Source organism: Diceros bicornis, chromosome 14, assembly GCF_020826845.1.
Source record: "Diceros bicornis minor isolate mBicDic1 chromosome 14, mDicBic1.mat.cur, whole genome shotgun sequence".
Lineage (NCBI taxonomy): Eukaryota > Metazoa > Chordata > Mammalia > Perissodactyla > Rhinocerotidae > Diceros > Diceros bicornis.
In genome coordinates this window covers 30720930-30842825 of record NC_080753.1, presented here as the reverse complement: position 1 = coordinate 30842825, position 121896 = coordinate 30720930, and the positions used below count along the sequence as shown (strand labels likewise).

The following is a 121896-nucleotide window of genomic DNA, read 5'->3' as shown; positions in this document are numbered from 1 at the left end:
CCCAGAAAAAGCAGTATGTAGGGCTCCATTTGTCATTAGCAAATATTTAGTTTTCGGCCAACTCCCTTTTGCCACTCAGCATGCTTTGACTCAACTTTCCCACCATGGGCACAGAGCATGCAAATTAATCATGTCATTACCTCGGCCAAACATAATTAGGGAGGTTCACTTGCTTTGAAATCCATGTAATGTACCCCAGAGCTAAACAAAAGTTTTTTTATTATCCGGGCCGCTCTTTCCTTCTATTAGTGTGGATTTTGGAAAGTTGATGGTAATTAGCCATGAGAATCTAGAAGATATTTAATTTGCATTGTATAAGATTCAAATGAAGGGACCACTTACTTCTCAAGTCTGGGGCCTGCCTTGCAGAAACATGCACATATTTTGTTAGCTACCATTTCCCACCCAGGCTCCCTGAAGGACTGCGGGAAATCAGTGAACTGTCCTTGCTGTGTACTCTAGTCACTCATAAACTGAAACTACTGTACGGTGTGATGATCAGAATAAACAAACAGAAAGGGTAATAAGGCACACCAAATAATCACTGGTGACCTCAGCAGTTTTATTAAGAAATTTATTTCCCTAATTGGGTAACGTATCTCAGTGCTTGACTCAAAGGCATTATAATAGGTTTCCACACTGCAGAAGACGGAATTAATTAGAACTTTGCTCTTTGTTCCGGATTTACACTTGTCCACCAGTCTTGTAAACATCGCGCCTGGTTTCCCTCTGTCCTCCAGGCTCCTCACTTCTAACCACCCCCCCACCCCCAAAATAAATAAATAGTAAGCCTAAGCTGAGAATGTGGTGTAACATCAGTGGCTTCTCCGTATGCACAGTCCACCACCACTGGAAGCTACATTTCATGGTCAGAGCCATTTCGTGTACAGAATCTGGCAGAATCATTGCTTCTGATAGGTACTTGGAAGTCTGTAAAGAGACCCTTCCCTCCCCAGGCAAAAGTGGAGAACCTGGGCTCTTGGTTTGCCAGTGTCGTGTCTGGGATTGTCCTCATCCATTTAGAACCTGGGGACAAAGCTTGTGAGATGGGTGGATCTGTCCCCCTTCATCCTGCCCCGCCTGCAGTGCTTCTTAGGAAGGTAAGAGGCATTCGTTAGCTCTGTCTGCTCTTAGACGGGCAGCTCATATGAGCAGAAAACCATGAACTCGTGAACTCATTCTTCAAGGCTTCTTCAAGTAAGGTTGTTTGCCTCACAGCTTGTGAGGACTGCAGCATGACAACAAGAAAGCATGTTTAAATGCAACTACTCCAGAATCTCACTGTAATGCTGGCCTCCAACTCACACTGCACCCCTCCAGTGGACTCCAAAATGGTGCCATTTTGTGCTGACTGTCCAGCCTGCAATGACCAGCATTAGCCAAGGTGCCAGGGTATGTGGAATTACCTCCAGCGCTGATTTCTTTAGCAGCTGTTAATATAGCTTGCCATGTAAAGAGATGGCTTTTGAATGTAGATATAATTATTGCAAAGACATCTAAGGGGTGTCTAGACTATCCCAGCTACCGATAGGTCCCTTATAAGATCTATACTGCAGAAAAATCTGTATGGGCCCAACAAGTCTTATTCTCCCTCCTGGATATCCTGCAGGATCTGGATAAGGTTTTCCAGGCCAAAAATATAGCCTGAATCTGGTCCCTCGTAGGTGGTGTGCTCATTCCAGGAGCCTTTGCATGTCGTGTGAGCAAAGTCGATCATCCGGATGTCAACTTTGGCGACACCACAGGAGGCGCTGCAGTGGGCTGTCTGCGGAGCCTTCTGAGGGTGCAGACCACCCAGGGTTCTTTCCGGCAACTCCTGCCCATCATAGATGATGAGGAGAGAGCTGGAGTAGAACCGGTATGAACTCTGGCTCCTAATGACCGAGAGGAGGGCCCGGAGTTGGTGCTGGATGGGCTCCAGGAGCTCTGCCCGGAGGCGCGTTCCGTCGTGCAGGAACTGAGAGAGCGCTTGTCTGAACCCCTCGACTGAGAGTTTTCTTCCGTAGTACTTGTCTTTGCAGAGAAAGTGCTTCTTATCAACTTGATAAACCTTACATTAGAAAGAAGAAAGAAAATGTGAAGAACTGCACACTTTAATAAAAAATTGCATTTGCTGTGGTTGCAGTGTCACAAGGTAACGTAATATATAAACAGATTTCCAGGAGACACAGGGCAAGAATGGCTGAAATGAACAGAAAGATGATCTATCTTCAAGCACCAGTGTAGCTTTTACATTTTAGAATACTTTCTGTGCAAGCCTTTAATAGAAATCCAAGGTCTAAAGATCCTTCAGCCCACAGAGGTGACCCTCCACCCACTAGGAAAAGGTTTGGATCGCCTTTCTTGTGAATTTCCAACATCCACCTCCAAATCATGATTTAAACTCTGGCTTCTGGCCCTCTTCAATTCAAATATTAGCAAACCCAAGCGACAAAGCTTTACTAGGAGTCTGAAATCACAGCCAATGGCCTTGGAGAGCCAACTAGATTAAATTTTCCCCAACAAAGTTTGTAAAGTCCTTTCTCTGCAGATTCTAAGGAGAGAGTAATGGCTTGGGGTAGAGTGGGGTGAATTGTTTGAAGATAAAACACAGGCTGGTTCAGGTGTGGACGGAGTTTTCAGGTAGCCAGTGCAGCTGAGGGGAGCCGGGATGGAACAGGGAGGTCCACGCAGCTCTGTGGGGCTGGCAGCTCCTCTCCCCTCCCCTGTCACGTCTTGGCCACCAGAAGGGAGCAGATGGAGGAGAGATGCTGATGGGGGGACAGTGGCAGCCACCCCCATTTCATTCAGATGGCACAGGCACCAGCAAAGGCTGAACCAAGGCCAGTGGCTGGCATGGCCAAAGGGTAACTTGGCACACCTCTGCCTGGCACACCAGGGAAGGGCTACCCATAGCCAAGACAGTTTCTCAGGTGTTTCCTGCCTTCAGATTACATGATATGTTTACAGAAAACCAGTGTTGAAAAAAATCAGAAAGATATGGTAGACTTGGAGTTGCCTTTGGAGGGCTGGAGATGGGCTGCTAATTTAGCCATCGTAAAGACATGAGAGGCATCACTTTCTAAATAAATCAGATCAATTTCAGAAGGTTTGAGGTCCAGAGGAAGATTCCATTTACACCACAAATCATCACGCTCCATTCTCCTGAGGATTGCATTCCAAGCCTTCCAAGGGACACTGTGCAACAAATTTATAGACTCAACTTCCAGCTTCAAGGGGTGGCAGCTTCAATTAAGGAAAGCTAGAACATTTACCGTCAAATTGGTGTCTGGTTTTGCTTTGAGTAGATAGACTGTAAGAGTGAGCGAGTGGAGAAAGTGTATTTCCTCCTGTTCTCCTGCAGCCCTTGCCATAGCCACATCAGAGCAGCAAAAATGAAGAGTGGAGTCTGGGCAATAAAAAATTAACCATTCCATTGCCGAACTTAGCAGGTTATGACCTTCCCACTTTGTTAACCAGAACAGGTAGCAAGAAGCAGCAGAAAAGGTGGAGTTAAGAAGAGGGAATGGCTAATAAGAATTCAAAGAGCAGACTGCCTCACAGGATCTGAGAAGGAGAGGGTTCAGCTTTATCATTCAAGGGAATGGGGAATCCACAGAGTGTGTGGAAAAGCTCCTTCTCCTAGTTCTTTCCCCAGCCCCTGACTGCACACTGTCATCAAAGGTCTGCTCTCAACATGGGCAGGACCCACGTGGCCATTGTGGAAAGTTGCAGCTGCCAGAGACCCTGAGACCGAGTTAAATAATGGTGAGCTTCTGACACCACTATCCTGAAAGGTGCTCTTCAAAAAACCTAGCGTGTCATAGACCAGGATATGCATTTCCTTGCTGGAAGAGCTGTGCCTGGCCACCTCTATTGCTGCCCCAAAGTGAAGGGCTCTGTGGGACAGTGGTGTCTGGATGCGAGACATCTTTGCCCCACAGTGGACATGCCATGGTGCCCAGCCCTGCAGTGGGCCCTTTGCCACCTACCTGCATGCCGCAGATGCGCACGCCCAGGCAGGCTGAGGTGCTCTGTGCACACTTCCTTATGTGGCGGGCCTTCTTCTCCTCGGACACGTTGTCCCCGTGCTGCCGGGTCCCCATCTTCAGGTCCAGGATGCAGGGATGCTTGTACTGTGACACGACGTTTTCCAGCAACAAGAACCCTGGTCCCCCCAAGTTAAGGAGGGCTCCAAGGACCTCAAGGCCGCTGCCCCCCCGGGAGGCAGTTGGCAGCCTCCAGAGCTGGCTGGAGATTGTACCGTGAGCGCCCACCCTTCTCTCCTGTTTCTTTCATTACAGACAAGCACATCGTCACTATTAAGAATTCAAGGGATTAGCTTTGCAGCTGCTTTAATATTCCCATTTATTTAGGAGGAGTTTATGAGTATGTGAGCTTCTTTTCCTTTTTGCTCTGAGGTTGAAATTTAAATGCAGGCATGAAATCCCTGGCAGGCCATGCCCAATTTACATTTTATGGCAGAAAATCATAAGGCTAAAATCTCGAGTCATTGAATGGGCCAGTACCTTTTGGGAGAAGTGGGTTGATGTTAGCTTCGGAGATGAATTGCAGGAATATTAATTTCAGCGGAGTAATTATCCTGCAAAAGCTTCTTAGGGATTAGGGTTGCAGATGTGTCTCAGTAAATACTGTGAAACCAGCCGCCCATTTGCAGGAAGGAGCCCAGTGGTGACAAAGGGGCATTTCAAGCCTAAATTTGCTCACTGAGAACATGGCAGCATGGAGGGAGGGGAAGTGCTTCCCCTGAGAGCCCACTCTGGGGCACCTCCCTAAGGGAGGACCCCCTTCTCACCCCATCATCTCCATGGGAAGAGTCTTCAGGGAGAATTTGGAGGGGTAGATGGGAAGTTGGGGTGTGGGGATCCACCTAGCCCTCGGAGTCCCCTGTCACCCCCACCCAGCATGGCAGCCCTCATTCCTGTCTGCCCACAGAGACCTCCCAGGCCAGCCTACACACACTGCCCAGGTGGCAGAGACATGGCCATGGCCTGAGTGGAGTTCAGCTTAATTCCTAGTCTGACTTGCCCATACTCTCTGAGTTTTCTTCTGGAGAGATCTGATATCTTCTAGAGCCCAGATTTGAGGGCTTATGCCTCAAACTCTCTCTCACCTTGGCCTCTCTCTCTCCCCACCCACCCCTCCCTGGCCCTGTGTGTGTGTGTGTGTCTCCCCCTCCCACCCCTGCCCCCATGTGTCTCTCTGTCTCTGTCACCTCCCTTCACTCCCCCACCCCGTGACAGGTGCACCCCCTGATAGGTGCGCCGTGCGCACTGGGGAGGGCCGGCAAGGATACGGTGCCGCTTGTTCTCTGGGTACTCGGTGCACAGGCGGGTCAGGTGGGCCTGGTGGCAGTAGAGGCCCCACGGGTTAAAGCTCGTCCTCTCGGCCTGGTTACCATTAGCATCTTCCACCAGCGAGGAGACTTGGGCGTTGAGGTGCAACTCGGACCTCAGGAGCGCCGTGGCCGGGCTGTGGGCGAGAGTAGCGGATGACAGGGCGGCCCTGGGCAGAGGTCCGGGGCAAGGTGCCTGTCCCTCTGACTGACTGGGCTCTCTTGGGCTGCAGTGTGACATGGACTGTCCCTGGCTACTCTCCAGGATGCCCACAGGGGACCTACTCAGGCCCCGGGCACCAGATCAGGCCCTGGTGCAGTCCTCGTGGGCAGTTTCTCTAACCCAGAACAACTTATTAGACCATGTCACCTCCTCAAAGGGCTGATCGGGTTTAAATTCACATGTAAGTGATGTGATTATTATCTCACTGTTGAGGCAATATAGTGTGGGGGCAGCGACCTCGCCTGGCATCAGAGGGCTGGGGGTTTGGGCTGTTACTGTGGTGTGGTGTGTGGTCATCTCCTCAAGACCTCAAAATGCCACAGGGGGTGGGAATCATGGTCCTTGGTCCAGTCCCTCTCCTGCCTCTGCATCTTGGCTTCCCCATCTGTGAAACGGAGGTAATGTGCACCCACTTCCTGCCACTGAGCCAAGAGGCTTAATTAGATCCGCTGTGCTTCTTGGGGAAGGGAGGTACTTTCGTTGTATTAGCTCCCTTTTGATTCCCATAAATGTTTTAAAAACCCCCAGGATCCTTCTCATCTGAGAGAGGTCAGCTAACATTATCAGAGGTTTTGGAGACTCTCCGAGGACCTTGGGTGCCCTGAGCCCCCTGCATCTCCGAGGCCCCACTGAGGGCTGCGTTGACCTCTCCCCTTGTCCCATCCCGACCGCTAAGGAAAGATGATTTCCGAGAGACGTTAGCCGTTTTCCTTTATGTCAACTATTCTGGGGGTTTTTGCTCTGCACATTTTCTCCCCAGAGACACTTTATGGTCTCAGTGAAACTGGTATTTAATTAAACAAGTATATACCGAATGCCTGCTCTGTATAGGACTCTGCATGTGCATCAGCTTCCGAGGTGAAATACATCGGAATCCTCCCCCTAGAAGTGACGTGAAAGAAAATTCATTGTTTTCTTTGGTCATATTGGTTATTCTAGACAGAGCCCTCATCTGAATTTCTCATTTTCTCGGCTCCGGCCCTAATGGGGAGCGGTCAGCCTTGGCACAGGTGGGAGTGATGGTGGTCTCTGCTAGGGACAAGCTGCTTGGTTTCTGTCATCCTGCCAAGTGGCCCTCACCTCTCCTTGACCGAGTGTGCCAGTTGGGCGTGCTGCCACTCGGCAAGGGGGCAGGTGCCACCCCTGCCACTGGTGGTCTGCTGGAGCGTCTGCCATATCGCCACTGCCGCTGACTCTGTGGAGACCTTGAAGGGCTCCCGGTTCTCCTTCAGTGGGTTGGCAACCAGCCTGAGGTGGCCGAGGCTGTCTTTCCGGAGGTGCACAGTGATGGTGCCTGCAGAGCACATGAGGGGGGGAGGGGAGAAACCAGATGGAATTTACCTGAGTGGACACGGTGCAATGGGTGACATCCTTTTGAATTGTAGTTTCATGGCACTGGTCAGCCTCCCCCTTTCCTCAACTCCTCTCTCAAGGAAGAGCTATGGGTACTGGCCTGGTTTAGCCTGAACGCAGTCCTGTTCCAGAATGAGCCCAGAGCCCAGGAGCCTGCAGAAAATAGCCTTGGGTTGATCTTGGCACAGCCTCTGCCTCATCATACTTCTCTGCCCCTTCCTGCTTTAAACAAAGCCAGCCTTGTACGTTTTGTTCTCCATTCTGGTTCCTTCGTGCAGTCATACCTTCCCAGTCACACCACAGCCGTCCCAACTGGGCCCACCCTTGGGGCATCAGAGCTGGTTCTCTGCAAAGAAGGCCCCCACCACGGAGTGGCAGTGAGGGAAGTTGGGGCCTATCCCACTCCTTCCCCTTCTCCTTCGCCTCCTTCGTCATCCTTTCTCTCCCCTCCGTTTATCTGTATCTGCCAGCTTCTTCCAGGAAGCCTTCCTCAGACCGCCTTCTGGGCTCAGGACTCTCTGTCACCCCTTCATTCACCCTCCCCCATCTCTGGCTTTAGTACTCCATTTCTTTTGGTTAGATGCACAGCACATGAAGATTAGTGGCGGAACATGGTTGATATAAAACAGACTGGTGAGATCTCCAGCTCGCAGTGCCTCCTCACCATCAGTGTTTGTAATCAAGGCACGACATCCTACTCCAGCCGCTGGTTGTGAACGTGAAGAGTGCGAGGAAACCCAATGAATGAATGTGCTAATTGGGCTTTTCCTCTGGGACGTTGGCCGGTCGGTAATTAGCTCCAGCATGTGCACTAATGGCTCTGTGGTCAACCCCTGGATTTCTCACTCTGTGGCAGAGTCCAGGCCTTCCGCTGTGGGGCTTGGCATCCAGTGGGTGCCCAGCCTCGCCAGAGGTCTGGTGAAGAGGGACTGATACTCTTGGTGGTGGCACCGGAGACAGCTGCACAGATGGTTTTGTGAGAACTGGGTCTCTAGGGTGCCTGGTTCCCTGTGTTTCCCGCAGCTGATGCCGTGGGGCTTCTCTGTTGCTCCCTCCCCTGCTAACCCGCCTCCGCTGTCTGTACCCTGCTTTGTGCCTGAGAGGTTGACGCTGCCGAGTCACCAATGGCTTCCTTGCCCCTGGTTTCCAGTGGGTTTGGCCAGTGGGGGCCGTTGGCAGGAGATGGTGGGGGAGGAGAAAACTGAGGTATTTGTCCCACTGGTTCCCTCCCTGCTGCAGTGGGGCTCTGCCATGGCCGTGTTCCTCTCTGGCCTCCCTCTCCCTGGGAGGGAGAGGTGGCCCCTCAGGCCCTGGAGTGCTTGCAGCTTTCCAGTGGTGCTGGTGCGTGGGTGCCTCACCATCCCCAGTGGTTGCCTTAATCCTGCACACACTTCTGCAAATAGTCCCTTTAAAACTGCTCTTCATTTAAACCCCTTTGAATGTACCACTCATTTTCTGCTGGGACCTGACAGAGAGGGTAGGTGGCATGTGATCATGTTCTCCAGGGTATTTATTTCCTCCCCCGGCTACTTGGTCACGTTCTCGGCGTAAGGGGTCATTTCTGCTGACCCAGCAGTCAGGGCAGCTGACTTCCTGTATGCATCCCACCTGGCCCTCTTGGGCTGGGTGGCACAGACACTCATTTTCAGGGCTGCTCTATAATTCAGCATGTCACTCTTCAGGGTCGTCTGTGCCTAGCTCAGCAGTCTCCCTGGGCTAGTCCTGTCATCTCAGATTCCCAGTGCTCCAATTTTGCAGCCTGAGAGTGATGTTCAGTTCTCTTTAGCTCCTAAAATCTCTGCTCTCCCTCAGCTCATCCCCAGCCCCTGTGTCCTGTGAAGTCACAGTGATCCTAACAATACTGCTGTACCTAACCTGGCATTTCTAGCTTACCTGAACACGCCATGCATGGCCGCACCGGGCCCTCCAGAGCCGTTCTGCTCATGAGAGCAGGAGGCTGACGGCAGGTGGGGGAAACAACCACAACAGTACTCATCACTGCCATGTCTTTTACACCTACTGTGTGCCAGCACTGTGTGCTTTTCATTTGTTATCACTAAGTTATAGCGAGCCTGGGAGGCCAGTGACTGTGGTCACTGAGGCCCAGAGAGATTGAATGACTTGCCTGAGGTCACACAGGTGGCAAGAGGGGTGGAGCTCTGAGAGGGTCACACCAGGCGTCCATGTGGAAGGAGGAACAGGCGGTCACCTGGGGGCAAGGGCTTTACTGGGAGACTCCGGTGTCGTCCCGCCGTGTTTACCCGTGTATGGATGAGGAACACTCCTGCTGTGTCCCCATCACATTTGTTCCGGTCATTCTGTTCCGTGGGAGGAACAGAGAAGCCATGATCCCACCACCTCGTGAGAGAGTCATCAGTGCAGAGGGCTGGAAGCGCCTGGAAGCCCCAGGACATGGCGTTTACATTTCCAGCCCTGTGTCCTCAGGCAGGGGGGTTGTGGTGCTTGCTCCAGTCAGGGGGACTGACCTGGAAACCACCTGAGCAGCTGGGAGCCCGCTCACCCCCATTCCTGCAGAGCCAGCCAAGGGCAAGGCCTTTCAGATCTTGTAAAGTTCAAGTTACCATGCGGCGGCCCCCTGGCCTGTCCCACTTGTGAGGCTGTGGTGACGGGCCTGCCAGACCTTCTCGGGCAGCCCCGGCCCAGGAGGCCTCCCTGGAGGGACAGGCAATGTGACCTTCACCCGCTGCTCCAGGCTCCAGCTCTTGTCTGGTCCCATCACTTCTGAGTGTCTAAATAAATGGAGGCGAGCAGAGGTGCAAATAACCCAAAACCAATAAAATCCAAAAGTCATTTCTATTTCTCATATTGTCAGAGCTACACAGCCAGGCTCCGTGTCCCTGCCTTCTTGCTCTGTCTTCCCGCGTGCCTCTGACTGGCTCTGTGTCTCCATCTATCTGTCTTCCCTCCCTCTTCCACAGCCCCCCACGGCTCAGCCCAGCCTTGCCCTGAAGCCCGGGACCCATGGCAGAGAGCCGCCGTGCACACAATCCCCAGTTGCCTGTCCTTGACAGGAGCAGCATGTCAGTGGAATCCAGACTCCTTGGGGCTTGGATTGTTCGTTTAGTCAAGAGCCGTGTTGGCCCCGGCCTGGCCTCCAGGTTGCCCTGTGTATCCTTGGGGACTAGGCCTCAGAGGCCCATAGGCTCCTAGCACTCTGGCACCCCTGCCTGGCCGGAAGAGTGGGGGACATAGCCAGAGCCCCCGTCTGCCCACTCGCCAGCCCTCCCCACGCACCTCAGCCTTCCAGCATGCCGGTTGGGCAGATAGGAGTGCTTAATGCCATGACTGACATGCCCAGAGCATCTCAGCAATTTCAGTTTGGCCGCGCATCTTCCCCAGGCTCCGTGAATATTCTGTCATGTATTTATTTTTAAGCTCATGAGAGCATTTATTTACCGCCGTCTGTAATATGAATCTGGCTCATCCATTAACCAGCTGGACCTAGGAGCATGTCCTTGCTCGCCCAGGGCTGACAGGAGAACTGGGAGGCAGAGGGATGTAGCCCCAAGACCCCGTCATGCCCCAGGAGCCCAGCAAAAGGTCAGGGCAAGCTCCTGGCACGGGGAGACTGCCCTTGGGAATGACGTCCCTGCCCAGCTCCCCCTGACACCACCGTGGTCGGCGGCAAGAAGGGAGAGGGTGTGCTTCATGGCATGTGGTGGCCACTTCAGAAATGACCACTTTCTCTGGGGCTGTTCCCATTGGGGAGAAAAAGGGAGACCCCTGTGGCAGCCTTGTGGGCATTTGAGTCCCCCTGACCTGAAGTCATTAGCCGAGTGACCCCCGGCAAGTCACATCCCCTCCCTTGTTGGGCTAGATGGCCTCCGAGCACTGGCACCTCAGGAGGCTGTCTCTTCAGTAACAGTCGCCAGTGGAGCAGGCCTGGGTGGCCGAGGCCCACACTCGGGAGCCAGACCTTGGGGCTTCGAGTCCTGGCTCTGCCTGTCATGGGCTGTGTGGCCTGAGGCGAGTTGGGTAACCTCTCTGAGCCTCCTCACCTGTGAATAGGGATGACAGGACCTACCTCAGAGGGTGGTTGTGGGGAGTCAGTGAGTTAGCACAGGAAACTGCTTGCAGTGTGTCCAGCACTGAGCGAGCACTGGGGGTTTGCTGATGCTACTTTTCTTATCGGGGAAACAAGAAGCCTGAGAGTCTGAGGGACCTTTTAGGGACTCTTTCCCATCTAAAACCTGACCCCAGGTGCTGCCCCAGGGTCTGAGAGCTGGGGGTCTCTGGGCTTCTTCTAGTGTCTCAGTAAACGTGTGTTTCCTCCAGTGGTGCCTGGCCTGTGGCACCACGTGGGTCGGGTTCTGGCTAGTGAGTGAGTCAGCGTCTCTGCATCACTGAGACCTCGTGTGGGTGTCACCCCAGCCTGTGGGCTCTGCCCACCCTCAGCAGGGCTGCGTGGTCTCCCCTAAGGGCTGTCATGCAGTTCCCTGGCCCAGCCCCTCCTCATCGTCTCCTGAGTGGAGTCCCAAGGCAGAGGCTGAAGCACCCTCTGTGGCCATTGATGCGTGTAGCTAGGGTGCCCTGGCTCAAATTAACCTATCACGTTAGCAGAGCCCCAGGGCGGGTGGCACCGGGGATGGGCCCAACCCGAAGGGGGAAGCAGGGTGGCGTAGAGGTCTGGACAGTAGACCAGTGCCCGGGGCTGCCCAAGAGTGGTGCTGCCCTACCCCCACAGAGGAATGGGCACGTGCAGATAGGGCACAGGGAGGACGCCAGGGTGGGGTCCTGGAGACCCAGCCTCTTTCACTTCCCTGTCTTGCCTGTGCCACCCTGGCAGTCTGTCTCAGCTCCAGAGCTGTGTCGAACAAGCGTGAAGTGCTGCAGGCAGGAGGCCGCCCCACATGAGATCCTGCCACCCCTTTGCTAGGTCGAGTTCAGTTGCGAAAGGACAGACGTTAATTTCAGTGGGTGCTCCCACAAGATGGGCAGTGACTCACAACCTACGGGCAACACCGGCCTGCGGCCCCAGAAGGCCCCAGGGAGGCCGGCACAGCCTGCACACCGACCTTCTGGCCCTGTCTCAGTGTGTGATGCACATCGGTCTTGTCTTGTACTCTCAGGAGTCCTGGTAGGGCGGGACTGAAGCAGTGCCCAGGGCTCCAGGCCTTGGCCCCTTGCCCGTGGGTCACAATCTGGAGCATGCTGAATGCAGATTCCTGGGCCTTGACCCCAGGGATTCTGATTCACAGGTCTGAGAGGGAACCTGCATTTTCACACACACACACACACACACACACACACACACACACACACACACACACGGCAATCCTGGTAAAGTTGGTTGATCTCAGATCACACTTTGAGAAACAGAACCCATCCTTCCCAGTTATCTTGATCAGTGAAGTGCAAGGGAGTTTTTGACTGACTTGAATATTATCACTGCCTTTGCAAATACAGGGACAGTGAGGGCAGAAGGTTGCAGTCATGAACTCTAAAATCTTTAAAGGAGGTCTCTTTTCTGAGCACTCATTCCTATTGTGGGGTCGGCGGCTGGCAGAGTCATACCCCGAGCCCCCTGAACCTCGTTTACCGAAGGCCGGGTGTGGACAAAACAGCCTGCCCCATGAATCCCGGCCGGCTACCCAGAGTGCCCCTGCCCTGAGGCCCCCAAATGGCAGCCCCCCACCACTGGGCCTTCTCTCCCCAGAGCCCACCTTGTGCTCAGATGCAGAACACAACACACGCTGCTCCATGCAGTGTTTCTCCAGCTACACCTGGAAGGCAGCCCATTCCCTTGGCTTTGCCCCTTCCTGGATGAGGGCGGGAATTCTGGTTTCCTAAACACGCTGTGTCCCAGGCCCAAGGCTCCTGCCACCCGCCTAGGTCTCCAGAGTGAGGCGAAGGGAAGGAGGCCTCAACCTGTCCTGTGTTTCCCAGCCACAGTCACAGGACCCAGCCATGGCACACCCAGAGCGCAGAAGAGAATGCCGCCTCAGGGCATGGTGGGGCTGGGGTATCGTTTCATCCCATTCTCAATTCCTCGAAGCCTGGTGGCTTGAGCTAATTTGTAGGGATGCCAAATGGCATTACGCTCCAGACCTGGAAGCTTGAAGAGTTCAGAGAAACTAGGACAGCGAAGGCCACCGGGCTGCAGGAGAGGGGCATGTCTCCATGGCAACCCTTCCACACACCGCAGTGCACGAGGAAGCGGAGGGTGCATGCAGAGGAGCCTGGCCCGGTGCGGTGGACCCTGAGCCCGTCCGCTGCCTGGACACTCACCTTTGTACTGTGGGGTGAACCGCTTCATGGCCAGCGGCAGGGATTCGTAGAACCTCTGCTCCTGGGAGATGAGGGGCTTGCACACGGTGTGCTCGTCGTACCTCATCACGCTCAGGTGCCCCCCGACCTGGTGCAGGAAGGGCTCCAGCAGCACGCCTGTCCTGGTGTCCCCAGCGTCTGTGCTGTCCTGTACCACCATGCTTTTGCTCGGGGAGAGGGGCTCCCCGTGAATCCACGGGAGGAAGGCGCGAGGTAGAAGTGGCAGCTCCTGGACAGGACGTGGGGCCGTCAGCGGTCCTCAGCTGTCTCCTTCTTGGACTCTATCACTGTCATAGCACAGTTGTCCTCCCATCTGTGGGCTCTTGGCAGGGTCCCTGGAAAGCAGAGCAGGGAGGTGGACGTGATGTGAGGGAGATGGTGTGCCGGGGCAGCATTTGGAAGGACCCACAGTCCCCAGCCACGATGCACCGGTAGTTAAACAAGACTGTAAATAGGCATCGATTACTTCTGGAATAATCCGTTACAAGAAACTGGTAATGGTGGTTCCCTCAGGGAGCCAGGCTGAGAGGGAGACTTTTCACTAAATACTGTTTTGTACCTTTTGAATTTAAATATTAAAACATTTAAAAAAATCAAACAATACATGCAACTGTAAGCTTCCAGAGGGCAGCGACTGTGTCTCAGCTTCTCACGTCGTGTTGCTTGCCTTCCTTTGCGGACATTGATCCCAGGCCCAGGAGGAGGGCACAGTCCCTGCTGTTGGGACACTCAGCATCTTGCAGGGGCTTTGGGGGTACAGGAATGCTTCATTTTTGTATAGCATAGCTGTGCACAATCGAGTTGCATCATGGCTCCACAGCATAATTGCCGTGTGACCTTGGGAAGGCAAATCAGAAACCTCTCTGGGCCTGTTTCCTCATCTGTAGAATGGGATAATGATACCTACCTCATGGAGTTAGGGACGAAATGAGATAAAGTCCATGCAAAGGTTAGCCCAGGGCCCAGAGCTAAGTGCTCAATAAATGTTATTTATTGTTATTATTCCTAGCGTTATTGCCTTGGTGGTCGTATTTTCCCAACAGCTCTGGGTTGTAGGGAAGGCAGGCTTTATCACGGCCGCTTTGCGGATGAGGAGAGCAGGCCTGCACTGCCTTGCCTGAGGCCCTTGGGGCTCCTTGTCTCTCGCCTGGTCCTTTACCCTCCCTGAGGGCGGGCTTGCTGGGCCTCAGGCTAATGCTGGAACTCTGGGCTGGAAATGCAGCCCTAAAGTCATCCTGACTTTGTCTCAGGAGAGAGCCAAGGAGAGCTGTGAGGGGAGGCTCTCCTGGCCGTGTTCGTCCTGTCCGAGAGGACATTCCCGCAGTGATGCCTGTCACCACCGGGTTATTAATACTCTCCGCTGCTGGACTCCTGGCCGAGGATGTGAGCAGGCTGGGCAGCGTGGGGTGTGATGAACCCTCTGAATGACCTTTAGTCCAGACCACGGGCATGGATGGCTGGCTCCACTCACAGCACTGCCTATCAGTTTGTTCAGGACCCTGGCTCAGAGGGCCTCCCGCCACCCGCCTGGACCTCCAGCACCAGGTGGCATTGAAGGCCTCAGCCCGGCCCATTCGTATCCCCCCAGGCGCCTCTCCTGCACTGGCTGCTGTCCTACAGGCCTCAGAGTGCCCCTTTAGTAAAGGGAAGGCGGGGGTAAGGGGGTGGCAGGGGCGGGGTGCTGCCTGGTATGTGCGTTGGCTTTCCCTGACGTAGGGTGGAGCTTCTGAGAGTTGCCTCCAGGGCTGGAGCATGCCTGGAGGGGGCTCGGGGTTGCTGGGTGAGGTGTTGGTGTGGGGAGGCCGGAGGCCTGATGGGCAGGGGGCTGTGCCTGAGACAGCTGCCTAGGTGATTCCCAGCTCTGCTCTACGACTGCGCAGAGGCGAACCCTACTCGGGAGCCTGTTCCAGGGGCTGAGAGGAGAAGTTGGTGGGAGGCATGCAGATGCTGAGGGAAATCAGGAATCAGCCAGAGATGAGTTGAAATCTTCAGTCTCATAACCCTTTGGTTAGAGAGAAACCAAGGCTGCCCAACCCCTCTCCTCTGTCTGGGCTCGCTCGGACGTTGGCGTTTGCCAGCTGACCTGTCCCCGGCAGGGAGGCAGAGGCGCTTCTGGTAGCCAGAGGGCCAGCCAGGTTGTGAATTCATTTATAGTCACTCCTGGAAGGAGCCTAGAGCCTGTCCCTCACACCTATCTCCCCAGGGCCTGGCCCACACTAACCAGGCCTGACCTTGCTGAGCACTCCCGGCTCTGCCGATGCATCCCGGCAGTGTCCCAGGCAAACCCTCGCTGCCATGCTGGGCAGTCCACCGCCCTTCTTTCCCCACTCCCGTCTCCTGTGGAGCTCTGAGGACATGGATGTCACCTCACAGTGGAGCGTGGGGAGGAAATAATAACACAAAATGGTAACACCATGCTCGCTGTGTGCCAGGCGGGGTTCTAGGTGCCATGTATAGGTCAACCCATCAGAGCATCACAGCTACCAAGTTCCAGCCTTTACAGATGAGGAAAATGAGGCACAGAGAGATTAAGTTACTTGCCTATGTGCACCCAGCTAGTATGAGGTTCGAACCCGGGCACATTAGTCCCAGAGCGTGCTTACCCACCATGCTGTGGGCTCTTTATCTAGTCAGGAAAACGAGCCCCTAGGAGGCTGGGACTTGGCCAAAGTCACCTGCAAGTCACTGGCTGTGCTGGGACAGGACCCAGCGTTTCTTGTCCCCCTGGCCTGCCCTCCCCCATCCTGCTGACAGTGAGTTTGTGTCCTAGTGGTGGGTGGGCTCCCGCCTCTGCAGAAACCATCATGAGGGGGCGGGAGGCCCACCTAGAGCTGGGGCTCTCTGGCTGGGGATGTCAGCCAGACCCGTGAGGCACTGTCATTTCCAGATGTCCTCAGGAGCCCTGGCCAAACCTTCTCAGAGAGCATAGAGCAAGTCAGGAAGACCCTGGGCCTCCAAGACAGCCCACAGCACAGCGATGCAAACTCTGCTGCCCCTAGACTGAGGGTGGGTCGGGAGTGATGGGGTGTCTGCTGGGTAGTCAGCCTACACTTTTCAAAAAGCTGAATCGACAGCTGGGGAAACTGAGGCCCTGCCCCTCAAGGGTTATCTCAGGGTGTAGATTAGGTGACGTCTGAGGGTCCTCCTGCTCCTGAGCTGTATGGTCTGCGGTTCTGACACAGGTTGGTGGGAAGGGGTGGAGGGAGGACGCATGGGCAGTGGCTTGGGCACCTGGAGCACCTGGCTGAGGTGGGTGGGTGGGCTTTGCTGCTGCTCAGGGAGGCACTCTGTGGCTTCCCCTTGGCACTGATGGTGACCTTGGACTCTGTTGCCATCTTTGTGCATAGCCTCTTGCTCTGTGGGACTGAGTGAGGGAAGGCCCCCATTCTTCCCATTCCTCCCTCGGAAGTCCCAAATAAATAATTCCAGTCGACAGCCCTTTCTCAGCCCAGCCCTTCCTTTTGCCACATGCAGGCACTTCTGTCACTGGCTGGGCCATGTTCTTTGATCGATGCCTCTGGACTCTGCTCTGTTTCCTAAGAGCACTGGGCAAGGAGTCAGGAGCCCAGGTCTGTTCCAGGCATTCCCACCAGCTGGCGGAAGCCCCTGGATGAACTGGGTAACTACTCTGAGTCTTGGTTTCCCGCCCACTGCTATAGCCTCTCACAATGCTCAGATGACAAAATGCACAGCTCTCCTCTGTGGCATCCTCTTCCCCAGCGTCGCCACCACTTGAGGTTCGTCACTGCGCGGGTTATTCTCGGGACTGACTCAGCCTGGGTGCCGGGAAGGCAGATGAGCCTGAGACAGGACCTCACGCCCTCTCTCACACATCTGCTGAATACACTGGGCTCCCTTTAGTGCTTCGGAGGGAGACAAATGTCCCTCTCTCCAGACCACGCCTCCTCCCACAGTCCACAGCCCAGACCCCTCACTCAACATCCTTCCCTAGTGTTCCCTGGGGAGGGATAGAAGGGAGTAAGGATGAGAGAGGGAGGGAGGGCGGGAAGAGGGCGAGATGCCCCCAGCCAGAAGAGCTCAGCTTAAAGCTCCCCTCCCCCAGGGACAGTGGACAAATGGCCTCAGGTCCCTGTGTCTTCCTGCCCTATCATTGGGTCGTGTTCTGAATGGAATAACTCTGGGCCTCACTCCAGGAGACTCAGGGGCTAATTTCTCTGATGGGGCCCGGCCATCGGCCATCGAGCTGGTTGTTAAATGAGGCCCTGAGTTGTCTGTGTTGGTATAAACCCTGCTCTGCAGCACCACAGGGCCTGAGCGACAGCCAGCCTGCCGCTGGGTTGCAAGACATTCCCCAGTCTGAAAGGAGGGTTACAGATAGCAGGGCCTGCGGTTGTATTTGGCTTCCAGAGTGGGGACAGATGACAATACCAGTGATGCCAGCCACAATGACAGATGCCACCCATCGAGCTGAGGTGGATGAGGGCCTCTGTGGCTCGTCACTACCAGTCAGCACTTTTTATTTCCTGAGAGCCTGTGGGTATATAAGCTCTACCCATGTGCTAAACCTGAGTTCATGAAAAATGACAGAAGATATGCATCTTTTAGAACTCACTGCTCCCATTTTAGGGAAGATGGCAGGCGAAACCACAAGTCAGACTTGGACTAAATTAGAGGGCGGTTCACAGATATTCTGGTTTTCCCTGCAGGAACATTGTATGACTGCACTTCCCCTGCTCTTTGAAGTAAGTGTGGCCACATGGTGTGGATGGGAGGGACATGTCACTTCTGGGTGGGAGCTTTAAGGGCAGGCCATCCCCACATTTTCCTTCCTTGACCATGGTGATCTTGGATGCCCAGTTACTCCCTGAGTGACTGCACATGTTGGATATGAAGCATGACGGAGAAATAAACCTCTGCTATATTAGGCCATGGAGGTTTGGGGTAGTTTGTTACGCAGCACAGCCTAATCCGTCCTGGCTAATTCATCAGCTAACAGCCAAATACCAGTGTGAAGCCCTTAAGTTGAAAGCAACCTCACTTGAGTCAGGCACTCAGATACTTCATTGCATAAATTTCTCTACACAGTAATAGCCACTCCTATGAAGCATCTACATGGACCACTGGCTTGACAATCACCCTGTTTCTCAAGAGAGTAATTTTCAGATGGAGAAAAGTTGAAGCACTTTCCCAGGGTCCAGAGCGAGTGAGCCGTAGAGCTGCGGGTTGGCTGCAGTGAGTCTGTCTCATTCTAAAGCCCATGCCCATTCTGCCCCACCGTCAGGCTCCTCTGGGGGTCCTGAGACCCAAGTCAGGCTCTCAGGGCCAGGTCCTGTCCAAGGCCCTCTCCACACTGTGTGCCTCAATGACTGACATCAGAAACAGAGCCTTCCAGGAGCTTGTACTGGGCTCAGGACCTTACCGAAAGCCACACCACCACAAGCATTATCTGCAGACTAGACAAGTGATACCCATGGGGCTCAATAATTTCTCAAATGTATGTGAACACTTTGGTGATTACCAAAATATAAATTCATTTAAAGGCATTATTGAGTTCCTGGTAGTTTTTGTCATCATCTATTTTCTCAATCAGCAGATACTAAAAGTATAATGAGTACCAAAGGGGGACTCGTAGGGAAGAAATTATGCTGAAAAATGAGTCCTAGTTGAAAAGGTTGGGAGAGAGAGTGCTCTCAGCTGAGATGGGGTATGAGGGGCCCAGGAAGGAGTCTGAGGTGGGGAGAGAAGGGGGTTCAGCCTGGGGGAGGAGGGCCTGTTTCGGGGAGTGTGTGTGCAGGGAGCAATAGGGAAGTGCAAGGGCTGGAGACGGGACCAGAGGGGAGGCTGTGTGGGGAGGAAGAGGCGGGATCCAGTTTCATGCTCCCCTCAACTCCCCCTGCAGTGGAGGGGCAGAGAGGAGGATGGCCACACAGACCAGAGGTGCCTATCTGGTGCCTGCAGGAGGGGTTAGCCTGAGATCACAGAGGTGATCCCAATAAATCAGAGAGGGGGGCATTCTGGGGAGGAGATAATTAAGAAATAGCTTGTAGCGGAAGAAGACTGCCATATAAAACGTGTCTAGCTGCAGATTCAAAAGCAGCATGGTTTATGGCCGGCCCTCTCGCCTCTGAAGCTCTACCATACATTTCGCAGGCCTCCTGGAACCAGAGGTTTGGTACCAGTACCATTCAATGTCTTTGTAATGCCCAAGGCAGCATGTTTTAATCTATTAGAGAGGAGAGGACCCGAAAACCATTTAAAACCGCTTAGGTCATAATGGGCAGGAGAACTTTGGAGTTTCTCACTTAGTGGAGGGTTGTGTATCATCTGGGCCCATCCAGACTGGGAAGGCACAAGGTATTTTTCTGTGGAAAGAAAATCTTCTTTTAAAATCCATTCTAGAAATTATTCAAGGGCCATAGGACCGTGTGCCCTCCATCTGCGTGGTCCCCAGCCTGGTGGGATCAATACCAAATGCCAGGGGACTTCACACATCATCTTCCCAGCCGTGCCTCAAATATGTGGCTTTGGAGAGCATCCATTTCCCAGGAAGGCTTGATTTCCAAAAGCTCTGAGCGATACTTCATATTCCTCAGTCGCAGAAACTTATTCGGGGGCTGATTTTATCCTTTCAGAGATTTTTTTCTCCAACATTTAAAACCTCCCAGCGTTCCTCCAGTTTGAGGACCACGTGTGATTTTAACACAGCGATTATTAGCTGAGAAGCTCCTCAGCCCCCGACAAATGCCCTTAGCAGCACGGCAGTGTTCTGAGCTTGGTGTCAGGGCGGGAGACGCATGGGGCAAAGAGGACTCGAGGAGCCGAGCCACTGGAGGGCCGCTCTGGGGGAGGCAGAGGCTGACAGACTTCTCCTCCCTGCTGCCTAGCATATCGTGACCTCACGACAGCGGGTCCTGGGGCGTGGTTAGTTGCTATTCCATCAGCTCTCCCCACGCACGGGCCCCCTTGAAGTTGCACCCAGGGTCTTGGATATTGCTAAACACCCAGACCTGCACGTTTTCCAACCTCTGACACTCTTCTCCACACCTCCCTGCCTTTCTCTAGGTAACATGACCCCCACCTGCCTTATGTAAGAGTTCTACGAGCCGGAGAGGAGGTTTTGGCAGTGGTTAGCATGGCAACTTCATGGCTGCAAGAAGCAGCAGCCTTTTAGGGTCAAAACACAATAATGGGTGGAGCGTGTGTGTATGAGTGTGTAGATGAGTGTGTGACCGTGTGTGTGTGAGTGTGTGGTCATGGTCCTTCAGGCCTCTGAGCTGAATTGTCCACCTCTGAGGAGCGAGCCTGTCCAGGAAGAACGCGGGAGCCTGTGCCCAGCAGAGGGCAGCAGCGGACGAGCCAGAACCGCCCAGAGCAGGAGTCATTCCAGCCAAACTGCACAGCCAGCAAGCAGCTTGGCCCAGCGACCAGGGGCCACATTCTCAAACTGCCGTGGGTTCGCCAGGCCTGCCCTGTCCTCAGAGAGCCCAGACTGCGGCTGGAGGGCCCTTGCCTTTCCCAGGGACTGTTTTTAAAGAGTCCTCATGGGGTGGATGTCCCCCACACTCCCTTCTCTCCTTGTCACCCCTGCTTTTTCTAAAGCTTGTCTGGGTCGGGGAGCTTCCTGCCCTGCATGAGGCATGTTCTGAGGAGTGGGGTGCCTGCTCCATCCACAAGGGGATGGACCCCAAAACCGGGGGGCAGGGCTTGCCAAGGAGGAGGTAGGGTGAGGGTGCTGCAGAGCACGTCTGAGCCGAGGAAATGGGGTCCTCTGCTTCTCCACTCCACAGGTCCCTCCCTCCCCGGGGCAGCGGACTCCTCACCCCTTCAGCTGCCAGCTGGGCGGCCTGGCTGATGAGGAGAAGTAACCGGTATGAGGTGAGGGGCTGCCAAAGCGGCACAGTGTGCCCTATCCTCTCACCTCCCCTCGCCCACCACCCACCTCCCCCAGCCGGTTCCCTGAACAACCCGATGCTCGATGCACAATGCACGATGCTCATAAAGTCGATTGCTGTTCCCTCCGGCCACTGGTGAACAAGATAGCAGCCATACAGAAAGGATTTATTCAGGTGCCCTGCTCAGAGCAGGAGAAAGCAAGGACACGCTGCTGGCCGCGGGGTGGGCTCAGCCTGGCCTGCCGCCCCCAGGAGGCCCTGGGCAGAGCACAAGGAGGATCCCAGGAGCCACAGTCCCCTCGCAGGAGAGGAGTTTCTCAAATCGCCAGAAAGAGGCAGCTCTGGGGGAGCGCAGCACAGGGGGCACCAGGGATTCTGGTTCTGTCTCAGACTCCCTGTCCCTTCCTCTCTGGGCCTCAGTTTCCCTATCTGTACTGACAGCTGTCTGACCCGGCCATGTTCTTACCCTCCTATGCGACAACTGGCCCTTCGATTCAGTGAGTCAGTGTGGTGGGGGGAGAATTGGGCAGGGGGTTGGCAGAGACAATTCCAGATTGAGATACTTAGAAGACATACTGACCTGCGGCACCTTGACTGGGTCCTGGTCTAAATGAAGCATCAAAACACTTAGGGGGCAGTTGGGGAAGTGTGAACATGGACTGGGTGTGGACGTTCTTGGGGAGTCGTTCATTTTGTTGGTGGGATAATGGCTTTGGGGCCATGTGGGAACCTGTACTTTGGGGGGCAAAGCTGTGATGTCCATAAATTACTTGAAAATACTTTAGCCTTAGAGTTTTCCGTGAAGCAAATGTGGCAAAACTATGTGCTGTGTAAATCCCGACGCCGTCAGGACACGCAGGTGTGCACGATATCGTTCCCCCTGTGTTTTCCTGTAGGCTTAACGTTTTTCGTGGTAAAAAGTAAACGTAGCTTTTAAAAACTCTAGAAGCCTGGGTCCTGCCCTGTGGGGTCTGAATCTCCGGGGACCGGGCCTGGCCCAGATGTTGTTAAGGCCCCCAGAGATCCTGAGGACCATGGCAGGCTCAGGTTCAGGTCTTAGGTTCACGGGAGGGCCCAGAAGAGCCCATGGGGAGGGGGGCCCCAAAGACTGCCACTGCCCAGGGCAGGGGGGCCCCTGGTGGTGACATGCCTCCACTGCCCACGGTCCACCACGCCCCACTCCATGGGGGCGCCCCACACCCAGGCCTGGGCCACTGCCCACAGGCGCTGACGTCATCCAGACCAGGGCGGAAGGGTGGGGCTGCTGGGATAGGACACGCTGTTCCAGGGGCCCAGGGGGTGCTGCTCACTTCCCTGGGACAGCGGCCTTGTTAAGGGTTAATCCAGCGTGGAGTGGGAATCATTGGCTCCAACCCCCGCCCCTGCAGCTTCCTCTGCCATCCCAGCTCACCCCAGCCCTCCCTGCCTTCACTCAGGGGCCAAAGTTAGAGATTCTGGAACACCTTAGGAAACGGAGGGTTTGAATTACTCTAGGGGAAGGGGGAGAGAGGTGGGAGAGGAGCAAATGACAGGATTTCGATGTTGCTGAACTGTCCCAGCATCCCCCCATAGACACACAGGCACACACAGATGTACAGACACGCTGGCACCTCCACAGGGCCGACCCCTGGTCAGGGGGTCCTGGATGGAGACGAGGCCCACCGCCTCAGTCCCCCATGGTATGAACAGGCCCTGTGGCCATGAGACCCTCTCTCCCCTCACTCAGGCACCATCAAGGGTTCGGCAAGGCCCTCCCTGCCCATCGCTATCTCCCAAGGCAGCACTCACCTGGGCCTCTTCCTGGAGGGGTCGTGGGAGTGTGTGGAAGGGAGGGGTCCAGCAGAAAGTAATCTTCTCTTTCAGGACCCACTGACTGCAGGCGTCGGGCAAAGGCCCTTCCTAGTGTCCAGCATAGAGAAGTCCCTGTCCACTGTCGCACTGGTAGAGAGGTCTGCCCAGACTCAGGTCTGCCCAGAGAGCTAGGCTGCCTGGGGAGGTGGCCTGGGGAGGGGAGGTCACCTGACCCTGGGGAAGGGCTGGCATGTCCAGCTGTCAGCTGGTGTTGGGCTGCAGTGGAGCAGGGCCAGAGGGCCGGGCAGGGGGAGGGGGTGGGTGGGGGAGGAAGAGGAGGAGTGGTCTGGTTCAGCTCTGCTGCCTGGAGGGATGTCAGGTCCCTGCACACAAAGGCCCCTGGTTATTTTTTGATTCCTTGTTCATGGGGTAAGGCTAGGGTTGGGGGTAGTGTTCTCCCTTCCACTGGTCCCCCTGCCCCCAGCCCATCCCCACAACCTCAGTGCCAGTCTGGTCTAAGCTGTGGCTGCCTGAGAGAAGGAAAATCCTGCAGCAAGACATTCAGTCAATCAGTAGTTAATCAGCTTCAGGACAGTCAGTCAGTCAACACTCAATCAGCTTGAAGTCAGTCAATCAAGTATTTTTTGAGGCCCTTGTGTGTGCTGGGCGCTCTGCTAGGCTGACCCGGGAACCTGCCCGACCAGTGCCTGTTGTCAGGGGATTACAGTGGGGGTAGGGGGTAGGGGGTAGGGTTCAGCAAGTCAAAGGGCAATTCCAGTGTGTTTGGTGGGAGAACATGGGGCTTAGGGGGCCCCTCATCCAGCCTGTAGGGAGCAGGGAAGGCATCCTGAAGGAACTGACCAATGGAGACCTGAAGGAGAAATAGGGTCATCCAGGTTGAGTTGGGTGGAGGGTGGTGAGAAGAATGCTCTTTCTAGGAGAAGAGTGCAAAGGCCCAGAGGCAGTGGGGAGGAGGGGTGTTCAGGGAGGCAGAGGTGCTCAGAGTAGCCGAACATGCAGGGAGAGGGGAGTGATGACAGATGAGGCTGGGGTGGGGGAGGTGGGCCTCACAGGCCTCTCTCCTTAGCTTCTCCGGAGAAACTGAAGGGCTTTATGCCAGGAAGGGCCAGGCTCAGGCTTGTGTTCATAGTGCTCGCCCTGCTTTGAGGAGAGCCGATTGGGGAGGAGCGGATCAAAGGTGGGAAGGCAGGATCTGAGGACCCCCAGTGCCGTCCCCAGGTGAGTCCTAGCCTGGTGGGGAGAGGGGCAGTGGCGGAAGGGAGGGGGCGAGTTCCTGGGATGTTGAGGAGGCAGGCTTGACAAGGTCTGGTGATGTGTGGGCGGGGAGAGATGGGCTGGGGGCAAAGGACAGGGGTTTGTCAAGGGACGGGCTTCGGGTCTGAGTGACCCTGGACCGAATATTAGGAAGGTCTGAAGTCTGCTCCTCAGGCGACTCAAGCTACCCCGGACTTCTGGCTGCAGTTCCCCTGGACACTGGGCATCCACTTGCCCTCGGCCCCAGCCTGTCGCTTGCTGGGCTTCTGGGCTTCTCCGTGTGGGGGCCATCGGCCCCCAGAGGCTCAGCAGCCTTGGGGCTCAGCCTCCTCCTGGGCCTGAGGCCGGGCAGACAACGTCCCCCACCCCGTCTGGGCCAGCCTCTCTCTGGCTCTGGGCCACATCCCGCATGTTCTTGCTTCCCCCAGGGTCCCCGCAGCCCATTGCTGCAGCCCTGAGCTATGATGGCTTTTCCGTCTCCCCCTTCCCGCATTTCCAGGTGTCCGTGGAGAACTCATTCAGTACAGACAGCTTCTCCTCCCTCACTCCCATCACGGAGCAGATGATCCCCCAGTTCTGACAGAAGGCGAAATGGGACATGAGGCGGGACTAGAACCCAGGTCTCCGCCCCTCGTCCCAGAGGTCCCCTCGGCCATTGTCCATTTAGTGCCCTCTGCACCCACTCCAGGGCCTGGCATAGACGAGCTGCTCAACAGTGTGTTAGCAGCAAAAGAAGGTGTCACGGGAAGGTCTCAACGCAGCAGGTCTGGGGGCCGCCCGCCCAGCTGCCCTTCCTGTGGTGGGCATTCTTTCCCATCCCGCCCCACCCCAGTCCTCCCCACACCCAGGCAGGGATTCCCAGGGCGCCCTGAGGCCTGGTTTAAAGTGGAATGAGGATCCCATGCATGCCCCCCTCGCTCCCTGGCCCGGGGCAGTGGATCGCATTTCACTAGGGAAGGCAGATGGTCAGGCTGCCGGGCGCGCCTCCTGCATGCTTGTCCCTCTCCCTGCCCAGCTATGTGCGGCTCCTGTTACCTGGCCCTGGAAGACAGAATGTGATCTCCTTTCCCCCAGCCCTCCCCCACCTCCCCTTCCGCCCGGCTGGACTGAGATCCCTGTTCTGGGAACCCTGGAGCCCCCACAGGGCTGAGCCGGGAGGCCCTCAGGGGTGCAGAGGGAACGGACCTCCCACCTGAGCCGATGGCCAGGGAGTGGCTGAGCCTGGGTGAACCCAGGGCCTCGAGGGGCTCAGTCCACATTTCAGTACCTGGTTTCTGTTTTTGTTTTGTTGTAAAGAGCAAGGTTCCATCCCGACTTCATCATACATTTATTTAACATTTTTGAGCCCCTAATATGTGATCCGAGACACACGGCAGGGAACCAAAAGCGCAGGGCCCTGCCGCGGCGAGCTGGTGATCTGGCGCTTTCTGTTACGCAATCAAACCAGCCACTTGACTGGTGTTTCCTGACTGTGGCCAAGTTCTTCCTGTGGTCGTTTTTCTGAAGCTCAGCTTCGCTTGCAAGATGCCTGCTGCTCAGCCTCTTTCTGCAGCCATGGCTGTGACCTGCCCCTGTGACCCGACGACTCCCCGCCCCGTCCACCCTCTGGGCCTGGCCCCTGCCCCTCCTCCCAGGAATCAGCCCTGACCAGCGCGCTCTCCTGTGGACAGAGCGTTCCAGGCCAGCTCTTGGATGCCACCACTTGGAGGCAGATGCTTGGGGCTCCTAAGCACATGCTAACAATTTGGGGACTGTCCCCTCAAGGCAAAGGGGTGGGCTAGTCCCTCCCTGGCCCTCACCCTTCACCTCTCCCACCCCGGCCTACCCTGACCATTTAGGACTGTCCGCTCACTGCCGCCTTCCCTGGAAGTTCATCCATCACCACATTCTGTGGATTTCACGTCCCAGACTAGTCCCTTCTTCATCTCCACCTCCACCACCCTGGCCCACTGCCCTGACATGTCCCGAACGCATGACTTCAGTGGCTCCTTATGGTGCCCTCCCTTTTCCTCACATCCCCACTCCTACAATCCATTGCCCAGAGCGATGTTTTGAAACAATTCGGGTCATGCTACTTACCTGCTTAATACTCTTCAGGGACTCCCTGTCCTTGGAATAAAGTCCAAAGCCCTCCCCAGGGCCCAGCCCCTGCCCACCTCTCCTGCCCCATCTCCTGAGGTGTTCCCCTCACCTTCTATGGTCTAGCCACACCTTGCGCAGGGCCTTTGCACCTGCTGTCCCTTCTTCCTGGGGTGCCCTTCCCTCACCTCTTCACCTGCCTAACTCCTCTTTGCACTTCAGATGCCAGCTCAAGTGTCACCTCTTCCAAGAAGCCCTCCCTGACCTCTCTGACACGTACCTTTCTTCAGAAGCACTGATCCCAGATATAGTCGCCCTTTTACCTGTGTGACTGTTTTCTCCCCGCGTTTCCCTTCCTTGAGTCACCAAGTCCTTGGTGACTTGGCTCATTTTGCTCCACACTGTGTCCCCAGCATGCAGCACAGCACCAGCCTCCCAGGACATGTTTGGTGCATGAATGAATGAATGAATGAATGAATACGTGAATGCACTCTGGGTCTCTGGTTTCCCTTCCCAGCCTCTTGATGCTCTGACTTTCACAGCTGGGGGTGTGTGGAGTCGGGAACCCCCCACTGGTGGTGTCTGGGGGTTTCCTTTCTTCTTCCTGACCTCGGGCGTGGGGGCCTCGGCCTGGTCACCGTCACCCTGTGACATCCTTCCTTTGCAGGCCCCTTCTTGCTGCACCCCAGCTTGGCATGCCACCCTCCTCTTCCTTCTCCTCTTCCCCCTCCCCGCGCCGTGTGGGGGCCTCCGAGACAAGTGTGCAGACTGGCCCCCTCCTGCCCTCCCTCAGTGTAAAGAGCCCCATTTTACAGGCTGGGATGCCAAGGCTCAGAGGGGAAGCACCCTCAGTCCTGTGAGTCCCTCCACAGTCTCTCTGTGTCCCCCTCCGTTTCCTGCCTCTCAGCTATTTCCTGGGCTGTCTTGGCTTTTTCTGTCTCTGGTTTTTCTTTTTTTCTCTTGCGTTCTCTTGTTAACGTTTCTGTTTCTGCTGATACTTCTTGTTCTCATTCTGCTGTGTTCAGTGTGCTGTGTGAGTGTGTATGCGTGTGAGTGTGTGTGTGTGCATGCGTGTGGGTGCGGGTCAGCCTCCGGCTGTGGACGTGTGAGCGCCCCAGGTGGGGGAGCACATTGGGCTGAACAGGTGCATCCTAATTAGTGGGCCTTTGGGACCTGGGGCCCTGGGGAGGGCAGGGCTGTGGGATTCTGCCCAGAGACTTGGGTACTGAGTGACCTCACACAGGCCCTGTTCCCCAAAGGGAATCCCAGAGCAAGGTCCCAGGGACGGAGCCCGTCAGCTTCCTTCGTGGTTGACGCATTGATCTCACGCATCTACCTCCCCAGGTCTCCGAGTCGACCAGAGCCTCTCCAGATGGCAGTGCCCTGGGTCCTCTGGGGATTGGCCACCTCCCCCATCAGCTGCCACCCAGTCCCTCTAAAGCCCAGGAGGGAGCACACGCTGAGAGAAGTCACCCTGCCCTTCACAGTCAGAGGACAGCTCGAGACCGGTGGGCTGGTGGCTCCCCCAGAATGGCATCCGTGCCAGCCTGACTGGTCCCCGACCCCACATGGGAACTTCTAGCCTGGATCCCGTCCAGGTCTCTGCAGCAGAGCCTGCCTAGTTCCTCTGGGGTCCCAAACAGCTGATGAGCTAAGACCTCTCGAGAAGGAGGGCCCCCGCCCTGGCCAGGGCAGCCACTCCCCATCCTCGGCCTCCACCTGCCCCAGGGGACCCCAGAATCTGAGGGGATTGTGCACAGCAGGGGCGCGTGTTAAATCCTCTGTGAGTCAGCTGGGCTCCCGTGACCAGGGAGCTGCAGGGATGTCATCAACCAGCTCCGGGGACAGTGTCAGGAGCCCACCAGGTGGCGGGGGGGGATGGGGAGCTGGCTCAGGGTGGGAGGTGGTGCTGAGGGAGCCACCACAGCCACTGGCACGCCGTCATTCAGCAGGGGCAGCGAGCATTCTGACCCTCACAACAGCCCTGTGAGGGGAGGGCTGTTACCCTCGTTTTACGCTGAGAAATGGAGGCCCAGGGAGAAATGGAGGCTCCCTCATGTCACACGGCGAGTAAGTGGCAGAGCCAGGATTTGAACCAGGGCCCTGCTCCTCACCACTCTCTTCTTCACCAGGCAGCCCTGCAGTCACACACGGAGAAGGACACATCCCCACGCCGAGGGGGAAAGCGTGGGAAAGCCCAGGGCCAGGTTTGGGCTGGGGAGGGTCAGGAGGGAGGTGCTGGCTGGTCCCCGTGCGGGGACACGGGTCGGGGACTTGGCACTGGCTGGTTCTGGGTTACGAGCCGCGTCCCCAGCTCCCGTCTGGCTGAGGCTCAGAGAGGCGCCTTCCCAAGACAGCTCTCAGGGCTGGACTCCTGCGGACTGTTAATCTGGGAAAGAGGCAGCGTGTGACTGAGAACCCAGTTACGCGCCATCCGTGTGGCAGCGCGTGTCTCCTCGGCCCGTAAATAGTCCGCGTGTTACACTTATGAGGCCTCCCGGGAGGCTGACATCAAAGGCCGTCAGAGGAGGGACCCTGCGCTGCCTTCCCGAGAGTCCCAGAGAACTTGGCCACGACTCTAGGGTGGAGGTCTGCCCTCTTCAGAGAACAGGCTGTCACCTGCCTTCCAGGCAGGAGCGGGGGGCACGGGGGCCCCTGCCCCGGAGCGTCTCCCCAGGGGGTGAACCCACCATTCCTGCCTTTAGTTTTAACAGCTTTGTGGGTCCCGCTGGTCGGAGCAGTGCTTTACAGAAAGAAAAGAAATCCCGGAACGTCAGAGCTGCAGGGTCCCTCAGAGGCCATCTGTCACAATCTTTCCATTTTAGAGGGGAGGAGAGACAAAACGAGGCTGCAAAGAGAGGAAAGGACCTGCCCAGAGTCACACGGCACCCAGCACAAGAGCCAGACTTGAACCCGAGGCCCACAACTGCCGGTTCTTTGTGCTGCGCGGCGTGGAGGCTGGCGAAGAGCACGGGCTATGGATGTGACAGACCTGGGCTGCCCTTTCCTGGAGATGTGACCTTGGACAAGCATCTTAGCCTCCCTGAGCCTCGGTTTCCTCGTCTGTATTGCGGGATAATTTTCTTAGGATTCACAGTGTCTGACACAAGGCCTCCACAATGTTGGCTAGTATTACTGTCATTAGAAATGGCTAGCAAGGCCTCGTGCAGACCGGCCTCCATCAGGGAGGGGAACCGCAGTGGCTCCACTTCCCAGTCCTGAATTCAGATTCATGCCTGACATGGTTATGGGGACAGTGGCCCAGAATACTTGAACCTGGCACTCTCCCCCAATGCAGGACCCGTGGGTACCACAGAGGCGCATATAAGGTGCTGTGGGAGCATAAGGAAGGGAGGAAAGGGAGAGGTTAATCGGCTTGCTATGGAGGGTGGGCTTCAGGCCTCCCAGGGGAGGTGGTGCCCAAGCTGGGCCTTGAAGGGTACATAGGAGTCCCCTGACAGAGAAGTGAATGAAGGGAACAGCAAGGGGAATAGCACCCACAAAGGCATGGAGGCACACAAGAGCATGGCACTTCTGGAAGCCTTCAGGCAGCTGGAGTGGGGGTGGGGTGGGGGCAGGCAGAGAGAGGACACCTCATCTCTCCTCCCTTCTGGGGTGCCCACATTTTGACTGTGCAGCCAGGACCACAGCCTCTTGCAAGGGCAACACTTTACAGCTCACGTAGACTTTTTCTGTTGTTTCACAGATGAGAGGCCTGCAGAGGGGGGTGGCCCCCCAGAGACCCACAGCTGGGCGGGTAAAACCTGATGGGGACCCAGATCTGCCGATTCTCAGGCCAGGGACTGACTTTCAGACGTGGATGGTGGGCACTGGGAGGATTTCCTTGGAGAAATGGGATGCACAAGGCGATGGTCGGGGGCCTCAGGAAGGGCTGGGGTGGGCCTGTGAGAGTGATGGGCAGGGATGACAGCCCAGGGGGCGGCTAATGTGTGTTATTTATGGCTGTTTCTCTTCAGGGCCGCGAAGGTAATTGAATAAGTGAGCGTGAGCAGACACAGGCGCTCATTTAATTGTGGCAGAAAATGAAGGTGCTTATAGCTGGGGGCTGCCAGCCCATTACCGCTGGCCCTGGTTTCTGCTGAGTCTGGCAAGCGGGGCCAGAGTGGCTATCCATCCTTGGCCTGCCCCTACCCTGTCCCCTGGCAGCCGTCCCCACCACCTCCAGGGCCTGGCAGGCTGGTGGTCAGGGAGTTCTCTGGGCAGCCTACGCCCCACGCCCCATGCCCACAGGCTGCCACGGACCGTGAGGGGACTGGGAGGACCGGGAGGGCAGGGGGATGCTGAGACCTGGCAGCAAGAGCAGGGGGTCAGATCATGACGTGTGGAGCAGCACCATCAGCAGACACGTATGAAGCCTTGTATGTGCCAGGCCCTCTTCTAGCCACTGATTGTCTGAACTTGGTTAATCGCTCTGCGAGGGAAGTGCAATTATTAGCCCACATTTCACAGATGAGGAAACTGAGGCCCTGACTGCTGACTCCTTGCATGGGATCGAGAAGCCCCTGGGAGGCGCTGAGATTCTGGGGGGCCCTATCGGGGGGCAGCAGTGATCCCCGTGAGGTGCTGAGAGGACCTGGCCCTGCGGGTCCCACAGGGCCCTGCGAGATTTCTCTCTCACCTCTTGTCCTATTTTAGCCTGCTGGCCACCACTGCCCTTCAGGAAGACCAGGGTAGACGCCTGGCCCCCAAGTTCCAAGGCAGGAGGAGCCCCCGCAGGCAAGGGCCGGCTCCGTTTCCAAAGCTCTTCCCTCTGGCTGTCGCCCCTCTGGCGCCCTTTCCCGCGCTGAGGGAGCAGATACAGTCAGGCCTGGAACGTGAGAAGCCAGTCACCTGCCCAGGCCGGGGCAGCCATAGTGGCCCCGGGACAGTGCCGGGACGGGCGGGGAGCAGGGGCGGGGCTGGTCGAGCCCAAAGGGCAGTGACCTCAGGCAAGTCCCTGGGCTTCCTGCATTTCATCTGACAAGCCTGGCTCCCTGCAGCTGTGCCTTCCGGTTTCTCACCAGTCCTGCAGGACGTCCGTGCTCCCTGCCATGCTCACTGGGTGCCCCCACTGTGAGGAGCTGGAGAGACCTCAAGGGGGCCCCTCTTTCATTCATTCCTTCATTTATGTGGCACCTGCTGTGTACCAGCCATGAAATACTATTTGATTGTAAAAATTACGTCCACGTGTTACTTGTATAAAAATGAAACTTACTGAAAAAGAAGGGAAGGGTATTTTACCACAATTGAAACAGAAAGAAGGAAAGGAATTGAAGAGGCCCCAAGTATATTGGCCCCATGCCCCGATGTGGACCCCCCTTGCCCTGCTGAAGCCGCAGAGAAATAGCTGCGGTGCAGGCGGATCCTGCAGGCGGGGTGGACTGAGGACGCGGAGGGCCAAGGCTGCGGAAGGTCCAGGCAGATGTTAACCTGAGAACTAATCCTGCTAATGGGTTCATGGCTCCGCCTCTCAGATGTCACAAGGTGCTTCAGCAGCTTCCCACAGACTCTCCGTAAAGATTCACTGGCTGCAAGCTTCCACCCTGTGTCGGGAAGCACCCCCCCGGGGGACAGTGGAGACCGTTCCCCGCTGTCTTCCCCTAGGGGTCAGCTGGGCCCAGAATCTTCTGTTTCCCGGATTCCATGTCACGCCCAGGTGAGAGTGGGGACGGGGGTGGGGGTGCGTGCTTGCCTGTGTAGTTTGTGGCACGCACGTGTACACATGTTGACATGTATGTGGGGGCGTGTGCATATGTGAGTGGTGTCTGGGTGAAGGGCTGTGAGTCTGTCCTGTGAATCACTCCCGGAACACAGGAACAGCACTGGGAGACGCAGCTTCCTCTCCCTCACAGGTGACTTTAGAGCTGGCCCTTGGCCAAAGCTGTGTAGCCAGCAAAGTAAATCCTGGGAAACGGGCCCCCCTGCTCTCTCCCTCGGCTTCCTCACGTTTCTCTTCACTGGGATGCTGTACATTCTCTCTCCTTTCCTTTGACAAACCGACTTATAGGTGAGGCTTTGATAGGTTTGCATTTTTAAAAAGGACAAAGTGTTAAGCTAAAGGAATGAATCTTTAATGGTGGAATTTCAGGCCTCTTCCTCTTAGGAGAAGTTTTATTTGCTTTGGCTTTGGTTTGATTTTGTCAGAGAAGCTTCCCTGTGTCCCTGGAGCCACCCTGAACGCTGGCCCCCTCCTGGACGCTGTTGGCCAGGTCATTTTCCCCATCAGTTGCCAGAGCATTTCCTGGGGTGGGGGAGTCATCAGCTCCCTCTGGCTCCCAGCCAGGGAAGGTCTGCTCCCTCCTCCTCTGCTCCCGCCTTTAACCTGCCCCTTCCCCTCCTGCCCTGCCCTGGCACACCCTCCACAGAGGGAGGTGGAGGGCACTCTGGGGGCCAGGAGTGACCTGTGCCCCCTCCTGCAGGGCCCAGGGGCTGGGCAGAGGGCACTCCAGCCACGCCCGAGTCTGCTCTGACAGCTGTGACACATCCTCGGCTCATACCTGGACCCGGCTCCCCCGCCTCAGTCTGAGGCTGCAGCTGCTATCTCTGATGGAGGCCTCTGCTGGGCCAAAGAAGGAAGGAACGCCTCATGCACCCTCTGCCCTAGGTGAGTGCCCCGACAGCCAACCAGAGGGCTGCACCAGGGCAGGCTGCAGGGGAGGTATGAGGCTCTCCCCTCCCCACCCCGCTCCCCGCCCCAGTGCCCCCTTCTCTCCCAGAGCAGCTGTATTGCACGCCCCTCCCTCTTCAGTCCTGGAGGATGCAGAGAGAGAAGCACCAGCTTTGGGGTTCTCTGTTTGGCTGTGCCGGCTGGGACAAGGGTCTGGGGACATGGCTGAGTCCCTGGGGCTCCCTGGACCCAGTCTCCTCATCCTCAGTCTCCTGGCCTCAAGAGGCACCCTGTGGAGCTGAGGGAGAGCTGGGTCCTGGAGGTGGGGTGCAACAGACCCTGCCGGCCCCCACTGTGGGGATCAGAAGGGGAAGAAGGCCTCACTCCTCAGACAGAGAGCTGGGGAGGCTCAGCACAGATGGCTGGGTCAGCAGGCCCTATCACTGGCCACCCGAGCGACTCTTCCGGGGGCTTGTACCGAGAACTTCGTCTCCTGGGGTGCCAGCACCCCTGTGCTGGCCTCCCCAGTCTGCCCAGAGCCCCCCTCAGGTCCACCATGTGTTCACCCTCGGGGCTGCTCATTGGAAGCCTCACAGCCCTCCTTTGCCCATCACCCGCACCCAGCCAGCTGACCCTGCAGGACGTGCCTCTGCCCAGGCCAGAGCAAGGCAGCCTGCCCAAGCCTGACCTCGCCACTGTCCCCACAGCTGCTGGGAGGTGCGCGGGCCACCTCCCTTCCCTCCCGCTGTGCTGCTGACCCCTGCTGGCCATCCTCACACACCCTCGGAGGCCTCCCCTCTGCACAGGCATTCCTCCACAGGGCCCCGGTGCTTGAATGCTTCTGGGGACAGGGGGCTCACCACTTCATGCAGCAGCCTGCTCCAGGCAGAGATGTGTCTGCTTCTTAGACAAGTTCTTTGTAATCAGCTGAAGTCTGAATACTGGTTACTTCCATCTGTTTATTTGTAGTCACACCCTCTGGAGTCACACATTTTCATCATCATCATCATCAGTACTGTGCATGTACCAGGCACAGTGCATTATGTCATTTAGTCCTTTCAACACCTGTGAGGTGGGTACCTGTATCATCCCCATTATATAGATGGGAAACCTGAGGTCCAGAGGAAGTGTGTCATCTAAGTGTGTCACACAGCCAGGAAGTCGAAGAACCCGGGAATCAAATCCAGGCCCATGCCCTTGCCAGCTAGGGATGTGCCCACCCACCCCCACCGCCCTCTTGGCTCCCTCTCCAGCTCATTCTTATTTCCCCACCAGCCCCTGTTGCCCCACGTAAACTCCTACATTCTCCCCCAGACCTTGCAGCTGGATTAACTCCTCCTCCAGGAAGCCCTCCTGGGAAGCCATAGGGTAGGGAGAGAGCCTTCCTCCCCAGGTGAGAGGAGGGGAGGGGATAACGGGGCGTGTCTGTGATGCTGGTGAGTCTGCGGTGACGCAATGGGGCAGGTCTTTTCCTATTCTCCTCCTCCCTCCAGGACAGGCTTTGGTCAAGGACCTGATGCCCCCACTTGGTGCCTGGCAGGGCCCCAGGAGTCAGCATTTGGAAAGCTGGCCTGGGCCTGGTCTCATAATGATGCTTGGCAGGATGGTGGGGCATGTGGCGATGGGGGCGACATCTTCCTGCAGGCCTGTGGCCCAGCCCCGTGTACACCAGACTCCACTGGGTTCTCAGCAGTGCTGAGAGGGCAGGGCTGGGGATGCAGACTTCACTGCCCCTCAGAGGACAAGGAGCAGGGCAGGGGCGTGGAGAGACTTCCTGGATTCCGGCCACCTCCTGGAGCACCAGGCCCCCTGCAGGCTGAGAAGCTGAGTGGGTATGCGAGGGGTGGGACGCAGGACAGTTCTGGTGACCAGGGGTCTGGAGTCTCCCCTGTTCTCTGGTGACCCCTGGCCACACGCCACAGCCACAATGCCCTTGGCGATGCTCAGGGACCCTCACCCCTGGCTGCCACCTCAAGCTCCTTTTATGTCTCAATCTATTAGACCTCAGGGAGAGGTGCCACGTTCAGGAAGATTCCCAGGGGTGAAAAACTCTGTCAAGCTTTAACCAAAAGCTTGCCTAGTGTTGCACCATCTCAGTGTAGGGCAAGACTTTCAAACTCATGTAGTTCCCTCCATCTATTCCATGCCAGCATCTCTGCTGAGTGCCCATGCAGCCTCTCCTGACATACCTCCAGTGACGGGAGGCTCGTTACCTCTCAAGGCAGCCCAAGGCTCAAAATAGTGAAGGTCTTCCTTCTGCTGCAGAGCTGAGGTTTGTCTGTCTGAGGCTTCCGCTCACAAGGCCCAGCCCCACTCCCTCGGGAGTCCTCAGAACCAACCTAACTCTTCTCCTTATGATGTTTGGAACAAGTGGCCATCTTCCTGTTGAATCTTCTCCCCAGCCAAAGTGGTAAAAGACCCCTTGAAGAAACTGGGAGGTGCCCACCAGAGAGGAGAGAGGCATTTTCAGCTGAGCTGGTGAAATTCTGAGCCCAGCCCTGTCAGCTCTGAGTAGAGAGTGGAGAGTTCTTGGCAGAATCCACCTGTGTTAGGCCCAAGCCTGACTCTTGCTGGGACGTGTGTAAAGGGAAAGGCTGCCTGGGGGCACCCTAGCCATAGGAAAGGAGAGAGAGGCATGGGGCCTGCTTCCCAGGGGGACGGCATGCAGGACGGCCAGGCTTGAGCTGCCCAGAGGTCCTTGCCCAACAGGACAGGCTGACCGTATGGGGCTCTGTGCACTCAGGTCTGGGGTGTGGGTGTTTCACTTCCTTCCTCCTGGGAGCTGCTGTTCCTCCATTCCTCCTAGGTGGAGGCAGGGCACAAATAAACAAACAAGATGAAATAAACACGTTTGTCCCTGTTAAGTTTCATCTCGTTAGATCAACCCCATCGCTCCAGCCTGTCAGCTTCTCTTTAGATCCCAGCTCTGTCATCTGGCGGATTTGCCATCGTTCCCCCAGCTGTGTGGCATTTGCAAATTTGATAAAGTACGTGGAGCGTGTTTGTCAGAGGAAGCTGCCACCCCGCGCTGAGCACAAGCATGCACACACACGCCCGTACACACACATACCCACTTCCCTCTCTCTGGCCGAGGCTTGTCAGCCCTGTCCAGCCACCTTCAAGATCCCAGTGGGGATCCTGGGCACCTGTGCCCTACCGAGGGCCTGGCACTCAGCAGCCACTTGCTGTGCTCATGTGTCCCTGTAGGGGATGGGATGCTCTGGGGACTTACACACCTCCTTATCTCCACTGGCTGCCATTTAAACAGCCTCTGACCTGGCCATGCCTCGCCTGGCTCTTCTATCAAGCTTGGGGCAAGGCTGGCCAGCCAACATGGGCCTTGCCTCTCCTGGATGGCTGTGTGGCCCTCCCTACTGCTAAACACACAAGATGCAGTGCCTGAATGCGCAGTGCATCCTCCTCTTGGTCATGGCAGTGGCTGCTGGTGGTGGAGCTCGCATGACTGCGTGGCGCAAGGACTCCTTCTGCCCGTGCACCCGCTGCGCGCGGTTTCTCTGATCCTTCTCTTCAGGGGACCCCAGACCTTGTCTTTGTGGTAATTGCATAGCAGGCATAGCCAGCTCGGAAAGATCCAGATCCTTACTACAGAGCCTGCCAGACACTGCCTTAACAGAATGAAAAAATCCCAGGGCCTGGGCCAGAGTCTTCTGGTCCATCCCCCAGCCTGCAGGCGCTATATGTTGGGGTGTAGAGGACGCAGGCATGTTCCTACACCTCCCATACTGCAATGCGAGCTGTTTGTTCTTCCCTCAGGGAAGGTGACGAAAGCTAGTTACCTGTACCAGTCAGCTGAGGCTAGTAACAAACAGCCTCGGATTCCTGGTGGCTTATACCAACATATGTTGATTTCTGGCTCACACTGCTACATTGTGGGTCAGCTGGGGATTCTGGTCCAAGCCATTGTTGCTCTGGGATCCAGCATCACACCACGGCAGAGGAAAAGAGGAGGCAGACTGTGTGCTAACTCCTAATGTTTCTGTGTCCAGGTGCCATTTGTCACTTCCAGTTAGCTGGCCACGCCTAATTGCAAAGGGAGTGGGGAGTCTAATCTTTTCTTGTGCCAGGAATTTTGGCACATGGCCTCAGTGGCTACCTGCATACTGGCTGTTCCCGTCCCTCAGAGCCACCCCAGGTTCGCACCAAACACTGGATGCTGGTTCTCTGAGTCCAGCGTGGACAGTCTTCCACTTCCCACCCTGGGGTCCGCGTGCCCAGGTTTTGCTCTCGTCTCTCACCGTTTTTGCTCTGCAGGACCTGTCTTTCCTTCTTCGGGTCTCAGGGCCCCCCCTTCCTGAGAACCACTCCTCCCACCTCCTACCTTCAGCCCCAGACATGCCCTGACCCTGCAAGGCCGGGGTTCTGTTCTGACCAACCTGCTCTCTTCCTAGGGATTGCCCTGAGGGGGCCCCTGACATGCTGGGCCAGCTGAGTCCTTCCCTTCTCTCCCTTCTCTCTCCTGTCCTCAGAGGGTGGCAGCCAGGTGGAGCAGCCCTCTGAGAGTGTGGCCTGATGCTCCCCCTGCCCCCATGGGGCTGCTCTGAGGCCCGCCCGCCTACCCTGCCTCTCAGTGGATTGGTTCATGTGAGCCGGCGTCCGCCTGTGCTGAAGTTTGAGCTTCGTTTCTGTCACTTTCAGTTGCAGACTGCTGAGTAAGACACACTCCTGGGGGGCTCGTCCATACTGTATCAGTTGTTTGTTACAAGTAACAGACCACCCCAAAATTTAGTGGCTTCATGTGATAAAATTTCACAGATCTACACACGCACTGTGAAGTACGTGTAAAACTGCTCAAACCTAAATAAGGTCTGGGCCTGAGTGAATAGTATTGTATCAAGTCAGTTCCTGGTTTTGGCAGCATGCCACGGTTATGTGGGATGGTGTCATTGGGGGGAGCCGGGTGAAGGGTACATGAGAAATCTCTGCACTATTTTTGCATCTTCTGTGAGTCTCAAACTATTTCAAATTAAAAAAGTTATAATAATACGGACTTGCTGGTTTAAGACAGCAACCACGTGCTGCCTCACGATTCTGCCACTTGGGCAGGGCTGGGTGGGGACAGCTTCTCTGTGTTCACACAGGGCTGGCACAAGTGGCTTCACTCAAACATCTGGCACGCCAGCTGGGATGCTGGAACAGCTGGGGCCATCGGGTATCTGTCTCCCCGCAAGGTCTCTCCAGCAGGGCAGCTGGCTCCTCTTTACACAGTGGCTCCGGGCCCAAGAGGGCGAAAGGGGAAGTGATAAGGCCTTGGCTGGAACTGGCCAGTGTCCCTCTGGCCATATTGCATTGGTCAGAGCAGTCCCAGGGCTGGCCCAGATTCAAGGGAAGGGAAATAGACTCACCTCTTGGTGAAAGGAGTGGCAGAGAACGTGTGGCATCTTTAACTCACTGCTGTCCCCAAATGTGTCAGAGCTTCTGAATTTGCTCCCCAGGGTCTAGTCCAACCTCCTCACTTGGGATGTGGGAATGGAGGCTAGAGAGGACAAGAGGTCAGCCACATGGAAAGGGTCATAGATTTAGGGGCAGAGCTGGATTCCCAACCCAGGGCTCTTCCAACCCCACCCCATGGAGGCTCTGATTCCAGGGCCAGGCCCGCCTCCCCAGTCTGGCATCGCTGCTTGGGATTCTGTTTTGCACACTCTGGTGTTTGCAATCAAAAAGTTCAGCGGCCCTTCCAGTGTGCTTAAATTAGTCCCCATGAAAACCAAATCATTTCATTTGCAGAGAAGGGCTTAATTGCAAGGGGAATGAGGCAAAGGGAATTCTGTTGCCTGTTTTCATTGAAGAAAATTACTGTACTTTCCCCTGTCTCCTTCCTAAACAGAAGCGGCTTAGAAATTGGGCTGTAATCACCAGTGATACCTCTCCTCCTCCTTCTCCTCAGACCTTGTTCAGCGCTTCCCCGCTCCCGAGACCCTGCTCTGGACGGTTCTTTCTCCTCCGCCTGGCCGGGACAGCCCAGTCCTGGCCCCCTGCGGTGGGCAGCCCTCCCCGGTTTGCCTGGAGTCTCCCCACGCCCCTGCGATGTTGAGAGGATCGCCCGCGACTTCACGGGGGCCTCAGCCGCGGGGTGGCCCACACTCTCGGCAGGAAGAAATGTCCCGTCACTTTCGTAGAAATCACATGGAATCTGCTCCAAGCCCTCACTCAAGGGGGATGCAGAGAAGTCAGTTTTGATGAAGGCCCTCCCCAACCAGCGTCTTGCACAAATCCTGGGGCTTCTCCATACTGGTGCCTAGCAGAGGGGAGGGGGCCTGGCCTCTAGACCATCTTCACCAAGGCTCCTTCTGTCATATGATGCTGTGGGCCGGCAGGTCCTCCAGTGCCCTTGTGAGGAAACGCAGCAAACACACCCTCCTGTCCGGGGAAGCTGGTTTCCTCTCTGCTTCTCTGCCTGAGAGCCCTGGCCTGTCTTGGACAGGCCAGCCTGATTCCTTCTGTGGCCAGTGTTTCCCTTGGGAGGGGCATATGGATCTTCAGGTGACAGGCTGATAACCTGCAGGGGGAGGTGCATAAGTAGCACCTCTGGTGTTAGGAGAGAAATAAATGAGGGCTGGGCCCCAGAGGGTGTATAGGTGGGGTGTGGCTACAGCTCCAAACAGGGACCGTGGTCTGAAGGAGAGGAGGAGGTGAGCCGCATGGAGATCTGGGGGAACAGCAGAGTGGGTGGGACAGCAAGTGCAGAGGTTGGGGGGCAGGAGCGGGCCTGGTGAAGGTGAGGGCAGCAAGGCGTGGCCTGAGCAGATGGGGGAGAGCAGGAGGGCAGATCAGAGGAGCCTCCCAGAGCCTCTCTCGGTTCTTCCTCTGGAACGAGATGGTTTTATTCTGTTCTGGCAAATCCACAGCAGCACAAGAAATCTGAGCGTGGCTTCCCCTTCCTTTCTTTGGAGAAGGGAGGAGAGCAAGGCTGAGAGCACAGACTGGAGCTGGGCTATCTGAGTTCAAACAGCTCTACCACTTGCCTGACCTCCCTGTGCCTCAGTTTCCCCCCATATACAGGGGATAACAACAGCACCTACGGTAAGGGGTCATTGTGAGGATTCGGTGGGCTACAGCTCACTAGGAGCGTGTCATAATGCTATCACGTGTTGGCTAATTTTATCATTTCTTTCTTAATAACTTCTCTTGCTACAGAGATAAAGCGATTAGCCCAGTATCCCGGCCGATAAAGGGCAGAGCTGGTCCTGAGGATGCTGATCCCCACCTCCACCCGGCCCGCCTCCCAGTGCTGCATCATCCCGTGGAAACATGGCAGCACCAGGCAGCATGGTGCCCCCACCCATCCCCTCTGCCTCTCTTTTCCTGGGAGTATCCTGGGACCCTCTGTCCAGATTCTCTCCTCTCTAGAACTTTCTCTGGGGCAGGGGGGGAGAAGCTGGCCTGGCTGCCCAAAGAGGGCTGCTTTGGAACAGTTGAGTTGATGTACTGCAAACGCTCCCCTGGCCCTTCCCTTAGGGGGAGGCCGACAGGATAACGGATTTGAGTCCACACACCTGACCCCACAAAGGGATTTTTTTTTTTTTGAGACTCAAGGTCAATGGTGTATTAATTAAAGGAGAACAGCTGCTAGTGCAGTCCTTATGCTAAGTCAGTGACAAATGGCCGTGTTTACCTTTTTCCAGGGAAGAGACTCCGGAAGGTGGCCTGGAGCTCCTGGGTGGACGTCCATGGCCGAGATTTGTGGGGTACAGCCTTTCCCTCCCTCACCCCCCAAAGCTTCTTAATCGGTGCCCACTGAGCCCGAGAGTGCTGTTTTGTCACTGAGGAAAGAGGTCTGAGTGCCTGGAAGGGACTGGACAGAGCAGCAGAAACTTCTCACTATGGCTCCCCTCAAGATGTCCTTGGAGCCCCTCCTCAGGCAAGTCCCACCACCCTGCACTGTCCCTTGTGAATTAAGAGCTGCTTAAAAGGGAGACGTGGCCCTTCAAAGCTGAACGAGTCCGGAGAGCCGGATCTGAGACGTCTGCGGCGCTGAGCACGCACCTTGGGGCCTTTGTGCCGAGCGCTCGCTCCGTGCGCCAGAAAGGAAGGGGCCGGGCTGGCAGGGGCCTTTTGTTATTTCGTTTATTTTGATCTGGCTCCTGCTCTCCAAACAGCTTCACAGAAATAGAGCCCTGCATTAGCTCCCTTCTCAGCTTCAGACAAAACATAGCAGAGGGAAAAGTCTTTTACTGAGACAGAAAAGGGACAGATGGGCTCATCTTTTTCTGGGTTGTTTCTGGGTCCTTTGACTCAGTTTACCCACCAAGTTTCCAGCTGATAGGAGGATGGCAGGATGGTGCTCACGTGCCAGTCACCACCCAGACGGACCAGCGTGGACAGGGACAGCAGGGCAGTGGGGGCGGCCAGTAGCTCAGAGGCTGCCTTCTTTCAGGGCTGACCAAGACCTTGGGGCCCCTGCAAAAGGAAGGCGGGGCTGGATCTTGATGCAAACGTCAAACGCCTCCAGCTCTCCCCACATGCCCACTGCGCCCCTAGGGTAGAGGCGGTGCTGATGGAGAATGGTAGGACCCCAAAACACACTCAGCAAACCTCTGCCTTGCAAAGTCCAACCCCCTGTGGCAGGTGGGGGACTCCCACATGTCCCCCAGGCCACATTGATGTTCTCCACAGTGGTGGGGGCCCAGAGGAGACAGGTCTGCTGCCAATGTTAACCTCCTGCCTCTTTAGGGGACACCTTCAGCTGCCAAGGAGCCCCGTCCAACCTCACTCTGCCCTTTCTCCCTCTCCCAGGGCTGGTGCTGGGCACCCCAGGGGAGCCTCTGAGGGGAGGCAGAGATGGGGCAGAAGAGGTTCTGTCCACCCGCACTCGGACCAGGCGGGCGTCTTGTGAGTTCACCCTGCAGGGTGGGGTCGTCACACCATGTTATGAATGTGGAGGCCCAGGTGATGCAGTTTGCCGGAGAACCCCGTCACTGAGGCCGAGGCCCAGAGGGAGGAAGGCTGGCATGCAAAGGCCCTGAGCCCCTGCTCAGCCTGCCCCGCCTCTCTTCAGCTAACCTCTCCGCAGCCAGCGCTTAATAACTCCACACACCATTCCTCATGCATTGCTTTGGGGGGAAAGGGAAAGAACCATGGACGAGAAACATCCATTTTTAATAAATAGTTTATTTCTCCAACAGTTTCAGCCCTGACGCTGAAGCCTGTTGCAGTTTCTTCTCTTCCAGCTGGAGCCTGATTATGAGACCGTTTCTCTGCCGTGGGGCTGGCGCTCAGACTCCAGCCCCGCCGATCATCCAGGCATCAGAGGAAACGAGAGTATTGCTCAAATGAGGGAGACTGGAGCTTTATTAAGGAAACAGAAAACACCACTAAGACCAGAAGGGGGTGGTGAATGCCTTCCGGAGGCAGCTGCTGCGTCTCCTCCACTGGCCCCTCTTGGGTCTGCAGATGAGAACATGGGGATGAGGCTCTGCTGCAGAGGCTCCTGGCGCTTAACTAACAAGGCCCCCTGCAGGGGTATTTCTGGAGACTGCCTCCCGCCGGCCGCTGATGAGCTGGCAGGGGGCCATGAGGAAGGTCTGCAGCGGCGTGGGCACTGCTCTCGGGTGGCCAGCAGGGGGCAGTGGTGCAGCCACTGCACCTCCCCCATGCACAGAAACCAACGCTGTGCTGGAAGTTCTAGTTAAACAGCCCAGGTGCGGAGGCTGCGGTGCAGTAAACAAGGTGATCTCCGCGCACTAGAAGAGCGCCACACCCGAGGTCCTGGAATCGCCATTCTCAGCCTGAGGCAGGGCCGTGGCTGCAGGGCTGGTCTGAAACGGCCACTCTGTGTGAAGCAGCACCTAAGAGGCCCACCCCGGGAGGCTGCCGTGGTTGTGCCCGTGGAGACGGTGGTTGGTGGCAGCCCTGGCCCTCTCTGTCCTCAGGCCCCTGTGCCTACTCCAGGTTCCTCCCCGGAGGCCACATCAGCAGCTCACTCCTGCTGACCAGAGGGCCCCGTGTGCAAGGGCCCGGTGTTTCTAGATAGTTCTCCTATAGTACTTGTTCTAATTTCTAGCACCTTCTCCCTTCAGGATAAAAGAGGCCCAATCCAATGGGAGGACAGGCTCTCTCCCCTCACCCTTGAGCTCCCAGGTAACACCCCCTAAAGGCACATGGACCAAGCTGCTCCCCCACCCCTGCTGCCCCAGCCACCAGCCCGACCCACCTCCCACAGGCATGACGCCCACGTCACTGCTGAGCGCTCACTGGCGGGGGCCGAGTTCCAGCCCACCCAACCGCACACTTGCTCTGCAGGGCCTCACAGCTGCTGCTCTTTTATCTTCTCTACTCATGAAAAACAAACCCTTCTCCCCTTTCTGCCAGCAAAGCAGGGCAGAGAGGATCCGACCCATGCGGAGGACAAGCTGCCCACCCAGCCTCTGGCTCCTTCCCTCCGCCCTTCCAGGAAGCCCACACTTCCCTACTGAGGTGGCTCTGTGGAGTCCACAGAGACCTTTGGAACCAGGGGTGGGAGGAGGGTGCAAGTCAAGGCAAGTGTGAATTCAGCACCGGCAGGGCTGGCGCCCTTTCGAGCCCGCAGAGTGGACGGGCCTGGGGCAGGCTGAACGGGAGCAGGCCCCGCCCAGGGTTTATCGCTCAGAGTCAGAGAAGGAAGAGGGCTTAGTCCATCTCCACACCAGCATATCTTCTCCAGCTACACGGTGGGACTCCGTCTGGATCCGGGATTCATTGGAAGCCAGGAACTCCACGGCCCGGTCCCAGACCCGCTTCATGCGCCTCCTGCAACGAGAGAGGCCAGATTCAGTGGGCAAGCGTGCCCTCGGCCGCTCTGCCAGGCCCTGTCGAGAGGCGAGCGGGTCTGCGGGTGCCCTCAGTACCAAGAGGGGACCAAGCTCCAAGATCCCGCGCAGGTTAAATCTGCGGGAGGAGAAACCGGCAGGTACTAACGGGACTCCTGCAGAGGAGAGAAATTTCTTGGGCCACGGAGAAATAATTCCTCAACCTTCTCTGTTCCAAAAGCATTCAATTAAAGGGAGCTGAAAGGGGCCGGAGGTGTCCAGGGCAGCCCCGGGTGTCCAACTGGGAAGGGGTTGTGCTTTGCCGACTTTTGCTGGGACCTGTTACTGCAGCAGCCCTGGCTGGGTGGCCCCACCACCAGGGCTGGCTGCATTTTAATGCCTCTGGTGAGCTAATTAAAGAGTGGCCACTGGGCTGTCAAGTGCAAACTCCACAGCGCTTCAGGGGGTGGGGATGAGCTAAGCATCCAACTGGGGAGAAGAAGAAGCTGGAGCCGCTCTTGGAAACAGAGCCACCAGGCAGGGCCCCTTCCCAGCTGGCAGGCCTTGGGCCCCAGGCTAGTGGCCAGAGTTCCTGCTCTGCTGTGTGCCCGGGGCCTTGCATCCCCTCGGAGAGCCCCTATTTCCTCATCCCCCCTTCCAGGCTAGACAGGAAGATTCCAGTGGCTTTGGTGTCTTCCCTTTGATGAGCCCGCCTTCCGTCAGCACTGCAGACCACCCCCCTGACCCCACACGTGGAGGGTGAATGTGAGCGTGTGCTGGGGAGCAGGAAGGTTCAACCCGGGGTTGTCGGGGTTTTCTTCCCCAGAGGTCAGGTTCCGTCACCAACCAAACCCCACAGCTCTTAGCAACCCCCACTTGGCTGGTCTGGCCGGGGCCACACACACCCTGGGGACTGAGCCCCTCATGCTGGGTCCCTGAGGGGAGGCAGCCAGCTGTGTGTGGGGCTGGTGCCCCCCCACCCCTCCTTCCCAGGCTGCCCATTAACAGGTAATGACCAAGCCTGCCCGAGCCAGCTGCTCTCATCAGCTCCCCTGCTCTCCTCCCTGAACAAGCTCTTCAGATCTCCCTCAGGCTCACAAGCAGGCCCTCATCCACAGGGCAGACCCAAGTGCGCCCACACAGGGCCAACCGACGGAGGCTAATGTCCCCACACGAGTCGAGAGCTCTGCACTGACTGGGGGGCTCGGGAGATGAATCAAGAGGCTGAGAGCCAAAGGGCGTGAGCCTCCCAAGGTTCACCGCCGGGGGCTCAGACCCCGTGGGGCGGCTGCCTGCCTGCAGACCGGAGCTGAGGCATGGTGGCTCAGGCCCATGAGAAGCTACGATGCCACTTCCTGCTCTGATTTAAGTGAGCATGTGCATTCATATCATTTAAGCCCAAGCGAGGACGGCTGCCCTTTGATGGGGGCTCAAGTGCCAGGCACTGACTTAGTGAGCCGGGAGGCCATCTTCCTGACGTCTCTGCTCCCCTTTTCCTCAGGACCTGTCACCACCTAACAGCACATTTTGTCATGCATCTTGTCATCCAGCTTCATCTCCGGAGCCAGTGCTCCTGCAGGGCAGGGATTTTTGCTCCTTCCACTCCCCACTGTCTCCCCTGACCCAGTACGGGGCAGCTAGGGGCGCTCAGGGAGCACTCGTGGAGTGAATGAACGACAGCCTCTCGTCCCCACAGCCCTCCATGAGGCAGTTGGTGTTACCTCTGTTTTATGGAGAAGGAAACTGTGGCTCAGAGAGGTCGTGTACCATGGTCACATGACGACTCGAGGCAGGGCCAGGAATCAGGCGGGAGTCTGAATACACCAAGTGGCCTCCCCTGGGGGCTGGAGGGCTGTGTGGCTGCCTCGTGCTGGGGACCAGCAGCAAGCACCAGCCCCACACCATGGCCAGTCTGCTCTCTCTAAGCTTCCTGCCCACCACCTCCCAGGGGATGGGGTGGGCATGAACGTTATTAAACACCTACACATTTAAAAGGGGCCCTTAAACGTTCTGCTCTTCAAGCTCCTCTTGGGTTGCGCAGAAAGGGGTGACCTCAACTGCAGGTCTGGCCAGGAGAGCACAGAAATGCCACCAACCATGGGCCTCTAAGTTCCTTAACCTCCTGTGCCTCAGTTGCCTCATCCATAAAATGGGGTACTCCTTGTTCTGACCTCCCAGGGCCATGGTGAGGAGCAAGCAAGTGAGTCTGTACTGTGGAGGGCTCATAGCGAGCGCTCAGCATCATCTGAGATGGCGGCGTCCAGCCAGAGACCGCAGCAGCAGCTGCCGTGGAGGGCCCGCAGGCTGAGCTGCCTCCGGGGGCTGGCCCTGGCTCTGCCCCACCCCTGGTTTTGTCAGGGCTCCAGCCAGCATCTGCAGCCCGTGTGGAAGGTGGTGCTGGGGTCGTGCGTGACAGTGGCCTGCCACCTCTGCCCACGCAGCCATGTGCCCTGGAAGCTGATGCCACTCGCTGCTGTGACACTGATTTCAACGACATGTATGCACGTGTGTGCGTGCGTGGTGGGAACTGGACCGTATTTTAGGTAATACGGGTTTCTGACTGTGGGTCATGGTTCAAAACATTTGAAAAACAATCTCCTCCTTGCCAGTAATTGATTCAAGAATAGATAAGTAACCAATTCTGGCCAGCGGAGCCTCGAGTGTGTCACTGGAATGTGTTCTCTTGCTCATGAGTGATAGGAAGCCCCCTCTCCCGTGCTGGCTGTGATAAGGCAGACGTTGCTGTAGCTGATGTTGGCCACCATCTTGTGGCCACAAGGAGCTCCAGCCAGCCGACATCATCCATGGAGGGCAGGACCACGAGAATCACAGAGACACGGAACCAGAGACCTGACTGGTCTGTGCTGGGAGCCCACACGACGCTGGACTTCCATGCATGGAAACTCATCGGGTCCTCCCCTGCCTGAGCCCCTGGGGGCGGGGGGGTCTGGTACTTGCCACCAAAACGTCCTCTACAGTATGAACACCAACAGTGCTGCACCTCTACAGAGGAGTGGGACCGTGCTTCTAGACCCTCCCGTCTGTGCATTCTGCCGTGAAGAGCAGATTGCTGGAGGAGCGGCAGGAGCTGCGGATGGTGCCCCCGCCCCCACCCCCACAACTGACGCGAGGCTCTGGGCCTCCTTCCGTGGGGCACTCTGGAGTCAGACCCAGACTCACCGGCTCTGTGGAGGGATCAGGGTGTCGCGCACGTGCAGGATGCCCACGTAGGGGTAGCGCTCCATGTCCTGCTCCCAGTCCACATAATGGTCCTGGACCACGTCTGCAGGACAGAGGGCACTGTTTAGGGTGAGGACCTTCTGGTGGATGCCAGCAGCCCTTTCACCAGGGACTACGCACCTATAATCTTCTTCACCATCTCATACATGGCCTGCTCCTCCTCTTCCAACTTCCGCCACCGATATTTCAGGAGGATCAGGAGCCCCCACAAAAAGGCCAAGCCTGTGAGGGAAGAAAGCACCGTTAATCCCTGTGTCGCCTCCGGCTGATCAGGTGCTCACTGGCTCTCCCTGGGGCAGGTGGCTGTGCTGGAGGCTGTGGGTGAGCTGCCAACGTGCTCTGAGCACCTACTATGTGTTGGGCCCAGGGCTGGCATGCAGGAAACAAAGGACACAGGAATACAACGGGAGAACAGGCTATTAAGTGATCCTCCTCCTCCTGTGGCTGTCACCACAGAGGTATCCCCAGCCATCCAGATCTCGGCTCCTCCCAGCCTCAGTGCGGGGCTTTCATCTCCTCCCCTGTGAACCAGAACATGGTGTTTCATACATATATACATGCTGGGCCTTTGTATTCTGAGATGCTGCTGCCAATAATGATGTCTGCACCTGATGGCATGGGTGAGGGAGCTGTGTGCACGCCCAGACGGCCTGCGATTTGTAACTGAGCCCTCTCTGCAGACCCGGCGGTTCTGTGACTTGGCCTCTCGCCTTCAGAGCCACCCCGGGGTCTCTGCTCAAAGGCAGCCCCGGAGGCCGGGAGACAAGACCTGTGCTCTCCTTCTCAGCTCAGCACCCTGCGTCCTTCCTGCCTTCATCAGGTATCTGGCTCCCCTGGGACATGTTTACATTGCTCAAGGAGTAAAATCAGGTGCTGCGCTCCCCCCTCGGGGCGGCCTGGACTCCGGGGTCCGGGAAGGGATGATGCTCGGCTCCAGCCCAGGCCAGCCTCCCTCTGAGGGACGCTGACAGTCCCCTGCCCTGAGTCAAGGACATTTTCTAGTTATCCTCTCGCTCCTGCCACCGATCTCCAAAGGTAAAGACAAGCCAGGGCAGAGGCACAGTCGTTCATCTCCTCTGTCTTATTAGACAGACCTCAGGTTCACTGGACAGACATGACCTCTCCTGGCCTGGGCTTCTGTAACAGCACTCACGCCTAGAAGTGCTGGCTGAGCCGGGCTCCCGGGAGGCGCTGTGTGCAACGCGAGCAGTCCTGATGGCGGGGGGAAGGGGTGGGAAGGGCAGCTGAGGACTTACACCAGAAGAAGATGAGCACGTTGGTGACGGCAGTGAGCAGGGCGCGGCTCAGGCGGCAGCCAACACCCATGCGAGGGCGGGCGGATTCCAGGCAGACCACCTTGTCCACGGTTGTCACCAACTCCGACGGGTCTTCCCCCTTCAACCTGAAACAGGACACAGGATTGTAAACATGTTCAAAAGCTCTGAGCAGCCGCAGTATAAGTCCCACTTTAAGCAGAAGGAGGAGAAGGAAGGAGGAGCTTCGAGGTCTTTACTTGCTTATAAAATAGACTTGGTATCCTGGTTGCACTCTTTCCAGAAATTTCCCACATCGGCTACTTAGAAAGAATAAAGCTTTAAAGACGGCAGCAGGCTTGAACTCCTGCCGCTAAAGTGACGTCCCCCTCTGTCGGGTCTTTGACAGCCCCTCTCAGCGTGAGGAAGATTAAACTGTAAATTGGATTCCCACCTCCCAGCACAGAGAAATGGAAATGTTTACTGAATCGCCGGCTTTGCGCTGCATGGCAAGAACTGAAAGGCAAAGTCTGGGAGGGTGTGCTTGTCCTCGGCTACGAGGAGGCGCATAAGCTGTTTAAGTGTAGACATCATGTGGCGCATGAGGCTCAAGGGAATGAAAACCGCCAGGCTCTCCAAGGCCAGACCCCAGCCACAGCACCTCCGCCCTGCCCTGCCCAGGAGGTGTCAGACCCGTGGGGATGCTGACACCTGCACCTTCCTCCAGCTAGGGGACAACCTCATGCTCTGGACCGCACACTGGAATGGCTGGTACCTGAAAATCCCGATTTCTCACGACCCACTTCTAACACCAGTCGTCCGAGCTGGGCTCAGCCACCTCCAGGCTGGGGCCCCCAGTGTGAAAAGGCGGGTGTCATCCCTCTTCTGTGTCAGCAACCTCTGCGAGCGCTGCCGAGGAGAAAATCCGCACTCTCCTCGGCCTTTTCCAACACAAGGGAAAATCGCTCAGCCACTCAGGGAAGCTTTCTCTTTTTTTTTCAAGCCAACTAATTTTAATCGTGCCACGCATCCAGTTATCAAGTTTTAGGCTGAGCGCCCGAGGGGCCCCTGCTAGATGCACTGCTGATGGAATTAGTAATTTGGGTGGATTAGGGAGGCAGAGAACAACACCCCGGAGTGCAGTCTAATATCAGGAGCCATAACCTGAACAGAAACCCTGACAAGCCCTGAGAGAGCGGAGCGGTGCCAGGGAGAGTGCTTTCCCAGTAGGGGACTTCTCAGGGTTGTCCCCCACTGGCTGGTGCGTCCCCCCGGGGCTGAGAAGCCAGGTGGGGCCTTTCAGAGGGGGTGAAAGGGCTCGCTATCTCTGCTAACAGGGCTTGCCAGAGAGAGAAATGAGGCAGACTGCCGGTCAGAATACAATCCAGTCTTTCCTTTTGCAATTTCCATACTGAGTGAAATCAACATACCGAATCATTTCATCTACAAAAGAAAACTAGCACCCGAGGAAAGGAAGTGCAGAAAATGCCTCCTCCAGCAAACCACGTGGGGCCAGTGAATTAACAGGGCACAGACTGAGTGACTTGAAACAGGGTTTGCTGGAACACCAGGCTAACTTCCTGACACCTGGATTTTGTGTCTCATCTTGAAACTGCTCCTTACACTGCATTCCTAACGCTGCCCAGCTGCAAGCCTAGCCCACGACTCAGTGAGGGGACCCGCCCTCTAACCTGAGACCCGTGACACCTCTGTTGGAGCACGAGAGTCAGCTGATGGGTGAGGACAGTGGCCGCAGGCGCCCACGGCTGTGCCACCACCTCGTGACGCCCGACCCACACTCACCAGATGCCCACGTCCTTGTTACTGCTCAGTATCCAGGTCAGTGCGGCTTCAAACTTGGTGGAGGAGCTGCCAGTCACATTCTGTGGGAGGGGGCGGGAGAAGATTAGTTCTGCATCTCGGCGGAGCAGTGGAGCCACATTATTCTGCTGCTGGATTAAGGAAGCCCTCTGCCGTGTCCTCTGCATGCCCCAAGCCCCGTTCCGCTAAATGCACAGCAAACTGGAGGACTGGCAGGAAGCAAATCTGGGGCTGATGAGAGCCAAGGAAGAGGCTATAACCAAAGGAGGCGATGTAGAAGCACACACAGGAAAACAATGCAGGTCTGAGACAGCCAAAAGTATATAATCTTCTCAAGGACTAAAGCATCAGGCAGGAGAGCTGGCAGCTCATCTTGGGTAAAGTGAAAAAAAGTGTGGGGGTGGGGGGCCTGGTGGCCAGTCCCAGCTGTGTGGCCTTGAGCAAGTCCCTGCGCCTCAGTTTCCTCATCTGTGAAATGAAAATTGGACTAGGTACCCCTAAGGTTTCTGCCAGCTCCCAAGATCCATAATTCTATCATCCTGAGGCCATGTGGAAAATCAGATGGACCTGAGCAATCCACATGGTTAACACAAAGGGAGAGAACGGACAGGTTGAATGTGTGTCCTTAAAGCCGCCGAGAAGGGAAGAAAAGTGAACCAAAGGAGGAGCAAGTAACAGGGCCTCCTAAAGCCAGGGCACCTGCAGCGGCCACACCAACTGGTCAGGGAGCAGCAGGTCGGTGGTGAGCTGCCCGCCTGCACAGCAGGCCTGGCTCATGCTCACGGCTCACCTTGGGCCCAGTCACTCCCACTGCTGCCTTAACTGAGATAGCCTAACTCGCAACTAAGTTAAAAAAAAGAAAACATGCCAAAAAGCAAACAGAAAAAAACCACTGGGCTTTTGGAAGATCAATACAAAAGCCCCAGGACCTCCGGGAGCAGAGACGCTCTGCAGCCTACTTACTGCTATATATTCCTGCGCCTCCATTACAGGGATGCATTTGCTTTTTAGCTTCTCTGGATTTCCACATTCAAAATTACCTAGGAGGGAAAAAACACACATTCAAACACAAAGAAGAGGTGAAAAAAAATTACTCTGAAATGGACCAAAAAATGCAGCAGAATCAAGCCATCAGCTCTGATAGGGAGCATGTGGCCCGGCGGCTCCCGCTTCTGTGGGGCATCTTCACTCTGCAGCAGGATCAAAAGCCACTTAGCTTGGATCGATTCCAGATCATTAAAACCTGACCTGCAAAGCAGTGCGGCAATTTGCATTAAATGACTAAAAAGCTGCCCAATACCAAGGTCTGTTTGCAATTGATCCCTAAAAGGATCAGACAGATAGCTTTGGAAGGTACTGGAATGGCACTATAAATAAACACAGGCTGGGAAAATAGAAAGGCAGGGAGGCCATAGGCATCGCAGGGATTTTGACTCGTGACACAGGCAGGTGACCTGGAATGCCAGGCTCACTGTTTTGAGGGGTCCTGAGATGTCCAGAATGCCCCATGGAGGAAGGGGGTGTCTGCGCGCTGGGCAGCAGGGCCTCTGCGTGGTGCTCCAAGGGGCAGCTCCCTTCTGAGCACCCTGGGCAGTGGGCTCCCACCGAGGATGGAGGTGGGAGCGTCCCCCTCAGTCCTGCCCCTCCTTCCGGGCCCAGCCCACGGACCACCTCCTCTAAAAAGGCCCCACCCCATGGGGACTTTTCTTGTTTGGCCAAATCGCTCTGGACTGGGGGGTCTGCCACAGCCCCTGGCTCTCTCGCCCACTCTGGTTCACCCACCACGCGCTGCTTCCCGTGGGTCCACGAGGCTCCTTGAGAACACGGACAGCACAGGGCTGGGCACGTGCAAGATCCTCAGCCCTCACACGTGGCCTCGCTGCCCTGACCTGGCACAGCCCGGGGCTTCAGATGGCCAGTCTGTGACTGTCTGTGTGCTGCGGAAGAAGTAGCTGAGGTAATACTAAAAAACCTTGACAATGAGCTGAAGCCTATCCCTCGACCCTCAACATAGCCAAATCCTCAAGATCAACTTCAAGGTTGATCTTGGCCCTCTGGGTCCCCTGAGACCAAGTTTCTCCCGTCCTCCTGCCCCCACCCAGACTGCCCTGCCCTGGGGAGGCCTGCCTGGACCACCGCCATGGCCTCCTGACTGGGTTCCTTCTCTCCCCTTTCTCATCCACATTTGGTCAACAAAGCCTTCCAATGGTTCTGCTTCAATGACACTACTCCACTCAAGCTGCTGCCACATGTGCCTTCCTGGCACCTGGCTCTCTGCACGTCACTCCCCTGCTCAAAGGCCTCCCTGGCCCGCACTGGCTGCAGGATCAACCCTCGGTGGCCTGGCCCAACCCACCTTTCCAAACTCCATTCCCTCTGCTTCTCTCTCACCCATTGAAGCCAACTGCTTCCACCCCTGACCCTGTAATTTCCCGCTCTTTGGCCCTGCCCTCCCCCACATACACATACCCACTCCTAGCTGGGCTTCAGGGCCTGGCACAGATGCCACCTCCCTCGTGTCACTTTCCTGATAACTCCAGCTAAAAAGCATCTTGCCTCCCGGAACTTCTGGCTCGGTTCTCATCTAATTGCATCTTATATCACCCAGTGGTCAGGGAGGTAGGTGGCCTGTCTCTTCTACCAGACCACAAGCAGCCTGCGGGTAGGACCCTGGGCTGAGTCATCTCTATCCTAAAAGGCCAGCACAGTGCGCTACCCATAGCTGATCTCCACAGGAGGTGTGGCAGGGCCTAGCAGCAAGCCCGCACTCCCCTGCATCCTCTCTCAGTGAGATACGCACCCTCAGGGCTGCCCCTGCCAGGCTAGTCAGAGGACCCTCGACAGCGTAAGCCAGGAGCACATATGGAGGGCGGGCTGAAAGAGAAATGTTCACTAGGACCCACAGTTTAAGAGCAAAGCTTCTCCACTTTATCCCCTGGGGGCCTTATTAAAATGCAGATTCTGATTCAAAAGGTTTGGGACCGGACCTGAGATTCTGCATTTCCAGTAAGCTCCCAGGTGATGCTGACGCTGCTGGTCCTTGGACCACAGTTGAGTCACTAAGGTTTGGAACACCCTCTTAGGCCAGAATTCATATGCCAAGTACTGGGCCCTAAAGAATTACCCATGATGACCTTCACGCTGTGAGCCCCAACTCCCACCGTCCCTCCGAGGAGCTCACAGATGCCTCCTGACCATCTCCAGTCTCCTACCAGTCAGGAGGGAGGAGGTGGCAGAGCTGAAGCCCACAAGACTGGCCTTGAGGACTGAGGGCCCAGTCCAAGTCCACCCAACCATGACTTCCCAGCAACAGCCTCAGACAGGGGCTGCCCCCAGGTAAGGGGCACCTCTTGACATCCCGTAAGTCTGAACAGCTCCGTCTAGTTCTCCTGTCAAGTCTATTTAACACGGGGCACAAGCCCTGGACCTTCACCTGTGTTGTCAGCAAGTGATTCTGAGAGCTGCTGAGACGCCAGGTATGGGAGAGGACACAATAATGCAGGTGACACCTCTTGCCCTCAAGGAACGCGTTTACCAAATAAAATAGTAGGGGAGCCTTCTGGATGGATGAGTTTTCAGGAGTTATTTCATGAGGGTGCTGAGAATACACCCCTCTACAGTACAGCACTTGATTTTTATTTTGTAAAGAAAAAACAGACCCGAGATTACTTGGTCAGATGGGGAGACTGAGGCCCTGAGAGGATCAAGGGACTTGTCTAAGGTCCCGCAGCCAAATGGGGTGATCAGGACCAGATGTGACACCAGGGACCTGGCGGGCTGAACGGGCCTAAGTGTGCTCGGCCCACCACGCAGACCTGCCTCCTACACAGGCCTCTCCACTGGCCCGGCCAACTATCTGGTAGGAGAGGCCCTCTAGGTCAGAGGACCCAGACTCTGAGAAGACCTAGGGCCTTGCCCCTTCCAATGCAACACAGACCCCCAAAGCATCAGGTGGGGGGCATCCAGAGAAGGCAGCACATCTGTGAAAGGCCTGTGCACGTGCCAGGACCCCTGAGATCCTTAAAGGGGATGCGAGAACCAAATGTGTTTTGCCCAGACGCAAGGCTTTAAAAAGATGTGTCTGAGTGGCGAAGGGGGAAGGCAAGACTCGGTTTCTGAGTATGTCTTTTGGGAGATGACCACAGTGTCTCAGCAGCCTGCCTGCCAGTCAGCGTCACCCTGCCTGATCAAGACAGAGGCCCACAACCCGCTCCCGAGGAATCTCAGCCTCACGAGACCTACTCACCGGCTTGGACGGCCAGGAAGTTGTACAGTTCGTGCAGCAGCTCCAGCAAGGCGGCCTTCTGCTTGGCCTGACAGAACTGAAACGGCACAGGACAGGCGGTCAGCGAGGAGGGGTGGGCGGGAGGGGCTCTGTCTGCCTGGTTTACCTCCTCAGCCACACTGCCAACTACTAAGAGGCAGGGAACAATTCATGCTTTTAGAAGATAAATACAACCTCTGCAAAGTGGTGGGCCCAGGAACAGCGTCGATAAATATCAGGTTAACTGAATGAAAGGAACACCGTAAAAGCAGAGGCCGGGCTGAACGCAGACACAGTAACGAGGGGTCTGCCATCCTGGAGGCTCCCCGGCCTCTGTGCCACGGCTCCTGCTGGAATAAAGGCCATGGAGTGGGGCTGTGGCACAGAGGTGATATGGCTGCAGGGGACATGCAGGAGCCCGGCTTCCTAGGAGGGAAAAGCAGACGCTCCCTCCGGGTCACTTCCGTCCGTTTCTGGAGAGTCCAGTGTCTACAACCTGCCTGTGGATTGTCTGCTTTGTGGATTATCTGTTGCAAATGTTTAATCTTAAACTGTATTCCCCTAGAAATGGAAAATTTCGGGTCGGCCCAGTGGCTTAGCGGTTAAGTGCGTGCGCTCCACTGCTGGCGGCCCGGGGTTCGGATCCCGGGTGCGCGCCGACGCACTGCTTCTCCGGCCATGCTGGGGCCGAGTCCCACATACAGCAACTAGAAGGATGTGCAGCTATGACATACAGCTATCTACTGGGGCTTTGGGGGGAAAATAAATTAAAAATCTTTAAAAAAAAAAAAAAAAAAGAAAATTTCTAGAAATCTTGAAACTGCCTGGGGAAAGAGTCATCTGTATAAGAAAATAGGAAGAGGAATATAAGCATACCTAGTCCTCTAGCACCTGTGACAGAACTGATGCCATTTTGCTAGACTTACTGGATTTAGCATTCAAGAAAAGGTTGCTCTCTGTTGAGAGTGGACGATGGGCCAGGCGCTGTGTGGAGCAGTCTATCTGTGAGCATGCACTGAATCCTCACTGCAATCCTTAGTACCCCAATGTCTCAGATGAGGAGCCTGAGGTTTAGAGACTTCAGGCCACCAAGGTCCCACAGCTCATAAGTATGGAGTCCCACTAGTGAGACTCCATGCCCTACACTTTGGGCCTCGTGTGGGGTGTCACTAGGCAGAGCCCTGGACGGGGAGCCGAGGGGCTGGCTTCTGGACCTGGCTCTGCAACTATAGAAGGAACCAGTCGCTTTCCTTCTTGGGCTCATTAGTTGCCCTCATCTGACTTGTTTCCTAATAGTCTCGGAGGCCAGGATTTGCCCCTTATGTTACCTAAAGACCCTAAAGCCTTTACAAGGTACCAAATGAGGTAACCAAGATTATACACATGACTAAATGTTCAGAAACAACTCACGTGGCTACTACTAGAGTTCCGTACCCACACTACTTTTTAAAGAATATTTAACAGTACGGGAAATATTGATAATAAGTGTTAAACGTAAGTGAATATACATCGAGATCCCAGTGCTGTAAACACACCTACACAGAGAGGTAAGATGGGAAGGAAATGCCCCCAAAACGTAATGGTGATTATCTTTAGGTGGCAGAATCATGGGTGATTTTTCGTTGGCACATTTTTCAAATTTTCTACGCTAAACATCTATTACTGTCACAACTAGGAAAAAAAGCAGTAACAATTAACACTGTTCCAAATTAAGCAAAGCAGGGCTGATACCACCTAAAGGAAACTGGAGGACAGAAGGTACCAGACAATGAGACGGCCTGATTAAGGCAACACACCCACCCCCAGCTCTCCCCACATTTTCAGCAGCACAAAGGCAGAAAGACAAACACAAAGTATGCCAGTCGGCTGAGGAGAGACAGAACACGTGTATTTGAACTCTAACGCCTGTCGGGGTCTGGGTGAGCCTGAGCCACACCAGAGCCAAGACATGCCTCCTGACCTGCCTGTTCCTGCGTCCACCCTCCACAAAGGCCAAGGGCGCCCCGTGACGTCTCAGCTCCACAAAGCCTGCGAAGATAGGGCCCAGACTCTGCCTTCCGGTGCGCTGAGGTTGCACGCACCCAGGCTGCTCAGTGAGCTCGTCTCTAGCAGGACCTGGACTGTGCCCGTCGGGGCTCACTCACGTGGGGCGTGAGCGTGTCTGGCTCAGAGGAGGCCCGGGGAGCAAAGCTGTCATTCAGTCGTGGGTCTGATACATTTAGAGATGGGAAGGACCAAGACATAGAACCCAGGGATCCCTTTTCTAATTAAAAGACAAACAAAACTAACATCAGCAGAGGAGTCTAACAGAAAAGTTATTTTTTCCTATTTTTGTTTTCAGTCTTCAAAATTCTAGTTTCCCCTCTGGCCGCTGCCTATGTTTCTGGGCCACTTCCTCTAAGCATCAACTGTGGTTTTTATGATGGAAAGCAGAGTAAACTTATTATGAATCTGTTTTCACAAAACAGTTGGGAAGCAAAGATATCTGGTGGATGAATGCAATAAATAAATGTAATAACACATCCCCAAATATGACACAGCAGAAGCCAAAGAGAAATAAAACCAGTTATCTGCACCAGGACGCCCCTTCATGAACGTGGGTACGAGAGTCAGTGTAGGAACATGGAGACGACCATGTGTCATTTCTTTCCCGACCACGCATCATTTCTTTCCCAGCCCCCAGGCTGCCAGAGACGTGAACTGGGCTCAGGGAGACCTAGCATCGCACACTTAATAATAATTAGACTAAGTCATGCCCTCTGGCAGCACAAAGCTCCTCCTGGTAGGATTTATGACCTGAAAATTTACTGCCTCCAATCTTCCCCAGACTACCACCTGTACCAGCAAACCTGCTCCCTGCTAATGCTGCCTTCGCAACTCACAAATGAATGGGGCTGCTCACCTTCCCCAAATATTTGTAGGGAATATTAAAACTTCATAAAACAAATGTATAGACTAAGAGGCCTAATGCCACTTCAGATGTGTTTAACCACTCCTCCCCCCTGATGATGTTTCAAATGAGAGTGGCATTTTCAGAGCTACAGCCGGACTACCGGATGGAGAATGTGGAATCGAGAACTTGGCATCCTCATGCTTAAAACCTGCCAGCCCCTCCTCCTGGAGCCAGGGAGCTTAAGAGGTCCTCCAACCACAACCTACTGCATCCCCTAGATCCAATTCGGCAGCAGATCAAAGTCTCCAACGCTGTGACTGATGGGAGCGCTTCCGTAACAAGCCCAGGGTTGGATCTGGGGAGCTCAATTCTCCGTTTCAAATACTCCTTCTCTGCCACAATTGAGTCTGACACAAACATCACAGAACACGACGTGATTCTGGGACATTACGGGAAGCACTCCTGAGAATGATCCTATTAGAATCTTTTTCTGGGGAAGTTTACCTCCTGATGGAGGCTAACATCCTTGGGAGGGATAACAAAAGCTAGAGAAACTTCAACTCACCTCGTCTGTTTTTTTCTCACACTCCACTGGCAATAATTTCACTGAGACCAAGAAAAGAAACACAGAGGAAATTATGTGGGTTGAGGAAAAGAGTACAAAAGGGATCACTCTCAAATTCAGGGGAAGTAAAACATTACCAACTTAAGGGGGGTGGTTAGAAAGATGTTCATCTAAAGGAGGCACTTTTAAAATGCAGACAGTAAAACATAAGGGTTTCCCAATCCTGGATTAGGAATTAGGACAGCTGGGTCCTAACTCCAGGTGAAAACGATTAGCCAAGGGCTCTTGGGCAACTCACTTAACCACTCTGAACCTGTTTCCTCATCTGTAAAATGGGATCAATAAAGCCTTCCCTGCTTAACTCAGGGAGTTAGCCTCAAACAAATGACATACAGGATGGTTCTGTAAATTGTAAACAATGGTATGTTAAACAGGGATTAATACCATCAGGGGAGGGGAACTCCAGGTAAATCCCAGTATATATCCAAGAGCTGTTGTTTTAAAGCATCTCGGCAGTGAGTATGACAGTATACTGTTGACTTACAGTACCAGTATGGTACCATGACACTCCTGGGCCTGCTTAATTTCTTTAGCAGGTGGATAAACTGCTCTCATAGTCAAGAAATTATTTGGGTGTGTGCACGAGTCTGGGATCCCCATGCCCAGACTTGTTCATACATCCAAACATCCATCTGCTGCACCAGCTAAGACATAATTTAGCTTTTCTCTGCATTTTGGCTGTTCTGGCGAGGCGTGGAAAGACGTGGCCTTGGCTCACAGCTGGTAACAGTATGACCCACATTTATGCTTTGCAAAGAATATTAAAAGTTGGTGAACTACAGTGTCATTTTACACTTAAAATGATAAAGAGATGATCTCTATGTTGTTCCTCTTAGACTAGAGGCCAGAATTAGGCGGGAGGCAAAGTTCCCTTTTAGGAAACTTACAAATCCTCAACTATTCAGGAAACATACCGTCTCCTGCAGAACTCTTATTGACATGTCTAATCATATAACTAAGTGTGGACAGAAGCACGGCTGGGCATGTCCTTGACCCACAGGAGCCTCTCAACACTCCAGGAAGATGCTGCAAGCAATGACAAACGCCTCCGTTTACATCAGTTTAAACTCTTTAAAAGGTTCTTGCACACCTGTCTCATAAGCAGGGCTAGCACAACCTCCTTCTGACAAATGAGGGCCTTGTAGTCCAAAGAAGTGGGGCCTGTGGCCTTTCTGGTGCTGCAAAGCTAGGACCCCAACCAGATCCCATCTGTGGGCAGTGAAAGCTGGGTGCCTTCAAATGCACACTAATGTGTGAAGGAGCAAGAGATCAAAAGGGAAGAAAGAAAAAGGAATGGGGGTGGACTGTCTGTTAGAGGGGGGTGTGGCTTTCTCTGGAGAGGGAAAACCAGAGGTTGGGGTACAAGTGACTAGGAATGAAGACTGCTTCCAGCACGTGGTTGAAAGGGAGATTCTTAGGGAGGGCAAGGGCAGAAAATGAGAGTAGGAGAAAGTGAAGACAGAAATTATTGCAGATGCAGGAATTCCGGCCCTCTCCTCCCACAGCTGGAGGAAGGAAAGTCAAGGTCTGGAGGTGGGAAGAGGCGGCTGACCAGGCCGGAGCGTGCAGCCTCGCGCTGAAGGTGGTCGTGGTGGTGGACACACGCGCGCCCGGGGCCCTCCCCTGCGCCGGCCCGGGACGTACTGTTGTCCTCCGCCTCCTGCGGCGCCGAGGGCTTGCCCATCTTCACCCAGAGGATGCCCAGGAAGACGAGCAGCAGCCCCAGGCTGGCCCAGAACAGGAGCCGGGACAGGCAGCGCTCCAGCCGCCGCCCCGCCTCGGGCCGGGCCCGCGCCGCGCCCGCTGAGCCCGCTCGCGTGGCCCGCAGGCCCGGGCGCGGGTCGGGGCCGAGGAGGGCGGAGTGCGGCCGCGCCGGGGCCGGGGCCGCGGCCCACCAGCGACGGACTGCGGGGCCCGGGCCCGGCGCGGCCCTGTCGAGGGGCCGGGCGTCCTCGTCCTCCTCGGAGCTGCCCCGGACTGAGGCGCGGCGCCGGAGGGGCGCGGGGCGCGCGGGGTAGGCGAGGCCGCGGCTCCCGGACCAGGAAGCCGCAGAGGCCCCGAGGTCGCCGTAGGCCCCAGAGGTCGCGAAGGCCGAGCCCGGGGCCGGCGGCGGGAGCCAGGGTTCCGTCCGCAGAGAGGCCGCGGCGGGCCGGGCGCGCAGCGGCGCCTCCTCACGCAGCCGGGCCTCCTCCCGCGGCCGCTCCTGGCTCCGCGGCCGGGCCTCCTCGCGCAGCCGCTCCTCGCCGCGCAGCCGGGCCTCGCCGCGCAGGCGGCGCAGCTTGTTCCGGTAGACGTCCCGGGTGGTGTCGGTGATGGGGCCTGGCTGGAAGCCCAGGGCCTGCAGCTCCCGCCGCAACTCCAGGTCCGACAGGCCGGCCATGGCCCGGACACCGCCCCCGTCCGCCCGCCCCCGGCGCGCGCCGCACCCGGAACTGCTCCCGCAGGCGGCGGAGCGGGCGGGGCCGCGCGCCATGACGGGAAGGTCGGCCGCGCCGCCATGTTGAGAAGGTCGGCGCCTGCCCGACGAGCCGGCCATGATGAGGAGGTCAGACCCGGCCTTTACGGCCGCCATGTTGGGGAGGTCCGAGGGGTTTTGTTTGCTGGTTGGTTTGTTTTTCTTCCTTTTTGCCTTCCCCTTCTTGTTCAGTCCTTCTCGTCGTCTGTGAAACCAAGAGGTGTTGCTCTGTGAATCCTCCGCCCCTCGCGCGGTCCCTGGCACGTGGTAGGCGCTCAGTAAAGTCGTGTGGATTTAATGGATGAATTACTTAACGGTGAAAGACAAGACACTGCCGAATGAGGATCCTTTGCGTCTTTCTGAGCTTGGGGACCGATGTGTGTCCTCTTCTGCGCTCGGGGAGGGGCCTTGTTTGGGTCGTGGAGTAGACCCGGGCCTGTTCTGAGACGGATCCGACCTCAGGTCGTGGCCGCCACTGAGCGCCGAGGGGGTGCGGGCCCTGGCCCAGGACAGACACACACTGGCCTTCTGGGGGCTCCTGCGGGAGAGGGACACCGCATCACAGCCACCGCGGGCAGTTCAGGCTTCTGGGGGGAGGCCGTGTGGCCGGATGGTGGGGTTTTCATAAGGAGAGATGGGTAGGGGAGCACCCCAGAGACACAGTCTGTGTCACTTGTGGATTTAAGTTGGGGGCTCTCGAATCCCTACTCCACCACCATTTGATGTGTGATCTATCCAATTAACATTTCTAGCCTGTTGGCCAGTAAACCTCATAGGGTTGCTGTGAGGATTAGAGAGGTAATTTGTATAAGGTGCTTAGGACAGCGCTGGCACATGCTCCTAAGCGTTTATGCTTAACCGGTGTCTCTGCAGCATCAGTTCTGTGTAGAACCTCCCACAGGGCACGCTATTTGATTACATGAAGGCTCTCGGCGAGAAACCCCTAACGGAAGCGTGGGGAGTGGTGGCAAGTGGAAATAGAGCCATGGTTCATAGTCTTCCTTCCGCCTCCCTCTCCCGCTTTGTATTCCTTTCACGTACCTCATCAGCTGCCTTTCCCAAACATTTATTGCCGGCCTGTAGGTTCCATTCCATTCTACCCCTCTGATTCAGTTCTTTTCTTCCCCTATGCTCCCCTCCTCCCCTGCAGTCCCATCCCCTAGCCCCCACCTTGTCCCCTCCCATCCCCTTCCTGAGCCCCGGGGCAAGTGGGCCAGTGGTTTGCATTCCTGCTACTTGCTCAACCATGGGGGTATTCAACACTGACCACAATTGCTGGGAAAATTACAGCCTCAGCTTGATCAGGCTTCCGTCGTTAGCCTCCCATCTTGCCCCACTTAGCTGCTCCCATGTGGTGTGATTTCTCTCACCAAGTGTTGTTTTCCTTTTCCCTGCCTGTGTTTGCACGGAATGCCATGAATTTGATATAGTGATTGCCTAACACATATACCACATAATAGTATTTTATTTCTTTCTGAAGCACTGTTTGCATGACAAATGAGTTGGTAACATTTGTGCAATTCCTTGCAGCTGTGCAGTTCGATATATAAAGAATGAGCCTTTCGGCATCAATACTGGCCCTGTGTATTCTAAGAGGGCTTGAAACCGATGCTTAAACAAAGTTAACGTTACAGCGTTTTGCAGAGTTATCGTCTATTTCATCACAATGGATCTCAAGGCGATTTAAAAATATGTACTGAACTGGAGCCATCCCCAGGCGGTGGTCCCCAGTGTGGGCTTTGTCAGCCTTCCTTGTGTTTGGGGACACTGCTGCTGCTACACACAGCTAGGGCCAAATGACCCATAGCCGCACCCCAACCCGGTTGTCTTCCCTCTAGACTAGAACCCATCATGTTTGCAGCAGTGGCCTTTTGCCCCCTGTGGTCCACCCTTCTGCCTCCACGGTGGCTTCTGGCGGTCCCTGGCCCTGTCTTGCTGAGTTTAGTAAACTTTTGGTGTAGTTGCTACCACTTACAGCGTCTTTGCCAATCAGTGCTTCCCTTTCCCACCCGCTCCGAGAAGAAATCTCACAATCTGATTGAGAAAGTCAATCAGAAAAAACCTCACAAGTCAATCGTTCCTCCCAGGTCTTAGACCTTTCCATTTTCCTCCTGAACTCCCTGCTCCGGTCCTGCCCCTCCCTGTGTTGATAATCCTCTGTGGTCCGCCATCAGCATCCTGCGCCCCCAAGGCCCTTTTACGAGCTTTGTGAAGTCAGCTCATTGCTGTTCACTTTCCTCCATGCGACCACCTCCACACTTCCTTCACTGACCCTCGTGTCTCCCCAGCACGCGAGGGCTCGGCCTCCCGGCTTCTTTGCCACCACTGCCTCATGTCGGGAGCTGCCCCCAAGGCCCTTGGGGCCCTCTCAGAGTCTGCCTTTCTATGTCTTCCACGCGGTTCTTTGGCTGGGCCTGTCGAGTATGGGCACACATATTTTAAAGAAAAGGGCAATGTTGCAAAGTCAATGGCTGCCCTGCGTGCCCTCCTTTCTCATCACTTTGTTGTGGGGTTTTTTTAAGGTGAGCAGCTCAGCCTGTGGTCGGTCTTCCCGATGTATTAAAGGCAAAAGAGGAAAAACAAGCTCCAGTGTCTAAATCTACTTAGTAACCACATCCACACATTTAGCAGAGGTGAGGGCCGCTCAGCGGACGCTCTGCATTCCCGGAGGGCTGCCACGCGCCTGCTGTCCTGACCTCTCTCTGTCTCAGCGGAGCCTTATAATAATAACAGCCATAAATCTTTTAGTGGGTTCCATTCTCCTTCTCCTCCTGCAAAAAGCCCTGCACACATTTATCAGGTCCTTAAAGATGCTCGGGGACTGCGGTCTTGTCCTTGATCCACCTCGTCACTGGCCTCGTGCATCCCTCTCAGCTATTCTGGGCTTCCTGTGAACCACATCACGGGTGGTGTCACACTGCAGTGGGGGACACTGGGAGAGTGTGGTTGAAAAGGCGGGACAAAGTGGGTGCCATCTTGGGCTCCAGTTTTGACTGGAATGGCCCCAGCATCGCCCAACTTCCTGCTGCCTCATCTCAGTGCCCCGTGGAAGGGGACCGTCACCCTTTTCATCTCTCTAGGTCAACAAAGGGGCAAATACAGTCACAGAGAAACGTCAGAATGGGTTTAATGGGCGGTTATGTCACCTGCTTTTCATAATTGGTAGAAAATGAAAACTCTCGATCTTTTGGACACTCTCACGCTTTGATATCTGTAGGTAAGCGTTCCTTTAGAGGCATGTAATACATTTCCCGACGTCAATAACAAATTGTGTATGAAGAAAAATGTAATGCTTTCAGAACATTTTCTTTTGGGCTTTGTCCATGATTAGATTATACTAAATTACAGAGTACAGATATCAGGCAATTACTCTTTGCTTTTAACTATTCAATTTCATGGCAAATCCACGTACCTCAGTAGTTATAAAATCCCGCCAATGTGGTTACGGAGAAAATACCTCATCATCTCCATCTTGTGAAGCGAGGTTCAGCTTGCCCTATAATTACCCAAGGTCCTGTTAAGTGTAAAGTACATTTCAGATGAAGACGGGGGAATCTGTAACTCCGTAATTGCCAGGTATCTGGAGAGATTCTTGCAGATTTTGCTGGATAAACCTCAGCGAGATGTGAGGATGAGCAGCATCCTCTCCCTACTGCTTTCTCTGGTCTCTCTCCTGATCTCCCGATCCTGGCTGGGTCCTGGTCCAGGCATTCTATGGTATTAACCAAGGTATGTCTCTCTTTACTCCTGGTGTGTGAAAACATGGTCATTTTCTCTTGGCTCAGCTCACAGAATCCTCCCCAACCTCCTCCGAATTTTAATTTCTTCCAGGGCTGTGCATGTCCTGAAAGCAATCGAGTCAGCTGTCCTGGAAACTGGAGGAGCTCGTAGGAGAAAAAGAATTATTTGAACCCATTGTGAGAAATGGAACAGTGGCCAGAGGAGGAAAAGGAAAGAAAGGAGCCGACACATCTGAACAGGCGGCTGGGGCCCTGTGCATACAGATGCGGCTGGTGGCTGGGTCCCTGATGTGGCTCATTACCGAGAAGCACATCAGAGGCCGCAGGGTGTGGGTCGGGGACAACCTGGCTGCAGCACTGAGCTTTGAACAGGGCTGCTCTGCACAACAGACAGCACCCTCACGCTTCCCTGGTGCTGTGGTTGCTGAACCAATTCCCATGAACAAAAATGCAGACCGCCTGGGGCGACGTCTCCTGGAGGCTCTCGTTTCCCTCTGTGACACCTCTTTCAACTCTGCTCTACAACCCCCAGGATCTTAAGGAACATTCTCCAGAGGGTGCTGGGGCCCCTGCCCCAGGATTGGGCGCCCCCTGCTGGTGTTGGGGGAGGGTGGTCTCACTGTAGGAGGAGATCTGAGCAGAGGGTGAGGAAAAGACACCAAGTCTGTGTTTTCCACACGGAAGGAGACAGTGAGCATTTTGTTTTTCTGCTCCTTGGAGTGCGTTACCGATAATGGAGTAAGCTGGCGTGGTAGAACTCGGAGGGGCGAGGAGTCGTCTTGGCTCCACTTTCTCCCAGTCACAGCTTTATAGATTCCTGTGTCTTTGCCTCCTTTCTCTCCCCACATGCCCTGCTGCAGCCCTCTCTCTCCATTTATTGTGGGGTGTCCTGGCAGCATTTCCTGGGAACCCACAGCTGTGCTTGTGTTGATCGGCACGTGCCCTGGAAATTGTGTGAATGTGCAGCATGCAGGGGCTGGGTCCCATGTAAGGTTTGGGTGTTCCTCAGGAGCATTCAGAGCACCCCAAACGGGAGTCCTTTTTATGAGTTGGGGTCTTCTTGTTTCGGTAACTACTATCTGTGGCTAAGCCCTTAACAGTGGTTGGGGGGGTAGAAATACGGAACGGGCAGTGTCTAATTGCTGGTGACCTATGAATGGAGGGAGCTGCTATTCCTATACAGCCCCAGCTTATAAATAAATGAAACTTCATTAATGTAAAATTAAATTAGGATGAAATTTCCCATCCAGTTTTGTTTAGAAGGCAGAAATAAGTGGGTTGGCTGTGTAATTTTGCTGCGGATGCTGGAGCATGTAGTCACGAGGTGATAATAATAATAGTAATTTGCTGTTTGCTGGTGCCTCTGTCCCCAGATCTCAAGGCAGATACTATGACTTTGCTTTTGCAAAGGCTCATTGAGGTTAAAGGGCTAGCTGGAAGTTACTCAGTAAGGGGTTGAGTGCAGAGGCCTTAAAACTCTCTGGTTCATTAGACCTCAAGCTCATCAGTAAACAGAACATGGACCGGGATTCAGGAGACGCGAATTCCAGTCTTTGCTCTGCCACTGACTCTGTGTGGGCGTGAAATGCCATCTCTCTGGGCCTCTGTTTCCTCACCTGTAAAGGAAGCGCCGGTGCCAATCTTCCGATTCCATGTGTCCCAGCTGATATTGGAACTTAGAAGTTAGAAAAGGCACACGTTCTGCTCATGTGTGCACCATTTATGGCCGACTCCTTCTGAGCCTTATTCTTTTCCCCTTTATGCCATGACCTGAGTTTGACCTTTGGAAATTAAAATATTAAATAAAAGAGTCACTTCTGTATATTTCACGCTTTATTTGCTGGAGGGGGATTTTCTTGGGAGAGGGGTTTTCCTTCCAAGCCTAGCTGATGGGCCGTGCAGATTACAGGGCCTCCCTTGGGTGGGAGGGGCTCCCAGATCCGTCTACCTTCTCCCCGGAGCGGCCGTCACTTGGGTGCTAGAGAAAGCAAAAGGGGGTTTGCAGCTCAGTAGTGTCAGCAGGTCAGCTTATGAAACCGCCGTCTATACCTGCCTGCAGGTCCGAAGGAGGGGGCCACCCAGGATGGGAGGTTTTGCCAGGCTTCTTGAAGCTCTACCTCCAGCTTTCTCTGTAGCCTGGGGCAAATTGTTTAACCTCCCAGTTCCTCCACCTCTAACCACACTTCCTCCCTGCGCCTTTCCTCTCCTCCTAGGGACTGGGAGAAGTCATTAGTGGCTGTTTGTCAGATGGGACAAGTAACTTGGGCAGACCTTGAACTGGGCGTGGGCAAAGGGGGGCTCAAGACTTTGATTTGCAGAACAAATGAATGCAATGAAAAAATGCAGGCTTTTCTGACCAGACTGCACCAGGGTCTCCTTCAGAGTAACCAGAGCCTCGGTGCAGTTTTGGGAGGGAATGAACATCTGGAGCAAGGGGAAGGATGGGGGGTTGTGGCCCTCTGCCAGAAAGGCGTTTGGGAAATGGGCCTGAGCCATCGAGGCAGGGCCTTGAGATGCCCCTGGCTGGGGAATTGGGACTCCAAAGCCACCGGAAGCCATCAGAGCCCACCCTACTCTGTGACTGGGCTTCCCTTGGAGAAGGATGGTGCACTTGCAGAAGACAGCTTTATGTTCTCAAGTGCAAATGTCGTCCCCAAGCCCTGCTCAGCCACGCTCCAGGAATATTAACTGGGGTGGGCAGAGGCCAGGCCCCAGCTGCAGAGGCGCTTGCCCTCCTCATACCCTTCTCTGTAGACAGCAGCACCTTGCTCAGCAGCCCTTCCAGGGCCGCCCGGTACTTTTCCAGCTGCCTGGAGTTCATCCTCATTCCAATTTCCACAGAAGCAGTCAGCTGTGAAATAAGGCAGCGTTAACAAGAAGAGAGAGGAGCGGAGAGCACCGTTAACCCCTGGGTGCCTTACAGGTGGCAAGAGCGCCGCCAGGAGCCATAGCACCCTGCTGGCCCCACTCTCCCAGATCCTCTGGGGTCCTCTGGGCTTCTAGGGCCAGCTGGGAATTCTGGCGCCTTCCCCCAGTTCTAATAGGGGGCTGGATCTTGGAAGTCGCTGAGACCTGCTGGGAGGAGCATCAACAAATCTCCCCTGGTGGAGAAGATGGAACTGGAGGGGTGGGGTCGGCTGGAACCCCCCGGGCTCTTCATATGAGGAGGGAACTCACCCCACCATAGTAATAGCTAACCCTATGGAGTCTTACCGCGTGCCAGGAGTTGCTCTAAATGCTTCATGTATATTAAGCCTCTCAATAACCCTATGATGCAGAGACTATCGTGTCCGCATTTTGCAGATGAGGCAACTGAGGACAAAGAGGTCGAGTGACTTACTCAAGACCACACAGGTATTAAGTAGAAGAGGGAGAAGACGGTATACCCAGGGGACCCGGCTGCAGGGTCTGTGCCTGCGACCACCAGGCTACACTTTGTCTAGCACTATGGGGACATGAGTGAGACCCAGAGGAGCTGTCCGGAGGCTCTCCACCAGGAGAGGTTGTGCGGATGAGCCAGGGCACTGACTGACCTCCCCGTCACTCCCAGAGCTTCCTGGTTCGTGGTCTTGCCCAAACCAGTCAACAACTCAGAGATTCCCCGCATCTCCCGAGAGGAGTCCCAGGCCCAGCAGGCCCCCTGGGGGTGGGAAACGGGCTCGGGAGGCCTGAAGGGCAACCACAGAGACGTCTCCACGGGGCTCTGGGTTCGAGCCCTGGTATGCCGTTCCCTTGATGTGGTGACGCCTCTCTCTCGGCCTCCGTGTCCTCACTTGAAAATGAGGAGGCTGGACTGGACAATCCAGAAGGACCTCCTGGCCTATATATCATGGTTCTAGGGAGATGGAAAGGAGATGAGAGGTACCGCACCACAGCCTCCCCGAGAAGGATGTTACATTGGATGTAACCTGTACCATGGAGTTAGTGCCTTAAACTCTGCCTCAGGTGTGTGTGGAGGGCAGTTCTGAGCGAGCCACCCCTTTGCCAGCTGCTCGGCTTCCTCCTTGAGAGCCCAAAGAGCATGTGGGAAGGAGAGAAGCCTCCCCCCCACCCCCACTGAGTGCAGTGACAGCACCGAGGTCACTCTCTGGGCCACACTCTGATCTCGCTGTTTATGCACAGCATACTGTGGCGACCCGAAGGAGTGGAAAGATCACTGGCCAGTGTCCAGTGGGAGGCGGGAGGTGTCAAGTCCCACTCGGTTCTGCCCTGACCCCTGTGTGACCTTGGCCAGACCGTCACTCTCTAGATATCAGTCTCCTCCCCTCCCAGGTCCCTTCACAGGGAGGTGCCCCACGCTCAGTCCTGGAGCCCTTCCTTCTCCATCCACTTGCTCCCTCGGGGACCTTGAAAACCCATCTCACCGCTGATGACTCGCCCCTGTTTGTCTCCGGCTCTAACCTCCCTTGAAGGCCACACTCACGTATCTACCTGCCACGCAAGGTCTCTACCTGGATGCCCCTCAGGCATCTCACAATTCACGAGTCCAGTCTGACCTCCTGATCTTCCTCTGCAGCTTGCAGCCAGCCACAGGCTTCCCTGTCTCTGTTAGTGGCAGATCCATCTTGCCACGTGTTCCAGCCCAAACCTTGAAAACCTCAGCTTTTACTTTTCTCTTCCATCACATCCTATATCCATTCTTTCAGCAAATCCTGTGGGCTTCTACTTCCAAAATGTTTCCAGAATCCGACCACTTTGCCCTGCCTCCACCATGACCACCCTGGGCTGAGCCACTCTTTCTCTCTCGGATGCTGCAGCAACCTCCTCAGTGGTCTCCCTGATTCTGCCTCTGCCCCTCCAGTCTGTTCTCAACATGGAAGCTGGAGAGACTCTTTTAAAATGTAAATCACATCATGTTCTTCCTCTGCTCAAAAGCCCCCAAGGGCTCCCACCTCAGCAGTGAGGGCAAAGTCCAAACACTGGCCTCTGAAGTCCACAGTCTGGTCTCACAACCCAGGCTCACCCAGACGCCCTCTGCTCCAGCCACTCCAGCTCCCTCACTGCTCCCATAATGCACCGGGCCCACTCTTGCCTCAGGGCCTTTGCACTGGCTGTTTCTTCTGCCTGGATGCTCTTTCCCCAGATGTCCCTATGGTTCACTCCCTGGCTCTCTTCAGGTCTTTGCAGCTGCTCTGCTCACTCTATTTAAAATGACAACACACCCCATCTCCTTGCCCTGCTTTATTTTCCTCCCTAGCACCTGTCACTACTGCCACACTGTAAAGTTTGCTCATTTATCCTGTTTGTCATCTGTTGCTGGTCCTTCCAGGATCTTGTTTCGGGTCCCCCACTGGAGTGTGAGCTCCAAGAGGGCAGAGGATTTGTCTGTTTTGTTCACCACTCTATCCCCAGGGCCTAGAACCGTGCCTCACAGGGAGCAGGGGCCAAGCAGGCGTTCATGCCTGAATAAACATGTCTGTGAAATTTCATAGCTGTTCTGGACAAACTCAGGGCTCTCTGCAGCCCCCACAGCCTGTGCATCCTAATGGGCGCTGATGGCCCCAGCCCTGGTCCTGATGCTGCAGCGTCTCCTGGGCTCCTGTCCGGGGGAGGAACTGGCAGCCTGGTTGTCTCTCTCCTGAGGACTGAAGCTTCCTCCTGACTGTTCTCCTGCCTCCACTCTTGCTGCCCTGGATCTTTCTAGGTCGGATCAGCTGACTTCCCTGCTTGGAACCCCAGTGGCCTCCTGGATGTCTTGCCTGGCCCCCCAGCCCTGCCGACCTCTTGCCCTCTCCCAGCCTGCCCTGGCCTTGAGGGCCTCCAACCGACCAGGTGCTTCCTGAACAGGGCCTTTGCACTTGCTGTTCCTTCTTCGGATGTTCTTGCTTAGCTCTTTGCATGGGTGGCTCCTTCTCATCATTTAGGTTTCAAATCAAATGTCGCCTCCTCTGAGAGGCCTTCCCGGACCCCTTGCCTAGCCAAAGCAGTGCCCCCAGTCTCCACCCTGTCCCTCTCTTTCATACCTCCTTATTGGGGCCTAAAATGATTTATTGTCTTATCATCGGTGTCTGTCTCTCCCTCCCAGGATGGAGCGCGTTGGCTGAATATCCTGCTCACGGCTGTATCCTAGAAGGTTCTGTGGCTGGCCAAGGGAACCATCCCCTGACTAAGTTTCTCTGCATTGTCCCCCCGTCTGCTCACCTTGATAATTTGGTTTCTTTCTTCCCCTGCGACCTCTGCGGGGTCCAGAGGGCCCACCTCCTCAGACATCTGCTGTACGCTCGTGGATTTCTTTTGCCTTTTATTCCGCTCCTTTTCCTGGGGGCAGAGCACAAAATTGCCCAAAACCCGCCCTCCCTTGACTGCCCGATGGCCCTGTGCCTGTCTCTGCCGAGGGTGCTAAGTGGCCCAAGCCCCCCACAGGCCAAAAGACCCCCTTCTCCCAGGTGCGTCCTGCACAAGGAGCCTCAGACGCCCAGTGGCTTGAGAACAGCCCCAGCGTTGCCCACCAACAGGTCAGCTTGAAGAGGAACTCATGCCTTTGCAGTTCAAACGTTGCGCTCCGATTGCTACTGTTAATTAAGTGAAAGTGCTGAAAATAATGGCTGCCCTTCATGCGTATTAAGTGTGAAAATGTGTTTTTCTTAGCAAAGAGCCTATAAAAAAAAACGTGGCAAGACAGCTGAGTCTGCGACGGCGCCATGGGGTGGCCCGGAAACTGGAGTCCCTGGGCGGTGATTTATAAGAGGCAAGACAGGGAGATGAATTACGGAGGCAGGAGTTTGCAGGTTCTTCGTAAAAATCCCGGCGCCTGGGAATTACGAGGAGAAAAGCCACAGAGCAGATTGATGCAAAGGGTCCTTTGGTTGCCATTTTGCTAGTTGATATTCCACTGGGTTTGACTGCTTCTGTCCAGTCCCAAATCCGGCCTGGCTTCCTGCTTGCCAGGTCCCCGAACACCGAGATCAGACACACCCCATTCCTTTGGTTTCTCTAATGACACTCTTGAGAGTCAGCCTAAGCCTCCCCCAAGACGCAGTGATTCTAGAACAATTGGTCATCTCTTTGGGAGAGGGAGCCAGGGATGGAGGAAGGTGTGTTCAGGGCCCTCTGCATCTCCTCTCTCAGTTTCCATGTCTGTCCCTGAAGAGGGGAGCTGCGTCCAGCCTTGTCTCTGCAAGGGACACTGTTCACTGGGTCTGTGGAAGCCAGCCCGGGACAGAGTGTGTAGATACAGGGATGCACACAGGGCCACGCTACCTCCCAGAGAACTGACTTGTGTCTTTGTCCCTGTCGGATCCTCATTCTCAGACAGGTGGGAGATGAAAGTCCCATTTCTTCATCTCCTCGGTCAAAGAGAAACAAATGTCTGCACAAGACACTCAGGATCCCTTGATGTCTAAAGTGAAAGGTGCAGGGAGGCAGGTCCAGCTGTCCAGTTTTTCTTAGGCCCCACTGCCTGAGTTCCATTAAGCCTGCCTTGTTTTCTTCTGAGCTCAAGAGAAGGAGGCGTTGGCCACCACTACATGGAAAGCCACTTCTTTCCCATTCTGGACCTTTGCTCCCACCAATTCCTGTTTCCCTCTCTCCCAAGGCCCCCAGCTCAGCTCTCACCTCTTTCCTGCAGGCTTCCAAACGCGCGCCAGCCCACGGTGATTTCTCCCTCCCGGAGCTCAGCTCTTACCATCAGCATCACTTATTGGGCAATTAATCATGTCCTGCCTTGTGACATCTCCCTTTTATCTTCTATTGTTAGGGAATTTTTCATTTGTTTGTGTCTTGCTCCCGAGCCTGCTCCTTGAAGACGGGCGCTTCTTAGATGGCCCTGCATGTCTGGCCTCTCACTCCCGGCGGCCCTTCGTTCTAGAGAGATGCTCAACAAATATTTATTGGCTTGTTAACTGAAAATTTCCTCTGAAGGATGGGTGAGGTGGGACAGGATGTCGCTCGTGGGAGCCACTGACACCTTGGTGGTGCTAGTGAAGGAGCAGAGGTGCCAGGGAGATGGCTGGAGTTTGGGGTTATCGTGGGTCCTGGTCCTTCATGGTCTCCCTGGTGTCACCAGCAGAGTTGATTAAACATGGGTTTACCAAAGGGACACTTGTACCTTAGATAGACTAACACCACTCCAGCGCTGGACAGGGCTGTGTCACCTCGGCTGTGCTGGGGAGGCGGGCAGCCTGTGGGATTCTTACCTGCATCTTCTTGAGTTCACTGTAGGTGAAGATGGGAACAACAGCTTCTGTCTGGGAGGCCAGCATGGCGGCCGCGTGCACCACCAGCAGGGCAGCCACGGCCTTGTGGGACACCATCCTGGAGCCGGGCAAGGACAAGGAGCTCCTGTCACCAAGGTCAGGGTGCAGTGACGGACTGCTGTGTTGGAGGCAGGAGCCCTCAGCTCTGGCCCACGCCCCACCTGTAGCTGTGTGATCTTGAGCAAGCTGCTTAGCCTCTCTGAACTTGGGCTTGGTATGGGGCTTTACCAGATGAGCTCAGAGGCTCCTCTCTGCCCCAGAGCCTTGAGAGCTAACCAAGCACCTGGGAGAGGCCACCCAGCCTCCTGCCACATCCTGGGGAAGAATCATTCCACTTGTTGGCCCTTCTCTTTGTTACAGGCGAGGTCTTCTGGGGTCAGCTGGGCTCATGAAGGGAGAAGGACCTCATATCTCAGAGAAAAAACTCCTAGATTATCAACAGAACTATGCCCAGGGAGCCCTCCCTGCTCCCTGAAGCAATTAGGGTGACAAAAGGCATGGGTCCAGGCCCAGATGGCCCAGGCTCTACTTGGGAGCACTAGGCCAAGACCCCGGGTCTAGAGAGAAACAGGCTGAGACCCTCTGCCCACGTGGAGACAGAGCTAGATGGACAAGTTCAGCAGCACCCAACAGCTGGGAGAGGGTCTCCTCCCCTCTGGGGCCAGCACCGGCCCTGGAACAAGCCCCGCCCCAGCTCCAGTGAGTCTAGCTGCCTGTCGGCCACCATCTAGAAACAACAGGGAGGGCACCTCCTCCCTGCCAGCCCCCCGCACACCCCTCAGAATGCCATGAGTGCTGGTGGGGTGAGGGGGGCCCTCCTGCATCCCAGGAAGTGGGTGTGGCTGGTGGGAAGGTGGGCTGCAGAGACCTGCCGGGGGAACAGGTGGGTGTGGTGGCTGCAGGGGTGCAGAGGCTTGAGAAAGGGGGTCAGCTGGGCAGACTTTGGGCAGGCTCAGGATGGTCCTGTGAGGGGGGGGGTGCTGCTTGCTGGGTGCCAGCCTCAGCTGTTTCCTTACACCACCAGTGCATGGCATCTGTTCCAAGCCCTCTCCCACGATCCTCACACCCACCTGGGAGCAGGTGCGATCTGGGGAGGGGAGGAGACCTGGGGAGGTGAAGGGGCTCATTCAAAGGCAGTAGGGGCTGGAAGCCTCCTTCTGAGGCCCGTTGTTTATCCCAGTACCCCACTCCACACTGCCTCTGCTCACAGAAGGCGGAGAAGGGCATCGCAGGGGGCAGGCCTGCTGAATGTATCTTGGGTGCCAACATTCCTGTGCTGGGCGGGCTGTGGAGCACAGGGGCCAGACCCCCAGAGCAGAGAGGGGAGACCGGGGCAGCCTCTGCTGCAGCGGGGTGGGGGTGACTACAGGGTTCCAGATAAAGAGCTTCCGGGGGTCAACTCGGGGCTCCCACAGCCTTGGGGCAGCCTGGATTCCGTTGGTCAGAGAGGATCCTGCCCTGAGCGGGCCTCAAGTCTTCTCTGCAGGTCCAACCCAACTCACCTTTTGGACAGAATCTTCCAAGGCTTGTGTCCTGCCTCCTGTGCTGGGACCTGTCCCTCGGTCATCTGAAGCCACCTCCTTTCAGCACAACACTCTCTCTGCCTTCTTGTGACTCTGCTGACCTGTCCTAATTTCTCTCTCCATCTTGCGAAGACTCCATGAGCAAGAACACGAGAGCTCAGACAGCCAAAGTCTCCCGGGCCAGCTGCTTACAAATTCCCAGGAGGGTGGGAAGGACCACCCACTCACAGAAGACCACCCTGGGAGGCCGAGGCCCTGTACTGAGCCCAAGCCCCAAGCCCCCAGCCCCAGGAGGCTCTTTAGGGAACAGAGGGCAGGTGGGGGTGGGGAGCTCCAAATCCTGTTCCTCCTCTCCGTTCCCATCCTTTCCCCACTGCATCTCGGGCCCGCGCTCCCTCCCAGTGGAGGCGGATGTGTCACATTTACGGCGTCCCATTTCCTTCAAGGAGGTGCTATAGAGCCCTTTTCATTCTGCTGTTTGCATTTAATTCACTCCATAAGAATCAATAAAAACTTTGAATAGAAAAAGGCAAAATCCAATTGCTGCTCATTTTCTTGATCCAACTGGCAGTCGGCCTGTCACCGACATTCCTTTGTGTTCGGGGAGCTCGAGTGGGAGAGACACTTTTCATGTATGGTGGGGTGCTGACTTCCCTTCCCGTCGTCAGGACGGGCTCCAGCCCTCAGGTGCTCAGCTCTGGATGAGGGGCTCCTGTCTCCTCCCCCCTCCTCCCGTGGTGGCACCAGGCTGTGCTCGTCTTGCCTGGCCATGTCCTCTCCCTAGGGACCAGCTTTTCTCCTTAACTTCCCAGAGCAAAGCTTCCGTGCCCAGCGGGGTCCTGCGTCCATGCAGAGCTCTGGCCTGGGTTCCTGGCCTGCAGTCGATGACCCCACCCACCCCAAACAGCCTCTCTTTTGCCAGGAACTGCAACCCCTGCTGCTCCCTCCAGCCTCTGTGCCTCGGGGCAGCTCTGCTACTGCTCACTCTGTGCCACTTTATCCCGCACTCTGGAAATGAGCTGGGGGCTCTCAGTCTGAAGCCCAGCTAGGTATCTGAAGGTGGCAGAGGGGCCCAGGAGTGGGTCACCTCACCCCAGCTTACCTCTGGGCTGGGCTGCTCAGCTCACACCACCCTTCTGCCCTAGGGCTCATGCTGACTCCTCTCCACCCACTGTCTTCTATGGCTACTCACAGCGAGAACGTGGTCTGCGTGGGTTGGGCGGGGTCTCTCTCTGCTTGTCCTCTGTGTCTGGCTGGTCTGAAGGGCCCTTATATGCCTGCTGTCCTCCCTTTGGAGCCCATTAAACTTTGGCCACACCTTTGGGGGCTCCGGGTGGGGAGCCTGGATTCTTGGGGCTCATGGAAACAGCAGGCAGGGCCTGCCATGCCGTGGACTTCTGGGGCTTTCCTGGAAGGCCTCTTCCTCGAGCGATAGACAGGGTTTGGCGGAAGCCAGCTCCCACAGATGGCACTCTCCTGTCCACTTACAGCTCAGCTGCTGCCCAGAGGGTCATTGTGACGAAAGCCTTTTCTTTTTTGTTATTTAAATATGTGATGATGCTGAGCATCTCCAGGCCAACTCTTTACTGATCAGATTCTCAGCCTGTTGGAGGGTGTATTAGAAAATTGGCTTGTCTTCAGTCTTCCCCCTGGAGCCCCTTACAAAAGAAAGGGCTCAGGAGCATGTGGCAGTGTTTCAATCAATTGACGAAAAGAAATAACAGTCCAGACCCAGGGCTGTGAGAAGCAGAGGCGCCGTGGGAGCCGAGGAAATGTGTAAGGTGTGCAGTACAGAAGGTTTATAGGTTGGTTTATAGGTTGGGGAGACGGGACACCTATCCAGGAAGCCTTTCATGGTCATCGTGTCATTCAAATGGTAAATTGAAAGACTGAAAGAGGGAAGAGGTGAATGTATTCTGGAGTCAGACAGGGCTTGCTGCTGCTGCTGCTGGCCGGTGCCATGTCTGAACCTGGTGGCGCCTCTGGCACCACTCAGGGAATGCTTGACACGCATGTTCTAGTTAAACCTCAGCCCCTCCGTGAGGTGGGTGCTCTTGTTTCCCCCATTTTACAGATAAGGAAACTGAGGTACGATTAAATCACTCCTCTGTGACCCCATCACAAGCTCTTTTCATGCAAGGGTCAAGGCTGGACGTGGCCAGGTGTGGCAGAGGATGGGAGTGGGGGCTTCTGGGATGCAGGGCACACACAGGTGTGGAGGATGGCATAGGATGGGGTGTCACAGGACGTCCCCTGCGTGGGTTGGGAGAGGGTCAGTCTGGCGCCTGAGTGTGGGGCCCTTAGAAACCAGGTAGAAGGATTTAGATTTGCTGGGGAGGAAATTGGGGGTCCTCCATGGTGCCTTGAAGGGGATGATATGACGAAAGCGTCGTGCGGGAAGATCGCTCAGAGGTGGGGTGCAGGCGTTGGAGCAGGGAGAGGCAAGGCTCGGGGACCAGTGGCGAAATGACTGGGGCAGACTGGTGTGAAGTCCTGAGGGTCTGGGCAGGCCAAGGCCATTTCCCCAGGTGAACCTCATTGACCATTAGTGCCTTCCAGAGAGGCTGCCCCAAACATCCAGATGGGGGCTGCTTCTTGTCCAGGAACCCCTATCCTGTCATCCTTCCATCTGCTCTGGCTTTTCCCCTCAGAAAGAAACAAATGTTCAACAAACAACCCAGATAACCTCTAAACTCCCCGCTCAGCAAGGCTTTCTACCAGCAGGGTCTCTGTTCCAGTCCTGATGTGAGGTTGGAACTCCTCCAGTACGGCGGACTGGGGACTGTTGGACTTGCGCGTTGGATCTCCATAATCTTTGAGATTGATCTCAGAGGAATTAGAGCTCAGAATGCCAGGGCTTGGAACTGAGTTGCCATTGTAACCTTGGTCTGATCGGAGTCTCACTGCCACTGTTTCAAGAGGGGCTTTTAGACAAGATCAGAGACCTTTGTGGGGGGCAAAGTAGCATGAGAGCCGTGAAGGAGCCTGCTGGCTTCCCAGGCTCCGGGAGACCCCGGGGAGGCTCCTTCTGCAGACAGGTCAGCATCTGCATCTCTAACCCGTAGACTATGATAGGTGAAATATGGGCCAAATCCAGCCCCCCACCTAATTTTATACAGCCTGTAAGCTAAGAGTAATTTTTTCTTTTTTTAATAATTAAAAAAACCAAAAGAAGAATAATATTTAGTGTAGTGAGTTTATATGAAATTCAAATTTCCATGTCCATAAATAAAGTTTCATTGGACCACAGCCACTCTCATTCGTTTGTGGATTGTCTGTGGCTGCTCTTGGGCTATGACAGCAGAGTTGAATAGTTGTGACAGAGATATTATGGCCCACAAAACCAAAAATATTTATTATCTGGACCTTATAGAAAAAGTTTTCTGACTTCTGACCTCAACAGTGTCTGGAGTCTGGAAGGTGTTTGATATGTAATAAATAACAGCCAGACATCACACATATCAGCTTTTAAAAATCTCACAACAACCCCAAGAGGTGGGTGTGGCTATAATCCTATTCTACAGGTGGGAAAACTGAGGTGAAACAACTGGCCCAAGGTCACATAGCCACTAAGACGGCAGGGCCAGGATTCGAAGTGAGGAGTCTGGCTTTAGAATCCACTGGGCTTTCTTGACTCTCAGCTTTTGATGAGTGAGCACTGGATGTCTACAGCTGAGGAAGGCCCTTAACAGAGGCCAATACAAGTTCTCCAAGCCTGCCACTCTCTCCGTGAGCTGTCCGCTGGCAAGGTGTCCGACATGACACGGTCTGAGCTGGCTGGCTGGGACAAGCGCAGGTTGTTCTCAGGTTTGGACCCAGGGAGGACTGCAGATGGTGGGTCGGGCCTGTCCGCTAAGCACAGGGGAAACGGGAAGCCGCTCTGCTGCCCCTCCACACCGGGCTCTGCTGGGCCAGCCTGGGCTCTGGTCCAGAGACATCCTCAAGAGACTCTGTCTGAGAAATGATTAGGAGGCTCGGAACCCGAGATGGGCCTGCAGTGAGACACGGGGAGAAGGGAAGTGCTGGGAACAGTAAATAACCCGGGATCAATTTTCTGGGCGTGAAGAGCATTATCCTGGGTCTCTCTCGGGATTCAGTACTTCTGACCCAGGCAATCTGCAGCATTACAGCAGGACAGCTCCAGGCTGGTGCGGAAAGAAAGCAACGCAGGGCTCACGATGGGCTACTCCTGGTAATGCAGAGGAGAGTGTAGACTAACGGGGCTCAGGGTCTGCTATGGGGTCACAACAGTGTTAGTGGCACACACTGTAAGGATGAAGGGCCTCTCCTTCGGGCCCCTCTGGGCTGCAGATCTTGTGGGCTGCCCTTTAGGAACCGTCCCACTAGGAACAGTTCTTCTCTCCCCTCTCTGTCAGGTGCCCTGGTCCTCGATGTGTATTTTCCACTGTCATGGCTAGTGCTTCAGAAATAGAGAGATGGGCGGATAACAAGCCTAATAAGGACACTTTGTCTCCACCATGTATGCTGTCTCTCTCAACAAATGCTCAATTAGTGGCTGTTTCTCTGCTAGAAACTGGACAAAAATAAAAAGAAGGCATAGTCTGCTGTTCTTCATTCTCCCAATGGGAGTTGCCACAGATGTGCAGCGGCTGAGGCAGTGGGCAGCATAAAACCTAACCCAAGTCTGGGAAAGGAAGTCCACAAAACTCAGAGGAAATGACTCAAACCACATGCGGGCACTTGATGGCCTCTGCCCATGTCGGGCAGGGTGTTAGTCGTGAGCTCTCCTCTGCTCCTGACCTTGAGAAGACTGTTCACCGAGGACGCCATAACATCTTCATTAATGGCCTGGAACAGGGAGGCACCGGCATGTTAATTAAATTTGCAGATGATACTAAACTGGAAGATGTAGCAAACATCAGGGAGGACAGAGAGCTAATACAAGAAGACGTGGGGAGATTAGAACTATGAGCTGGAAATGGTAGGTGAGCTGCTGGGCATATGTCACCCTGGCCCCCAGGATACTGGATGGAGGATGTGGGTGGTGGGGAAGGGCCAGCGGAGAAGGAAAGCTTCAACAGGGGGCACCCGGGGGGAGGCATGGCAGCTCAAACGCGGCCCTGTTTTCCCTATGGCGCCCTCAAAGAGGCAGAGGATGGAGGCTAGAGGAAGACAGAGTTCAGATGAGCCAAAATAGCCCACGGATTGCTGGGAGTGCAAAGCTTAAGGTCTAAAAATGAAAAATGAAAGGTTTCCAAAGGTCGGCTTGCCCAGAGCGCTGGGAAGAATTAAACGTGCGTTGCTCACATAAGCAGAGGCCAAGGAAAGGCAAAGAACCCAGATGCTCAAGGGCAGGGGCAGTGGGGGAGGGGCGGGACAGCTGTTGCTCCGCCTTCTGGTTAAAGTCCTAGATGTCCTCACAGAGCTAGAGGTGTGCCACTGGGCTCAGGAGCAAAAATACTAGTTGATGGTGACGGCATTTGAAACTAGGGCAAGCAAAGCACCGAGAGATGTATTTTAGGCAACAACTGTGCCCTGGCCCAGGGGACACAGGCTTTGGTGACCTGTGGGGTATTTTTATTCTTTTCCTTCTACGGCTCAGGGTCTTTTCTCAGAACTCACAAACGATGCGTTGACAAATGATACACAGCAGACACCACTGTACCCCAAGAACCCCTGGTATAGAAATAGTGCAGGTGGAGAGGAAAATATACAAAAGCAGAGAGGGTCCACCCAGAATTAACTTCCAATTTGTTGAGCTCCTTGTTCGTGTGTTACCCATCTGCTCCTCGAATTAACATTCCTGCATCTCCTATTTCCTGTTGAGTCCTTTCAATGCGCACCGACAACCCGGACCCAAAACAATCCAATAAAATGCTCTCCTTTTCAGTTCAGCCTCCTGGACTGTTGACAGCGTGTGCAGAACGTGGGGCCTCCGCTGAGCTTTACAATCACATTCCTGCCGCCTTCCCGGTCAATACTTCCCCGGGGGGTAATACACTCCCACAAATGCCCCAGTCACCCACTTGCTTCTGGGTTCCCTTTCTATTTATGGGGGTTTATCATGAAAGCTGCAGCCATAAAACTTCAAGACGAGGCCACATAACTCTTTTTCCAGGGACAGGATACCAGTGCTAAGAGCTCGGTCTGTGGGCTGGACTTTAGTGGGATTTATTTTTCCTGCTCTTTCTATGAATTGAGCTGGTGACACTGGGCCTCCTTTTAATTGAATTTTAAATATATGTATTTATATTTTTATGGAGATGATGGATGTGCGTGAAGAGAAAGCAGATGGCTTTGGAGGTGATGAATTAATTATAAGGAAAGGTTGGCCTTTCATAAGCCGAAGCATCTCCTTTCTCTTCAACTCCTTCGGGTCAGGCGGCTCCCAGCTCCCTGATCTGAGGGCACGAGGTGCTGGAATGAGGAGGCAGGGACAGCTGACACATTTTCATAAATGATTAAGGAAGTCTGTGGTTGAGAAAAGTTTGTGCTTTCATGTGTAAGGAGCAGAGACGTCTTGGTAGAGGTTTTACACCGTGCGGACGGGAGCCAAAGTTGTTTCAAGTGTCAGCCTAATCCGGGGTAGAGTTGGTAAAAGGAGCTAGCTGCCCAAACTTTTTCTCTCCCGTTGCGTTAGCAAACCTCAGTCATCGACCTCCCCATGTCTGCTGGGCTGACGGATTTTGGAATTGGGGAGCTGCCAGCGGCTGCTAATGGGAGCAGCAGACCACATGCGGCCCTGCCGTTGACAGCTGTGGCAGTCACACAGGCGTCCTTCCCACCAGCCTGCTCTGGCGTGAGTGGCGGGGAAAGGGGGAGGGTTCTGTTTCTGCTGTGGTCCAGGGTTTGGGCTGGGTGGCCGGGTGGGGTCTGGGGAAGTGTGGGGAGCAGTGGAGGAAGGTGAGTTCACCCAGGAATGAAGGGGGGCTGTTGCTGCTCAGGCCTGGTGCTCAGGGGCCATCCACAGCTCCAGCCCCTTCATAGATGTCTGGCTGAGCAGAGACCAGGTCTGCCACCACAATGAGCATGCTCCTGAGGTCCTGAACCCTTGTGGTCTCTTGTGCGCCACATCTAAGTGAAGTATGTGCCAAATGGGCAGGTCCTAAAATCCCAGTCGGATAGTAGGGCCAGCCAGAGGCACGATCTTGTGTTCACACTGCAGAATCCAGGACACAGACAGGATGAACTTGGAGAGTGCACTTAAGATAGTGGCGAGCTTGGTTAGTCCTACCTAGATCTAAAACCAGAGAGAGCTGCCCAGGGCAGCTCTGAAGATGGGGGCGTTAGAGCTCACCTTCATCTCCTCTGGCAGCACCCACCCCTCTTTTTCTTTTCCACTTCTTAGAATAATAGTCTTCTTGAAACAGCAACCAACTTATTGGGAAACTGCAGCGAAAAACACCACAGGACTTTGAGAGAACATCCCCAGGTCTCAGGCAAGACCCCATCACAGAGCTAATTCATCGAATCATTATTCACCCAGGGCCCGTCTCATGCATGTTTGACTGTCAGAACTGAATTACACCCCAAAGAAAAGCTATCCTCAGAGAAGATTTGCAGTTGTTCTTTGTAAAAAGAAGAGAAAAAAGGAGGATTTATTTAAAATAGACAAGTGTAAGCTCCCAAGGGACAGGAGGCATAAATTGCAAGAACAGCTCCAATCAAACCTGAATCCTCCTGGTTTCGGATTTTACTAAGGAGGATGGAAAATGAAAGGGAACTGAGTATCCTCACTCACTTCCAAGTCACATCAAGGCAGTCAGCCTGTGACAGGAAGATTACCTGCAGGAGGGCTTTATTTGATGTGAAAGGGTTAATGTCATCTTAGTAGATGAGAAATTCTCAGGGTCTCTTAGGAATGAAAAGCAAATTCAGAGCTTTTACATGAAGGAATGTGCATGAACCCTTTTTAGACATGGGAAACAAAAGAGGGGAATGGCCAAACGTGCTTTGTGTCTAACACACAGGCTCACGAGGATCATGAGTTGGGTTATTCTCATTCTAGGGATGGCTTTGCTGGGTTGGGGGGGTAATGGGGGGGAAGGGTGGGACTATGTTAAAAGCTTCAGCCAATGAACCAGTCAGTGAGTAGTTAATGTTCACCTACCCAGTGTTGCTCTGTGCTAGGCACTGGTTGGGGGGAACACAGATGACATAAGCACAACCCATCCCTGCAGGAGCACATGTTCTGGTTGAGAAGGAAGGATGAACAGCCAGGAACCAGCGCTGAATACCATGAGATGGTTGTAAGCTCTAGAGGACTCCAAAGGAGAGGACTTCCTTAAGTCTGGAGTCATCAGGGAGGGCTTCCAGGAAGAGGTGAGGTGTGGGTGAGCAGACTTTGGCTACATGGTGGGAAAGTATGCAAGCCTCAGAAACCTTCTCCATCCCCATGCCACCATGTTCTCCTTTTCTGCCTCTTTCTCTTCCCTCGTTGCCGCATTCTTTTGCCCTCAGCACCTCCCCACACCCCACCTCCACCCTCCCCAGAGACTGAGGACACATTTCAGGCCAGCCGTGTTATTGGATTTTAAATGATGCTATGGCTTTTTAATTCTTGCTTTAATTGCCTTTCCATGCAGGGCACTGAGAATGTTTGATTACCAGGCAACTGGGCCTGGCGGTGACATTCCTTATCCGATGTCCCTTCAAGCTGCAGTGAAAGGGACGTGCTCTCAGGGCCTCAGGGGTGGGGTTTTCTTAGGCCTTGAGCCACCCCCTCCCCATCCTCCAGCCTGCAGGTGCCTAGGGGCCAATTGGGCCCCCGGGTGCTGTCCATGGTGCTGATGGTCCCAGGCTGCCCCAGATAACTAGGCACCCGGGCCAGCCAGGGGCACTCCTTCGTGTAGCTGTGGAACTTGGAGGGCTGAATAATTTAAACAAATGGACTCAGACATATTTCCCTTTCCCCCAAGGACAGCAAAACATCCCCTACTGCATCTCTGGAATGATTACCCCTCATTCAAGGGTACTCAGAGGCAGAGTGGCATTGCGTGTCCCTGCGGGAGCTAGGAGAACAAGAGATTGGGGAGGATGGAGAGGGAAGTGTGAGCAGGCTCCGCTGCGGCCTTCCTGCTGTGTGTGGGCCCACTATTAGCTCTCAAGGGAGCGGAGCCCTGAAAAGAACCATCCCTGGCAGCCATGCCCTTAGCCTCTGGCCTTGTCAGACCCATATTGGGGGGGGCAATTTGTCCCCTCATTATTTCCCCTCAAAGTTCATGAGGACAGGCCCAGCACTGTGCCAAAAAGAAGGCCCCACTTTGTCCTAAAAGACCCACAGCCCCTTAGTGGGGCCAGGCTCCCACAGACACCAGCTCCACATAGACACAAGCAGGCAGCTGCTGTGCAGGAGGAGATGGCTCATTAGGAGATGAAACAGTCTGGGTGTGGGGGTAACTGCTTGGGCAGGCAGCAGGCCTTTCCTTTGCCAAACAACTCACAAGCTGCCATCCCTGAGGTCTTGCATGACCCTTTCAGGCCTGGGTCCAGCTCAGGTTCCAGGGAGGGGTACCTATGGCCCCCCTTTCCTCTCACTGGACCCTGCTCCACCTTGCTGGCTGCCTGTTGGGGGTTATGCTCTCCTCTCCAAATAGTCTTTGCTCCCTCCCTCACCCCATCTCACAGCCTAGGGTTGAGTAGTACATTTGATGGGCCCCTCTCCACAGGTCTCAGCCACCTCTTTCTCTCCTTTCCTTCCCCCTGAGAACTTAATCCACTTGGAACCCTCCTGTGTCCAGTAGACCTATGGTCATAGTCAGTGACCAGGGGACTGAGTGTTGGTGCCGTGGAAACAGGAATGCAATCTACCTCTTTGAGGGCTAAACCCTCTCTGGGACAGAGGAGGGCAGGGGGCCGCTTCCCACACAGGAGGTCCAGGCCCTGAGGGGGGCAATTTCTGGAGAGCCGAGGAGGCCACTGTCTCTTCACCAAACTTGCTGAGGCCACCTCTGATGTGTGTTTTCTGCAACACCACCAAACAATTCTGCAGCACCAGCTGGGTGTCCTACAGTTTAACTCAATTCTGACACTATCTACCTGAAGATAGAGTCAGATCTCACAGGTCAAGGGCTCAGTCCCACAAGACCACCCTCCCCCCCCAAACACCAATTGCAAGTCCAGGTTGTTACTTGTGCTTCTGACCAACGGGCTATGAATTGGAGGTTCCCATGACCCTTTCCTCTGCTTCAATTAATTTGCTAGAGCGGCTCACAGACCTCAGAGAAACATTTACTTAAGTTTACCAGTTTATTATAGTGGATACAGATGAATAGACAGATACAGAGCTACCTAGGGTAGGGTTCAGAGGGGTCCCGAGTGCAAGAGCTTCTGACCCCATGGAGTGCACCACTCTCCCGGAATGCAGATGTGTTCACCAACCTGAAGTTCTCCAAATCCGTCCTTTTGCATTTTTTATGGAGCCTTCATTACAAAGACGTGATTGATGAAATCATTGGCCTTCAGCAATTGAACTCAATCTCCAGCCCCTCTCCCCTCCCTGGAGGGGGGTGGGATGAAAGTGCCCACCCTCTAGTCACATGGTTGGTTCCCTTGGCAACCAACCCCCATCCTTAAGGGCTTTCCAAAAGTCATCTCATAGCATCAACTCAGGTGTGGTTGAAATGGGCTCCTTATGAAAACAAGACACTCCTTCACTTTTATGGCTCTGGAGCTGTTTCAGGAACTGAGGACAAAAGATCAAATATTATAACAAAAGATGCTCCCATTGCTCTTATCACTCAGGAAATTCCAAGGGTTTTAGGAGCTCTGTGCCAGAAGTGGGAGGAAGACCAAATATGAATTTCTTATTATAAATCGCAGCATCACATCACCATTGGGGAGCACTCCCCTACATGATGGGTGGGGTGGGGGACTTAAGTGCAATTTGGTGGGGGGGAGGGGCAGAGGCAAGAGAGCTCTCCCCGACCCATACTGTCTAAGCTGGAGGGGGAGACAAGGAGGGCCCAGGGGCCGGGGGGAGCACGGGGGCGAGGAACTCAGGAGCCAGCAGAATGGGGGCACTGATGTCAAGCCTTGCAGCCTGGCACTGCCTGTGCCCCCCCACCCCCACCCCCCGGGCCATCACTGCACTGTCATTGTCAGAGCGCGGGTGTGACAGGCTCCACCCGGCCGTCCCACTTTCATCTCCGGCATTTCAATTCGCTGATTTAACATTTCCCCAGAACACAGGGTTGGGTTTTTTTCTCCACTTGATTTCCTAGGGTTTGTCTGTTCATTGTTTTTCTTCTTAAAAGAATAAAGCCAGAGACAAGCACCTGTCTTTGATGCTCTTGGCTGAAATTTTGCAGCTGTTGGTAGTGAAGGAGGTTGGGGGAGGCAGAAGGAGGCGTGTTTGGGAGAAGGGACACAGGGACAGGATTTCTGTGCCCACTGAGGACGGTGAGCCCTGCCTCTGGGAGAAGCACCTCCTTGAAGATGCCGGGCCTAGGGGAGGGTGCAGCTGGCACCTGAGGGTGCTCCCTTGGGGGAAGCAGCCCTGGGCCCTAGGCCACTCTGACAATACCCAGGCTCTGCGAATGTGCTGGCCCCAAAGGCTGGATGAGGGTCACCCACCACGGCTGACTGGAGCATGGCCTGGGCACCTATCAGACATGGGATTAGGTCCCTCACCCCTTCCACTCCTCCAGCAGGGAAAGTGGAGCATGTAAGAAGACTGTGGGCTGCCAGGGTAATGGGGCTCCTCTGCAAGGGGCAGCCCTGATGGAGAAGGTAGAGGCAGGAAAGACCTTGGCTGTGTTTTAGAAACTGATAGGTCAGCATGGTGTGGAGTGAACTGGTCAGGGGAATTAGGGGAAGTAGATGAGCTGGGGATGAGGAAGAGGCAGAAGCTGGATCATGCCATGCCTGAAGGCCACCTGTGGATATTTATCATGCTTTGGCTGACCAGCATCCACCTTTCTTCTCTTTTAGGGCAGAGAGAGGGAAGCCAGAGGGTTCATTGTCTCTCTCTTGGTGAAGATATGACACTTGACCTGACTTGGCTGACTGCTTCCTCCTGCCCTGGACTTTGAATCTCAAGTAGCCAAAGATGGGAAGAAAGTCAGGCTCCCTCTGGGCAATGATGAGGGATGTGGGGCCTAACAGCCTTGGGTGTGTTCTGTCCAGGTTGTTCCTGCCAAAAGATGCTTCTTGCCTGTTTTCTAAACCTAGAGTCTCCTGTCATCAATTCTGAGGGCCCCAATATCCTCCAGCAGAGCCTTTTCTCTTAAACTAGCCAGAAACGGGTGGTATTACATACGAACAAGCACTTCCTGATTGATCCTGGACAGGAGTCAGGATTGAAGTGGGATGCCGTTAAGGGGTTTTAGGAGGGGAGGACATGATCTGAGTTTTGTTTTTAAAAGATCATTCTGGGCGCTATGTAGAGAGTAGATTGTGGGGAGGCAGGAAAAGAAGCAGGGACACCAGTTGGGAGCTACAGGCCAGGTGAGAGACGATGGTGGTGATGGACACCGAGGGTTCAAGACATACACTTGCAAATGGATTTGGTGATAGATTGGACGTATGGAAAAAAGAATCGAGGATGGTGTTTAGGTTTCTGACTTGAGTACTGCGCGGACAGTGGTAGTATTTATTGAGCTGGAGAAGACTGAGGAAGAAAGAGATGTGTTTTGGGGGAGGTGGGGTGGACAGTTCCATGTTGCATATTTTAAGTGTGAGCTGTTCTGTTAGTGAGGGTCCAAGCAGGAAAACAGAACCTTTGCCAGGAGGTTCAATCGAGGGAATACAATATGCAGAACCAGTCACAGAGGTGCTGGAAGAGCTAAAACAGGAGATGAGACAAGAACCCAGAGATTGCTGATAGCAGGAATCTGCCCCACCCGAGGATGGAGGCACAAGGAAAAGAGGAGATGGGACCAGCCCAGGAGCTGGGGCTGCCCTGTGGGAGCAGGGGTGTGGAGGAGGGGCTGCCCAAGGGGAGGGGTCAAACTGGGGAAACTGAGGCCACAGCAGAGATGTGGCCGCTGCCAGAGAAGTGGCCACAGGCAAAGACACCACAAATCAGAGAGAGGGAAGAAATACCCTGGCTTCTCCTCTTCTCCCTCCCACCAGTCTCCAGCCAGTGGCTTCCATTGGCCGAAACTGACAGGACGCCAGCAGACACGGAGCCTGGGAAATGCAGTTTTATGGAGGCAGCCTCTGTGATACAGAACAGAGCAGGGAAAGGCAGGCAAAGCAGTTGTCACTACCGGAAATCAATGACAGTTTAGTGCCCCGCCAGGAATATTTGTATTTTCAAATGCCATACTCAAAGGGATGAATCTCTAATGAGGGGATTCAGACATCAGGGACAGGTGAGTTAGGGGGCCATGGGGTTATGAGGGTCTCTCCTAGTTTCCCTGCAGAGAGACTGGAAGTGACCTTCTAGTCCATCTAGGACCGGTCGGTCCACCTTGGAAGCAGAACCGGCCTTGTTCATATTCTGAGAAAGTCCCCCCACCCCCAGTCCCCTTCCCCAGCCTCCTTCTGCCTTTTTCACAGGGAAATGGAAACAGCGGACCTGTCAGAAACCTGCCTCCAGGATAAAGAGAAGGAAGGGAAACGTGATTAGGAGCGGCGGAAATGGAGATGGCAGCAGCTGCCCAATAAGGAGAAAGGGATCCTAATTATTGTTTGGACAGGCAGGGAAGTAAGAAGTCAATCAGAGCTGAGGTAGAGGGCAGACACACGTGTGGGGCGGGCTGCACCCGGCTAAGAACCCCGGATCCCTTCGCGAGGTGGAGGAGCCTCTGATTGAGAGGCGAGGAGATGGTGGCCAAAGGGAAGTCGCCGATCACTCGCTCGGCCCAGAGGGGGCGCTCTGGTTCCAATGAGGAACGGGCGGCGGGGAGCTGAGGCGGGACGGCGGCATCCTTTTTCCCGGCGGGACAGCAGGGGCTTTGGGGAGCCTTGGGCAACCGGCCTCGCCCCTCGGGGCCTCCGTTTTTCTCTCTGTAGTAACCAGATGCCTCCCGCTTCTCCAGTCTGCGGGACGGGGCGTCCGTCAACGCCCGCGCAATAATACTCTGAGCCCCTCCCGCTGTCGGCAGGAAGTCCAGTCTCTCCCAGGTTCCCCTCCAAAAGTGTTCTGGGGATCCTCCAGGAATTCTTGCACATCCCCCAAATCCGCGGTAGTGGCTTCACCAGCATCTCCCTCCGGATGATGGCTGTTCCCGGGCTCTGCCTGCCGCCTCCTCACTGTGAGCGTTTTCAGGCCAATTCCTTCCTCCTCAAACTCCTTCCCTCCAAGCTAGGAGACAGGCCCAATTCCTGTAATTCACAAAGCCTGGCTAAGACCAGGCTCAGGAGCTTAAGCAAGCTTCACTCGGGGGTTAGCCAGCGGTAAAGTAAGACGGGTCAGCAGGTGCCCAATCCTCGTCTGAAGGCCCGATGTTTCCGTGGCACCTCTCCAACCCCTTCCCTCAGGGCGGGTCTCACCTTACCTTGGACCTGGTGCCACGGGGCCTGCTCAGACCCTTCATGACCTTTGGCCATGGCCCTGGGACCCAGAACCCAGGCCCCCAACCTCTGCTGGGCTCAGAGAGGGAGAGGGAGAGAGGCCATGATGCCTCCAAAATCGTGCGCTTCTCATCAGATCCGTCTTCTCTAATCAAGAAGAGGAGTTTGGCTGTATTTTTTTTACACAAAGAACCTACTAAATGATTTTTTTCCCAGAACAAAAGAGCTATCTCCACAGCATGGATCAGAGAATTGCTGACAGCTCTGATTGGAAGTTTGTTCCCACTTCTGCCCATTGAGGTTACAGAAATATTAGGGCTCAGCTTGGTTAGAGCCCCTTTTCCTGTGGATGACGGGGATCCTCAGGTCTGCCTTGCTGGCGGCGTTGTGAGCATTAAATAGATAACGGATGTCAAGAGCCTGGTGTATACGGTAGGTGTTCAATAACTGCCCAGGCGTTTCCCCCATGTTGGCTCAGCTACTTCAACTGTAATATGAGGAGTTGGGGAAAAGAAGGTGGTACTGGGGTGTTCTGGGTGCCCCTCCCAACTCTCTGAATGCCAGGGGCAGAGAGGAGGGTGGCTTTTCCAGGTGATGATAAAGGGGGCTTGGGAGGGGCCAGACCAAGCATGGTGGATGTGGGGCCGGGTCTCTGCTCACTGTGGTCCCTGGAGGTTGGCTGTGCAGACCAGTGAAAGGTGTAAAGAGCTGGGTTCCTGTCCAGGCTCTCTCTGTCCCTACCTTGCTGTGTGCCCCTTGGGCAAGGCACAACTTCTCTGTGTCTCAATTTTATCAACTGACAACTGGGCCTGTTAATCCCACCAAACCCCACTCCACTCCTGGATTGGCCTGAGATTTAATGGGATGTGGGTGTGAAAATATTTTTCCAGCTTAAGTGTAATCTCTGCCAATGACAGGCCTGAGTATCTGATTCAGGTCCGAGTGGCCAACCCCTGGATGTTGGGCAGAGCCAGGCCTCCTGGGGTCGTGTGAGCTGAGGGGTCCTAGGGCCCACTTTGTGTGGAGGGTTTGGAGAAGCCTGCAGTCACGCCTACAGAGGCATGGCATTGTCCTTGTCACTGCACCCCCGCTGACCTCACCTTGAGTGGAGTGACCTCGCCTTCTCCTCTCTCTATGCCCCTGACCCCAAGGGCTATGCCCTGTGCCTGACACATAGTGGTGCTTAATTCGAGTTTATGAAATAAATGGATTTGTGGGTAAGGAGCCCTGGTCTAAAAAGCGAGAAATGGCCAAAGGGGTGGAAAGAATGGGTAGGGTGGGTGGGAGAAGGACTATGTCAGGGTAGACAGATGGTCTGCTATTCATTCAGCTGTGAGCAGTTATGGAGAGCTCATGGTGGGGGATACAGAGATGGACAGGGCACAGTCCCCCCCTTCAGGAGCTCACAGCAAATGATCCACAGCAACGGGTGGGCCGGGCAAGGTCCAGAGGACAGAAAGGACAAAAGTCGGGGGCCTTCACTGGTAGGTGGGCTCTAGGAGGGCTACCTGGAGGAGTTGCATTTAGATGGCATGGAGAGTAGGGTGCTTAGGGACAGCTTCTCACAGGGCCTCATGGAGTTGGGGAGAGGTTAGGTGGGCAAGGCCCTTCAGGAGAGTGTCTGGGAATGGGCACACCCATTCGCCCCCTGCCCCAGTGTCTGGACCTGGATCCTCTCCTGGTGAGTCTGCTCCTGCTGGGGGGGTGGGGTGCCCACTGCTTCTCACTGCCCTCCGAGCTTTGAGGCCTTAGATCCACAGCTGTGTGCTAGCGTAAGAGTGGAATTCAACGCAGTGGAACAGATGTTTATGGAGCATCCACTCTGGAGCCCACAAGTGGTGGTCCTAACCCGCTTCTCCCCTGCAGGTTGGAGGAGAGAAGAGGATGTTGACCAGGTTTCTGGCCTGAAATTGCTCCCATCTGCCGTGTTGGAGGGGGGGTTGGGGTGGGGAATAAGAGGCATGCACAGTTCCAGTCAAATGAGAGGGAGACCTGGAGGCCAGTGGCTCTCTGTCTTTTCAAGTATAAGGATCCATATTTGACATAAAAACTTTCAACAGCTTTGAACACTGGCTGGATAAGAAAGACTCACCATTATGTGTGATAATGGTATTTTGACTCTGTTTAAAAATGAAGAGCCCTTATCTTTTAGAGATATGTAGTGAAATATTGACAGATGAAATGATACGATGGCTGGGATTTCCTTTAAAATAACAGGGCTGGGGGCGAGGCTGGGTGTGTGGCCGCGACTAGCCAGGAGTTGAGGACGGTTGTGGCTGGGCGATGGGCACCTGGGGCTTCATTAGACTATTTTCTGTACTTTTGTGTATTTTTGAAATTCTCTATAATAAAAAAGTTAAAAAAATAAAAGAATAAAAACCAGCACTACTTTGTTTGAAAAGAAAAACTTTCAACCACACTTTCGGTAATCTGTCACTGTGCGTAGGAAATTCACACTGGCGAAAATCCGCCACGGATTCAGGGACGCTCTGGATGAGTCTGTGTTTTATTAATCACAATAGCATCTGCAGACATGTGGAAAATGGTAGAGCAAGTGTGTGGGACAATATGTTCTCTCTCCACTGCGTCTGGCTGGCGTTCGATGGAGGAGATTTTGACATAATTTGAAAGCCGCCTGGGGACTGGGGTGTGCAGGTTGATGACGGCCCTTGGGGGATGGTGAAGCAGTGATGTGCCGTGAGGCTCCCTAGGAGGGGGACAGGGACCCAGGGGGCTCGGGGCCTCCCTGGAGATGCGGGAGGGGCATTGGGCCAGTCCCTGCTGAGGACATGCCACACTTGGTTACTGTGCGTGGTGTGCAGTGGGGAATGGCCTCATTTGCACCATGTGACCTAATTCCACCTGCTGTGTCACATTAGGCAGGCAGCATGATTCTTCCAGGCCCAGGGACGGGGAGGAAGATGGCTCCCCCAGTCCCTGCCCCTGGCAGGCGGGGTCTCTGGGCTCTTGGGGGGTTGAAATTTTGGGTCAGCCCAGATTTCTCCCCGCCTGCCCCAACCCTTCCCTGAGGGCAGGTGCCAACACTCTCTTAGCTTTCCCAGCCTCCTCTTTCTCTGTCTGCTTCTCCTCTTGTTGCAAAGCAGGGTTCAAGGCGTCTGGTGGGACCTCCTACCCCTGCTGCGGATGGAGGAGAGGCTCTCCACCCACTCCATCCCCCATGTGTTCTCACTCTCCTCCTGTCAGGTCCTGAGTGCTAAGGTTTCTTTCTGTCATCAAGGGCAGTCACTGATGTTCCCTGGGAACTTCCACAGGGGTGTTTAGGAAGGGGACACAGGAGGGCAATGCTTAACGCACAGGAACAACCACTGGGAGGAGGAGGGAGGGGAGAGACAGCTGGGAGAGGGGAGGAAGAAGGAAGCAAAGACGGTGGGGTTGGGGGTGGGAGTGGAGGCCGGGTTGGTGAGAGGAAGAAGGGTGGAGGGTGCGCTTCCAATTCTGGGAGAGATTAGGGTTTGGTGCAGAGGGAGGCAGGAAATGGAGGGGCTGGCAGTGTTTCCTGCTGCCACCCAGGCCTGGACGGGTCACCAGAGGGGGATAATCCTGATCCAGGGGGACTCCAGCCATAGATACGTCTCCAACCTACTTCTCCTGGGGCAGCACACTCACAGGCCCGATGTCCTGGCGGGTTGATCTGCAGGTCTGGGCAGCAATCACTCTCACGCCACCGAGGAGAGGTCTGCGGGCACTCGGCCTGGCAGGACCTCTTTCACCCCCTCTCCCCTCTCCCTCGGGGCTGGCAGCTTGTGGCTGAAGCTCTGGAGGGAGGCTTTAGAGAACCCCAGGCTACATGGGTGGCCGTTAGGATGGGGGGTGGCAGGCGTGTGTCTGAGTTTCCTGAGGTCACAGCACGGTTAGCCTCCTGACCCCTCACCCCCAGGCCCAGCCTCCTCTCCTGGGCCTCAAGGGGCCTTAGCGGGAGCTGACGGCCTTTCTGGGCTGGCCTGCACCAGGTCTGCAGTGCATCCCGGGCTCGAGGCGCTGAGTCAGCGTTTCTGGGCTGGTCCGTGGTGTCTCACACAGAAGGCCGGGCGATTTCCCCGCATGGAGGTCTGGCCAGCCCTGAGCACCTCCCCGTGGGAAAGAGCCTGGATTTGGGGTCCTGCAGGGCCATTAACTGGCTGTTTGACCTGAGGCGAGTCGCTGCTCTTCCTGGGCTCATTTCCTCAGCTGCTGTGAGGCCACACCCTCTGCCAGAGCTGCTCTTGTAGACCCTAGGCCAGAGGGGCCAAGTGGGCCAGGGAGTCAGAGCTCCTTCCGAGGTGCAGGGCTGCACGGGGACTCCTGAGAAGGCTGGAGAGGGAGAAATGGCCTCTAAGGACCTGCCTGGCCCTGGGCTCCTGCCATGGCTTCTGCCCTTCCCTATGCCCATCCAAATCCAACTCTCTCCTCCAGGAGACCCTCCCTGATTGCACCAGCCCTTTCTGCCCTCCTTTTCAGTGAATACCACGCTGAGTGCCCAGTGCTGTGCTGGGACTAGGAGGGTGGGGTTATCAGGGCTGAGCCCTTAATTATATATATGTTGCAAGGAATCCTCTAGAGCAGGTCTCAGGCAGAATCTCACTCTGCTCCTGCCCACCCCCTCCCTGCCACTGGACGTACCTGGACGTGAACCAATCAGCTGTGACCAGGGAAATAGGGCAGGGTCACGTGATTCAGATCATGGCACCACCCCCCCGCCCAGTCCCCAAGCCAAGAATCTCAGAGTATGTCCACCCCTCCTTCTCCCTCTCCTCTCCCTTCCTGAGGTCTGGCGTCAACAAGGGGCATTCTCCGTGCCTGGTCCCCCATTGTCCCCCAACCTAGGACCCCATCACCCTCCCTAGTATCCAGCCTCTCTGCCTTGTCCCATCCAAGCCACCCTCATGGCCACCAAGATGTCCTTCTGAAATGCACAACTGAGGGTCTCATCTTTCTGCTCCATAACTCGGAGGGCTCTCTGTGAAGTCACAGCCACTTAGCTTCGTGGACAGAGACTTTCACCTCCTGCCTGCCACCTGCTTTTTCTGGCCTGCCTCCAGCGCCTTCCATCCCCCAATCCTGGAGGCCTCCTGGCACCCCAGGCTTTTGGTCCAGTTCTTTAAAAACGCAGGTACCGTGTTTCTTCAAGCTCTGCTCTCTGTTCCCCTTGGCTGGGGTCCTTCAAGGCTGAGTGCAAATGCTACCTCCTCTGGCAGCGTTCCCATCTCTTCAGGTGGCATTAATTGCACTTGTGCTCCCACTGTACCTGTAAACACGAGCGTGGTCCCTCCTTCTTTCTCTTAATGCTGTTTTATCTGTCTCACTCCCCATCCTGACTCTTCAGTGTCCAGACAGTCGGGACTGTGTCTCGTTCATTTAAAATTCTGTCCTGCACACAGTAGGCACATAATAAATGCTTGTTAGGTTGAATAGATAATTGCCATTCACACCATGCATGAATTGCTCGTTTTCTTTTAAAACTTGAAAAATTATTACAAAAATAATCCCTATGGCTTTTAAACATTCACAACCACACCGAAGTGGATAAATAAAAAGCAAAAGGCCCTCCCTCGCCCCTCTCTCCCTCCCCATCTAGGCCTCCACCAGGGGTTCTCAGAGCCGGGGCCCCTCCCAGCAGCATCAGCCTTGTTAGAAATGCAGACTCTGAGCCCACCCCAGACCTGCTGGAGCCACAGCTGGGGGCGGGGGGCCCAGGCCCAGCACTCCGTCTCCAGGTGGAGGCCCAGCCTGAGAACCAGCTCCATCAGTGCTGAAGCCCCTGGTCCAGCCACGAGGGGAGGGGTGGCAGGTGCAGCCTCCATCACAGACTCGCACATTTTATTTCGGGCCAAAGCTGCAAAGTCAGCTAATTCCTCATCTTTTGCCTCCTTCAGCCTCAGTGGGTGGCAGAAGAGAGCCAGTGTGGGCTGGAGTGCCCTGCCCCTGGGGATGGGGGTGGCGCTCTGGCTGGGCCACTAACTTGCTGTGTGATGTTTGGCAAGTCACTGTACTTCTCCAATCTCAAAAAGGCGATTGTTCGCTAAATATTCTCCAGCGTTCTTGTATTTTGCTTGGACAAAAATACATGAACAACAACGATCTGTGTTTTGAGCTTTCTGAGTGCCTGTGGTCCAGATAAAGAGAATTTTGTAGGAAGATGATACTCATTTACAGGTTTTCAAGGGGAAGGGGCAAGACCCCACGGCGGTATGAAAGGACTGCCTCCTCCCCTGAGCTTGCCCTGCAGGACACACCACTGCCCGTCAGTTGCCCATGTGACCCGGGTTTTTGGATCAAAGCAAAGAAGACCTCTGCTACATAAATTCACGCTGCAAAGAACAGGATGTGAGAAACATTTATTCTGCACCTACTCTGTGCCACGCACTAGTCCAAATGCCGGGGACACAGCAGCGAAGAAAAGGGGGAAAAAACACCGCCCCGATGAAGTTTACATTCCACACGGGGGAAATAGACAGTAAACAAATAAAGGACTAAGGTACAGAGCATGAGAGGGGGAAGGGCCGTGGAGAGGAATGAAGCAGGGTGGGGCGGCCTGGCCGGAGTGGCTCTCAGAGCACAGAGCCGGGGGCCACGGCCTAGAAGGTCCCTCCTGTGAAACAGGAAGAGGGAATTTCCAGACTTTCTTCACATGAGCCAGAGCAAGTGCCAGGCTCTGCCCTTAAGTGGCTTCTGGTGGTTTAGAGAACAAACAAGGCTGGCCACAGGGTGCTCTGTGATTCTTCCAGGGACAGGATTCCGTTTATGAGCTGGCTTGGGCAGGTCAGGGAAGGTGGGAGTCAGTAGGTTGGAGGGTTCAGGATGGGCTTCCTAGAGGAGGCGGCACCCCGGCTGGGCCTTGAAGGATGAGTAAACACACAACCGCACAAGGGGGAGAGGGCACTCCAGGACAAGGAACAGTGTGAGCCAAGATGTGGCAGGGGCTGCTCAACCCACCCCAGCCCCAGCCCAGGAGGGGATGGGCTGCCCCAGACCTCCTCTTCCACTCAAAGCCCAGCCCCCGCCCTGAGCTTGGCAGGCGTTGCCAGCGCAGAGTCCTTGCTCACCACACCCTGTGCAAACGCTGAGCCCTGGCACCTTGTCGAGGCCTGGGATGCTAACGCCTACCTGGGTGCTGCGTTGATCTCATTCCTTTGTTTCTTCCAAGGCCTCCCTCTCCCCTCCCCACTGGCATCCTCGCCCCACAGGAACTGTTTCTGGCAAAAATCCAAAGAGAAAGTTTCCATCCAGGGGTGGGCTACAGGAAGGCACAGATATGCGTTTCTCTTTCCTTCAAGGAGGCCCCAAAACTGTCATTCCATGAATCCAAGGACAACTCTGGTCCCCTGCAGCCCCTTGAGTGGAGAAAGCCCGTACAATGAGTAGGTCTGGTGGTCCAGAGAGGGATCGAAAATAGTCCTGTGCCTCGGTTTCCCTGCTTGGTGTTGTGTGATGGAACAGGGGTGAGACAGTCAGTCCAGGCCTTGCGGGTTCTGGATCTTGCATCAGAAGGGCCTGGCTCGCCAGTAAGATGACCAATGGTGGGTGTTTACATTGGTCCTGCAGCTCATTACAGGCTTACAGGCAAGGCTGGGCCACGGGGCCTCGGGTGAGATATGGCTCAGGGAAGGGGAGGCGTGTGGGCAGCCGAGCCTGGTGAAGGCCGCCAGGGTCAGGTCATTACTTAACCATCTTGATGGGCTTTACGCTCCCAGTGGTGACATTTTTGCTGCGATTGCTTAAAAAAACAGCGGCACCTCCCTGGGTCATTTTTCCACTTTTTCCTCATAAATGAAAAGGCAGAAATTTCCCAGAAGGGTTGCAGCTAGAATCTCATTTCTCCCCAGTGCCTTAGAGGTTGGGAAGAGATGAGAGAAACTGCTGCCCCTCCGTCCTGCCCTCCCCTGCCACCTCCTCCTCTCACACGGATCCCCTCCAGCCCCAGCCCCTCATCCCCTCCTCACACTCGCTCTCAGCACCGGCTCCCAGCTGGGACTCCTGCTAGATCCCTTTGTCTTCTTGACAGGGGGCTCCTTGACTGCCCCCTGTCACTCTGCCCCCTCCCCCACTCCCCTCTCCTCTTCAATCCTTCCCTCTCCCTCGTGCTACATTCCTCCCCAGCCCCTCCTCCCTCAACCCTTCCTTCTCTCTCCCACTTTCCAGGCCTCTCCCTATTTTGCAGATGAGCAAGCAGACTCAGAGAGCCCGAACTTGCCCAGGTCACATAGCTTCTCCCCTGGGTGGTCGGTGACCTTACGGGTGCTCTGTGCCCTTGGCTACTGCTCACGTCATCTGTAGCACAGAGGCTGGATGGTGGGCCCTCCAGCCAGGGTGCCTGTGTTGCAGTGTCCACCTGGGAAACCACAGGTCTGGCTAGACCAGACCCTGGCTGTGGACCAGCAGCATCGGCATCACCTGGGAGCTGGTTAGAAAGACAGGGTCTAGAGCCCCACACAGACCTTTTGAATCAGATTCAGCATTTTAACAATACCCTCCAGGAGAGTCATGGGCACATGAGAGTTTGGCTGGAGGGTTTCCAGGGGAGGGTCCCCATCCTGCCAGTCTTGCCTCCAGGAGGGGGAACCGCATACCTCTCAGCCTTCCCGGGTGTGTGCTCACAGCCACCGAGGCCACCCCGCTCCTGCCCCTCTTCTGCATCAGGGAAAGCATGTCAGAGTCCCCACCAGGCTGCCTGGCCCGGAGTGGGGGCGGCAGTGGGCAGGGGCCGGGCGCATTGCCGCTGGGTCTCCTGATGCTCGATTATGCCCTAATAAATAAGGGGTTGCCGACGCAGAGACAGCAAGCTGGCATTAGCGGGCTGGGCGCCTCCAACTCTTTCCTGGGGGGTCTGTGGCCTGGGCCGGGCCCTCTGTGGTGGGGAGGGGCGCATCCGAACCCAGCCTGGAAGTGGAGGCAGGACAGTGGGGGGGCGGCTGAGAGCGGGGATCCTGCTCAGTGGTGCCTCTCAAGTCCAGCTCCCCCGGCCCTAGTCTCAGGCCCCCCGCCGCGGTTCTGGGAGCAGCCCTGGGAGGAGAGGTCGTTGGTCTCCTGGGAACCCACAGGGCAGGCCGCTCCCAGCCCCTGTGGCTAGTGCACCAGGGCTGGAGGGCAGCTGTCTTCTAATCCAACCCCTCACTGGACAGGAAGAAACAGGTCCAGCCAGAGGAAGGGACGTGGCTAAGGTCACACGGCTTTGTCTCTGGAGGTAAGATAATTGGGATGTAAGTGGCCCAGCCCCCAAATCCTGGAGTCACCTTCCACTCAACTCTTTCTCTCACACCCTGTGGCAGATTAGTGATGGCCCAAAATTCTCTGCTCCAACTCCCACTGAGAGATGAAGGTGGCATCTAATCCTCCTCCCCTTGAATCAGGGCTAGCCTTGGTGAGTGGCTTGACCAATAGAAGGCGGTAGAAATAACGTTCTGGGGCTTGAGGCTTGATCATAAGGAGCCTCGTAGCTTCCACTTTGTGGCTATTCGTACAGTCCTTGTTTAGAGAACAAGTGATTACGCTGCCTTTGCAAGGTCGGGATATTTCCTGGACCCCTTGCCTTGTCACCCAGTGGCCATGTCACGGGAATCGCAAGTTGCCCCGTTGAGAGGCTCGTGTGAGGAGGAGCCGAGACCTCGGGCCACCAGCTGGGCTAAGCTCCCAGCCTGGCAGCACACGCTTGCCATGACCGAGCTGTCTCGGAAGCGGCTCCAGCAGCTCCACTCAGGCCGCCCGGCAATGTCACATGGAGCAGACGAGCCTTCCCTGTCGAGCCCGCCTAACTGCAGACTTGTGAGCAAAGACAATGACTGGTTGTTTTAGGCCACCAAGTATGGGAGGTGGCTTGTTGTGGAGCAATAGATGAGTGGAACTCATCCTGAATCCAATCTGTCAGCAAATCTTGTCAGCTCTGCCTTCTAAATACATCCCAAATCCACCCTCCGTCAGCTCTTGCTTGGAAGATTACAATAGCATCCTAAGGGGTCTCCCTGCCTCCGGCCCCTTGTCCCCCCAGTCTATTCTCCTGTTAAAACCTAAGTCAGATCACACTCTTCTCTCCAACCCTCTACAGGCTCCCCGATTCACTCAGAGTGACAGCCAAAGTCCTTTCCATGGCCCACAAAACCCTGTGGGATCTGACCCCACTTACTTCCCTGCCCTCGCCCTCTCCTCCTCTCTCCCTGGCTTCCTCCACTCCAGCCACTGGCCTTCTTGTGAGTTCTCGACTATCTCAAGTTCACCCCTGCCCCAGAGCCTTTGCACCTACTGCTTGCTGAGCCTGAAGCACACTGCATGCAGATTTCTCCCGGTGCACCCCCTCATTTCATTTAGGTCTCTAGTCAGATCTTTCCAGAGGGACTTCCCTGAGCACACTGTAGAAAGCAGCATTCCTATCCCTCACCACCACCTTACCCTGTTGTATCTCTCTCCATGGCACTTACCACTGACGTTCTATATGTTTGTTTTATTACCTCTCCTGACTAGAACATAGACTCCCTGAGAGCAGGGATTTTTGCCTGTTTGCTTGGATCCCCAGCACCCAGCGCAGTGTTTGCCCTGCAGCGGGTGCTCAGTACGTATTTGGGGAGTGGAGGAATGCATGAGAGCTGGTGGGGCTGGCAGGAAGCCCTGCAGACCTGGGGTGCTGCCAGTGCTCTTTCCGAGCCTTCCTGCCTTTCTCCTGCTAAATACACTTCCGAGGGCCCCTGGCCATGAGCTTCTGGCTCCGTTAGAGGGCGAGAAGGGAGCATACGCTGCCGGCGGTCCTCCAGCCTGCTCAGCACCCGGTGTACCGCTTTGGGCCTTGCTCACACCTGCCCCTGCGCCTGGAATGGCTTCCTCTGGTCTCTGCTGCTTGTTGAGACCTCCCTTGCTGTTGAGGCTCAGATCTCAATGTCATCCACCTGCCACTCCCTCCCCTGGGAGTCTGCTCAGATGGCCATTTGGGAGTTCACCAAGGCTCTGGGGAGGAGCAAGAGCGGATGCCTGGGTGCAGAGTGTGGCCGGGCCAGAAAGGCATCCCCAGGGAGCCTGCCTCAGGGGTCTCCCGCTGCCTGCAGCCAGACAAAGCCTGGTATGTGCTGCTCCTCCGTCGGCTCCCCCGCCTTGCTTCTCCTCCAGTGCAGTATTTTCCTTCATTCCCGGGCTGTTTACATCTGGCCATCCGCAGGGCTGATCCCCTCACCGGGAGACACTTGGCACTGCAGCCCCAAGCCCTCTTCCCCAGAACGTGGGCACCCACATCTGCATCTCTGACATCCTCCCAGCTGTGGCGAGACCTGCTTCCGGCTACTCTGATTCAGGCTTCAGAAGGATGGTTGTGGCAGTCAGCAGATGTGGTCTGCGGGGCCCTGGAAGTAAAGCTCGGCCCTGAGTCTCTAAAAATAATTTTCTCTTTGGCTCCAGAACCTGGTTCTGCTCTTCATCTGCCTGCAGGAGGCCTTGGGAGGGCCGAGATGGTGAAGCGGTGCCGTGAACATCTGACGCGGGAGGTGCTGGAAGGTTGTTCAGCTCCGTTCCCTCCCCTCCCCCACGTCTGGGTGGACAAGAGGCGTCACCTCTCAGATGGGTGCAAAGAACCGATCTCATCAAACCTAGGTTACCATTCTAAAAGTAATCATTATTTTAGGTATGATGAAGGGAAAAAACTGCTGCTGATTAAACCAGGATAAACCATTGATTGTTAGATATATGCCAATCTCAGGGATATTAAAATGTGAAAACAAACATCTTAGATGAAACGTGGTCATCGTGGAGGTGGAGCGGCCCCTCCCTCTCCGCGCTAGCCACTGTCTGGCTCACACCTTCCCCGGAAAGGAGGGAATGAATGAAAGGTTTGCCTTGGACCCAAAGGCTTTCGGCTCCCACTCTTGCCAGGGCTGCCTGTGCGAGAGGAGACGAGATGGTGGTGATATCAACAGAGGCTGGGGAAGCAGAGAAGGGGATCCTGTCAGAGAAAGTGGAAAGCAATCTGCCACCCACACAGCCTGCTGCATAACAGTCGCAAGCCCACGCCACTGCCTCATCAGCCCAGAGCAAAACTGATGGCCTCAGCCCCTGTCCCACCGATGTGAGTCACGAGGACTAGCAAGGGGGGGGACTGTCCTAACCCCTCTCCCGCTTACTCAGCTCCCTGTGTTCAGAGATGATCTCGGCTCCCAGGAAAGGAGGGTGCAGGAGGGGCCTCGCCCTCTGTCTTCCACCACGGAAACAGCCTGCCACCTGGAGCTGTCAGCACCAGTCCAGGGAGACAGGATGATGTGGGAGGGACGACAAGGGAGCAAGGCCTGGAAAAACTCAACAGAGGAGTATCCAACTGAAGCTGGAGGGGCTCGAGTGAGACCTGCAGCAGGAAGGGAGTTGGGTATCTCATCCTGTGACGACGAGAGTGGACACTGCCCACAGACCGCCCTTCAAGACTCAAGTACCCGTTCTCCCAGCAGGGGGATTGTTAGCAACTGCCACCTCCAAGGTGAGCCCCTCCTCCTTGGGAGTGCTCTTGGCTGAAGGGAACCTACTCCCTCAAGGCCACCCCATTTTCTGGGGGCAGCCTGCGTCCAGTGACTGGTAAATGCAAGCATAAAGGAGAGTCCCCCTTGCCCCATGGGGGGCCGCCTGCAGGGCCATCCCTGATCTGAAGCCCCCGGGGGTGGCTGAGGCCCTTGCTATGACTGCATCGCGGCCCAGCTTCTCCCTCTGCCCAGTCCTGCCTCCTCCACCGCCCCCGCCAGGTGCTGTTCTAGGAAACCTGCACACAGATCTCCGTCTCAGAGTCTGTTTCGCGGGAAGCTGACCTGTCACAGGGACCTTGAGGGAACAAGAGGGAGGCAGTGAGGGGCTGCCGAGGGAACTAGAGAGTCCCCCTCTGAGGCTGGGGGGTGACCTGGACAGCCCCTGGAGACTCTTCCCCAGCCTGTGGGTCCTCTGGGCGGGAGGGAGCTCTAGGGGTGCTTCCTTGGGAGTGTGCTCCAGGTCAGCCCCAGCCCCCTGCCCACCCACAGAGCTGGAGGAGAGGCAGCAGATAATGAACCATGGATCTGGACCACGGCAGGGGCAGGGGATGCAGATGGAGCCCAGACAGGGGGGCTCAGGGACGTTTGACAGGCGATACAGCTGCTGGGGGACCCCAAGTGTGGCTGGGGGCGGTGCTGGACCCCCTTACCTATGAGCAGAGCAGAGCATATTTGAGCTACATTCAACAGTGGCTTGGCCAGTGTGTAGGTCTGTATATGATTGCAGATACAGGTACATGTACAAGTGCATGTGTGCATATAGGCGTGTGTACATGGAGGTATGAGAAAGCTTGTGTGTGCTTATACCTGGCACATAGCATGTGGTTATGAGTGTGGATGGATGAGTACATGCACGTAGGTGTGAGTGTGTGCAAACACGCCCGTATGTTTGTCAATGTGCTTGTGTGTGGGTACAGCTCATGGAGGCAACTCATCCTGTGTGTCATCTCCCTCACCAGCTCCAGCCTCTCTCTTGCCTCGGATCCTCTGCCTAAGCTGTCTTCAGACCAGCTCCTTCTCCTTCTATCTCAGCCTCCTCCAGGAAGCCATCCTTGGTGAAGCCAACACAAATTCCAAGCTGTCGTTTCTTGTCACGCTGTGTTCTCACCAAAACAGTTTACTTGTAGGATTGACTATCCGTATTTGTCTGTGTCACCATCAGATTGGGAGCTTCCTGAGGGCAGGGTTGTGCTGCCGTCATCAGACTGGGAGGTTCCCAGGAATGAGAACTGCCTCTGTCATCGGGCCAGCATCTCCCCAAAGATGGGGACTGGACTCCTCCTAACTCCGTCTCCCAGACTGAGCTCAGTAAGTCCCGCTGATATGCCCTGAGAGCAGCGCAGAGCTGGGGACCACACTCCCTGCACCAAGCCCAGGCACTTCTTGGATGCTGCTGCATGGGGGGGTCCAAGAGAATGAGCTGTGGGCCAGGCATCGGGACACCTGCGTTCCAATCTTGACTCAGTGTGATTCAGGAAAGCTTTGCTCTCTGGGCTCCAGGAGCCTCATCTGTAATATGAGGGGTTAGATAGGCAGCCCCAGGGCACCTCACACCCTGCCCTTTGCCACACAGCTCTGGTGACGTCATCTCTAGGGTGCTGTGTGGCCCCTTGTCATTCCCCCTGCCCCTGGCCCACCCACCCATCCCCATTTTAAGCTTGGCAGTTGACCCGGCTGCCAGCGGCACCCTCGCCGTCAGCCGTGTGGAGCAGATGAAGAGGGTCAGCGGCCGCATGTCCTGGGTTATTACATTGAATAAGCTGACAAAAGCCGTCAGAAGATATATCGTTTCACAGGAGATTAAAAACTAACGAGAGCGGCTGGGGTTCTGACCTGGAGTCTCTGCGTTTTTAATTTAATTTATTTTGCTGCTCGAATCACAACATTCTAAAATGATAAAAGTAGCTGTGTTTGCTCAAAGGTTTTATCATTAATTGATTTGGCTGAAGTTTTCCCATAAGCCACATCTTTTGGGACACGCTTCTCATTTTAAGCCTCTAGACTGAGTGAGAAGGGGACGTGCAAGACAGGTGGGGGCAGGAGCGGGCTTCGAGGGCCGTGCCCGGCAGGCGTCCCCCCACAGGTCAGCGGGCCCGGGGCCTGCACAGAAGCCCGGCGGCGGCTTGTTGATGTTCCCCCTCCAGCACCAGGAGCAGGCTTCTCCGCAGCCCTGGACCAAAAGAGCCAGAGCCTGTGCTGTCGCCCCGATCCTGGGCGGGCCAGAGGCTGGTGGGTGCCCTGCAGACAACTGCCAACCCTTGGCTGTAGGGGCAGATTTCCGGCCAGGCCCCATCCTCCAATTCCCTGCAATTCAGTGGAGACCTGAGCCCCACTCGGCCCCCACTTCCCTAACAGACCTTCACTTCCCTTGTCCCTCTGCTCCCCATCTCCATCAGGACCCTGTCCCGGGAGGAACCCACCACTGACCCCTTTTCCCACAGTGCCCCAGGCCAGGCCTCAGCTCCGACAGCAGCTGGGCAGGGCTTTTGGCTCGGTGATTAGAAAAGCCTTCATGGAAAAGAGATGTTTGGATCTAACTTTGAAAGATGAGTGAGATTTAAGAAAAATAATAATTATTAAATTTCTGATTATAAATAGTAACGTGTCTATCGTAGAAAATTTGAAAAATGTAGAGAAGTCTTATGTTAGTCAGAGCCCTTGTGGTTGCACGTGGGGGGACACCAACTAGAGCCCAACAGGACAGGAGGGAGGTCACTGTGGTGGGCTGGGAGGGCTGAGAGGTGTTAGACGTGAATGCCAGGCCTGGTTGCCCCCAGGCCTCTCTCTACTCTCGCTGCTTCTTTTCTCCTCAGCAGGTATGTTTCTTGGTCTTAGGCTGCTTGTCTCTATGAGGCTGGAATATAATTTCATGATCAAGGAGGAAAAAAGTGCTCTCCTCCAGCTCCAGTTCTAGAAACCCTAGGGAAGGGCTCTGATTGGCCTGGCTTGGGTCACATGCCTATGCCCGGGCCAATCACAGTGGCCTGTGAGGCAGGATCAGGTCAGAGGCTGGCAGCTCCCATTCGTCCACATGGCTCCTGTGGGCGGGGAGGTGAGGCCAGGGGCTGGCTGGGGTGGTGTTTCCCAAAGTAGGAAAGGCAGACAAATTAAGTGTCCTATTACTACAAAGAAGAAAATAAAAATTACCTGTTAAACCACTGTTAACATTTGGGTGTAGTTCATGCTAATAGATGTTCTATTCAAAAGGCAAACCCCTCAGCAGAAGAACAGATGAAGGTATTTACAGAAGAGGAAACTGAACGGGGCACATCTGGAGTGATGAGGGACAGCATTGTAATCAGGGACGTGCACACGAAAACCATAATGACATACAATTTCCCACCCACTGGATTGACAAAAATGACAATGCTTCTCCGTCAAGGATGTGACTCTTCACTCGCTCTTGGTACCATCACTTAGAAGCACCCCTCAGCGGCGTCGCGAAGACGAAGGCGAGCACGCCCTGGGACACTGCTACAGCGCGCTGGGGTATAAATCCCCAGAGACAATCTCATTTGTGTGCATAAGGGAACATAAGAGCTGCAGCGTTTTATGGGAAAAAACGTTGTCAATAACCTCAGCGTTTATTAACCAGAGAAAGGACAAATAAAGTGTGGGATACTCAGAAAGGGAATTCTCGGCAGCAGTTAAAACTAATGTTACATGTTATCAAGATGGATTAAGTGCACAAACATATCGTTGTTCGAATAAAAGCAAGTTGCAGAAAGTCTCCTACTATTTATTAAAATGTAAAAACATGGACAAATATTATATATTATTTATGGATACATACATAGGCAGTAAATGTGTAAAATCATGTATGGGAATGAGACCAACTCAGAGTGAGTGGCTGCCGTTGGAGAGGGAAGGAGCTACATAAAGAACTAGGGAGAGGTATACAAATGATTTCCACTGTATGTGTAATGCTTTATTTCTTTAAAAATAATCTAAAGCAAAATAAAAATAAAATAAAATCATTCTGTTTATATATATAAATACGTAAATGTATATATCTGTGTGTTTTTGTGTGTATGTATATATTTTTAATGTCTTGCTGTTCACTTAACATTCTATAATAAGAATGAAAACATGATTTTTAATGGCTGCATAATATCCCCCCATAGGGTTGTGCCATAATTTGTGAACCCATGTCCTGTGGTTACATCTCTAGGTTTCTTTCTATTTTTTTCACACTGCAGTGACTGTCCATGTACAAATTATTTCCTTAGGGTGGAAAGCTGGGATTACTGGCGCAAAGACTTGAGCTGTTTTTAATGCTCTTGATAATTAGTGGGTGAAAACGTTAGTCAGAACTTTGGGTGGCAAGTGACAGACCAGTTGAAACTGGCTTAAGTAAGAAGGGACCTGTGTTGGCTCATGTTGCTGTAAAGGCCAGGGAAGGAAGGCTGCCTTCAGGGGCGTCCCAGTGTCCTGGGGTCTCTGCCTACCCTCCTAGTGCCCCTGTCTCCATCCCTCAGCTCTGCTCTCCTCGAATGAGCTTCCCCGCAGGCAGGCCCCTCCACATGGCACAGGACGGCCCCCGCGCCTCCTGGTGCTCACGGTCTGTGTTAGGTTCCTAGGGCTGCGGTAACAAATTACAACAGACTTGGTGGCTTCAAACAACAGAAATGCATTCTTTCACAGTTTTGGAGCCAGAAGTCTGAAATCAAGGTGCCTACAGTGCTGCGCTTTCTCCCTCCAGAGGCTCTAGGGAAGAATCCGTTCCTTCCTCCTCAGCTTCTGGTGACAGCCAGTGTTTCTTGGCTTGTGGCCACATCTCTCTGCTCGGTTTTCACTTCGCCTCCTCCTCTGTGTGTCTAATCTCTCCTATAGGGATGCTTGTGATGGCATTTAGGGCCCACATGGATAATCCAGGATAAGCTTCTCTTCTCAAGACCCTGAGCTTAACCAGACCTTCTGGCATCTAAGGTGATATTCACAGGTTCCAGGTATTAGGAAGGGAATATGTCTTTGAGAGGGAGGTATTTTTTTCAGCCTGCCCTCCTTACAGCTCAGGATCCCAGAGGACCAGCTCAGGCAGTCTCAGGGGAGGGCTCTCATTGGCCAGCTTGGGTCACGTGCCCATTCCTAACTGGATCCCTGTGGCCAGGGCTCAGGGGGCCTCTGCTTGGTCAGGCCTGGACCACACTCCCAGCCCCGCAGCTGGTGAGTGGGCCAGCCCCACCTAGTCACATGGACTGAGTGGTGTCACTGTGGGATGGAGGAAGGGCAGCTCCCCAAAGAGCGGGATGCTGGGCAGGCAAAGTCCATGTCTCTTAGGGATGGGAGGCATTTGATGGGCATTCCAGAAGGAGATACAGCATGAGCAAAGGCTTAGGATTGGGAGCATCAATTCAGAAGAATGATAAAAACAACCGCTCACTTTATTGAGTACTTATTTGTGCCAGACACTGTGCTCAGCATCTCGCTTGCACTACCTCCTTTATTACTTACAGCATCTCCGACGTGGACGCACTGTTGTTCATGTAAAAATGTTCCATTTTTACAGATGAGGAAACTGAGGCACAGGGATTAACCGACTTCCCAAGTTCTCACAGCTAAGAAGCAGGATTTGAGCTGAGGAGGTAGGTGCCCAAGTCCATACTCTTAACCACTACTCTTTGTTTTCATTTTTTTTTAAAGATTTTTTTTGTGTGTGTGAGGAAGATCAGCCCTGAGCTAACATCCGTGCTAATCCTCCTCTTTTTGCTGAGGAAGACTGGCTCTGAGCTAACATCTATTGCCAATCCTCCTCCTTTTTTTTTTTTCCCCAAAGCCCCAGTAGATAGTTGTATGTCATAGTCGCACATCCTTCTAGTTGCTGTATGTGGGACGCAGCCTCAGCGCGGCTGGAGAAGCGGTGCGTCGGTGCACGCCCGGGATCCAAACCTGGGCCGCCGGTAGCGGAGCTCACACACTTAACTGCTAAGCCACGGGGCCAGCCCCGCTATTCTTGAAGTAATAAGTGATAGAGTTTGGCAAGAAGGTAGAGGAGGTGTGGGCGATAGCCTGGAAAGGTTTGTGAAGCAGACCGTAGGAAGCCTGAGGTCAGGCTGAGGCCCTAGGGCTCTGTTTAGGAGATCACAGGGCCCCAGGGATGTTAGAGCCGAGGAGTCACGTGACCCAGACAGCTTTAGGGGGGTGGGAGAGAAGGGAGTGAGGGAGGGGATGGGCGATGGGCGCAGAGGAGAGGAGGGTCTGCAGGAGGGCCCAAGGGTGGGAGTGAGGAAGAGGGGCCACATCTGGAAGACCCCTCAGGGCACAGAGCAGCAGGTCTCAGACTGGAGACCCCCAGTGACACAGACAGGGCAGGGGGCAGGAGGGGCTACTCCATGTAGGATGTACTGAGTTGAGGTGACGGTGACGAAGTCCTTCGTTAACCTCTGAGCACTCCTCTGGGCGGCCCTGGGCTGGGAGCCGGTCAAGGTCGCCCCTGAGGGAGACGGGCTGGAGCACTTCTCCATGGGGAGGAGGGCGGAGAGAGAGTGTCTTGTCTGCCGCGCAGCAAGTTGCATCCCTACCCTCCAGCACCTGTGCTCAGGCTGGGGTGCGCTCTCCCTCCTCCGGAGCAGGGGCCCTTCATCCTCCCAGGGAGCAGTGAGGGCAGCAGACGAACTATTCAATAAGTGCAGAGGAGAGAGCAGCTCCGCCGAGGGCTTCAGCAGAGGAGGCTGCAGCTGCGTGGTCACACCGCTCCTGGCTCTGGCGTCTCTCGCCCTCTCAGGCCTGCCCTGGGCCGGGGCCACAGAGCCAGCCACTGTCGGGGGATCTGAGCCCCAGTGCTGGGGTGCCTCACCTCAGGGAACTGCGGCCGGAGTGTTTGTGTCACAACTATATGTTGAAGAGAAGGACATTCTGGGTGCCCTGGGTTTGAACAAATGTAGCTCAGGGAGAGACACAGACTTCAGCTTATCAAAAATGACTACAGTGACTGAGGAGGGCCGGAGGGAGACTTGGGAATTCGTGAGGTCCACCCCCTGCCTCTGACTTGGCCACTTGATTCTAACTAACTTGGCTGCTCATGTGATCAGAGGCCCAGTGAGAATGTGGGTAGAGGAGGGGTCGACCTCCCAGCCCCTAAGGTCCTCTCTACTCCTCTTCCCCACACAGGCGTGTGCAAGTGCACACACACACACACACACTCATAGATGTGTACGTGGCTTTCTACCGACCCTCCGCGGCCAGATAAACCATCTTGTGTTTACACAGCTTGCCCTGGCCAGGCTTCAACCAAGGGCAGTCAGCCCGCACTGGCTGTAAAAGACGGGCCGCATCTGCCCATGGGGTCTCTGGGGAATCTGGAATTGGGCTCTGAGCTATGCGCTCAGACTCAGCATCCATTCTAGTCCTTCTGGCGCCACAGGGGCTGCAAGGCTAAATACTAGGTTTCCCAGACTCCTGTGTACCCAGGATCTTAGTTCATGTGGTAGGTTCTGCTCAACACATGTGCCTGCATGAGACGTGGAAGGCAGACATGAGACGGAGCCAGCTTCCCGGGCCTTTGGCTGTTTGCTGACGGCACAAGGGTTTTCCTTCAGCAGCGTTCCATGTCCGGTCACTGGCTTTGTGGGAGCCCAGATGCAGGTATGATGGTGACGGTGGCTTCTAGATCCTGGGATTGCAGCTGTGGCCCTGTGTCCCAGCGGTGGCTCCAGGCTCCCCATCTTTCTGTTGGGCCAGTTCAGCAGTGTTGTTCTGTCATTCCTGGATGCCCAGCCTAGAGCTTATACCTATAGCACTTCCTCTGACTTTTGTCAATGCAAATAATCAATCCATAAATCAAAATTGGGGTGAGTTTATTATGAGCCAGGTCTGAGGACTATACCCCTTCCCCAAGGAAGGAAGGGCACCAAAGAAGTGGGGTGTACAGAGTGGTTACATATGGTCTTGGAACAAAGAGCATACGTCACATATGACAGGAAGATCTCTTTTACTACTGTCATGAGATGCTTAGCTGCCGCAGCAGATCCATGGTCACAAGGGGAGCACAGGAGGTCAATAATTAATCATTAGTTTCTAGGAAGAGATGCTTATCCTTAAGGAAATGCCAATATGGCAGGAAGCCACATCCTATCTTTAAGAGCATCACTCTTGTCTCTGAGACATTGTAAATGTTTAAAGCAGATGTACAATGCATGCTTAACAGGCCACATCAGGCTCTTTTGGAATAACAAGGTCAGGCCGAATTAGTTTTACTCCAAATGGCTTCCTCATATACTCCAATATATCCTATGGCTTTTCATTTATTCATCGCTTTGTCAGCACCTAATTCCCTGTGTTAATCCCCTCTCTGCTTAAAATCCCAGTGCTGTTTCTGTCTCCTGCACTGGACCCTGATTGAAACAGACACAAATGCACTTTGTGCTAACAGTTTGGACTTTCGGGTTGAAGCTAACAGGCCACGAGGGGCCCCAGGACCAGGGTAGACACGAAAGGACACAGAAAAGTGAAATTGGGAGTAGAGTCTGCAGAGACACCCCTCCCCAACACGCGCTCCCGGGAGGAGGCAGAGAGGCGCTTTCTCCCTCCCTGATGCTTCAGTGTTGGGGTCTCTGGCCACGCGTAGCCTTGTGTGGCTGGATGACGTGTCCAAACGTTAATTCATTTTCCGTGGTGACCCCCATCCCGACCTTGGCTGTGTTCTGTTTGGTAGCTAGCAGGACAGCTGTTGTCTCAGGAAGGGATGACTCAGCATAAAGAGAGAACCCAGCAGTCCTGGCCTGGCTTTTGAGTTTCAAAATCGCAGCCTCCAGGGGACCAGAAATGACTCATGTGGCTGAACAGTTCAGGATGGGGCAGGTGGATGACACAGAGAAAGATCCTCGCCCTTCCCCCTCCACACACAGAGTTTTCTGTACCGGGACTTGGGGGAGAGGCAGAGGGAAAGCAGCAGGGCAGAGAGAGCTTGGGCCTCTGAGAGAGATGAGTCCTGAAGTCACATGACCTCTCACCTTGGCCCACTCTGCTACCTGATCGGGTTGCGCAGAGTCTCACTTCCAAATTCCTCCAGTCTGATCGGCTTAGCTCATCTTTTTCAGCCAGGCCCCGAGTGAAGGTCAGCGACCAGCCTACGAGGGCATGGCCTTTGGCTTCGGTGACCACCTCTGGTCACCTCTGGTCATGTCCAGGAGCTGGGTCACGTGGATGGAGTGTGGGGCCCACACATGGAGGCTTAGAAGGGGCTGCAGGTGGGGGCACAACAGACACACCAGCTCTTCTCACAGATGGCGAGACCCTCTAGGCAGGGCTTGGCATTCGTTCTAGGGCTTTTGTGGTTCCTTCACCCCATTGGTCCATAATGGAGCCACTGCGATGTCACCTCCAGGAACTAGGAGTTTTGCCAGATGGAATGTTTATTTGCTTTTGAATTTTTCCATGTTGCAGGAAACTGCTGCTTTGTTAAGAGTTCCAGATATTCCAGGAGCAATTTTCATGCTCTGGTTTCTGCTAACGCCATGCAAGTCTGGGCCTCTCACCCGAGTACACTGTGCCTCAGTTTCCTAATTTGTAAATATAGACACCTCTTGGGAGGCCTGTGTGACATACATCAGCATAAAATGCTAGGAAGAAGCCCAAAGGAGACTTTGGCTTTGGGCCAAATGGAAGCCCCATGGGGAATGGTGAGCTCAGTCCTCCTCTTCCCTGTCCCTCCCCCGGCTGGGCCCTCAGCCCAGGCCTCACCCCAGTCCCCCCAGATCCAAGGTGGAGAGAGGAGGATGGCAGGCGCAATGAGAGGCTGGGCTTGGCCAGGCTGGGGGCAGCGAGGTGCTAATGGAGCCTTTCTCCCTGTGATGGATGGCCCGCTGGCTGGAGCCACGGTTCCAATTTGCTCCCCATTTGGACAGCTGCTTTACCCACAATTCAGCTTGTCAGGGCCACAAATCACTCTGTGCCATCAGACCAAGGAGGCGGTGGGGGAGTCAGGAGGCAGGGGCCCAGTGGCTTCCGGAGGACGCCAGGCCGGGGAGAGGGGCCGTGGGGTCGGGGTGCTCATGATAGGTTTGCTCCACCCTGGGCCCTCTATTCCCTCCACGCCTGCCCCCTGCAAGCTCCAGCACCCCCATGGTTCCAGATCACCCGCTCTGTATCCAGTCCTAACCTCGAACCCCCTTCCCCGTTCCCTGCCTGGGTGTCCTTCATCCCCCCAAAACAAGTCCACGCACCTTGTGGTGATTGTCCTCCTGCCCCAAACTGTCCTCTGCCAAGCTCAACCACCCCGGCTCCACTTATGCTGAGAAATCTCCAGGGTCTTCTGCTGCCTTCCACACACTCGGTGGGACTGACCCACTCCATCTCCAGGCCATCATGGGAGTTAGGACTATTCATTCATTCATTCACTCATTCATTCATTCAGAAAACATTGAGCATTCACTGTGTCACAATGGTGAGCAAAACCGTGAGCCCACAGTCCATGGATGGCAGACGTTAACTGGACAATTAGAGAAGTGTACAACCTCAAACCGAGACAGCAGCTGAAGAGGACAGGTCTTGGGCACAATGAAGGCATGTTCCTGGGGAGTCTGCCCAGTCTGCAGTCTCTCCACTCCCTTTCTTTAAAGGTCTGCTTAAGTTTACCTCCTCCAAGAAGCCTTCCCTGATTGCCCATCCATATACCGCATTAATTTGCTCATCGTGATGGGTCTCTGGATTCAAGACTTCTCCTAGTGGTGTCTTGTCTTTCTATTAAGCCCCTAAAGGTGAAGACTCACTCAATATAGGGGTCTGCCTACCCAAGCATAGTTTGGATACCACCAGTGCCTCCTCAGGACTCAGCTCAGATGCTTCCTTCTCCAGGAAGCCTTCCCTGGCATGTGTCTTGGGCCTGGAGCCCCTCCTTTGGCCCCACCACAGCTTGGGCTCAGAGGGCGTTGGAGCTGCCCTCTGGGGCATCCAGCTTTACTCTGTGGATCCAAAGATCTCTCCTCCGGTTCCACTCGTGCCCCCCGGCCTCCCCCACCCTGCCCTCCGCTAATGATGATGTAGAGGCTGAGGGAGCAGGCTTTGATCTACAGCAGCTGCCTCCCTCCGTGATGGATATCCTGGCCTCAGAAATCACTTTCCCAGGCCTGGTCACAGTGTACCCGGATTCATCTTGCAGAAGGAGCTGGTGCTGCTGTGCTTGGAAGGAACTGGGAAGGTGATTCTCCCCGTGTCCCCATCCAGCCAGGTCCTGGGAGGCAGCTGGTGGTGAGGGAGTCGGGCCCCACTGATGGCAGGGCTGGGTGACTGGCAGGCCTGAGTGGTCTCTGAGTGCTGGTCCATCAGCTTACCTCTCTGCAGAATGGGTAGAGGCGCACGTACTTTCCCTCCTCAGAGTGACCGGAACCTGGAGGGGGAAGCAGAGAGGGAGGTGTGAGCACTGGCAAGCTTCCCCCAACCCTGGGGTCTGGGAGGCAGAAGTGGCCCATCGCCCATCCTGGTCGGGCCAGAACGTCCCTGTGATGTAATCCTCCAGACAGAGCAGGCCCACTTTCAACCATTCCAGTGCGTGGACATCTGCTTTTAGACAAAAACCGAGTGAGGGGACCACTGCTCTCTAGAGAGGAACTCACTCACTCAGCGATGCGTTTTCCTGGTGAATTGCAATGAGGACCCTTCCGCCTGCATTGATTTATGCTCCCAACCTTTCAGCACTTGGGCTTGCATAGAGGGAGGACGGCGCACATCAGAGGCAGGTCTGCTCAGCTGATCTCAGCAGAGACCCCTCCACCCACCAGAGACGTGGGAGCCGGCAGGAGTGGGGAGGAGGCGGCGTGTGCTCACATGTCTGCCTCCCAGGGTGGGCTCTTCTGATACTCAGCTTAGCCATCTGGGGGTTTGGACCTTGGCGACGACCCCCTGCTTCTAGGAGGGGCAGAACAAAGCTGCTTCCACCCCCGAGGCTCCCCTCCGCTCTCTGCTTGCTTCTTCCCAGGCCTTCTCTTTTGATCAGCCCTGTGTTTTCATCTCTCCTCCCTCCTCTTCTGCTCCCCACAGCCTTCTCCCCGTCCCCGTCCTCCCTTCACTGAACAACCTCCATTCGCCCCTCAGCTGAGCTCCTCACCCTCCCCACCCTGCCTGCTGCTGTTTGCAGCAGCGGCTCCCTGTCCTGTGGGCCAACGGGAGGCCCCAGCAGGAGATCAGAGGGTGAGGGACAATGGGATGGGGTGTTTATAGGCTGACGGCACCAGAGGCCCTGGCAGCTCCTGTGCAGTGGCTCCTCCGTGCCCACCCTCTCTGGGCACACTCTCTCTCTTGCCCCTGCAGGTCGGGGGGTGGCCCTGGCTCCCCATGCTGCCAGCCTCAGGCTGGCACCACCTTTGATGGTTTTCTGGAGTCCCACGTGCACCTCTGGCAGATGGTCCCCGTTTGAGGGGCCTCTGCTTCCTGACTGTTTCCTTCACTCTGGTGCTCTCCCCCTTCTTTAGTCCTTTCCTTCTCTCCTCTTTGCTCTTTTGCCCCTCCCGGGGCTCATTCCTGCGGGGAAGGGGCTGGCTGGACAGAACCAGGGCCTTGAGGGCCAGACTCCTGGGGTGACATGGCCTAGTGGGGCCTGGAGTCCCATCACCCACTTGAAGATTGTCAGACTCAGTTACAGTGGATTCATCTGGGGGAGAAGCTACTTCAGGGTAGTCAAACCCTCAGGAAGCAGATTTATCAACTTCTTCAGTGCATCTCACAAGGGGTCACCTGCCCAGGTTGGGGGACATTGACAGTTATTTGCCCAGGACACCCCTTCCAGGGGGACTACGTTGGAGTGGGGAGGAGAAATTTGGTTCCCTGCAGCATTTTCCGTAAAACACTAATCTCAATAAATGTTCCTTACAAAAGGGGGTTCCGTGGTCAAATAAGTTAGAGAAACTCTGCATTCTGTAGACTTCCCATGCGTTCCCTTCTACCAAAGTCTCTGAAATGCTCTGCAGTAAAGAATATCCCATTCAATATGTGCCTGGTGTCCCCACAGCTGGATCAGGGAACCAAAATACTTCTTTCCCCCCAAGGACTCATCCCCTGAGCCCAGGGTTCTGCAGAACACACTTTGGGAAACCCTGATCTCAGGCCCAGGGTGTGTGGCTCTGTGCTGTAGAGGAGGAAGAGCCGGCTTTGAGCCACGTGGACGAGGCTGGAGTCTTGGCTCTGGTTCTTAGCAGCAGCCAGGTTTTGGGAAAAGCATTTGCCATCTTTCAAGTCTCAGTTTCTTCATCTCTAAAAGGGGAAGAATCCATTGCTCTGAGGATTCAAGATGATCATCACATCTTGGTGAAGACTCTCTCGGTGCAGGAACAGGATTCACATTAAACCAAAGGGGAATTTATCGGAAAGATGCTGGGTGTCTTTGGGGACTCCTGGGGCAGGAAGGCACCATGAGGGCCAAGACCCAGGAGGTGAGAGGTCACCTTGGCAGTGTCCACACTCCATCCTTCATCTCTGCTTCTCCCTGCACGTCTGCTTCCTCTGTCCTCCTCTGCAGGCCACGTTTGTGGCTTCCAGGGGTGTGGGGACAGACGGGCTCATCCCCAGCCGCATGGCAGCCTCAGCTCCTGAGTTCCCATCCTCTCTTCCTTGCTATGATCTGGACTGAGAGTAGTGTCCCTCAGACAAATTCCAGGCTCTCAGGAGAGAGAGCCTGATTGGCTTAGCTTGGTAAGTGTCGGGTCCTGTCCAATCGCCTGTGGCTGGGGTGCCACATGCCATGGCCCACCTCTCGGGAGCTGTTCTCAGCACACATGGTACAGGGGACAGAGGCTGAGCAGATGCCCACGAGGATGTCTGCTGCAACACGTAGGGTGCCCGAAAGCTGGATAAATGCTCGGTAAGTGTAGCAGGTCTGACTATGCCAATTCTGGGTCTCTGGCTGAGAAGGAAGTGGGGTTAGCAATAACAAGGACTGCCATCCCTCTGGAAGAGCCCCACTCCCAGCCCTCAGACCTTCACGAGCATAAAATCACCGGGACACAGGACACAAGAATTGTTACCCAAAAGGGAAAAAATGGATAATTTGGGCTATATTCAAATTAAAAACTCTGTTCATCAAAAGATATCATTGAGAGTAAAAGGCCAGACACTAAGTTGAAGAGGATATTGGCAATCTGTGTATCCAATAAAAGACTGGAATCCAGAATTTATGTAGAACTCCTATAAATCACTAAGGAAAAGACAATTCGATTTAAAAAGTGGCAAAAGATCTGAATGGGCTCTTCACAAAAGAGGATGCCCAAATGGCCAATAAACATAAGAAAATGTGCTCAACATCATTAGTCATCAGGAAAATGCAAACTGAAACATAAAATGATGGCACTACACACCCACCAGAATGGCTCAAATGAAAAGAGAAATGTACCAACTGCCGGTGAGGGTGTGGATCGACTGGAACTCATAGATGCTGTTGGGGGAAGTCTAAATTGGTCCAGCCACTTTGGAAAATCATTTGCAATATCTATTAAACCCAAACACAAACAAACCCTATGACGCAACAATTCCACTCGTAGATATGTACCCTTCAGAAATGCTTACAAGTGTCCACGGAGATACACGTAATCCAATTTTCATAGCAACCCACTTTGGATATCCTAAAGCTGGAAACAACCAATGCCCACCAACAGTAGGATGCAGACAAATTGTGGTACAATCAGAGGCTGGAATCCTACTCAGCAGTGAGAGTAAATAAACCACAACTGCACACAACAATATGAATGAAACTCTCAATGTGGAGCAGAAAAAGCCAGACTCAGTGTCTGTACAATTCCATACACGTAAAGTTCAAGAACAGGCAAGACTGGTCTAGGCTGTTAGGACTCAGGAAAGCGGCACCCTCTGAGGGGGCTGGTGACTGGAAGGGGGCGTGCAGGGGTTGCTGAGGGCCTGTGAAGGTTCTGTTTCTCCATCTGGTGTGGATGAAACAGATGTGCAATTTGTGAAAATGCACTGAGCAATTCACTATGGCTTGGACACTTCTCTGTATTTATGTATACACTAACACCATTCATGAACAAAACCCTGGAGAGCTTATTTTAAGTGCAGGTTCCTATTTGGAGGAACCCCGGAGATTCTGATTCGTTGAGTCCTGAGTGGGACCTGGGACATTTAAACCAGCTCCCTGGGTGACTCTGTGCAGGTTGTGTCTGGGCAGCAGGCTTCAAGCCTGGCCCTGGCCAGCCCCGGGAGGGTGGAGTCATACTTGGCGGCTGCGCAGTCGGCCTGAGGTGCTGCGGGAATGGTTGAGAGTGCTGAGCAGGAGATGGGGAGGTGGAAGGGGCAGCCCAGAAGGGGCAGGAGGACCCTGTGCATGGAGGAGGCTGGGGGGCCGCTGCTCTCCGGAGCACTCTCAGTAGAAAAGACAGCGTGTGGCCTCTCGGGCAATGCTTGCCAGAGGGTGAGATGTGTGAAATGGCCCTTGGAGGGCCAGTCTTTCCCGAGGTGCCATGTGGGTGCCAGCCGGGCTCCATTCAATGTCCCAATTAAGTGACTCTTTGGGCCTCAGTTTGCCTTGTTCAACGTGGGGAGGCACACTCTTTGCAGAGGTGGGTTTTAGCCTGAGTGCCAATTCTGGTTCTGCCCCTGAAAAACTGTGTGGCCTTGGGCCAGTCGCCTGCCCTCTCTGGACCTCAGGTTGTTCACCCACAAAACAAAGGGTGAGACTATATGACCTTGACCTCTCTATTCACCCGGCCACCTCCAAGCAGCTCTCCCCAGCCCTGAGCTTAGACCCTCCCCCATACCTCTTGGTGGCTGCTCTGTTGGCATCACTGGCCATGGATGCTCTGGTGAGGGTCAGTTTCAGGTCTGTTTCCTCCCCACTCCCCACCCCTTCTGCTGACAGTCAGCTCCTGGAGGTCAAGGCTGGGCTTTTTCATCTTTGTCCCCAGCACCCCACACGGTGTCAGGCACAGTAAATGTTGACATGAAACCTCTCGGGGCCTCCCTGCCCTGACAGGCTGGTGTTCTGGTTCCTTCTTTTCTGAGAATAGGACAAAGACACACTGGTCCCTGGGGGCAGGAGGGTCCACCATGCCATCCCACCTCCAGCTAGTCTACGATGTGACTTGACTCCATAGACAAGGGATCCACAGAGGCACCCAGCCCTCCCTCCTGCCCTGAGCCCTGGCAGGCAGGCAGTGGGTGTGTTGGTGGTTCTGGCTGTCTTTCTGCTGAGTTCATTAGACGGTGAGTTATTAACTCCTGGCTTGGGCAGGGCAGCCGGGGCCCTGGGTGCCCCTTGGAGCCGACAGGGGCAGGCCTGCGCTAATTGAAGGCTTAATTAATTTTCCCAGTGGAGGCTGCAGCCGGTGCCCTCCCTCTGCCATCTGGCTGTTTGTCTTCTCCCCGCGGGATCACCCTCTGCCGGCCTGGGGAATGACGACTGCTCCTCCCTCTGGACCTGAGCACCGCCCAGCTCCCCACCTGGATCTCCATCCTCCCTGCCCCAGGGGGCTTCTTCCTTGGCCTCTCTGCCTGGCCTTGTGCCCCAGGGTCACTCCTCATTCTTCGGCCTTCAGGGTTACTCCATGCTTTGGGCATTTCCACACAGGCCCTGGGGCCTCGCCAGCTATGCCTCAGTGGTCCGCCAGAATGTTCCACAGGTGGGCAGGGCTGAACACTTTCATCTGGCCTTTCGGGTCATTCCTGAGGATTCAGAGTAGCAATCTTCACACCCCACCACTGTTTGTGTGAACAAGGCACCTCCCCAGGCCAGATTCAAGAACTGAATGGGTGGTCCCAGGGGGTTTGCTGGCTACAGAGGCAGGTAGGGGAGAGAAGGGCTGCCCAGAGGTGACTTCTCGGAGACGGGGTGGGGGAAACAGAGGAGGGAACTCAGGCAGGAGCTCCTAACGAGGCAGGCACTGAGCCGGGGCCAGAATCCCTCATCTGATCCCGACACTCAGCAACGTCTTGAGATAGCTGTATGGTCCCCATTGTACAGATACGGACACGGGGGTGCAGGGCACTTAGCTCATTTGATCAATATCCCACTGTTGGTGTGTGGGGTCTGCAGGGCAGGCTCTGGAGCCCATGGAGCCTCCAGTTCAAGGCACCTGTGAGTTTGTACTGGCCGTTCTGGGGAAGGGAAATGTTTCCAGCTCTTCTCCAGGTGCAAGGACCAGAAACTGGGGTCCCCCCGTCTGCGATCCTGTGCCGTTTCCTGCTTTGTTTCTTTCTCCGTGCCAACTCTGCTGCCCAGCCCCTACAGAGTGGGCAGAGGGCAGTGTGGGGCAGTGGGAGAGCCCTGGGTGGGCTGTCAGTGGATGTGGGCTCTTGCCCTGCTCTGCCACTTGCCTGATGGTGACTCTGGGCTTTTCCCTTGGGCCTCGGTCTCCTCATCTGTAAAATGGAGATTAACAATCACTGGGCTGCTGACTTCTCCAGGCACTGTGGGGCTCCCTTGAGGTCAGGTACCATCAGGGGTGTGCCCGTGTCAACATCACCAGCCTAGGGTGCCCACCATCCCCCTGGCACCTTCCAAGCCTCCTGCTACGCACCCACACTAGGAAACTCCAGAGCCTCAGGGACCTGGGCTCCAGGCTCAACTCCGCTATTCACTCTGTGTGACCTTAGACAAGTCGCCTAACCTCTCTGAACCTCACACCACCCGCCCCAGGGCAGGAGTGGAGATGGACCCAGGCTTGGGCCCAGGCAGGGCTTTGCCATAGGGCATGAGCCAGACACTCACATGCCTGAGGCCTGGGCTGGGATTGGGGAGGGCTGGGGAGGACTGGGTTCCAGGTGCTTTAGAGACTGAAATCTGATTTGGGATCGGGTAGAACTGGGATTCCTGTCAATTCAAAGTTAGGAACATAGCTTTGGCCCAGGGTTGGGACTTGTGTTCCGAATGCTGCTTGGTTAAGGGCTGGGGGCAGAGTTGGGCTTGGCTTGGGGTCTGCATCGGGCACTGCCGTGTGAAAGGCCGGGACCGGAGCTGCGGCAGCACGGGGAGGGGTGGAAAGTGGGAGCTGGGAGCGTGGACTCTGGTCCTGGCTCTGCCTGGAGCATTTTGCCTCTTTCGGCCCCAGCCTCTTGTGAACAGGGGGTCGCCTGTGAACAAGGGGCGTCACTCCGTCCAGTGTCCTTGCAGCTCTCAAAGAACACTAGCCACCATGCTGAGCGGGTCCTGCATTAGGCTAGCTGCTAATGCTCTCTGTGTGTTACCGTCTTTAATTATGCAAGCAAAGAAGAGACCTGAGGCAAAATTACCATAAGCTACAAGCCACTATAAGCTACAAAATACGGGAGGTTCATGTTTGCGTCAGGCATTGGGTTTCTCCTGCTTTCTACGTGAGATCAGCCCCCTCCAGCTGCACCCTCAAATAACATAGCAGTTTGTCTTTGCAGACTCTGCATCTCCTCCACTCCTTCTGAGCCCTGGGGCTGAGGAGAGGTAACTGGAGCTGCCTCTGCGTCTCCTGAGGGGCATTGGGGAGGACCCCCAACCACCACCACCACCTCCCTGCTCCCCGGCACCTCCCAGGGCCTCCAGAGACCCTTCCCGCTGCAGGGAGTGCTAAATGGGACCTTCACGGCGTCCAGCTCAGAGTGCCTGCTCTACCTGGTGAGTGCTCCATGGGGCATTTCCAGCCACAGGACTGTGGACCCCAAGGGGAGGGAGGAGAGCTGGGCTGGGTGCCCATTCCTCCCTCCCAGCACCTAGGGTGCTAATAGCACATGCATGTTACTCAGAGGCCCAGTGAGCTGTGTCAGAGCCTGTAAGCCTCATAAAGCTACTCTTGGGGGCAGGTAACTCTGGGGCTCCATCAATAGGAGCCATGAGGTGGGGCAGGGCCTTTCTTTCTGGCCTGAATCCAAGGTGGTGTATCACACCCACCCCCAGCCCCCATCCCCCCTCTGCACGAGTTTTAGACCTGCCTCTCTCCTGGCAGGGACAGAGGACGGTGATACGGCCCATGGATTAACGTGGGAATGACCGTCCTCTTCCCTTGTCTGGAAGCCCCTGAATCCTTCCACCCGCTAGGGGTATTTTGATATTGTCACTCAGAGAGGCGGCTCTAAGAGTCCACTCTCAGGGGCCCAGCACACTCACCCCGCTCCAGCTGAGAGGCCTCCCTGGGTCCCCAGAATGTGCAGGGCCTTTGCACACCCGGCTCCCTTTGGAATGCTATTGCCCTACATATCCGTTCCTAAGTCTGCTCTCAGGGCCTCAGAGGCAGAAGCAGGACTCCCTAAATCCATGAAGCCCTGGCATGGCCTGTAGCTTGGGGACCGGAAGGCGGCGGAGGGCAGAGGTGGAGCTGGGGCCTGTATGAGGGAGGCAAGCCCAGCGCAGCAATTGCTTCAGCGACGGCAGGACTGGGGATCTGTGAAGCAGGCATCCCCCATCAGCCGATCAAGCATTCGCTGTGTGCCCAAGATAAAGACTTTGTGTCATTTGCCCCTGTCGCCTCAGTCTTCACATCTGCGATGACGATGGGTCTCTGAGCCCCTTCTGGCCCTGACATTCCGAGTCAAGACCAGCTGGGATCTAGCCTGAGAAACGGAGTCACAGAATGGGAAGGATCTGATGGGGAGGGGGAGAGCGTGGTTGGGTGGAACATTTGGGGCTGGGAGGAGAGGGGTTGGTAAGAGGGCAGCATGAGGCCCAGAAGGTGGGCAGGTGGGGTTGGGAACATACCCTGCCCTCCTAACCACTGTGTTTGGGATCCATGGGGTACTTCTCGCCCCTTTTCCTGGTGGGTGAGCCACTCCAAGCCTGGGGATCCTGGGATGTGCTCTAAACAGACACTAGGGGACGCTGGTCTCCCTGTGAACTTGGCTGAATTTACACTCTGGGAAGGGGTAGATGGGGGAGGGGCATGTCCAAGCCCTGCTTTCTGGGGCAGCGCTCACCTGCCAGGCTGCTGAGTGGGAGGTGAGAGGCAGGGTCCCTGTACCAGGGCCTGCCGCCTGCAGAGATCCCCCACACCACAGTCCTTGTGGGAAGGGCCTTGGCTCATCCCAGCTGCCGGGTCACAACCACCTCAGGCCATCCCCCGTGGTGATGAAGGATCCTGGAGCTTGAGGGGGTTCAGACAGTGTGAGGGGAGATTTGGGGGGCGAGGCTGCCCATTTTATGCCACTCTCTCCAACCCCCTCCCTCCCCCCGGAACACTGAGTGACTGGCCATAGGCCCCTGGGAGACCACGCTGGTTCCAGTAGGACTTTACATCTCTACTCCCAAATCTGAGGTTTTCCAAATCACAAACTGGGGAGCCCATGAATCGAAAAGGGATTTTTATTCTGCTCTTGGGGTGAAGCAGTCTGGGAGACAAAATCCAGGAGCCCAAGGTTGTCATTTCCCGGACATTTCAAGGGTTGTGGGGACAAGGGATGGGATAGTGAGGGACACGACTCTCTTTGTCCACGGGACCATGGCTCCCAGTCGGCAGGGAGGCCCTCACTGGGGGCCAAGCCTCCACGATAAGGGATGGAAGAGGGGGTGGTTCAGGGTGACCCTTCACCACCGCAGGGAAACAGTGGGGCGCAGACTCCTCCCTGGGGGTGTCTCCTGGATGGAAATGAGCCCAGGCCACGGCCCTCCCCCTCTGCCTTGGAGCCAGCAATGGCTGGGTGCCTGGAGCCCACCTGAGGCCTGCTGCCAACAGCTCTGGCACGAGGGTCCCATGGAACCCCCAGGGACTCCTTGCAGCCTCCTTGCTCAGCGCTCTGTGCCACCAAGCCTTCCACACAGCTTCCAGACACAGGAGACTGTGCTGTGTGGTGGGTGCAGACAGAGGCTCTGGGGTCAGAGTGCCGGTGTGGGAGCCCTGACACTGTTTCTTAGCTGCGGGTTTAGGGGCCTCAGTTTCTTCATCTGTAAAATGGGGAGAATGAGAGAACCAACCTCCCTGGGTTGTTCTAAGGACTCCAAGCCATAATGCAGGTGAGGCCCTTGGTGGAGTGACAGGCACACTGTCAAATGCCGGTACATTTTAATTTTTCTTTTTAGCAGATCTGATAGTGGGAAAGAAAAGCACAGAATTTGAAGTCAGGCCAATTTGGGTTCAATTCCTGGCTCTGACACTTGCTGGCTATGTGATCTTGGCCAGGTCAGTGAACCTCAGTTTGCTCAGCTGTAAAATGGGGTTTAAAGAACTCTCTACCTACCTCCTTAGGTTCTTGTGGGATTTGAGGGGTTCATCTCTGCAGCTTGGCTCTGGCTTTAGCACACGGCTGGTGCTCATTTTCAACTTCTACCCTCCTTCCCCTGCCCTCCTCGAACCCTGACCCAGAGTCCAAACACAGCCTCACCTAGTCTCCTTTTCCTCTGTGCCTCGACTCAAGTCTCTGTCTGGTCCTTATGTCCCGCCATGCTTGTCACCCTTGGGCTGCACAAGTCAAGACTGCCCCTGTCTCGGATGGCAGGTACCCAGAATCCCACCGTTAGGCCTGATTGTGCTCATTCCCAGCGCCAGTCCCCTGAGCTGTTTTGAAATCAGATGAGACAGCAGGTGGGAAAGCTCTTTGCCAACT

At 55.2% G+C, this 121896-nt stretch overlaps 3 protein-coding genes and 1 long non-coding RNA gene across 5 annotated transcripts; 1 reads left to right on the top strand and 3 right to left on the bottom strand.

Annotated features, from left to right (window-relative positions):
• Window positions 1–776: 776 nt before the first annotated feature.
• Window positions 777–22993, bottom strand: IP6K3 (inositol hexakisphosphate kinase 3). Its single transcript, XM_058554590.1, has 6 exons — window positions 22841–22993; window positions 13161–13534; window positions 6639–6852; window positions 5297–5472; window positions 3972–4147; window positions 777–2050 (listed from the first exon to the last, which is right to left on the bottom strand). The coding sequence occupies exons 2-6, from the start codon at window positions 13357–13359 to the stop codon at window positions 1583–1585; spliced, it is 1233 nt and encodes a 410-aa protein (XP_058410573.1). The 5' UTR covers window positions 13360–13534; window positions 22841–22993; the 3' UTR covers window positions 777–1582.
• LOC131413760 (uncharacterized) lies at window positions 22651–35826 on the top strand. Its single transcript, XR_009222019.1, has 7 exons — window positions 22651–23017; window positions 23931–24082; window positions 24618–28062; window positions 28330–28404; window positions 29023–31853; window positions 32671–34197; window positions 34298–35826. It is a non-coding gene; the product is annotated as an uncharacterized LOC131413760 (long non-coding RNA).
• A 6087-nt stretch (window positions 35827–41913) lies between these two features.
• On the bottom strand, window positions 41914–60048 carry LEMD2 (LEM domain nuclear envelope protein 2). Of its 2 annotated transcripts, none has more exons than XM_058554587.1 (9): window positions 59290–60048; window positions 57586–57626; window positions 54110–54185; window positions 50827–50903; window positions 49846–49925; window positions 48046–48191; window positions 46910–47011; window positions 46730–46832; window positions 41914–43550 (listed from the first exon to the last, which is right to left on the bottom strand). In XM_058554587.1, exons 1-9 carry the CDS (start codon window positions 60023–60025, stop codon window positions 43400–43402), a joined length of 1512 nt encoding a protein of 503 aa, XP_058410570.1. In that variant the 5' UTR covers window positions 60026–60048; the 3' UTR covers window positions 41914–43399. The 2 variants fall into 2 exon arrangements, with proteins under 2 accessions (XP_058410570.1, XP_058410571.1); XM_058554588.1 differs by lacking the exon at window positions 59290–60048 and adding an exon at window positions 58736–58863.
• A 5759-nt stretch (window positions 60049–65807) lies between these two features.
• Window positions 65808–72092, bottom strand: MLN (motilin). The gene is made up of 5 exons (XM_058555478.1): window positions 71976–72092; window positions 69982–70098; window positions 66572–66691; window positions 66198–66264; window positions 65808–65818 (listed from the first exon to the last, which is right to left on the bottom strand). Exons 1-5 carry the CDS (start codon window positions 72090–72092, stop codon window positions 65808–65810), a joined length of 432 nt encoding a protein of 143 aa, XP_058411461.1.
• Window positions 72093–121896: the final 49804 nt, after the last annotated feature.

Excerpts from the sequence above, each read along its gene's own strand:
- IP6K3 (XM_058554590.1), bottom strand. The coding sequence starts at position 13,359 with ATGGTGGTACAGGACAGCACAGACGCTGGGGACACCAGGACAGGCGTG. Across the intron at positions 6,853-13,160 it reads GTTCACCCCACAGTACAAAG|GCACCATCACTGTGCACCTC; the intron begins GTGAGTGTCCAG and ends TGTGCTCTGCAG. Across the intron at positions 2,051-3,971 it reads TGCGCATCTGCGGCATGCAG|GTTTATCAAGTTGATAAGAA; the intron begins GTAGGTGGCAAA and ends TTCTAATGTAAG.
- LEMD2 (XM_058554587.1), bottom strand. The coding sequence starts at position 60,025 with ATGGCCGGCCTGTCGGACCTGGAGTTGCGGCGGGAGCTGCAGGCCCTG. Across the intron at positions 48,192-49,845 it reads AACAAGGACGTGGGCATCTG|GTTGAAGGGGGAAGACCCGT; the intron begins GTGAGTGTGGGT and ends GTCCTGTTTCAG. Across the intron at positions 47,012-48,045 it reads CGTGCTCATCTTCTTCTGGT|GCTTGGCCTTTTTGTGGGGG; the intron begins GTAAGTCCTCAG and ends CTTCCCTCACAG.
- MLN (XM_058555478.1), bottom strand. The coding sequence starts at position 72,092 with ATGGTGTCCCACAAGGCCGTGGCTGCCCTGCTGGTGGTGCACGCGGCC. Across the intron at positions 66,692-69,981 it reads AAAGAAACCAAATTATCAAG|CTGACTGCTTCTGTGGAAAT; the intron begins GTGAGCAGACGG and ends CTTATTTCACAG. Across the intron at positions 66,265-66,571 it reads CAGAGAAGGGTATGAGGAGG|ATGTTCATTCCCTCCCAAAA; the intron begins GCAAGCGCCTCT and ends CCCTTGCTCCAG.